General features: G+C 43.9%; 1 protein-coding gene and 1 non-coding gene across 3 annotated transcripts; one reads left to right on the top strand and one right to left on the bottom strand.

Moving 5' to 3' along the window:
- Positions 1-40274: 40274 nt before the first annotated feature.
- Positions 40275-96450, top strand: GPATCH2L (G-patch domain containing 2 like). 2 transcript variants are annotated; one of them, XM_054567234.1, is made up of 10 exons: positions 40275-40347; positions 42525-43196; positions 60501-60565; positions 65002-65178; positions 66936-67015; positions 69781-69848; positions 70852-70906; positions 73047-73132; positions 84989-85083; positions 91759-96450. In XM_054567234.1, exons 2-10 carry the CDS (start codon positions 42535-42537, stop codon positions 91929-91931), a joined length of 1461 nt encoding a protein of 486 aa, XP_054423209.1. In that variant the 5' UTR covers positions 40275-40347; positions 42525-42534; the 3' UTR covers positions 91932-96450. The 2 variants fall into 2 exon arrangements, with proteins under 2 accessions (XP_054423209.1, XP_054423210.1); XM_054567235.1 differs by lacking the exon at positions 70852-70906 and adding an exon at positions 70758-70797.
- On the bottom strand, positions 76874-76977 carry LOC129066115 (U6 spliceosomal RNA). Its single transcript, XR_008528652.1, has one exon. It is a non-coding gene; the product is annotated as a U6 spliceosomal RNA (small nuclear RNA).
- Positions 96451-144179: the final 47729 nt, after the last annotated feature.

Genomic DNA, 144179 nt, shown 5'->3' with positions numbered 1-144179 from the left:
CAAGCCAGGATGGCGGGGAGGAGGCGGTGGCAGGGCAGAGGGAAGGGAAGGCTCTGGTCAGCTAGGGGTTAGGCGGAACAGATTTCGGATTGAAGGGACAGATGGTTAAAGCAGAAACGGAGGGAGCAGAGCAGATCCTGACTCCCCCATGAAGACATTCGAGAGCCCTAACTCTCATCTCTTCACAGGGCTTTGTGGGTTTCAAAGCATTCTCTTTTGCTTTGCAGGAATGACAGATTCTCTTATATTTCATTGGATTCCTCCTTATAGTCACACAAAGTAGGTATTAACATCATCCCCATTTTACAGATGAGGAAACTGAGGCTCGGCCAAGTTAGACCCCTGGCTCAAGATCACAGGGCCAGTACATGGGGGCATATTCAGGTTCCTGGGCTAGTGCTCTTTTTACCGCCTCTGAGAGCCAACTGAACATGACATCTCTGCCTGCTCACCTCACGTTCTTGTCTCAACGCACCCTAGTAGTTTTCTGAGCCCTGCATCCCGTTGAAATTGTTCTTTTCTAGGTCCCCAGAGACTCCCCACTGCCTTAACGCGAAATCCAATGTCACTTTTCTGTGGTCACCTGACTTGGCCTCTCCAAAGCATTTGACACAGGTGTCCACTGACCTATCCCTTCTTCCTGAGTCAGCCGGCCCCTTGGTTGCCATGACAGCACAGGCCCTGATGTCCCTCCCACTTCCTTGACTGCTCCTCTTCTGCTCTTCTGCAGGCTCTGCCCCACCTCTGAGCACGGGGGTGCCTGGGGCTTAGCCCTCGGCCTTCTTTTCTTTCTTGTCACTCTCTGTGTCAACCCGGGCCACCTGTTCAGTCCTGGCACTTCAAATATCACCTGTGCTCAAGGCTGTTTTGTTGTTGAAAGCCTGGGACAGCTGAGTCAACAGAAATAAGAAATCATACTATTTCAGTTTTTCTAAAATGATTCCAGTCTTTCTTCCTAGTTTGTAGGAACACGTAGCATAAAGTTGTGTTATATTCTTGGATTTTTTCCAAGGTTTTTTAAAAATCATAATGAGTCCATTTCATGTACAATTTTCCAGCATTTGACAAGGGAATGGGATCAGAGAGACAAGTGACAGGAGGGGATCAGATGGGAGAAGATGTCGACAACGTGCTATGTGAGGAATGGTCAAAGCAACCAACCTGTTTGTCTTGCAGAAGGGTTTTCAGTAGGCGTTTTCAAAGGTATCCTAGGAAGGGTCCATGGGTTTATTTTGTGTGGCTTTAGGAAGAAAGTTAGAATCGATGGTTCAAAGTTCAGTAGAGGCAGAGGACAGCTTTGTGTCAAGGTGACTTCCCGTGATGAATGGATGCCCCAGGTTGGAATGGCAATGGCTGATGGCGGCAGCAAGTAGCCACCATCGGAGGCTTCCCACCCGAAGCTGGAGGTTGCGCAACATCAGAAGAAGGTGCACAGTACCTGTGAGGGTCTCTCCAACTTCTAGTTCTTCCATTGGGAAGATGGAAATATAAGTGAACAGGAGACTCAAATCTAGGGGTGCATCAGAAGTCTGTCTACACCTCTCCCCCGAATCCCGAGGTGGGGGCATGCAGGCTCCTCTACAAGAACAAAATGGGGAGGCCTGGCAGGGCTAGGAAGGCCCACTGCTTGCGCTGACCAAGTCAGCTCCTGCACACGTGTAGATGCTGTGCACACACAGACCCTGCACATACACATGGACCCTGTATACATAGACCCTGCACACATAGACCCTGCACATACACAGACTCTGCACATACACATGGACCCTGCATATGCACACAGACCCTGTATAGGCATGAACCCTGTGCACTCACGGTCTCTGGAGACACAGGCTTCCTGTGCACGTGTACTGAGCTGGCCCTGCCTCCTATACTGTGCAGCCCCAAACAGAACCCTGACGGCCAGCCATGCCCCAGGAGCATGGTCTCCTGACTCGTTTCCTGAGAAGTGCCAGTCTGCTGGTGAGGTCCAGGCGGAGGGAACCTGGGGCACAGTGGGAAGTGTGGACTTTGGATTTGACCAATCTTGACTCAAATCTCAGCTCTGGCTCTTTCCAGCCTGGAACGTGCCTCCATGTCTTCATTTCTAAAATGGAGACACCGATACCTACCTTAGAGTCTTATGTGAGACACATGGAGATCTTGGAAAGCCTAGAAGGGGAAACTGAGGCTCGGAGGGTTTCCACCGCCCAGGGCACCGAGACAAGGAGAGGCAGAGGCTGGACCCTGGTCGGGGCTCCTGACCCAGCTGAGCGCCCTCGCGGTGCTCCAGGCTGTTTCCTACGCCTCGGAGAACAGCCTGTGCTCTGGGATTGGGTCCACAGGTCTCCCAGAGACTCCTCATTTCCCATGCAGCCTTGCACTACCTTGGCCTGCTTTGGGTGTCTGAAGCAGGGGCCTGCAGGGCGTCCATCACTAGAGGTCACTCTTCCTCTGTGTGTGTGGTCTGGAGGGCAGATCCGAGGCTGCTGAATGGGTACCGGGACCCCAGGGTCCACTCCCCTGAGCGTCTGTTCAGGCCTACCTTGCCAGGAGTGAGAGGGCCACCCCGTTCTGAGAGGGGGTGACCGGTTCCCCTCCTATGAGCTACCCCCAACCCCCAGAGCCTGAGCTTGCCCAGGGGCGGGTGGGAAGCTTCTTGTTGTCCCAGGCAGTTTTGCTTGACACTTCCGGTTGCCCCTGAGACAGCTGCAGTAGGGGACAGGCCCGAAGGGAGGGAGTGCATGACAAGAAGCCCCAGTTTGCACCTGCTGGGTCCTAAGCCTTGTGTTGGAATTCGCTTTTCTCCAAGGGTGGCCTCAGTCAGCACCCTCTCTCCTCAGACCACACTGGGCGCTCCTTCTGCTGCCTGCCAAGCCCTTTCCTGCCACAGGGCATTTGTACATCCCTCGGACAGAAGGCACTGCCTTAGATCTTCACGTGCACTTTAGTCTGAGCTCAAATACCACCTCCTCAGAGAGATATTCTTTGACCGGCTCATCTAAATTAACGGCCTTCTGGCTTCCACCTTTCCCTTTATCTTATCATCCCGATTATCTCTATTATGGAAAAACCAAACTGGAATCGCCTCCTTGGTTTATTTGGTTATTGCCCCCTCCCCTGACGAAAGCTTTGTGAGCACAGGATCTCTGCTTGCTCCTAGAGTAGTGCCTTGTCCGTAGTAGGTGCTCAAATATTTGTTGGAGGAGTGAACTGAAAAGTTGTAGAAAGCAAACTGTTTTACTGCTCTATTTTATAGGTAAGGACAGTGAGACTAAGTTTTACCAAGACCAGAACTTCATCCCAGAACTTTTGATTTTAAATCTGTCCCAGCCATTGCCATCGGTCTCTGGGCAGTTTCCTGGCCTGAGGACAGACCCCCACAAGTACCCTGCTGGAGGGTCTGCAAGCCTGACCTATGCACTCCTGGCCCTGACGAGCTGGGGGGGATGGGGTGCCCAGTGAAGACAGACCATGGAAAACGAGGTCTTGGGTTGGCGGTATGGAGTGGGTGAGGGACAGCACCCGCCTCTCCCTGTGGATTCGGAGACGCCTGATCTCCAGGTTGTATTTTTTCCGAGAGGAGAGTAAAAGCATATGTGAGGGGCACAAACCTCTTTTAAGATGAAGAGTACAGAGGTGGCCACATTTCAGTTTTCGTGTTTTTACAGCTGCTTCCCCACGCTGGCTGAGTGGGAGCACCCCAGGCCTTGCCTAAAGCAGCACCACCCCCGCCTGGGGCCAGCCCAGCGGGCAGGAGAGCGGGCCCAGGGTCCTCTGCGGCCTCTGAGGCCTCTACAGTGTCTGCGGCCTGCGGAATACTGGAGAACGTGGGCTGGGTAACCGGGGTGTCCTGTTTTCACCTGCCCGCTCTTGCTGGGTTATACCTCCAGGCAGTAAAAGTTAGAGTCAAACTTAGACTCATTATTCGGCCCGAAGGTTAAACCTATCGCCCCCTCCATCCCAGCCCCCCGCTCCACACAGTCTTCTGCCCCAGCGCGATCCTACTTAGTCCCAGACACACCACTCATTCGCTTCACCTACGTTCCCCGCTGCCCTTGAAACGGAACCCTGGCACGTGTTCTGTCTGCCGGGCGTGGGAAGGTGGGCCGAAGTCCTGATGGGGAGACTGCAGTTGGCTGGGGGCTGATGGAGTCTCCCTCCTGGTCGATGGCGTGGTTGTCTCTGGGGCTGCCAGGAGCATCCCAAGCGTGGAGAGTGGGGCTGGGCCTTTGCGGACCTGATGGAAGCCTTCCACGGGGTGCGGGGAGCCAGCTCAGTGTGGGGAGCTCAACCCAAACCAAGAAGCGCAAAGTTCATGGGACCAACCTGGTCGGGCCCCGCCCTGGTCTGAGCCTGAATGGAAGGGCCCTGGACTAGGAGCTTGAACACCTGGGCATGAAACCCAGCCCCTCCTATAACTAACTGTGGCCTTGACCTACTCAGCTGCTCTGAAAGCTAAATGAAATTAATGTAGTATAGTATCACATAGTATGATATAATATGATATATGATATGATATAACAATTCTGCTGTAGCAGGAATCAATAATGTCATAATGCATATGAATAAACCTAGAAGATTAGAAAGTGCTGTGGAAGTGGGTGGGGGAGAGGGGAGGTCTTCTCCTCATGTTTTCCATCTTCTTCTGCCGGTGAAGCCAGTAGGTCAGGTTTCACCGGGCAAGGGGTGGGCTTTCGGCCTCAGTGCTCGTGGCAGACAAACCCGCTCTTCACCCATATCCCACTCCTCTCTCTTGCCCAGCACGTGAAAGGATTATCTTTCTCTAAAGCCCTTGAAGTTAGGAGGGTCGTATGATTTGTTCTGGCCAACGGGTCGTGGGCAGAAGTGCTGTGTTGCTTTGAGGCTGGGGCATTTCTTTGCTGATGTCAGACCCCCTTCTCTGCTCCTCACTGGCTTGGGGTGATGACAGAGACCTGGTGGAGATGGGGTTCTGTCAGCCTTGGTCTCTGAGTAACCTTAGTGAACAGGACAGCCCCCCAACTTGCCCTGGACAGATACAGCCTAAGCAAGCAATGAATTGTTTTAAGACACTGAGGGTTTGGGGGCTGTTTGTTATGACAGTGCAACCTAGCTTAACCTAACTGATCCAGTGCTCCATCAGCACAGATTCTCAACTTTGGGATTCAGGGACCTATTGCCTCACAATCACAGGGAGCAGCCCTATTAAAGGCCCCACCCAGATGCACTGAGTCAGAACGCCCAGTGGTGAGGCCCCCGGGATCTGCCATTCCAACCGCAGTGACTGCTTCTTCAGAGGCAGCAGGCATAGATCCAGGGCCTGAGGGCAGTGGGGGAGGCCCCTGCTGCCTCTGCCCTCTCATCTGCTTCCTCTGGACCTGAAGCAGGCCTGCTCCGCCGCGCAGGCCAGGTTCTCCAGGTGCCGCTGGGCTCCGAGCCGGCCCCTGGCCTCAGCTTAGGGTCCTAGTGTTCCACCCGCTTCTCCCACCTGGCAGTGCAGCATGTCCCCTGGGCCAGGCGCTGGGGGAAGGGCTCACAGAGTGTTCTCTGAGTGAGCGCGATAGAAACCTTGCGTGATGGATTGAAGGAGACGAGACCGTTCCCCGCTGATGGCTGACATGCGGCGGCCGTGACAGGCGGCGATGTTTGTGCTCTGAACCTGCAATCTCAGCTAATAGGAGAGATTGAGGGGTTTGGAATGAGAAGCGTCATGGGCCATGGCCCCAGGGCCAGAGCTGCTGTTGGTGGAGAGGGGCATGACTTGTGGCTTCTTGAAGGAGGGAGTGGGGGACAATTTGCTGCCCCAGCCCCTGGGCAGGTGGGAGCATGTCTCTGGCTCACGGGAGCTGGGCTAACAGGGCAGGCCCTGGGCTGCCTCTTGGGTGGTCTATGACTGTGGGAGGGGCAGGCGCCTTGAGCAGTGCCCGCATAGTGCCTCCCCCAGGGGCTGCCGGGCACAGGCACGTGCCTGGCTGCAATGCCCAAGACGAGGAGGCCCTGGCTGGGTGGGCGTGGCCCAAGGCTGAGGGCCCAGAGCAGCACTTGAGTAACTCCCCACCCCCTCCTGCCACGGGAGCTTCAGGTGTCCCACTGGGCAGCCTGAGGGAGGTGATGGTTGAAAAATAAGGATCAAAATCTCGGAATTCAAGGTTCAGCTCATGAACCTCCCACTGCTTGTTTCTTGGCTTTGAAGCCATACTGCCCTGGGCTCCAATTCTTCTGCTGCCCTTTTCTACCCCTGACCTTGGACAATGAACGCCACTTCTTTGGGCCTCAGTTTCTGCTACTGTAAAATCTGAAGAAAGAAAATCCCGGCCTCCTGAGAACGGTGTACTAAGGACTGAATGATAGAAGCTGTAAAGCAGCGCCTGTGAATCACTCAGGGACTTTGTTGGGATGCAGATTCTGATCAGCAGGTCTGGTGTGGGGCCCGAGAGCCTGTATCTCGAATAAGCTCCCAGGTGATGCCCGTGGATCACAACGTCGGTAACAGGGGTGTGGAAGATCAGAGCAGGCGCCCGGGTTATGGTGGTGCCGACACAGTGATGCCTCTGTTATTGGCATCATCACTCTGCCAGGGCAGAATAGGTGAGGCTGTGCCTTTCCTTATCCAGCGCACCTCCTCCTTTGCAGCTTCCTGTTCCATTCACGGTTCCCTTTGAAAACACCAGGACACAAATACTGGAGGGACCCAAAATAGGGTCCCTTGGAAGCCTTGCCTCCGGGGCCCTCCCTGGGCCCTGGCTCTACCGTGGGTGCGCTGTGGCCAATCTGTCCATTAGACATCTTTACAAGCAGTCATTGCTGTACCCTCTGGACCCAGGGCCCGACGGGCCCAGTGACTACTGGGCAAACTGGGGCAGCGTGGGAGTTGCCAGGCCACTTCCCCCTTCCAGCCAGCACAGCTGCCCAAAGGTATGCTGAGATCATCATTGTCCTTATCCCAACTCTCAGGAGAAGACAGTTGATATCCTCTTTCCTTATGGGAGGGATCCCTGGGGGGCTGGAGCAAGCCCCTCCAGCAGCAGTGGAAGCAGCATGGCTCAGTAGTTAAAAACTTGGAACTTGGGCAACTTGTATAATCATTCAGAGCCTCAGTTTCCTCATCTGTAAAATGGGGCTAATACTACCATCATGGTATTTTTGTGAGCGTGAAATGAGAAGATGGAGGATCTCACTTGGTACGTACCAAATGCAAGTCATTTTATAGTCATTAGTGTCTCTGTAAATCGGGACTTGCCTCCTCATAACCTACCCCCAACGCTGGTCCTGGAGCTGTGATGGGAACCACAGGTTTGAACCCGCTCTACTCTTGCTTGGACTGAGGTGGCTCCCACGGTTTGGAGCCAGGCTAAGTGTAGGAGAAACACAAAGCCAGAGGAGACAGAGGAGGACACCAGCTGTGTACAGCTGTGGCTCAGTGAAGAGGGCAAGCCACCTGAGACACTGTGGGGAGGGGTGGAGAAGGGGAGAAGAGAAGGGGGAAGGGGGAGGGGGTGTTAAGTTTGGAGTGGCGAAGGCAGTGCCGCGCTCAGCCGAAGGCTGACCTTCAAGGGGAGCTGGGTGGGTTGCGGGGTGCGGAGGCCTTGATACCTAGATCTCCCACTGCCCTCTCTGGGGACACTTCCTATGGGCCTAACTATTCCAACCCCTTCGTTCCATTTGCACTTGCGATAAAATATACTAACATCTTAACTCTTCCCTATTTTTAAGTGTACAATTTAGCAATGTTAAGTAGATTCACACTGTCGGGCAACTAATCTCCAGGAGTCTTTTCATCTCCCCAAACAGAAACTCTATAAATTTGATTACTCCAGGTACTTCATATGAGTAGAATCATGCAGTGCTTGTCTTTTTGTGACAGGCTTATTTCACTTAGCACAATGTCCTCAAGGCTCATCCGCATTGTACATTTTCTGTTTTAAAATCCAGCTTAGTTACTAATTGTTCTTGGAGGCTTGGTTGGTCAGATTCCAGCAAGTCATTCCAAGCTAGAAGCAGGAGTGCAGCCCATGGCCTGGTGAGGGGGATGCTAGTGTGAGAACATCCCTCCTGCTCAGCACCTTGTTAATAAGGAACAGCTTCCGAAGACACCAGGCTGGAGAACTCAGCTCAATGCAGCACAGGCTCACGAGGGGAAGTTCATGCATTTGCTACCTCCAAGGACAACATTGTGCACTGAGGGGAAACTTGGGGTCTGGGATCAGGCAGCCTCGGTGTACATCCTGTACTGTGACTTACTGTCTACTTGTTCCGTTATAAAGTGAGGACAACAATAGGGTCGATGTGGGGATTGGATGACGTGACCTCTCTAAAGTGCATACCTGGCCCCGGCCCATAGGATGTGTTCAGTGAGGGCTTGAAATGACTGATTCTATTAGCAATTCATGGGTTGAAAACCTCATCTCCACAACTTCTGATGTTGCCCTGCTTGGACTGAGATGAGCATAGTGTACCTTCAGGTTGTTCCCAGGCTAATTGGGTGGTGTGCAATTTTTGTGTGTTCGTAAACAGTAGGTGCAAGCTCCCTTCTTGGCTTCACAGGATAGAGTGGGAAACCATGCCTTGTGGGAAGGGCCCTCCTTGTGGACAGTCCCCAAGAAGCCCCCAGGTCCCCGTGAATAGGAAATACTCTCTGGGCTCTGCAGAAGGCAGAGCAGGGCTTCTGCCTGCTGAGGTCTCAACATAGTCACAGCAGGTGGGGCTGCCAGGAGCCTCCATCAGGACCAAAAGGAAGAAATGTTGTGGGGTCCTCCCAGTGTCCCTTTGTCTCGCCTTCCCTTGGGTCCTCACAAGCACCAGTCCCTCACTTCTCAAGAGGTGGGTCTCAGGGTCACACGGATGAGCTAAAGGCAAGGGGTTTGTTTCTGGCCCTGTGACTGAGCCCACCAGCGAAAGGGGCATGTCAGAGGTGAGTGTCCAAGTGCATGTGGCACGTGTCCATCTACCTGTGTACGTTTCTGCATGTGAGTATGTGTGTTCCTGTGTGTATCTGTGTGCATGTGCATGAATTCTCGGCCAGGTCCTTGTGCTCTATCATGTTCCCCTGCAAAACTTCTTATTAATTCACTAATTCACTCACTCACCCATTTGTACATTCTTCCAACAAACTAAACAGTGAATCTTAAAATGATGAATTATGATTTGTTAAATGCCGTGGTGCCGGGAGGGCACATGCTGTGATTTTGTGATGTCCTGAGCCCCGAGGTCCTTCTAGGGCCCTGTGTCCCCCTGATCTCAAACCCTGGCACCCCTGCAGCTGTGTGTGTGCTGTCTGAGCTCTAAGTCTGTTCTCTGCCTCTATTTATTATGTGCACAACACTATTTCTCCCTCGCACCTATGGCACTGGGCCGTCCCTGAGGGCACAGCGGTTTCCCTTCCTGCTTTTTGCCACATCAGGTACTCACGGGTCCGCATCAGGATTTCTGTGTGTCCCCCCTGGATAGGTGGGTATAGGCCCCCCTCAGATGTGGGAAGGTATATACTTGGGTGTGGGGCCCGGAGGGGACACTGGTATCTCCTGTGGAGGCATCTCCAACTGGGTGGGTGTGTCTCAGAGCTTGGTCCAGCCCAGCTCCATTCCCAACCTGCTCCAGAAGCTGCCACTGCGTTGTCCTGCCAGTAATTACAGCGATAAAGTGCTCCAGTTGAGGGCTGCTGTCCCGGCTGGCTGCCAGCCATGCAGCCCCAGGCTGTGCCGTGGGAGTCCATTCATTTTAATAAGAGGTACACCCTGTGTTATTAAGAAGAGTGTTTATTACTGTCGCCGCGCACTGACAGCAGCTTCCATCATGGTTAAACGGCAGATGGGGGGAGGGGAGGGGCTGTGCACTGCAGCTCCTCGGAGGCGCTGGCCCAGCTGGTGAGGCTGGGGAGGGAGGCTCGCTCTCTCTCTCCCCTCTCTTGCTCCAGGACTGTGGCAACCCCTTTCCTAGCAAGAATGGACCCATGCAGCTGACCCTGCATGCGTAGGGGGTCGGGGATGGTGGAGGGGTGACGGAGGGAACATGGCTCAGCATCCAGACACTGCCCCAGAGAGGAAGAGGGACCCCGGATTTGGGTTTGTCCCTAGGGTTAGGCAAAGTGACCTTGTGATCCACCTGCCTGGCTCCCGATTTCACCTGAATGCCTACCCAGGGCTTTGCTTGATTGTTCTTTGGGATTCATCTACAGTAATCGACACCACCTGCCAGCCTCTGGTCACTCTCAACCATCAGCAGTTGTAGTCACAGAGCCCTCTGTTCTCGCCACCCCACTGCGGACGCTCCGCGGAGAAGGGCCTCTTCAGTCTGTTCACTGCCCCGTGCCCTGCACAGAGAGCAGGCCAGCATTCAACAGACAAGTATTTAGTCACTGAAGGAATGGAGCCTCACCAAGCTCCTTACCCTTCCTGTTGTCTTTCAGGAGTTTGAGTGTGGACAAGTATTGGGTGCAGTAACGAGAAGTGGGGGGGAGAATAAGAAAGAGCAGAAGTTCCCAAACTTTCTCAGTTCCTGGCATTGTTAGTGTCTCAGTAATTTGTTCATGATACCCTTGGTCAAAGGAAACACCTAAAAGTTTTGTTTATTAAGTAGTTAGGCCTAAACGACTTTTTAGTCGTTTTTGAAGCATTTTAAATGACTTTTTAGTCGTTTTTGAAGCATTTATAGCTTCACAGCTGGTTAGCCATTTGAAAAAAAATAATACCCATACATTTAAGTTGACAAGATTTTATTTTACTATTAACCCCAATTACACGTGTGGTTGCGATGCACCGCACTGGTTCGCACATTCTGGAATCGGGTTGAATGTCACCTCCCTCCTTTCTGGTTCCACATTGATTTTTTATCACAGGAACCACTGGAAACTCAGCTTGTTAAGGATATGATAGCATTGCAAAGAATGTAGCATGGTGTAATGTTGAAACTGTGAACTACCTCAAGCTGGTCATTCATGTGGTGTCTGACAGAGGTCAAACATTTTTTGCCTGGAAAAATTTTAACATCCTACACTTGCTCTTCAGTGTTGGGATACCTAGACCCACAATTTGGAAACCACAATGGTAGATGATCTGAGTTCAAGTCCCAGTGTGTTAGTTTGCTTGTTTACACATTTATTTATTTAACAAACAGTTTCATAGCACTGACTCTGTGCTGGGCCCTGTTCTGAGAACTTTACAAGTATTATTTAATCATCATAACAACCTTATGGGGTAGGTAGTATTGTGTGGTGGTTCATTTTATACATCTACTTGGCCAGGTTACAATACCCGGTTGTTTGATCAAGCACCATTCTGGTGTTGCCATGAAGGTATTTTTTAGATATGATTAACATTTAAATTAGTAGACTTTAAGTAAAGCAGAATACCCTCTATACTGTGGGTGGGCCTCATCCAATCAGTTGAAGGCCTTAAGACTGAGGTTTCCCAAAGAAGACATCCTCAAGACTGTAACGTAGCAAACCTGCCTGTATTTCCAGCTTGCTGTCCTGAAAAATTGAGACTCAGGACTGCAACATCAATTCTCACCTGAATTTCCAGACTGCTGGCCGGCCCTGCAGATTTCAGACTGGCTAGCCCCTCAATGACATGAGCCAGTTCCTTAAAATCATTTTCTCTGAATATCTCTTCTTCTCTCTTTCTATATTTATATTTTTTTCTCTGGAAAGCCCCAGTTCTTATTAAAACATACTGTTACTCTCATTTATGGATCAAGATACTGTTCAGCTACTCATACCTACTAATAAGCTGCATGGCCTTGGACAAGTATTTCTCTCATTGGGCCTCTGTTTTATCATAGCCAAATGAAGGGGTTGAACAAGATGAATTCACGGTTACTTCTAGTGCTAACAGCTGGGCTATGAGGGGAGAAAAGAAGGACGACGATCTTGGCAAGGATGCTGTGATAGTCCTTGTTTGTTGATCACCACATAGCCATTCCTAACCACTTCTTCCTTGCCACCACTTATTTTATAGTATAGAGCAGGGATGTCCAACCTTTTGGCATCTCTGGGCCACACTGGAAGAAGAAGAATTGTCTTGGGCCACACATTAAATTCACGAACACTAACGAAAACTGATGAGGAAAAAAAAAAGATCTGTGCATAATTTTCGTGATATCTGCTACCAGAGATAAGCAAAAAAGTCCTCACATAGTAACCTTAATTAGGCAGCAGCCCTCGTGATAATCTTTTAAAACCATCGAGCACGTCCCAAGTTTGTGATCACTAATACAGAAACTACATATCTAAGTAATAAAACTTAGTATAAAACTTAGTGATAAAACTAAATAATGTTTTAAGTAAATTTATGATTTTGTGTTGGGCCGCGTTCATAACCATGCTGAGCCGCATGTGGCCTGCGGGCTGCGGTTGGACACCCCTGGTATAAATACTCTTGTTCCTAGTTTGCTTATAGCTAGATGTAGCATGTGAACTACTCCTGGAAAACAATATATAAAGGAGAAATGTACTGGGAATTTGTACAAAATATATTTGCTTCCCCGTAGGAAAAGATCGGAGGAGAGAATTCACGGGTGTTGATCTTTCCCCTTTCTTTGTGCCTCAAAGAAGGCCATGATGCCAGGAGCTGAAACGCCCATCCGTAGTCTAGGACTTTCAGAGCTGTCATATGGTAGATGGTTTCAGTGGATGGCAATGAGGAGCTGAGACCATCAAACTGAGATTTAATAGGGTTACATAGAAAACCAGGCATCATTGTTTAAGAAAAGCTCTATTGTACTAACACAGAGCAGGACCTGGGTGGCCATATGGCGGTGCACAGGATGGAAGTCCTGGGCGTGCTAGTTGCCTGCAGACTCAGGGAGCCAGACCTGCAGTGTTGTTGTGTAACAGCAAACTGGACCCTTCGTGTGTGCTGCGAGTGGGGTGTCCAGGGGGGTGAGAGAGACCTGGGACCCACGTTTTGCAGTTGATATCATACAAGGATGATTGAGTTCTACTCTGAACTATGCTCCACAAAGAAATAGTAACACACCAGAGAACACAGAGAGAAGGGGACCATGGGGGCGACCCAGGGGTCTACCATGGGGGGCAAGGTGGGCAGCGGTTGTTTTGGCTCAACCTTCGTTCTCCCTTGTTCTGGAAAGATCTCCAGGATTTTCCTTCAGAAACCCACCCCACTTCCCCGTCCATGTCATGTAGGTGGGGCTAACCCGTGGGGTAGATTTATGATCATTCAGGGACTTGCATCTCCCTAGACTCAGAGACTGGTTCAGGGGTGGACACATGATCCAAGCCTGGCCAAAGAGAGCCCTAGCCATGGCCTTTTCTGGAACTATTGGGAAAGAGGAACTCTCTTTCTGCTGCATTTGCTGAGCTGGTGGGGTTTAAACTGGCCCGCCAAGGGCTCCGGCGTCTGGAGCGCCCACATGAGAGGAGGCTCGATGTGGAGGAAGGCTGAGCCGGGAAATTGGGACATGTTCCTGAAAGCACTGTTCGGACCCTTGGGTCCCACTGCCCATAACGCCTGATTTTGCCTATTTCATGAGCCCATACCTTGCCCTTGTGGTCAGGATTTTGTCCCTCGTGATTCTGACTGCCACAGCAATGGAGCTAGTTGGGTCTTCAAATTCTTCCAGTGGATGAGACCTTTCCACCTGGATCCCGAGAGCAGCAGCAGAAGCAATGGCAGGTGAGAGGAACTCTCAGATTGGGGCTCCAGAAAGAAGGACCAAGTTTTCTGAGGGCGAGTGCTGCCCAGGGATGGGCTGAACCATCCCTCTGAGGTGCTGGCAGGGGCTGCAGGGCTCTCAGTGCCGGGCTCATGGGGGCTGCTCGTGCTTGGGATAGAGAACTGGACAAAGCAGTGCTTGACCTCTGAGTTTCAGTGATTCAATTATAAATTTATCCTTGGGTGTGGAGGGGACAACGATGCAGTAGAATTATGGTCTGGTGGAAAGAGACATCTGGAATCAGAATCTCTGAGTTCCCATCTCTCTTTCTCTGACCAGCTGAGGGGCTCCAAACAAGACAGTTAACTCTCTGACTCATGTTCTCCACCTGCCCGAATGGAGATGCTGCTCTCTGCTGTCTCAGGAGTCGCTCTGAGGCTCAGATGCAGCAAAAGCTCGAAAGGGTTTGAGGAAGTTAATTCACTGTCCAGATAGATGGAAGAGGGGGACAGTAGGTGGTGAGGTGGAGAAGGAGCCACAAGCAGGATGGGAGGCCTGGGTGGGACCACCCAGGAGCCAGGTTTGGGTTGCAGGGGCTCTTTTTTGTGGGGGGCCATGCTCCCTGTGGGAAAGAGGCAGGCGATGTGAGTGACCAGAACGGGGGCCGAGTGAGATGGCAGGAGCCTGTGAGCATGGACAAGAGTGAGCCCACCTGGTCTGAAGAATTGCCCATTCTAATTTGATAAAAAAAATTGCAGACCCAATAGCAGGCACCTGTGGAGCCATATTTAGCTTATGGGACCCAGTTTGCAGCCCGTTGGTTAGGTGAGTAGTTAAAAGAGGACTTGGAAGCTGGCTGCTCTCTCATGAATGAGTGTGTTTTAGAATGGTTGGCATCCTGACCCCAGGGTCCACCCACGGAAGTGATACATGCCTGCCTGGGTCAGGGATTCAGGCCCTCAGTTCCATTGCTTCCCAGATGCTCATCAGTGAACCTTGGAAAGGCCCTGCACACAGCCCGGGAGATTACCCCTTCAATGCCTTCTGCCCAAGTGAGCTATCACAGGCACCACGCTAGGCTCGCTCTAGAAACTGGAAGGGCTCCAGGCCTGGTGACGTTCCTGTCAGGTTCCTCACCTAGAAGAAGCTCCTCAGAGACCCATCCAAGGAGGTGTCAGGCCAGGGGTGACTTGGCTTAGAACTGGTTTTCTTTCCTCCTTCTTCCCCTCCCCTCGGGGTGCGATAAACCAGCTTAGGGGCCAGTTGCCCTTGCCTGTCCCACCCTCCCCAGGGACGTGGGGGTGGGCATGACATTGGGACTCGTGTGGAGGCTGCTGGCTTTGGCAAGGTTGATTGGGGCCCACGTGTCAGCCTAGGCCATTTCTTCATCACCGTATCTCTGAGCCAAATAACACAACCACGGGAATCTACTCGCGCAGGCCTAGGGAGTGCACTCCATTACTCTCTTTTATTCACTCAGGAGATTTATGTGGCCTATCTCCCTTCCCTTTGTCCACCTGCGAGGCCCTATAAGTCATGTCCCCAGGCTGACAGGTCACAGGGCCTGTGCTGCTGCTCTGTCAGAGTGAGTGATGCCGGGGGGTGATTAAAGGAGAGGAAGGGTGAGAGGTCAGCAGCAGACGGCATGATGGGAGTTTGGGATGTAATTATCACTCCTGTGACATACTGCTGGGCTGTTCTCCCCCTCCTGCTAATAGATATACACACTTGGGTGGGTGCAGCTCGGAGAAGGGGAGGGTGGTGATGTTAAGAGGTGCCAGAAGGCCCTGCGGGAACAGGCCGTGTGTAACGGGCCTCGGGAGAGAGTGTGAGCGCTGAGGGCCAGAGGGGCGTGGGTGGCTCTGGGTTGGCAGCACCTGCGCTGCAGCGAGATGGTCCCCCAAGGCCACAGCACAACACCTGGACCAGAGGAAACACGTTTGCCGTCACTAATGTTTTTGGGTTTGTTGGAAAGTCTTAAGGAAAGGCACAGATGGAGCAAACTCAGAAGGCATCTGAAAAGAAAACGCACCCAAATCACTCATTTTCTGAACTGCTTGGTGCTTCCCACTGGTATCTAGTTGTCAGGGGCTCCCAGATATAAGGGTGCCCAGGAGATGTACAGCCCTCGCCTGCTCAGGAACCTCTCCCTCACCCACTTGCTTCGGTGTCTGGAAGTTTCTGCTCTAGACGACCACTGCAGCTGCCGGGAGGAGGGAGGTGGGGGGGCCTGGACCGGGCCTGCTGGGAGCCCCCAGTGCCCTGATGACAGGCTACCATGGATCGGCATGCTCAGCCGGTCCTGAGGATGAGTTTAATGGGAGTGGGGAAAGGTCAGAGACGGCTGTGCTGGAGGTGGGCCCTGCGGAGACCAAGGCTTGGCCCGCCTCGGTGTGGCTGTGGAGGGCGTCAGAGAGAACCCCTGGCTGCACAGTCACATCACTCAGGGTGGGCCACTGCCTGAATGCAGGAGAGCCACAGTTTCCAGATGGTACCTCTCTGCGTTCCAACTCTTGTGTGGTTCCTCCCATATTGAATCTGGACTGGCCTATGACTTGTGGCAAAAGTGAGGTTGTATAAGTTCTTGGCCCAGGTCTGAAGAGGCCTCACGGCTTCCACTCTTCCTCTCTTGGAGTTCTGGGCTACCAAGTAAAGAGGTGTGGTCATCTTGTTGGAGAAGTCATGTGGCGACAAAGGCCCTGGAGGATGAAAGCCCGGGAGGAAAGAAGGGGCCCAGTTCCAGCCATCCCCACAGAGGGGCTAGGTGGGAGAAGGAGGCCATTTGGTACCTTCCAGCCCAAATCACAGCTGCAGACCGAGCCCAGACAAACCATGTGGAGTAGGGATGGGCTGAGCTGGCTGAGCTCTGCCTAGACAACTCGCAGCACCGTAAGCAGTAAAATGTTGTTGTTCTAGCATGGTGGGCAACCTTTTGTCTCAGGTTCCTACAGCCGCCTTCCCTCTGCGCCTTGCTTCCTGCTAGGGTCCTCCCTTGAAGCCCAAGCAAGGAGCCCTTATTGGAACAGATGCACCTGGACCACGAAGGATTCTTACCAGGAAGTGTAGCAAGGGTGGGGCGGGGGAACGGCCCACCTTGAGTGCAGGCATTTAGAACTTGGACCAACAACATTTTTTCAGGGAAGAGCATTTTATCACTGCATGGTTTGGAATTGCTATGCACGGTAATAATAAAAACAGACTGACATTAAGCTTCATACGCCTTGCAATTCTTTTTAAAAAATGCACCCTTTATTGCCTACATCTGGGGCCGCCTGTGCCCACTGCCCCACCTATGGAACACCTCTGGTCCTAGGTCTTTCTCATGACGGTGTGAGCTTTGAGAAGAGAGAACTGGGAAGAGGTCGAATCTGGAGATGGCGCAGAGGCCCAGGAAGGAAGGGCGGTAAGGTGTTCCTGAGCCTCTGTTACATGCAGGGCTTTTGCAAGTGTTACTCCTTTTAATCCTCGTGGGGACCTGCTTGCACTTTGACAGGGGGAGGCGGGAGGCTCCCCAGGGTGGGAGATTTCCCCGGGTGACAGGGCCAGGAGTGGTGGGCTGCAGTGTGGACAAGAGGCTGTTGACTCAGGACTGTAGCGCAGCGAGAGTGGAAGAAGAGGGGGCCCCGGCCCTGAAGGCTGGGGCGCCCTGGACAAGGCTGGGGTGCTTCCCGACAGGCGCGATGGTGGCCTCTTCCTAAATGCCTTTCTTTTTTTTATATAATAATATCATTGGATATATAACATATGGAGATGGGAGTTGGTATTGAATAAAGTTTATAGACAGCGTAGGGGAAAATGATTTTTTTAATTAATTAATTTATTACTATTTTTTTTCAAATACATTTGTCTCTTCCTAAATGCCTTTCTGATAGTTCTTTTCCCACTGTCACACCTGCCCCAAGAACTGAAATCGGGCTCCTCCCTTTCCCTTTTATCACATCAACAGCAGGACAGTAGTTTCGTGGTGCTGGACCAACCCCCTGGTCAAGTCCTAGCTCTGCCGGCAGCAGCAGAGTTATTTGACCGTGGACAAACTCCTCAACCCCTCTTTGTCCTAGTTTCTTTTTCCATAAAGTGTGACCAATAATAGCATTTATTTAAGTTAAACTGATAAGCCACTCAAAGAGAGAGAGAATACAGACACCGGCATATAATATTTTTAATTAACAATCACTAATATAGTATTATGGGCAGACACCTTAAGAACTTGACAATTATAAATTCATTTAATTCTCCCAACAACTCTATAAAGTGGGTAATATTATCATCACTTAATAGCTGGGGGACCCAAAATTCAGAAAGGCAGAGTGACTCACCCAGGGTCACACCGCTAACAAGCGGCAGGGCCAGGATTCAGACCTAACTGTCTGCTCCCCACGCATGACTTAGCAGGGCTCTGCTCGGCAACTGTCAGCGATCCTCCTTCTACCCAGTTCCCCTGTGAAGAAATTCCAGAGATTTTCCTAACTCTTGCTTCAGTTTTCTTCTACAGAAATTGTGCCAGGGACCCATAAAAAGAAAAAGAAATGTTAAAGTAGGTACTATTTTCCCCATCAAATAGGTAAAAATGAGAAAGCCTGGTACCATCGGGTATTGTCAAGAGTATGAGGAAATGCGTGCTTTTGTAATTGTTGCTGAGAGTGTTCATTGCATATCTTCTTTGAAAGGACCGTTTGGAAGAGGAAATTAAAATTAAAACCATGTGTTCCGTTTTCTCCAACAATGCCACATCTTGGTGTCCGTCCTAGAGACAGAGGGGCACATGGGCACAGGGTGACACAGCACAATATCTGCTGCTGCACGGTGACCATGTAAACCAGGAACAACCGAAGTGTCCATCAACAGGGGACGGCCACACAGAGGACAGAAGCATGCCCTGCCCGCTCACTCCACAGCACCTGCGGAGGCAAAAAGGATGTGGTAGCCCTGTGGGCACTTACAAGAAAGGGCCTCTAAGATTTAGTGTCTATTCATTCATTCAGCCAACCAATAAATTTGTACTGAGCACCTACTATGCACTGAGCACTCTTCTGGGTCCTAGGGACACAGCTGAGAACAGTTGTGGGGCTTCCAGTCACTGCCGAGTGAAAAAAGCAAGTTAGGGAACAGCATGTAGAAAGCCATTTGTGTAACAATAAAACCACACCCCAGGACAATGATACATGTTCATATATATATATATATATATATATGTGTGTGTGTGTGTATATATATATATATATGTAAATACATAGAAAAAGAACTGAAAGTTTACCCTCCAAATAACTAATGGTGGTAACCTCTGGGAAATCAATAAGAGACCAAGACTGAAGGTTGGTCAAACACTACCAATAATATTTTTGTATAGTGAGAATCCACTTCATATTACTTCTATAAAAATTTTTAATATTAAAAAAGGAAACAGTGATCAAGGAGGATGGCTTTCTATGGGGCAGACCTTGAAATCAGACAAACCTAATGTATTAGTCTACTCAGGCTGCCATAACAAGTACCAGAGACTGGGTGACTTAAACAACAGAACTTTCTTTATTTCTCACAGTTCTAGAGGCTGGAAAGTCCAAGATCAAGGTACTGATTGATTTGGTCCTTGGTGAAAACTCTCTTCTTGGCTTGCAGAGAGCCACCTCCTCATGTGGAGGAGAGAGGGCTCTAGTGTCTCTTCCTCTTCTTGTAGGGACACTGATCATGTCATGAAGGTCACAGCTTCATGACCTCATCTAACTGTAATGACCAATCAATGCCCCCCCCCGCCATCACATTGTGGGTAAGGCTTCAGCATATGAATTTGAGGGGGCGAAGGACAAAAATATTCAGCCCGTAACACCGTGTGGCCCTGACAAATTATTCTTCTCTCACACTGTTTACTCAGCTGTAAAGATTGGGTTCACACCCCTCACTTCACTGGATTGTGCTGCGTTTTAAAAGACCCCTGTGAGAAATGCCTGACCAATAAATGTAAGTTGCGCTAACTGATGGTGTGAACCTTGCTTCCTTCCTGGCCTTCTTCCATCGCAGCCCCTCCACCTCCATCCTCCTGCCCGCTGCTCCCACCTCATGCACACGACTTCCTGTTCTTAAGCCTCTGCATTAAGGTTTGTGAGTGAGGGAAACACAGTGTGCCAGTGGCCTCCACCCAAAGCCATCAAGAATGCACTTCTAGTTTAACAAAGTTGGGCTTACTGATTTGTTGCAATGAGGCAAAAGAATGCCATGGGGAATTGTAGGATGTCTCAATAAGAGAGTATTAGGAATGAATTATTATAGGATTTGGACTTATGAAAGCAGATTTGGGGGAGGGTTCAAGGAAGCAGGACTTTGCTCTGGGTTGGATGCTGTCAGGAAAATGGGACAAGTCTATGACTGAGTATCTCAATGAATCTTATCTGGAAGGAGACAGGAATGGATCTAGACTAAAGCTATCATTGGTGAAGAAGCAGCAGTCACCCAGTTAGCCCAGATACAGGGATACTTTGTCATTTTGGGCTTGGATAATGTTCTTGTTTTTGTCTGTGTTTAGACATGATCTTGAAGTGGTCTGGTTTGCACCTTGTTTCATCATGGTCATGGAGTGGCTTTGTTTGATGCTGGGTTCTGTGAAATTGTTTACAATCACTGGGAAAGCACCACAGTCTGCCTTTGAGTGCCAGGCCAACTCTCTGATGTCAAAAACAGCTTTTCTCTTTTATGTGTGAACAACTTTAAGGTCAGTCAAAGTATTTGGAGTGTCCTTGATTATTCTGGCTTGGGTGGGAAGAAGAGGATGACATCAGCCAAGTTTCTCTCCTTCCCTGTCCTTCCACCTTGGCCCAGGAGAACTCCAAGGGCCTCCCTCCTGCCCTTGAGCAGCTCCCCAAGGTGATAGGGCTCCCAAAGGTAAACAATCGGCATTCCAGCAGCTGCCATGGCAGATAGGCCTGCAGTCAGAATGGGAGTGTGTGTCAGGGGTCGGGGAGGTGGGGAATGTTCTCTGTTGAGAAGGTGGAACTCCTGTTCCTAAGCCAGCACAGGACTTGATGAAGGTGGAAGGGAGTGAAGAAGGTTCTGTGGGGACTGACAGAGGTCAGAGAATCCTTGCATGTTAGCACTGCAGAAGCCATTTGGAGCAATAAGGGAGCACAGACTGTTTTCAGCAGTGGAACGTTTTCTTCAAATGAAATTCTGCACAGAAACCCAATATACAAAATAACTCAGACTTAACTGGAGCCCCTGAAGTTGAGTCAGAAGAGTAGGGTGTCTGGAGGCCTGTCCACTCCCCTTCTTGGAGCCCTTCACTAATGCTCCCTGAAGCATCTCTGGGGACCCCAAAGAACTCTGAGGCTTGCAGGATTAAAGTCCCTTCTTTCTCTCAACTATTCACTTTCTAGAAGCCTAGAAAGGGGTTATTAACTTAGCCAGAGAACTACCCCTCACCAAACTTCTAGATTCTCCTGGATCTTTCATGATCTGAGGAACTTGGCTCAATTCTCATGCAGAGATTTTTCAACAAGATTATTACTCTCAAAAACTCCCCTTTGGGGAATGTTGGTAAAAGACTACAAAGTTGCACTTATGTAGGATGAATAAGTCTGGAGATTTAATGTACAGGCATGATAACTACACCTAATAACACTGTGTTGAACACTAGAAATATGCTAAGAGAGTAGATTTCAGGTGCATTCATCACATAGAAAATAGTAACTGTGTGAGGAGATGATATCTTAATTAGCTTGATTGTAGTAATCCTTTTGCTATGCATATGTATACCACACCACCATGTTGTACACCTTAAACATATATTCTTTTAATCTTAAAATATATAAATTTAAAAAATTAAATCTCCCCTCAATGGTGTGGGGGCATGATAAACACTTCTGGGGTGCTGGACTGGTCCCTACCTTGACCTGAGTACACGAGTCCATTATACAGTGTACAGGGGCTGAGTGATCCGACTCAAACTGGCTCACACCGGCTCGTAAGAGCTGTTTGTAGGCATCTCTTCTTAGCTCTGCATTCAGTGACATCATGTTGATGACTTGAAATCAGCCGTGGTGAGAGTATTTACACCACGGTAATGGTCAAAGTTAAAATCAGGGCTCTTTTTCCCCTGCAGAGCCAGTGAAAGATTTGCCAAGATACTGCTGGTGTATATATACATAAATATTCACCCAGATGTATTTTAAACTTTTTACACTTTACTACATGTGTGCTATACCTCAATAAAAACATCTGGCATCTCCAAACTCCTAGTTCCATGATTGCAACCAAATATTATCCCACTGATTGTCTTCTTCCCCTAAGTTCTATGAGGGCAAAGACCTCATCTGCCTTGTTTGCCACCCAATAATTAGTGGTTGCATGAAAAAAAGAATTTCCATGATGCTAATACAGCTTAGGCTAGCCCAAGGGTGTGTCGATCCATGTCCTGCCTAGCTTTATGCTGCCACGGTCCCGGGTGCCCACGGGAGTTCCCACCACTGGTGCCTAATCAGACTAGAACTATAAGGCTGGCCTAGTTTTTTATCCCCTCTACCCTTCCATATTTGAAATATTTGTCATATTTGCTTTTTTTCCCAGGCCCCCCCCAACATTCTCATAAATAGAATTAGCTACTGTTTTTTCCCTTTCTGGCTCTTTGTCTCTCTACAAAGCACTTGGCCCTGCTGAATAGACACGTCTGTTTCTCCTGCAAGATTAGAGGTTGTTTAAGAAGGACCATGTCTTTCCTGACTCTGCAGGGATAAGACTGCGAGGCTTTAACTGACCAGGCTTTTAACAGAGGCCTATTGAGTGAGTACAATGGTCTTCAAGGAAAGGGAGACTCCATTTGGAGAAAGAATGAACTGACCCACTGAGACAAGGATGACTCTTCAGAAACTGGAAAGGCCAGCATGGTTTGGGGTATGGCTCTGCTTGGTGGTGGGGGCTGAGCAACTAACTTTTGAAGATCTTCACTCCCACACCCTGTTATTCAAAGCAGAGGGGATGGCTGTGTGTGTGAGCAGGAGGTCAGAAGCCACACTGCCACATGGCTGCCCTGGGTCCTGGGCTTCCTGATATAAGATGCAGGGACAACCCTTCCCTGCACACAATGTCTAGACTCTGAGGGATTTTGCTTAGTTCCAATTCAGGGCTCCTTTCAACAAGGGTTTTTATTCCAAACCTCTCCTTGACTGGCAGAGGGGCAAAATAGGAGGGAGGCAGTTCGAGTGCAGAAATGTTCCACAGCTGGAAGGCATGATGGCCTCAGGGGCCATAATATATTATATGTAAGAAGTAACTGCACCCTGTCCTTAGAATTGTGCATTTTGGGTGAGTTACATCTCAATGGAAAAGTAAAAGAAACAAAACCAAACCCCGCCCCTTGTTTAGAAAGGCCCTAGATGAGTGAGTACACACTCCTTCACCCCCACCCTCCACCCCGCCCCAGCTCTTGCACGGATTCGAGCCAGGGGCCAGCGGGACTGACGGTGCCAAGAGGCTGGGTTGACCAGGAGAGAGAGAAGACCAGAAGGTGGCGAAAAGGGACAGCCTCTTAGGCTTCCCAGGAAAAAACAAGGGCTCCAGGGCTGTTCAAAGGTCAGGTCAAGGCATTGGGCATGGAGAGAAGACCCCTGGGTATGCGGGGGCAGGAAGGAGTCAGGAAGAAAGACCCGCGGGCGAGCGGTGGGTGGGAGCGGCGGGAGCCAGTGCGCGCGCACTCGGCGGCTCGTCTGGGAGAAGGGCCGGAGCGGAGCGGGCTGGGGCGGAGGAGAAGGGAAAGACAGCGTGACTGTGTCTGATCTACAGTGACGAGTACCAATGTTAACTGTCACCTCTCATCTCCAAACTAAATCACACCTGGAATTGGAGGCGCCGAGGAGCTGATAGAGTCAGCCTCGCAGAGGAGACAAGTCAATCAGCGCAGAGATGCGAGCGGAGGCATCAGCTCCGCGAGGCCTGGCGCCTTCATTCATTCTGGGATTTACACTTGTCAGGCTGCCGCCTGGGGGTGGGCAGGAGGCTGGTCTCACTTCAACTCAACTTAAAACGGGATGACTGGCGGCTTCTCCCGGGGGATGGGGCACAGCAGGCTGGATCCACTTGCTCTTGCTCCCCTTCCACTTCTTTATCCTGTGGGTCATTCCCCAGGGTCAGGGAACTTCAGACTCAAGGAGTGGTTACCAACACAGAGGTGATCGGGACAGATGGGCCATTTCAGGGACAGATGGGCCATCTCAGGGCCAGGGGCACTGGCAGCCTACGCAACCCTTGTTTCCCTGGGAGCACATGCGGGCAAAAAGAATTCTGTCCTGGGCATTGACTGGATCAAGTGTTTTGGGAGGGAGCAGAGAGACCTTGCGGGGAAGGAGGGCTAGATCTCAACTGACTACTTTGGAGCAATTCTATCTATGGTCAAATGAAATGGAGGAGATCTTGGCTTTTCCTTTTATTCATTTCTCTACTCATTCAAAAGATGGTGTTCGGTTAGACTCTCTGTGAAGGGCTGAGAATGCAACAGAGCCCCTGTATCCTGCAAGAAAGGCGGGGGGAGCTTACAGTGTTAGAGCTCCTAAGGTTGCTGTTTCTGCCTTAGAATTAGTGTCTCAACCGAGAGCCCACCGTGCGTCTGTCTCTGACCATACCAACCCGATCCTCATCACAGTCGTTTATGAAAGTGACTTTTCACATCGAGACATGACTGTACTAAGTGCCATGCCAAAGAAAAAGCCTGGAGATATAAATTGCAGATGGAGAGAAAAACATTAAGTTTCCAGTGCTGTTTAAACTTCTATTTTATTTTTGTCACTATGAAAGTAATATAAATTTATTACGGAAAACTTCAGGGTAATAGAAAGGGAATCAAAATCACATCAGGATGAAGTTAGCATTTTAATATGCTTCCTTCTAGTCTTTTTTCTTATATCTCTTTAACTTTTTTTCCACCTCAAAAGCCATTAGTCCAAGGTATGTTGTATATCACTGAATGTGGAGTGAGGGTGGAAGCTTCATTTTCTTCTCTGACCCCCATTCAGAGTGGCCCCTGAGGACAAGCCTTCCTTCAGCCTGGTGAGCAGGCACAGAAATGGTGATACAGGCACTTGGAAGGCTGATCTCTTAATCCAGATTGGTGTAGTCATTTGAAACGGAAAGCAGCTCCTTTTTATGTCGCCTGCTTCTTGGCATTAACTTCTCTTTGATGTAATTTTTGCTTCCGATGCTCTCTCCCTTCATGGGTTAGATTAGTGTGAAATTGGCCTGGCTCCTCCAGAGACTGCAGTGTTAAGCTTCAAATACTTGGTCCTTATTGGAAATCCTTAACCCACATCAGGGGAGAAAAGTGGCAGCGTTACTTGGGAATGTGCGGGGTGGGGGGAGGAGGGCTGAGTGTAGGGCAAGAGGGAGAAGGGAGCATGTTGGTAAGAAGAGGGTGGGGAAGTTGAGACTCACCTCTAGTGACTGCTGCAGATCTGCTCACCTGAAACTTGGTGGTGGGGTGGGGGTGGGGGCGCGGCGGGGACGCGCACCTTAGGGAACTTCCAAAGGTGATACTGAGGGGAAAAGCCTGTTTAGTTGGCTGGCGCTCTGGTCAGAGCTGTCCGAAGGCCGTGGTGCTGAAAGGAAGAAAGAAAGGTGACAGTGTTTAGGAAAATAATGGGGCAATGTTACATACCCTGTGTAGGTCCCTGGGGTTATGCCTGCTCCTATGGATGTGCCACCTGGTCCACGTGTGACCTTGAAGCACCAGACACAATGACCTACATTCTGGGAGGACTGTCTACCCCCGACGAGGCAGAGAATGGCAATTTGTACCTGGGCCAGGCTGCTGGAGGAAGGTGCTCAACTGCAAGGGAGACTCACCTGAGCGTCTAACTCAAGAGAGGCCGCCCCACCCTTTTTAAGGTGGAATGAAGGGGGGGGGGGTGTCCTTCTGTGATTCGGACCATTCGAGAGGGAAGAGATGTTGTAGGTTTGTGATCGTGCCTCCAACTTACTCCGCCAGTAACAACCTCAGGTCCTCTGTCGTCAAATCCAGATTGCTACCTGAGGATATCACAGGAAGGCAGAAGCTGCCAAACTGGTTCACACTGTCCACACGGGAAGTAAACTGTCTATCAGGGTGTTCTGGGGGGAACTTCAGACTCTCCATTCAAAGACAGTTGAGCTCTAGATATTTCCAGATTGTTTTCAACCTGAACCTGCATATACTTTCCCCCTGTAATCCCCATCCTGCTTTCTCTGCTGGACTATCCTGGATCTTGTACCCAGCTTCTCCCTCAGTTTCTTTTTTTCCCCACAATGCCTCATTCCTGAACCTCCGCCCAGTATGTTCATGACCTTCCTTTCCCTTGGCTTGTTCTCTGTTCCTTCCTCTCACTCCTAGTGGGCACTTCCACCCATCCTCCCACTCATCTGGCTTCTGGGCTTTGCTTGTCCCCCACCCCAGCCCCAGGTTGGCTCACTTGTCCCCACTCCGGGCCTCGACCTGGTCCCTGTGCAGTGGAAGGGCCTGGGCCCACTTTGGTTTAGCCCTGTGTTTGCCTGTGAATGGGGCCTCCTCTTTCCTTCTTGAGTCCGCAAATCACTCCTTCCAGTGTCAGCCGGCAAATTGGTTTATCCTCCCCCCAACGCGGCTTTCATTACCTTGCCGAAATGAAGCGATATCTCCTCCGCGGAGGCTTCCCGTCCCTGCCGCCGCTGGCATAATAAATGAAGACAAAGTGCCGGCGGCAGAGACCATCTCTCCCACCGCACCACCAGCCGCTGCCGGCTTCATTATTCGCTTAAGTTGCCGGAGAGAATTACTTAACCCTGACCCGTGTATTAGGGGCCTGTATTAATGCTGCGACAGGCGCCTCTTATGGCAGAGAACAATTTATTAGTGCCGAAACAGGCTGCTTTTCTCTGTCATTTTTCCAATCTGAGCTTTGAACACACATCATTAAACTTGTCTGACTCTCTCCCCTTCTCCATCATTCCTTTTTCATTTTTTTTTTTTAAACAGAAAGCACCATAGAGAATGGAGATTGTTCTGAAAATCTCCAAGTACCTCTCCCTCTCTTTCCTCTCTCTCCCTTTTCTTCTTTTCCTTTTTCCTTGGCCTCTTTTTGGTTTTGGTATTCTTGCTGGCGGCCCTCCCCCTTTCAGAGTCAGAATACGATGGGAGGGAGCCTGTGGTGCCTGGAGGAGAATGCAGGTGTCACTTGGGTGGGGGGGTGGGGGAGAGAGCACTCTAGCTCCCTGTCCCTTCAGGCGCATCAGTCGTCGCTCGCAGCTCCCGACATCCCTTCTCCAGAGGCAGCCTGTGCCTCTCTCTGTGCCTCCACCTGGGGGTATCTTCCTTTGAAAACAGGCATTGAGGTCCATTCTGGGAGCTAAAGAATCTGGATATGAGGAAGGACTGGGCAGGGTTCCTCTTTGTCATGGGGACTTTATCATATGCACACTTGGGAGAGAAGGTTGGGAGGGGTTTGGAGCACCTAGAGATGGCCATGCCATGTCTGAAGTACCCTGAGCCCAGTACAGTGGTTGACCACAGGCAGAGGTTGTGGGGAGGTGGGGTGGCGGTTGGCCAGTGGGCTGGGCCGGCACAGGGCCATGTGCAAGGTTCTTCCTGGTGGAGGCAGACTGAGTGTCCCTATCTAGGTGCTTGCATCTCTGGCTTCTTATGTGGCATTGGTATAGGTTAAACACCTGAGTTTAACCTATAGCTTCCATGTCTTGTCTGGTTCCTGGTCTTGGCTCTTCTGGCCTGGCACATGCCATTGTGTCTAATGCCACCACGGCCCAGAGCCACAGGGAGCCATTCTCTGGTGCAGCATTTGCCACTTCTCCCTGGTGACTATCTCCTACCCGTCACATTGGGGAACATAGGGCCACAGTCTTAGTTTGTGTTCCCCTGAAAGCAGGGCTTGAACAGACTTGGCTGGTTAGTTTGAGAGGTGACCCCAGGCATCAGGAGTGAGGGGCAGAGAGAGTGAAGCCCATGGGGAGGAAAAGCCAATAAAAGACTGTGTTGCTGAGAGGGCAGTGGGGCTGGACTCCGCCAGGCCCCCCGAGCCAGGGACAGAGCGCCTCCCAGAATTCTCTTTCTGGAAAGCCTGGGATATCTGTCCACAGGCTCCTGTCCCCCGTTGGCTGGGGGTTGCCCCTGGGGTATAAACTCTCTCCTTCTTCTCCATGGGGCTTGTGTGTGAGTGATGGGTACCGCTGAGCACCTCCTTCTTGGAGAAGCCCCTACAGTGGAAAACTGGAGAGAAATTGAGTCTCTCAAGGCGGGTTTAGTTGGGCTGCGTTCACATGGACCTGACCAGCTCAGCTCTTGCTGAAATCAGAGGTGGGCGGGGGGGGGGGGGGATGGGAGGTGGCATCAACGGCCTTTATACTCCCCCCACCATCTCACTCGCCCACCTCCTCTCACTGTCTTCTCCCTCTCAATCCCCAACCCCAGGGCCTCCAGCGGTTCTCAGCCTGGCTAGGGGCTGCAGACGCAAATGATGTTGCAGATCAGGCAGGGACATAAACAAGTGAGGCAGGATGGCGGAAATAGACAGGAACTGGTGGGGACGGGCAAATCAGAGAGCAGAGACAATCTTGTAAAGATAGTGATGTGTTTTTTAAAACACATGCTATTAGATAAACTGGTATTGAGACTAGAAAATCTGACCTTCAGGCTACCAGTTTAGCATCAAGGTGGCTAGTGTCTTTAGAGAAGTTGTGACTTTTGCAAAGTTTTCACTCACTTTTTTGCATTTTCCGCTCTCTGGCTGATGGCTTTGTGGACTGTTTGAAAGTGAGTACTGGGTGGGGGGGAGCGGAGGGGCTGAAGGAGGCAGAAGAGCAGGAAAGCCCATCTACAAGTCCAGTGGCTTTCCCCCTAGCTCAGTCCTTCCCAAATTCCCTCAGCCTCCAGGTCCCTGCAACCCTCCCTCCCGCTTAGCTCAATAGCTCTTGAAAGTTCTCTAATCACCTCTCTGCTTCCTGCATTAATGAGCCTCTCATCTCACTGATGGCAATCAGAATATTTGCTTATGAAAGGGACACGGTTAATAACACGATTGCTCCCCTCCGCCTTCTCCCTTCCTCTTCTCCCCCCTCCCCTTCCCTCGCCCTCCACACAATTCTCTCAATTAACGATAGGCAGAAATTAATTTTTCCCCTCGATCGAAACAATTGCAGGGAAGCGGATTGCCAGCGTCGCTTCAGATAGGGACCGCTCCCAGCAGAGCGGAGAGAAAGGAGGGGAGATGGAGGAGATACGCAGGGCCCTATCTGCAGGCACAGGACAGGGTAATACAAATGTTATCCTTAGAAATGTACTTAAAGAGGATATGTTTATAATTCGGAGGGGATTTTCAGGGGCTCTCCTGCCCTCCCTCCCTCTCCAGGGCACTCCACTCGGCTCACTGCTGTCTAGCAGAATGCAGAGTCTGTGGCCTCAGGGAGTGGACGTGAGTGAGAAGGGAAATCAGGTTAACCAGGGCGTCACTGCCGTGGTCCAGAGGCCCAGGGCTGAGGCCACTTACTGACAGTGCTCACTTCGTGGCCAGACGCCCAACACCAGGTGTCAGGTCTGGGTTGTGTGGGCTTTCCCGGTGAGGACCTGGCCTATTTGCCATTTTTATCGTCCCTTCTGTGCCTGCCTGGACTTTTGCCTTGGGCTTCCGTGCCTGCGCATTCTTCCATTCAGGTGGAGAGGCAGAGGCTTTTGTAGAAGCCAAGAGCGTATCCTAGCAAAATACTTTTAACAACAGATTCGGGAGCCAGACAGCCTGGGGTTGAATCCCAGCTCTGTTGCTTACCAGTTCTGGGATCATAGGCAAGTTACTTAACTTCTCTGTGCCTTAGTTTCCTCATCTGTAAAACGGGGATTACACCTACTTCATAGGGTTGTTATAAGGACAAAATGAGTGAATATTAATAAGTACTTAGGACACTACCTGGTAGGTAGCAAGTGCTATTTATATGTTTGGTAAAAGAGAAAAGAAGAAAAGGCCTATGTTCCTGTGGCAGTCAGGAACTTGTTGATCTATTCATCCACGTTTGCTGTACATTGGTACTGTGGAGGATATGGACATTTTACAGATGTTGTGGTCTTTACACTTGAGTTGAAACAACCATACCATCGACAGAATTCTCGGTAAGAGTGGTGCGTGAAGTGCTTTGGGATTTCAGTAGGCGAGGGGGAAATTCAGGCAGGACAGGGCAATCAGGGTTGGCTTCACAGTAGAGGTGGCATCAGAGCTGACCTTTTAAGAGTAAATTGACTTTCTATAGGTTGAGAAAGGTTGCTGCTGGGCAGAGGCCAGAGAGTATCTAATTGAAATGCCAACAGATCAGGAGGGAACGGAGGGGAATTGAGTGGGGGAGGGGATTCTTTTGTCACCTCCACCCTGCGGTGCTCACCCCATCCACACCCTGTTCGGACTCTCCTTTCTCTCAACATCTAAGATTAACTTCTCTTAGCGCGAGAGGAAGTTATCATTAGCAGAGAATTAAGAGTGATTAATGATGCTGCCCCTCCCCGCAATAGGTCTTATCTGGTGGATGAGCTGGACAATGCGCGGGTTGGGAGGAGGAAGAGAAGGCGAGGGAGAATGGAAAACAATAAATATTAAGTGCAAGAAAAAAAATGGGGCGCAGCGCTGTTCCCACTTGTTAGATTGAAGGCGCCTCTCCAGAGGGGGGAAGGTTCCAAATTGCTAATTAGCGCCTCTGAAAAGGCCTGGCTCTGATATGCGCGTCGCTGAAAGGCCGCCGTTAATGAAGCCGCGGCGAGCCCGCTTCCCTTTGACTGGCCTTCATCCCTCCTCCGAGCCCGGGGCCGGCCGCAACAATGAGGCGGGGAGCGCCGGCTCCCCCAGGCCTCGCCGGGACGGCCGGGGCAGCGCGCGCGCGGGGCGGCGGGGCGCCGGCGAAATGTGGAGGGGGAGATAAGGCAGAGCGGAGGGAAGAGGCTCACTCCCAGGGGCCCAGGGAAAATTTGCAGTTATTATGAAGGAGATGAGACAGATTAAAAGCCCTTGTGTTCGCCGCTTTGCCCCTTTATTTAGTGGCTTCATCTAGGAGATGAAAGAAGTTGGAAATGACTTTCTCTGCTTTGCGCTGCAAGAAGCTTCATGGCACATTTCTTGACTTTATTCCTTCTTTTGTTTCTCTCTGTCTTGCCTTTAACCCCTGAAAGGCTTCACTGTGCAGTCACGGGCACTGAAGACATGGAAATAAGGCCTGATAGGGCCTCCCCCATCGACCACTGATTGAGACCTTGGAGGTCTGTGGCTACCGGATGATCTCTGCGGACAATGACAGAGCTCGGAGAGGCGAGCTTGCAGTCCCTGAAGGCGGCGACAGGAGGCTGGGTGGCCCATTATCTAGGTGGGTTGGAAGCTCCTCTAATGCCCTGGGCCTATTCCCATGGGGCAGTGCTGGTTTGCGTACAGGGACTCCACGGCCAAATCACCTGGGTTCAAACCCAAACTCCACCGCACATTAGTCGATACCTTGGGCAACTTCCTTAACTCCTCTGTGCCTCAGTTTCCTATCTGTAAAGTAGGGGCAATGATAATAATACTAATATCGACTTCACAGATAGGATAGACTGATTTCATGACTGTCCCTGATTTTTCCAGCCTCTCTGTATCTACACCCTTTGTTAGTGCCTTTCCACACAGCCTCTGGGCTTGGCCATGTCACTAGTTTTGGCCATTGGGTCAGTTACAAGCTTGATTCAAGCAGAGCCATGAAAAAGTGATGTAGGTTTCTGTCTTACAACGTGCGGCTCTGTGTGTACCTCTCTTAGAATACTACCGCAGTCAAGAGAAAGTGCCAGGACTAGCCTCTGGTCATCAGAAGATGCCTGGGCCAGCCTGATGGAGCCTGGTGGCAGACATGTGGAGGGCAGCCAAATATATACAGGGCAGCCAGCCCCTACCTGACTACAGGTACCTGGGCAAGTCCAGCTAAGATCTGCTAATCCTAGCCCAGACGGGCAGGCCTTTCCAGACAGACAGCCAATGGACCTGCGAGAAATAAGATGTGGCTGTTGTTTTAAGCAACTAAATGTTGGAGTGGCTTGTTATGTAGCATTATTGTGAAATAAGATGTGGCTGTTGTTTTAAGCAACTAAATGTTGGAGTGGCTTGTTATGTAGCATTATTGTGAAATAGGTAATCGATACACAAATTGGTGCCTAGAAGTTTAATGCTGCCAAAAACCAAACCAAACCAAACCCAACCCAAACCCTAAGGTACATAGCAATGACTTTGGGTTTGGAAAGCAGATAGAGATGTGTACAGATGATAGAGAAACTGCTATAGCAGGTTGGAAAAAAGGTGACCCATATTGTACATGGTGAAAAAATCAGTAAAATTGTTGCCCGAGATAGTGTGGAAGGTAGAAAAAATACTTAATGAACTTAGAAATCTGAGTGATGAGATTTCCATGGAGGATGTTGAAAGGCTTTTACTGTCTGAATACAATATGGTCCTATGAAAAAAAAGATGAGCTAAAAAAAGGAAACAACTAGTTAGTCAACAGAATTTAGAGGGATTATAAAGGGTCCAGAATTTGCCAAATTCGAAAATAAGATCATTCTTCATCTCTAGTCTCCCTCGCTTATAAAGAATTCTCAATGTAATACAAGGCCTGGGACTTCTGCTTCTGGCATTAATCGAGTAATGGGGAATGTATTTACTTTCCCACCTTTAATAATGAAAGGAATACAAAAACTTACAGTATCAAACAAGGTAAAATTAGTAATGTGTAGAAAACAATAAAAAATTACCAGGCACAAAGAAGCAGGGAAATGCAACCATAATGTAAAGAAAGATCAATCAATAAAAACAGACCCAGAATTACACAGATGATAGAACTATTAGACTAGGGCATTAAACAACTTTTATTTAGTTAATTAGTTATATAACTTTTCATGTGTTTTAACAAGATTATATACAATGTATTTATGTGTTACATAAATATATATTATATATATATTTAAAAGCTCCAAATCTAACGTGTATAAAAACATATCTCAGATAAAAATATATTGGGTGAGATTAAAAGATACTGCAAGAAAAAAATATGACTTTTCAGACATAGCAATATGAACTATCCAAAATAAAACACAGAGAGAAAAAAAACCCCAGAAGACAGAGAAAAAAAGAGAAGAACAACTTAAAGCAACCTAAAATATGTATAATTGGAGTCTCAGAGGTGAAAAGAAAGCAGGAGGGAGAAAAATCTTTGAAGAAATAATAGACAAAAATGTTCCAAATTCAATAAAAATTTTAAACCCACAGATCCAGGAAGGTCAATGAATCTCAAGGGAAAAAGCATGATGAAAATGGCGCATCAAAATCAAATTGCTTAAAACTAGTGATAAAGAGAAAAGCTTAACAGCTGCAACAGTGTAAAGACATACCATGTACTGAAGAAACAGATAAGAATGACAGTAGACTCTGCCTCAGAAATAATGTGAACCAGAAGGCAGCAATATCTTTAAGTCACTGACAGAAAAACACCATCAACCTAGGATTCTATATCCAGCAAAATATCTTTCAAAAATGAAGACATTATAAAGACCTCTTCAGACAAGCCTTAAGGAATCTTTCCCAACCAACCAGAACTACTGGGAATGTTAAAGGAAGTACTTCAGGCAGAAGGAAAACTATACCACTTAAAAATCTGTATCTGTACAAAAGCACCTAAAATGACATTTGTGCAACTGTAACATTTTTTCTTATCTTAAAAAAAATCTTTAAGTGGTCATTCACTGTTTAAGATAAACAAGAGACAATGTATAATGGGATTTTTGCCATATGTAGAAGTAAAATGTTTGATAACAATAGCACAAAGCCTGGGAGACAGAATGGAAGGCATAAGGTGTTATGATAGCACTTGAAGGCAGACTAAGAGAAGTTAGAGATGTGTGCTATAAACCCTAAAGCTACCACTAAATATATAAAACAGAGGTATAGATAATAGCTAACAGTAATAATAAGAAGAATGATTAATCCAAAAGAAGGAACAAAAACAAAGGAAAAAGGAACAAAAGAAGGAACAAAAAAAAAAAAGGGAAAAAGAAACAAAGTACAAAGAGAAAACAAATAGCATGATGGTAGATTTAAACCTAAGTGGTGGGCTGAGTTGTATCCCTGACCTCCATTTATGTGTTGATGTCCTAACTCCCAGTGCCTCAGAATGTGGCTGTGTTTAGTGATAGCGTCTTTAAAGAGGTGGATAAGTTAAAATGAGGTTGTTAGGTGCGCCCTTATCCAGTACGACTGGTGTCCTTATAAGAAAAGGAATTTGGGACACACACACACACACACACACACACACACACACACACACACAAAGGGAAAACAGTGTGAAGACACAGAGAGAAGACAGCTGTCTACGAGCCAAGGAGACAAGGCTCAGAAGAAACTAAACCTGCCAACACCTGATCATGGCCTTCAAGTCTCGAGAATTGTGGGAAAATGAATGCCTGTTGTTTCAGCCACCTAGTCTGTGGTCTTTTGTTATGGCAGCCCTAGCAAACTAGTACACTCAACATATCAATAATCATATCAAATGTAAATATTCTAAACAACCCAGTTCCCACCATCACACCAACCCAGCCAGAACAGTGCCAACTTGTCCTTTTAGTTAATGATCCTCTGAATCAAGAAGAGGCACATTTGAGGAGTGGCATTTGGTCCTAATCTGGATCAAAACAGCCTAGACTCCCAGCCTAATGCCATAGATGAATGAGACTTTTGGGTGTCTGTGATGGGTGTGAGTATTTTGCATGTGGGAGGCACATGAATTATTGTGACAAGAGGGAGGACTGTGGTAAGACGATACCCTTAAAGTGTCCTCCAAAAAGATATGTTCAAGTCCTAACCTCCAATACCTATGAATGTTAACTTATTTGGAAATAGAGTCTTTGCAGATGTTATCAGGTTAGGACGAAAATTGCTGGATTAGAGTGGGCCCCAATCCAACGGCTTGTGTCCCTACAGAAGAGAAAGGACAAAGAGACAGCCACACACAGAGGGAAGACTGCCATGTGAAGGTGAAGGCAGAGATTGGAGTGATGCACCTATAAGGCAAGGAGTGCCAAGAACCACTAGAATCCTGGAGGAGACAAGGATCCTTCCCTAGAGCATTTGGAGGGAGCATGGCACTGCTAACACTTTGATTTTGGATGTCTAGCCTCCAAAACTATGAGATAATACATTTCTGCTTTTTAAAGCCACCCAGTTTTTGGTACTTTGTTACAGCAGCCTTAGGGAACTAACATGCCACCTCATGGCCCCTGCCCTCACTGTTCCCTCTGGCTGGAATGTTTTTCCCTTAGGTGGCTGGATGGCACAGTCTCTCCTTTCTTTGAGGTATTTGCTCAGATGAGACCTTATCAAAGAGACCTATCACAAACAGCAATAAGTCCCCACATTCAGCATTTTCTTTCCCTTTATCCTTATTCTTCAAAGCATTTCCACCAACTTGACAGTACATCTATTGATACATCAACTTTCCCTGGATTCTTTCTCTGGGAGGAAAGAATCCTGAAGGTAGGATGTCTATGTTGTTCATGGGTGCATCTTCTTACCTAGGACATGGTAGGCATAGCTAAATATTGGGTTGACCAAGAAGTCTGTTTAGGTTTTTTTCTCAGGAAAATGAAAGACACGTTTTTCACTTTCACCAATAGTTTTATTGATTTGAATATTTTGAGTATGTTGGCTATCTCCTGCATAGTATAATGTTGATTGTTCTCAATTAATGTCTCGATTTGATGACTATCAACTTCAACTAGTCTACCTGACTATGGAGTGTTGTCCAGCGAGAAATCTCTAGCACAAAACTTCGCAAACCACTTTTGACACATTCAATCAATCACAGTATCTTCTCCATACACTGTACAAATCTTTTTTTTTTGCATTTCAGTTGCATTTTTACCTTTGTTGAAATAATAAAGCATAATGTCCCAAAAATGTCATGTATTTCCTTCCATCTTCAATATTAAAATGGCTACATAAAAGTTCACCAATTTTAATACATTTTTTAAAAAAATGCACACTGATATGACAGCTGTCACGATACAATCTAACAAAATTGTTTCGAATGAAGTTAAAGACAACTAAGTGCTACTAGAGCCATCTTATGAAAAGAAACCAAATGAAATTTTTGGCCAACCCAATATATCCTGGTTAAATGCATGAATGTCAGTGTAGGCAATACCTGCGAAACGCCTCCCAAAAGGGGAGGGGAGGGCATAAGTCTGGTAAAAGGGCATCTGACTTTGGAGTTGGGGGCCTAGTTCTAATCAGTCATTTCAGACCAGCTATGACTCTGTTTCATCTCTCTAAGCTTAAGTTTTCTCTTCTCTATAAGTTAGGACAATAGCACTTACATGAAAGGGTAATTTTGAGGATTAATTGACTGATTTTGTCGATAAATAATGGGGGTATGAATCTCTGTATAATCCACATTGGTCTAACAATCAATATAGATCATGTATGTGCACATGTATTGCTATATGCATTCAGTGTGGTAAGCACTCACATTCATTTTAGATGCATTGTAAGTTAGTGGTTAAGTGCAGGCCCCTGGAGTCATTCTGCTTGGCTACATACCTACCAGCTGTAAATCCTTGAGCAAGCTATTTGACCTCCCTGTGCCTTAGTTTTCTCTTCTGTAAAATGGAGATAATAGAACTTACTTCAAAGGATGTCCAAGAGGATCACTGAGTTAATCCATGTTAATATTTAGGATAGTGTCTGGCACCTACTAAGTGCTCAATAGATGTTAACTACTCTAGTCATGCTCTGCGTAATGATATTACAGTCAACCACGGACTGCACATATATAGAACCATAGATTAGAATGGATCTCAATTTTTTTTGTACGAAATAACAGGATATGTGGTTCAGGAGGAATTTTTTTTCTCTGATAAGATCAGTGTCTATGGGGCTGGATAATGTATTCCCTCTCAACTCAGAGCACTTCAGTTTTGAGTGCACAGATTATATCCCAATCAGTTAGCCACCGACCTGTTTCAGCGCGGAGGAGCCTGCCCTGCCCTCCCCCTCCCAGATCTATATATTCAGGGGGCTCTACATCCTTCCCAGATCCAGCGGCATGGTGCTCAGTGTACATTGCTGGAAATTCTTTGTTGAGGACCTAAGACCCTGTACTAGGACACAGGTCCACAGGAGCTACCTTAATAAGTAGTCAGTACCACGGCCACTTAGTAAAAGCTTGCCATGGTAGTGTGGAGCCAGCTTGCCCTGTACTTTGGAAATATTTTCAGGTTATATGATGTAAGACATAGGCAAGTTTTATTTCTTCCATCAGCTCAATGCCACAGAGAGCCCATTGTGCCAGACAGGGTTAATGGAACCAAAATCAAATTTCCAGTGTCAAACATTGAGTCCTCAGTTCTATTCCCTCTCCATGTTAAGCGCCTTTTTTTCTAAATTTTTACGAATACCACACCTTTCTTTAATCTGACCACTTTTCCAACATGCAATAGCCAAAACCACATCCCCATAGTGATCCCCTATTTTGATCTCTCCATCTTGATTTCTTATTCCTACTGATCCTCAGGCCACCTTTCACTCCCTCCTGACAGTTACTATGATGATGATCTACACCTTTCCCAGCCAGTTTCTCCTCGATATTTCCTGTCAGTCCAGCCCATATCCCTGCTCATGGAGCAGCATTGACAGATTCAATGTTCTATCTCTGACCCTGTCCAAAGGAAGCAAAGGGAGGGCTTGTGGGACTGTGTTTATAAAGTGCCCAGTAGCGTCCGATCATGTCCTAGGCCTCCACATTCACTCACCACTCAGTCACTTATCCAGAGCTACTTCCAGCCCTATAAGTTCCATTCATGGTAAGTTCCCTATATAGGTGTACCATTTTAAAAATCTTTTGTGCTATATTTTTACTGTAGCTTTTCTATGCTCAGATATGTTTAGATACACAGACACCAATGTGGTACAATTGCCTACAGTATTTAGTACAGTAACATGCTGTACAGGTTTATAATTGAGCAACAGGCTACATTATATAGCCTAGGTGTGTAGTAGGCGGTTGCATCTAGGTTTGTGTAAGTGCACTCTGTGATGTTTGCACAATGATGAATTGCCTAATGACACCTTTCTCAGAATGTATCTCCATCATTAAATGACGTATAACTATACTCTTTTATCATCTAACTTAATTTTCTATGCATTTCTCAGACAGTCCCTGGCACACTGGTGTTCCATAAATTCTAATTTTCCTTTCTGGACCCTCCACAAAGTCAGGGTGAGCAGCCCTTTTATGACACTTCCCCATTCCCCACAACGAGTTGCAGCTTGACCGTCCTGGCCTAGCTGTACTATCCGGAAGAGTGGCTGCCTGCCGAGATGAGGCCAATTGTAGAGAGAAAGCAAAAAGAGGAAGGCTTGGGGCAAGAATACTGTAGAAGTGGAATCCATGACATTTAATTAGACGAAGAGGTATAAAGAAGAAGCAGGAACTAAAAATGGCCTTGAAGCTTTTCACCTGGGTGAGACTTCAGGATAGGGATGGCATTTTCCAAACAATGGAGCAGGGGCAGATTTGAAAGGGATTGTGGAAAAAAAAATAAAGTTGTTTTTTCCCCCCATCTTAAAATGGAGATGCTGGTGGAGTCATCAAGTGGCGATGTCTTGCAGAAAACGGAAAATGAATGCTGGATTTCAAGAAATATGAGTGCTTTCAGTGCTGGTAGAGGCCACCGACACCAAGGAAGCCGAGAGGGTTTGTGGGGGAGAACTTCACTGAAGCAGAAAAGAAGGCTGATGGCTGTGGACACCTTTGAAGTATTTCCATCTGTCTGTCCTGGGGGAGCCACAGATTCAGCATGTCCGCAGTGGAATTAATCATCTTCCCACTTCTTGTCTTCTCTAGTGTGCCAATGGCACCCACCACACCCTTAGTCACTCTGGCTCGAAAGCTCAGTCATTCAAACCTCCTACCTTAATTCTTTTCACACTAAGTTTCTCCTAACGGAAATTCTGAAAATCCATAAAAGCAACAGATCATAGATACAGTCTTTTATAATGGAACGACTCTGTAGTGTGTCATGCTGGTCATATTCCTATGCAAGTATGGATTTAATTTTCTTTATACATGATTAGAGTCATACTCTACATTTTTAAACTGACAGTTTTATTGAAGTATAACAGTCGGAAGAAATGTATGCAATCAGAAATTGATGAGGTCATGTCATTAAATATTCTCCCACAATTTTAAAGGGTTCAGAGGTATTCCATCCCATAGATGTACCATAATTTAGATAAGTAACCACTGTTGTAGGCTTTCTGGCTTTTTTCTAGTCTTCTCACCTCTCCCTCCACAATGCTGCAAAGACAAATTTACCTGTATTTAACATTTTGGTGTTCATTTCCAATTTTTGCTTAGAATAAAATTCCTAGAGACTGAATTTCTGGGTTAACAGGCCTGTGCATTTTTAAAATAAGCTTTTAATTTTAGAGTTGTTTTAGGTCTGCAGAAATTATGAAGGCTCTACAAATCATTCTTATATAGCCCTTACCCACTTTCCCCTATTATTAACATCTTTAGCTGCGCAAATTAGTATTGCACATTTGTCACAATTAATGAACCAATAGTGAGATATTATTATTAACTAAAGTCCATACTTTATCCAAATTTCTTTACTTTTCACCTAATGTCCTTCTTGCTGTTCTAGTATCCCATCTGCGATACCACATTACATTAAGTTGTCATGTTGCCCTAGGCGCCTCTCAGCTGTGACAGTTTCTCAGGCCGTCCTTGTCTTTGATGACCTTGATAATTTTGAGGAATATTGGTCAGGCATTCTATACAGTGTTCCCCAATTGGTGTTTGTCTGATTTCCTTTTAATGATCAGACTGGGGTTGTGGGTTTGGGCAGGAAAGAGATAAAATACCACTCTTATCGTATGTAGTCCACATACTGTCAGCATGATTTATCACTGTAGATGTTAACCTTGATCACCTGGTTGAGGTTGTGTTTCTCTACTATAGAGGTACTCATTTTCCCCCTTACTGTACTCTTTGGAGTGACTATGCACAGACCATATTTAAGGAGTCTGGAGTTGCACTTCAGGGTGGAGTATCTACATAAATCATTTGGAATTCTTCTGCACTGGAGAGTTAACTGTTCTTTCCACTTACTAATTTATTCATATCACTATTCATATCATGACCTTGTATCAGTATGTACTCATAGATACTTCTTTTATTCTTTAGTTATAATCCAGTAGCGCTTAACTTGTTTTGTTGCTGAAGGCATGTGTATTTTTAATACCCTGAGTTACTCACTGCAAAGCTACCGTGACAAAACTTGTACCACCTCAAACGGTTAAAATGAAGATCCTCTTCCTTGCAACTTCACACACACTTTATAGGAAAAAATGTAGGTCAGCAAGAAAAGACAAAATCTAAGATCCTCCGTAGCGCCCAATTTCCTGACCAAGATGAGGCTAGAATAGGGGTGACCTTGCCCAAACAAGCCTCTAACCCACTGCTTTGCGCCCCCCGCCCCGAATTGCGGCCCCTTCGGGCTCCCACTTGGGTACTCTGGCTTGCCCTTGGCCCCGCCCTACTTGGGGCGGAAGTAGGCGCGGTAGCGGGCCGGAAGCGCTGGACGGGGGCGGGCCCTCTCGCACAGACAGCACCTCCCACTCCACCACCAGCCCACCGCTCCGGCCCAGACCGGAAATGAGGTCAGAGGAGGACACTTCGGCTGGGAGACTCGGCCCCAAAAGCGGTGGCTGTTGGAGGTGTCTGCGACAGCTGGTGAGGGGGAGATGTGGGTTGAGAGGGTCGGGGTTCAGGGGGCCGGCGCCAGCGGGGCTCTGGGCCGTGGCTGAGTGGACGGAGACCTCATGTTGTCGCGGCGGCCGGCGGGAGGGGCGAGAGTCACCGGGCCTTGCTTTTTAGGGCCCATCGCCTCTGTCCCGTGGGTCGAGAGTCTGGCGGTATCTTGGGCAACAGTCACCTCCTCTTCTTTTTGGCTCTTTTGGGCCGGTGAGAGCGCGAGGGCTTGGTGTCCACAGCCGTGGTCGCCCTAGTCCTGGGGGCGGGTCGGGGCGTTGGGGAGAGTCTTTCGAAACACGCTTTTTTCCTTTCACACGTGTGGCCCAGTTGCGACACCTGATCACGGAGAGAGCTCGGTCGCCAGAACTTGCTTTATAGCAGTTTCTCTCCTGGTGTGACTGACCCCTACCCCGGGTGAGCACAAACGAGAAGCTGCCTCCTGCCTTTCCTCCGCCCCCTGCCTTTCCCTCCGCCCCCAACCAGGTCTCTTCCCCCTGCGACCTCGCGCCTCTTTTCTGCCAGTTTCCTGCCAGTTTCCCCTTTTCCTTTGCGTGGGTCAGACAGCCTTTCCTCTCCCCTAGTGCTTGCCTGGACCTGAGGGTCCCCTTGCACTGTGCCTCGGAGACTGGAGGTGTGGGGATCCCAGGGTTCTGTCACCTTCTTTTTGAATTACAGTCTCGGAGGCAGGCAGAGATTCTGCACAGGGAGTTGTTTGGTAACTTAGTTCCATATTAAAGTTTGTACAGTTCTGCCTGAGTTTTTAAAGCAGTAGTACTTTATTTGGGAAGGAGATTTAGACTATTTTGGTCTTAGGGACAGTTGTCTCCCAAACCCCAGTCAGAGCATTTTAAACTATTTATTTTCCAAAGGGAACTAGTCGTTTTTTGTACATCTTTGGCTTTTGACACTTGGAATAGTTTTGTTTGGTTGGTAGTTTGGGGACTAAATGTCTCCATTTCGGTCACCGATGTGGCAGATAGGCCAGCGGACTATTTTCCAGACTTTGAGTTCTTGGCACTGAGACAGCATGAAAATAGGTTTTAGAAAGTCCTTTAAACACTGTAAACTGCGTGAATGGAATTTCAGTCAGAGAGGGGCGCCAGTCAGAGATTGAAGCTCTAATGATGGTCTTGAAAAACAAAGGCTGGAGAGAAAGTGCTAATTTAATATGTATTTAATAGGTGTTGTATAAATTATATTAGACATTTCCGTTTAAAAGGGCATTTTGAAAATTGATGTTTACTACTTGCATCCCTTTGAAGGTTTGCCTCTGAAGTGATCTCTGAAGTACAAGGGTTTGGCATGAATGAGTAGAAAAGTGGGAAATTTAGGAAAGCCATTAGCAGAAACGTTAAGAACTTCACCCATCCCTGTCATTGCAGCCTCAGTTATATCCTGTTTTTGTGTGATGGCCTAGCATAAAAGCCATGATTAGGATGATCACTTAATTTTCGAAGGATAGGAGGAGAGTTTAAAAGTTGCTAATTATTAAAAAATATGTGACTCTTATGAGGTTCTTTACCAGCTAGCCTCCAGGTGGTAGTTGGGAGCAGAATGGGTGTAAATTTGGTGGGGTTTTTTTTTCCCATTCAGAGTGCAAATTCTTGGGTCATTGAAACTGCAAGCAGTCTTCCTTAAAGTTTGTCAGTAAAGTTGTCTTTCTGTTCTCTTCCACAAGCATTCTCATCAGTGAGACCTCAGAGCATAAAACAGTCCTTTATCCATGGTTTTGAAGTTGAGTGTTTTTCTGCTGCTGTCTCATGAGACATTTTCTTATTTATTCATTTATTTATTTTTGGATTTCATCGTCAGGTAATTTAGTGATAAGTTTAATTGGGGAAAAGTGGGACAAATTTATTCCCCTGAGTTTGGTTTTTTTTTTTTTTTTTTTTTTTTTTGCTAATATCCCAGTTGTCATCTGGTGAGTTTTTGTGCTTAAAAACATGTTGACTTCAGGCATTGAATAAGGGCCAACACCTGTTTTCAGTGGCTAGAGCGAGCATCGAGTAGGATTCTAAGTGTGGCCAGATGAAGGATGACTGTTTCCTTTAGATAGGGTGGAGTCTGCAGTGCCATGAAGTATTTTGTCAATGTATTCTAAAACAACAGAACCTATTCAGGCTCTCTCTCTTCTTTTTTTGAACTTCTTTTGGCAGATGTGGCCTCATGGATGAGCTGGTACATGACTTAGCCTCGGCCTTGGAGCAGACGTCTGAACAGAATAAGCTTGGTGAGCTGTGGGAAGAGATGGCCTTGAGCCCTCGGCAGCAGAGGCGGCAGCTTCGCAAACGGAGAGGCCGGAAGCGCCGTTCAGACTTCACTCACCTGGCAGAGCATACCTGCTGCTACAGTGAGGCCTCTGAGTCCAGTCTGGATGAGGCCATTAAGGACTGTCGAGAGATGGCCCCAGTCACCAATTTTAGTGACTCCGATGACACCGTTGTAGCCAAACAGCACCCAGCTCTAAACACCATTGTTAAGAGTAAGCAACATTCTTGGCATGAATCTGACTCCTTTACTGAAAATGCACCTTGTCGACCACTCAGGCGCAGGCGGAAGGTGAAGCGAGTGACATCAGAGGTGGCTGCCAGCCTTCAGCAGAAGCTCAAGGTATCAGACTGGAGCTATGAGAGAGGGTGTAGGTTCAAGTCTGCTAAGAAGCAGCGTTTGTCACGCTGGAAGGAGAATACTCCCTGGACCTCGGCAGGCCATGGATTGTGTGAATCAGCAGAAAATAGGACTTTTCTAAGCAAAACAGGAAGGAAAGAAAGGATGGAGTGTGAAGCAGATGAACAAAAACAGGGCTCTGATGAGAACATGTCAGAATGGTGAGCTTTCTCTTACTTAGACAAAGATTTTCCTGATTAATTTGACCCAAAGTACAAATCCACAGTGTTGATGAAATCAACTTTCTTTCAAGGCAGCCACTGTAATATTGACTTTGTAGCTCTCCTTTAACCAATCAGCTAGTGGTTAGTTTTTAAAGAACATTCATGATTTTATCTCCCTATGCAAGAAAGCTATAATGTAATGGAAACACATTTGTTTCTAAAAATTGTTTAAAACTTGTGCACCAAATGCATAACCAGAATTTTATTTTAAAAAGTTTGCTGCCGTTCATGCCATGTAGTTCATACATAGGTATTGTTCTCTAGAACCAGGGTCTCAGCAGAGGCCGGTGCATATGTGTGTGTGTATTATAAATGCTGGTGCCAGGTGCATGGAGTGTGTAAATGTTCCTGGCACTGCCTTCACCTGTTAAGAATCATGGCTTTAGATATTTCTGAGCTATGATTCCGTTTTCTGCTGCTTATAGTTTAACTGTATTGAGTTTATTTTTTATGGCTGTGACATTCAAATGGTCTAAATACATGGAAGGCTTTGAAACCGACGATACTGAGTTCCATTAGTCTTACGTCAAATGTCATTGAGCCAGAAAAATTTGTCTGTAATGGGTGCATGTTTATAACGTCAGTGTGGGTTTTTTTGTTTTTTTTTTTTTTACATTTCGGATAGTTCTAGGATCACGGAAACTCCCCGGCTTGATACTTTAATATTATTATTAATAGTAACATATGGTCCGTTTCCCAATGGTGATGCTGCTGGTGTTTTAGATGGCCAGTTCTTTGTGGTGAGGCACCATCCATGCCTTGCAGGTATTTGGAATTTCTCCATTTGTCCCACCACCTCTTCATAGTATCAAACCAAATGCCTCCGTAGGTGCTTGATAGGTGGGTTGAGTGACTGAGAACCATTGTATTGTATTAATGATAATACTAGTTAGTATTTATGAAGCACTGTATGCCAGGCACTATATTATTGTGCATAACATACATTCTTATATAATGTTCACAACTCCACTGTATTGTGGTATTATTTGTTACTATTTGTATTTTATAGAAGAAGAAGTGGAGGCTAAGAGTGGTTAGATGATTTTCCCAAGGTTGCAAAACTGGAAATCACGCCTAGTTCCAAAGCCCGTACTTAACCATCATGTTTCCCACCTTTCAACTTTGCCTTTTCTGTGGCTTTTTTTCTCTCATCTTCTACAGCCTTAGGAGGTATGACCTTAGGACTTTGCTTTGGAAGTTTGCCTGAAAAACAAAGACAAATCTTGGCAACTCTGAGGTGAGGCTATGTCAGTAACAGGAAAAGCTTTGTAGGTCTGTATGCCTGTTCCTTTCATGGGTGGTTTTTAATCCAGCGGCACAACTAGGTAGGCTTATAATTTTTTTTTTTTTTAAATTTTCCTCTAATGTATGTTCCAAGGCCTATTTATCCAATTTTTAGATTATAAAGATTTTTTCCCTGCCCTGGCTGTTGTGGCTCAGTGGATTGAGCGCCAGCCCGTGAACTGAAAGGTCGCTGGTTCTATTCCTGGCCAGGGCATGTGCCTGGGTTGTGGGCCAGGTTCCCAGTTGGAGCGTGCGAGAGGCAACCGATCGATGTTTCTCTCCATGTCTCCCTTCCTCCCCCTCTCTCTAAAAATAAATAAAAATAAAATCTTAAAAAAAATATATTTTTCCCTCATCATGCTATTTTTAATTAAACAAGCAATACTTAGTCAACTGGTAGCCTTTCACAGTGTTGAAACCCTCAGTTGAGGTGGTCAAGGTTGTTTCAATATTGAGCACACATACCAAATAATAACCTTAACTGTTGAGAATGGCAATTTTAAGGATAGCTTATAGCTTTTTGGGGTGGTAGCTTGTGTATATTTCTTCCCAAGGATTTCTCATTAAATTATGACACAAACGTGTGAGTGAGAGAGACTGGTAACTCTGTCTGCTGTCGGGTAATAGCCCATGTCTGGTTCCAAATGCAGAGCCTATAATCTAGCAGTGAGACACTTTGGACTTTTGGTCCCATCTTACTCAGTCTATTGCACATTACAGGCAGGCTGTGATAACATACGTTCTAGTTATAGATCCTGAGAGCCTGGGTAAATTGAAGTAGGCAACGATTCTTATGGAATTTCTTACTCTTTTCTCAAATTGAGGGGACCTTTTTTCTCCCCTTGGACTACCTCCCTGGTCTATGACTTCAGAGTTTTTTCCAATAATGTGGATGCCAAAGTCCTTGCAGCTGGCTAGGAGGAAGTAATGAGTAGAGCAGCAGCAGAAAGAGAAAAAGAAAAGTTCTTTAGAATCTGATTATTTAGGAGTCTTAAATTTGCCTTGATTACGATGATTCATCTGTAGTTACAAACAGAAGTGCTTTCTATTTTTCCCCCTAAATCTATTCGATGAGGAAAGAGGGGTAATTCTTACTTATTCTTTAATAATATGCACATTATGTTCAGCCTCTCAACAGTAAAGTGGACCTAAAACTCTTTTACCCTCAATTATTAAGCACACCTTATAAGCAGGAGTAGCATTAGAGTGTGTTTAAGTAGGTAATGGTGTATGATTTGGATATTATACTGTTGTGGTGAGTTGATTCCGTCAAAATTTTTTTAGTTTTTCTGCATTAAAAGAACTTCCAAGGATCCTCTTGGTTACTCTTTTCATACATTTGCTTGGATGTATCAGTTTATTCATAGATCAAAGTGTAGAACTTTACTTTTCATCGGTGTTGAGGGTTGTCAGTATATATGATCCAACTTGTAAAATCATTAGGATGAATTGATCATTTAGCTTAGCCTAGCCAGTGCATAGAGTTCTTATAAAAAGTATGTAGTAGGTGCTTTAGGTTTGAAAATGTATGTCTCAATTAGAGGAATTTATTTCTAATTTCCTTAAATTCATTCTGCTAACGAAACCTGGAGTCTTTTTAAGTATAACCAATACTTCTTTTTGCTTTTTCTCTTTCTGTTCTTCTGTTCTACGCCAACCAATCCCTTGGGTTCTGAGGAACTAAAATTGGTTATGATGTAATAGTGTTCTTATGCCTGCAGAAAGATCAGTGATAATTTTAATAATTTTTTGTGCACGTGTGTTCCATTCTAAAGTGGAATAACTCATTTGTAAAGTTACTTTCTACTGATCTTTATTCAGATTGCCTATATAGCAGTTATCAATTAGGTGATTCATAGCCTAATTTTTACTCTATTCTCCACTAACACATCATTCGCATGTTCTCTTTGAATATGGTTTAGCTTCTTTTCTTTCATAAGTGAATTGGTTTGGTGATGGCCTGAGGTTGCAGTCAGGAGCCTTCCTGTGGTGATGTATTAGAGGTGGATTTTACAGGAAAGAAAATATTCCTTTCTCTTGGAAGGCAAGTGACAGAGATAGAGTGCTAAACCTTCCCCCTCCTTTTCCAGCCCGAACTGACCTTCTGCGGCCCCGTGGTGCCTCTTGTTTTCTTATTTTTATAGAAAATCAATATCCCTTCCGACACAAACAATAGCTCAGAAGCAAGAATAAATGGCAGAAAGCTGAGATCTCTGTCTATCACCGCTCACTTTAACTCCCCCAAAGTCTTTAATTATGAGCGGGCTTTGCTCCAGGTGTTTCCAACAGTGAAATTGCTAAATGAGGACCATTTTAACCAAAGATTGGGAGATCAATAACATTCTATAGCAGTAGCTTGTTGGATCAATAGCATTCATTATTTCATGGTTAAGGTAAGTAGCCTCCTTTGCAAGTGGAGGTCATTAATCAGGGGTTACTGGAGCTGTGGAAAAGAATGCATGTGGTAGATTGCAGATATTCTGTTTTCTGTTTTGTAAATAGGGGTGCTGACCAACAGTATATTTACTGTTGTTGCAAATGATACTCTTGCGTTTGAGAGTATTGAATAGCTAGCATAGTGTGTTTATATAGATTTAGTTAAATTATGCTAGTACATCATTCGGAACAACGGGAAAAGACAACTTGGGAGGTGGATTTGATACTATTGTTTTGGAGGAGCTATCTCTTGGAAGAAATGTCTACCTCTTGAAAGAAACACTAGGATTATCCTCTGTGGCTCCAGAGAAGGGAACTAAAGATGCATAGACAGTAAGTGCAGAGAGTTAAGTGTTGCCTCAGTATAAGATAAAACATTATAAAAATTAGAACTCTGTAAAAACAAAGTGACCTCTTTCACTGGGTAGTGGTAGATCACTAGTGGGATTCAGGCTGGGCTTGGTGACCACTTACTGTGTTATGGTGAAGGTGGAGAGTTTGAACGGAATGGCCTCTGAAGTCCCTGCAACACTGGGGTTCTATCATTCTTTTCAGTCACAACCTCCTTCCCATCACTGAACTTCATTTTTTAATCAAGCATCTGATAAGTAGCCTCCACTGTTCACCAAAATACTTAAAAAGGCATAAAACATTGCACACTCCCATTACCAGAAACTAGGACTTCGAGTCGGCTTATTTCCAAGATTTCCCCGCACTGCAAGGCTGGTAGAACTGCCCTGGAGACCTCCTCAGCAGCGCTGAGCCTGCCCTGAGGGTGGACACTGAGGCCCTGCATCTTTCTCTGTAGTCAGCCCTTGGTTCAGAAATGCAGGGTGCACTTAGAGCAGAAAATTGAGCAGCTGCAATTTGAGCCAGAGTGGTGTTCCATCCTTGACTTCCCAATCATTACCTTTAGGTTTCTGTTTGTAACTCTTGGGTAGCGAATCTTACTGTTTTCTTTGTGTTTATTTGTGTTTGAGGGTAGGAGAAGGCAGTCACAACATATTGAGTCTTAGGAAATACAGTCTCCAAAAATAAAGTTTACCATTGGCATGGGCAGAGAAGGGAGAAGCACTCACAGTGGAGCGTTCTGAAAATTGTAGTGTTGTGTATGCCGTCATTTATTGCAGACTCCTGAAATGGGGTCAGAATCAGGCAGTGAGCTTTAGGAGATCCTGTCTATCCTAACATAGCTGTATGAGAAAAAAGCCTGCCAATGACACTGGGAGTTAGTCTAAGGGTCTGCACATTCTCTTGGCCACTGTAGGTGTGAGAAGAGCATGTTACTACCATGTCCAAGGGAGTATAGAATGGGATTAAAGGTAATTTACACACTTTTTCTGCTGGCAAATACCAGATTCCAGGTAAAGCAGTTCTCAACAAGAGGTCTTTGAACAAGTTATGCAGAATAAAGAAACGTGAACATCACCCTGAAAGTTCAGAGGAAGAATACATCTTTGAAAATGATTGCCAGTGGAAACCAACAGAACATTTTAGAAAATCTTCATTAGGATGCAGGAGGTATAATCACTTTGGAACAGGAGCAGTAAGTCATAAGGACAGAAAGGTAGGGCTGTTTGAAAACCCAAATGTGTGGGAGGAAAAACAGTAGGGAAATTTGAAATGTAATTTGAAGTGTTAAAATGAAGGACAGTTCATCCTGCTGAACAATGAGTTGATGATGTGGAAAACTTCAGAATCCCTGCCAAAATGCAGAGGAACTTAAAATGAGAAAGAAGGTGGTAGATATGGAGGAAAGAATAGAGGCCTGACCTGTGAATATATAAATATTCCCAAGGAGGGAACCAAAGCATTGGAATAGAAGAATGATTTTAAAAATAGAACTAAAAAGATAAAGTGTTCCTTAAAAAAAATTAAGTGTAAAGATAAAAAGGGAAAACTAATGAAAATAGACCTGTACCTACATATATCCTGGCAATATTTTTCCACCTGAATGAAACTAAAAAAAACAAACTCATTCATTATGCAGTCTCATAATTTATTATGGGGATAATTTTACAGTTGATGTGAGATGTTTCTCAGAAAAACTCAGTCATGTGTACTTTCAGTCTCAGAGGTCTGATTACGTATGGTTGCAAATGTACTACCTCGACCCAGGAAACTGATGGGGAAAAAATCGAGCAAAGGTGTCATTGGGCAGTGGATCTAGGAGTGGCATATTTTTCTTTGTTTTTCTGAATTCTAAGGCAATTTAAAATGTTTACTAAATACATCATTATTTAATAATGAAATTAAAATGAAAGCTCCTTATTTTATAGCATGTTGCAAGCTGTAAACCCTATCCTGTTTATTTCTTTTTAATTGATTTAATCTTTTATTTTTTTTCCATTACCATTTAGTCCCCTTATACTCACCTCCCCCAGCAATCACCAAACTGTTGTCCACGAGTATGAGTCCTTTTTCCCTTTTTCCTCAATCATTCTGCCCCCTAACTTCCCCCCACCCCCACCTGTCATCCTGCTCTCCGTCCATGAATCTGTCCCTATTTTCCTTGTTAGTTTAGTTTGTTCCTTGGATTCTACGTATAAGTTGAAATCATGTTATTTGTCTTTCTCTGACTGGCTTATTTCACATAGCATAATGTTCTCCAGGTCCATCCATACTGTCGCAAATGGTTGGATTGTCTGTCTCTTCCTCCCTCCTTCCCTCCCTCCCTCCCTTCCTACCTTCCCTCTCTCTCCCTCCCTCCCTCCCTCTCTCGCTCTCTTTTTTATAGCCAAGTAGTATTCCGTTGTGTAAATGTCCCATCGTTGTTTTATCCACTTGTTTGTTGATGGACACATGGGCTGCTTCCATATCTTGGTAATTATAAATAACGCTGCAATGAACATAGGGGTGCTTATGCTCTTTCGAATTAGTGTTTTATGTTCCTTCAGATATATTCCCAGAATTGGGACTGCTGGGTCAAAAGGCAGATCCATTTTGAATTTTTTGAAGAAATTCCATACTGTTTTCCACAGTGGCTGCATGCAGTCTGAATTTCCACCAACAGTGCAAAAGAGTTCCCCTTTCTCCACATTCTCGCCAGCACTCATTGTTTGTTGATTTATTGATGATAGCCATGCTGACCTGCTTGCTTATTTTAAAATTAGATGTAAGAGACACCTTTTGTTTGAGCTACTTAGTTAATAATCTTAAATGAGTAAGGAACCCAGGTGGTAAGTTACTGGTACCAACTTTTGATTATAGATGATAAACTTACTCTGTACCTTCTCAGTTCTCTAGTCAGAGGATGAGCTGTTTTTTCCTGTCAGTTGTGGGAATTTAGAAAGATTTGTTGTACTGAAACTAGAAGCATCTCCCCAGGGCTAGAAGGTAGGAAATTATTTTCAAAAAAGAATTCATAAAGATGCTATATTATTTATTGCTGCAGAAAAAATTGCCCTAAAGCATAGCAGCAAACGTGTAGTCTTATAGTTCCTTAAGTCAGGAACCAGGGAGCAGCTTATCTGGGTGGTTCTGGTTCAGAATCATACTGTTGCAGTCAAATTGTTGGCTGGGGCCAAAGTTGTCTCAAGACTTGACTAGGACTAAAGGGTCCACTTCTAGCTCACTCACAGGGCTGCTGGCAGATCTCATTTTGTTATAGGCTTTTGGACCAAGAGTCTCAGTTTCTTTCCATATGGGCTTCTCCATAGGACTGTTAATAGAGACAGAAAGAGACAGACAGACAGACAGACAGACAGACAATCTCCAGAGTGCCCAAGATGGAAGCCACCCTCATCTAAAACCTGTACTCAGAAGTGACATACCATTACTTCTGCCTATGCTATTGGTTACACAGGCCAACCAGGAAGTAAAATACCAGGAAGGAAGTCGTCTGGGAGTTTGGTTACCAGAGATGGCCACTAGTCTTCTGAATTTTTTTCCTAACTTAGTATGAGGCTAAATTCAGGGATCATTCAGACTAATATTTTCCCAGAACTTATTAGGAGAAGGTTTTTACTTTGGTTTTAGAGGACACGCATTCAAGAACTATAAGGGCAAACAGATATGTATCCCTGAGAGTATATTTTAATTGTGTTTTAAGTAAGTACACTGAAGATAAATGTTTATTTTTTAAACTCAAGATACGCCATGAAGGGGGAGAGCTTTTTTTCTGAGTTCGTAATTAGTTTTCTTGGTGTTCAGCACGTATGATGCATTTTTAGCTGATAAGCAGTAGTCAGAGCACAACTAGGATTTCAGCGGTGCCTGAATATTTTAAGCAGCAAAAAGCAAGGGAATACTTTACTTAGTTCAGTTAATCATTTCACATTTTCAGGAGAATGAAAGTGAGAAGTGCTGAAATTCAAAAGAATCTTAGAGGATTGACTTCAGTAAGTGAGGTGAATTTCTCTGTGCACCAACATGTTTTAACAGCTGTTCAGCCAGTGAATGGGCTTTGGAGATACATTGCCCTGGATCTGATGGTTATTCCCTGTGTAATGTTGGGCAAGTGCTTACCTCTTTCAGCCTCATTCCTTCATCTGTAGTAGGAGGTTGACATAGTTACCTCAGAGTTTTTGGTTACAAGCAATGCAATGTAATAATGAATATAAGGCACTTAGTACTTTGCCTGACCTGTAGTAGAACTCAATAAATGGTATTGCTGGTTTCAATAATTATTAGTAGCCTTCTGTATTAGTAATTTCCCTAATCAACTCAATTCAAGTACCAAATCCCTTTTTGAGACACTTGTAGTTTAGATATTGTTGAGGATAGTGTCTGTCTGTCTGTCTGTCTGTCTGTCTCTCTCTCTCTCTCAACCCAGTGCAGGAAAAAGACTAGATTTCCACTCCCAGACAAGATGGTGGCATAGACAGACATGACTCGCCTCTTTGCACAACCACATCAAAATTACAATTAAAATACGGAACAACCGTCACTTAGAATCATCAGAAATCAAGTTGAATGGAAGTCTGACAACCACGGAATTAAAGAAACCACATCCATCCAGACTGAGCCTTCGAGCTGGTACCATATCTGAGACACAGCAACCTGGCTGACGCTGTCTGCTCCACCTTGGAGATCCCAATTTATGGGCCCATCCAAGCTGTTTTTCCATATGAATGGCTTGTCTTGGCTCAGGATTCACAACTTCCTAAATCCTCTCAAATTAGCAAAGCTGGCCTCAGTGAGCCCCAGGCATGGCACTAGCAGCAGGCAGCCTTGATTCACAGTTTGGCTTCACCTGAGAATCTCCAAGCCCAGCACAAGTGCAGCCATCTCAGATTGCTTTATAGCTCAGGCAGGGTGGCCTCGGGCAAAACACAGGTGAGGTCTGACCTTGGCCAGTACCATCCAGGAAACCCCAGGACCAGTGCTCCCAGTGGACAGACCACATTGGTGCACTACCACCTGGCCCCTGAATAGCTGATCCTCCACAGAAGACAGAGCGGTTGGTGGTCAGTGGTCACAGCCAGTCCTTGCAGCTGACTGGCCTGGGTAAATCCCCCCATTGATCTGCCAACAGCAACCAAGGCTCAGTGACAAGAGGAGGGTGTACTTAGCCCACACCAAGGGTGGACCTCAAGAACCCAGCTTGAGTGATAAGGGAGGCTGTGCCACTGGACTCTACAGGACACCTACATTAGGCCACACTACCAAAAAGCAACCCTGCGTACACAGGGAGGCTGCCAAAACAGAGAGACAAAGAAACATGGCCCAAATGAAAGAACAGATCAAAGCTCCAGAAAAAGAGCTAAATGAAATGGAGACAAGCAATTTATGGCCTGCAGAATTCAGAATACTGGTTATAAGCATGTTCAGGGAACTTAGTGAGGACCTCAGCAGCATAAAAAGATATATTCAGAAATGAAGAATTTACTAATTTAAATAACAATTTACAGGGACACAACAGTAGAATGGATGAAGCTGAGAATCAAATCAATGATTTGGAACATGAGGAAGCAAAAAACAACCTATCAAAACAAGAAGAAAAAAGAATCCAAAAAAAATGAGGGTAGTGTAAGCAGCCTCTGGGACAACTTCAAGAGATCCAATATTTGTATCATAGGGGTGCCAGAAAGCAGAAGAGAAAGAGCAAGAATTTGGAAATCTATTTGAAAAAATAATGAAAGAAATATTCCCTAATTTGATGAAGGAAATAGACATGCAAGTGCATGGAAGCACATGGAGTCCCAATCAAGTTGGACTCAAAGAGGACCAGTCCAAGACACATCATAATTAAAATGCCAAAGGTTAAATAAAGATAAAGAGAGGATCTTACAAGCAGCAAGAGAAACGCAGAGTTACCTACAGAAGAATTCCCGTAAGACTGTCAAAGTTGATTTCTCAAAAGAAACTTTGCAGGCTAGAAGGGATTGGCAAAATACATTCAAAGTCATGAAAAGCAGGGACCTACAGCCAAGATTGCTCTACCCAGCAAAGCTATCATTTAGAATTAAAGGGCAGATAAAGAGCTTCCCAGACAAGAAAAAACTAAAGGAGTTCATCATCACCAAACCATTACTATATGAAATGTTAAAGGGACTTATTTAAGAAGATCAAAAGTATGAATGATAAAATTGCAAAAAATACAAATCTATCAACAATTGAATCTAAAAAACTAAGTAAACAAGAACAACAGACAGAATCATGGATACAGAGTGTTTTGATGGTTGCCATATGGGAGAGGGTTTTGGGGGAAAGGGTGAAGAGGTGAGGGAATTAAGAAGTACAAATAGGTAGTTACAGAATAGCCACAGGGATGTAAAGTACAGTACAGAAAATGGAGTAGCCAAAGAACCTATATCCATGACCCCTGGACAGGAACAATGGTGTGGGGATTGCCGAGGGAGTGGGGGGTACAAAGGGGGAAAAAGCAGGACAACTGTGATACCATAATCAATAAAATATAATTGAAAACAAATACTAGATTTCATAGGCTACATTTTATTTTTCCACTTAAAATGGAAATAGATTCGAGACCCATAGAATTTTTTAATTGAGATATTATTGAGAGTCCCTATAGAATTTAGATTACTATTTTAATAATGTCAGTGAGGAAATTGCTATTACTAGCTTCTAAAATAAAAATATCTGTGCATGTACAAGAATTAGTACTCTAGAAGTAGCTTCCTGATCTTCCATCCTTTGCCTTTGTGTAATGCTCTAGTGTTCATTCACCAAGTGGGTTCACTTGCCTCATATCATCACATCCTCAGAACAGTCCGCCCACATTTTATGCCCAGGGAAATAGTGTTGCAGAGGTAAAGTGACATACCATAAAGGTCACGCAGGGGGAGGCAACAGAGTTTATTTGAATGGGTATGTTCCTATTATGTAACACTTACTGAATGCCTGTTATGTGCCAGGCACTAATGCTAGGCATTGGGGACTTTGAGATGAGCAAGGTACTTACTTTCCTGCCTGGATGAGGCAGAGAAGGGGGATCTGTACAACTCTTGAATAATTTCAGTTCTTCTAGTTTGCCCGAAGATCCAGCTCCCTTCTCATGGTTACCGGGACCTGGAGACCTAAGACTGTTTGAGGCCCTGGCCCAGCCCTGGCAAGGTAGCGACACCTCTACCTAAAGGCTGGCTATCTCCAGTGAAGCGCACAGGCTCTTCTCTGTTCTGGTTTCCCTAAATATGACACCCCTCCATCCCTGCACTTTGTTCACTCTAAGTGAGGGTTCTTAACTTGGTCACTGCTGATGTTTTGGGCCAGATAGTTCTCTGTGGTGAGGGCTGTCTTGTGCTTTGTAGGGTGTTTAGCAGGATCCCTGGCCTTTACTCAGGAGATGCCAGTAGCACATCAGCTCTCCCTAACTCCCTCCAAGCCCTGACAGAAATGGTCCCAGACATTGCTAAATGACCCCCAGCCTCTGTGAGGGCCAAAAATTGCCTCCAGTTGAGAACCACTGCTCTAGATTTTTTCTGGTACTGAGGTTGGGTTTTTACTTCATTGACTCTGCTTTTTCCAACAAACATGAGTTTCAAGTCACAGAACTTTGTAAGACCAAAATGTTGGTCTCTCCTCTAGAATAAAACTACTGTAGTTTAAGAGTTTTTGCTAATATGAAAACAATACCTGTTAATTGCTCACAGCTTGGAAATAAAAGCAGTTCAGATGTAAGCATTATAAAGTTATCGGCAAAATTTAGAATGTTAAGCTAACATTTGCCCTGGAATTAATAAGTGGACAGAGGTATAAACTGTTCTATTAAGCTTGATTCCTATGATAACCTTTGAAAGTGGATGCCACACTCAGTCAGCAGGGCTACTGAGAGGCCTTACATTATAGAGATACCCAGATGGAAAGGTTAGATGGAAAGATGCATGATAAAACAAAACAAAAAGCAAAGTGTTAATTGCAATTATTTAGTGATGGAGTGTAAGTGGTAACTAACTTCTTTCAACTTTTTTGTGTGTTTGAAAGTTTTCATAATAAAATGTAGGGAGAGGAAGCCTCTGGAAGTGCTGGCTAGGTGGACTTTTTACGCTTGTATTACTGCAGTCGGATGTGGTTCAGTTGCTTTTTTAACAGTATCACATATAATAATTAGGTAATACAATTGGCGGTCTGAAATCCAGGCTTTAATTTTTGTGTGTGTTTTTTTAAAATGATGCCTACGCTACTGAATTAAGTGTGGGAACACTTTAGTGAAAACCATTATAGAGAAGTGTGATGTATTATTGCTATTTTTAATCACATAAGTATATCTTTGAGGCATTTTCTGGCTTCTAAAATGGGGTGATTTCCTTAGCATTTACAGTTCAATTCTAGGCTTGCTCCACCCCTTATTTGCAGTGTATTCTTCATTGGAAAGCATTGTTCTCTTACCTTTTCACACACTTGTCCCATAGCATAGACTAAGTTTTTAATAAAATGCATGCATTTAAATTGTGATTGACTTGTTTCTTTTTTTAGTTTTAGTGCTGGTTATTGCAGGGTCTAGTATATGGTAAATAATAAATACGAAGTGAGTGAGTGGAAGTTTAGGAGAAATAGTGGGAGGAATCCTTCCTCCTCATTTTCCTGCTAGAGACTTTTTATTGATTTGGGATTGAATTTTTTGATATATAAATTGTTTGTAGGTTTAATACCTTTGTGCTCCAAAATATTTTAGAAATATTCTAGGAAGATTTTTGTATGTAAACTATTTATGGATTAGAGTCAAGTAAAAACAAGAAGCACAGAAGAGCTCCCCTGGCAAAACCGGGAGGCGCTGATGCCTCCAGGAGTTGCTGCCATTTTAGGAAAAGATGCAGTTTCATTACCCGCTAGTTTTGTGGGCTCTGTCTTGTTAGTTTTCCTGAAGATTAATAAAGGCTGAGTTTCTGTCTTCCTGACTGAGCTTCAGAGGACCACAGTTGACGTGGACACTAGAGGTAGGATCACGTTTTTTTCCTTACAAAAATAAAAATCAGAGCTTCTTTTTCTTGTCTAGTAAAAAGGCTCAGCGCAAAGAAAAGTAAACAAATTTGAAGGTTTTGGAATAGGAGATATATTTAGGGGCCTGGCATCTGTTGACTGTTTTGACCTTGTGATCTACAAAGATGCTAAAAGAAAATTGACTTCACTGAAAAGATAGGAGCCCATTTTTAGCAGAATATTAAACACTGTTTAATTAGCCAAATTAACATTTTACACTTGATTAAATCATTACTAAAATCCTACTAATCTGATTTTTATTTTTTTAAGTACAGTTTACATTCAGTTTTATTTTTATTAGTTTTGGGTGTACAGCATAGTGGCTAGACAGTCATCTACTTTGCAAAGTATCCCCCTTGATATTGCCAGTACCCACCTGGCACCCTACATGGTTATTACAGTCTCACTGATCACATTCCCTATGTTGTTCTTGACATTCCCATGACTATTTTATAACTACCAATCGGTGCTTCTTACTCCCTTCACCTTATTCACGCAGTCCCTCAACGCCCTCCCCTTTAACAACCATTAGTATGTTCTCTGTATCTATGAGGCTGTTTCTGTTTTGTTTATGTTGTTTTTTAGATTCTTCGTGTAAGTGAAAAATTGTATGGTATTTGTCTTTGACTGAATTCACTTAATCTAATACCCTCTAGGTCCATCCCTGCTGTCTCAAATGATAAGGTTTTATTCTTTTTTTATATCTGAATAATATTCCATTGTATATATGTGCTACGGCTTTTTTATACACTAGTCTATTGATAGGCACTTGGGTTGCTTCCATAGCTTGGCTATTGTAAATAGCACTGCAGTGAACATAGGGGTGCATGTATTTTCAAATTAGTGTTTTGGCTTTCTTCAGATATGTTCCCAGAAGTGGAATTGCTGCGTCATAAGACAGTTCCATTGTTAATTTTTTGAGGAACCGCCATACTGCTGTTACACAGTGGCTGCACCAGTCTTTATCCCTACTAACGGTGCGTGGGGGTTCCCTTTTCTCTACATCCTAGCCAACACTTTTTTGTTGATTTATTGATGATAGCCATTATGACAGGTGTGAGGTGATACCTCATTGTGGTTTTAATTTGCATATCTCTGATGATTAGTGATATTGAGCATCTTTTCATTTTTTAAAAAAGATTTTATTTATTTTTAGAGAGAGGGGAAGGGAGGCAGAAAGAGAGGGAGAGAAACATCAATGTGTGGTTGCTTGTCACATGCTCCCTGCTGGGGACTTGGCCCACAACCCAGGCATGTGCCCTGACTGGGAATTGAATCGGAGACTCTTTGGTTCGCAAGCTGGCACTCAATCCACTGAGCCACACCAACCAGGACTCTTCATATGTTTATTGCCCATCTGTATGTCTGCTTTGGAGATGATTTTATTTGAAAATCATAATCTCTGAGCCAGAAATGAAGGAAGGCCACAGCACTGGACAACTTTGGCCTATAACTTAGAAGGGGAAATAATTTGGTTCTACTTTATAGGTAGCACCATATTTTGCATGCTATATCATGGTGTTTATGTGCAAACATGCCATGAGTTTCTGCTATTTTTCCTTTTGGTAAATTATGTTAACAATTTCATACATATCATTAGATTTCTACAGTGCAAGTTCTTCTGAGTGATAGAATCAGCAGGTGCTATCAGATGAAATAGTCATTTCCAGATACTGGTAAGAATGATGATACTTTTAACTAAGAGTTCTCTAAGATATAAATCATTTTCTTGAAGAAAATATGTATTTCCTTTGATCATAATCTTAAAACCTCAATGATAGTTCTGTGATATCATTACCATTACTCTAATTAACTATATATAGAAATTTATAGAAGAGAGTAGTCCAAGAAGTTCTTTCAAGAACAGTGGGTCTCCTTAAATGCCATTGACAAAAATAGAAAATGTACATTGATGGGAAGGGTTTAGGTTACCAACACCCTTCTTGATTCAGCAGATTTCTTTGAGCTTGCCCCTTTTATTTACAATATGAGGAGAGAATGGAATCCATGCGAAAAAAAGATCAAGTTTGCTCTGTATCTTGTAATGCCTACCAGTAGCTGGAAATGAATGGGGATAAGAATTGATAAGACTTTATAATAAAGCAACAGTTTTAATTTTTTAATTGGAAATATTCAAACAGAGGGGACCATAGACATTGCAGGGTAGAATGTGTAATACATGTAGATCAGGGATCAGCAAATTTCCTCTGAAGAGCCAGGTAGTAAATATTTTAGGGCTTTTGGGCAGTGTGTTCTCTTTTGCAATACTCAACTTTGCATTTATTGTGCAAGAGAAGACATGGAGAATATATAAATGAATGAATGTGGCTGTATTTCAGTAAAACTTTATTTATGGACACTGAAATTTGGATTTCATATCATTTCCACATGCCACAGAATATTTTTCTTTTTATTTCACCCGCCCCCCGGCCCCCGCCCTGCCCAACAGCGCTCCTCCTCCCTGCCCAGGGATTTAAAACTGAAAACCATTCTTAGCTCACAGGCCATATAAAAATAGGTAGCTGGCTGTTGTTTGCTAACCCCTAAATCTCAGCGAGACTGCTAGCCAATAAAGAATATAACACGATAGTAGAGTAGAATATCTGTCCCATGGCCTAATGTGCTTTTTAAGCCCTCCTTTGCATCAAGAGGAGTTGAAAATATAAAATTAAGAGGAGTTGAAAATATAAAATTAGCTTTATCTTTGAGGTGAGATGAGAATAATAAAATAGTAATATGAGAGGATGTGTAGTTAAAACTCACTGGAGTTGGACCAATAATGTGCTTAGGAAGTTGCTGAAAACACAGAAACAAAGTCATTAAGTTCAGCAGGCACAGCTCTGCGAACTCACGAGTAGGAAGAACACAGTAGCCTGGGAGGACGCCTTCTGGATATCACTGCAGAGCCCTTTGAAGATTTTAGATCCATCAGAATCCAGGGGAGTAGTTTTGTAAGATTTCTTATAACGACACCTGAGACTATTCCCACGTATATGTAAGTACAGAAGAAAATAAAATGAAAGAACCTTTAAAAAAACTGGTTTTATTGGCTATTGCTTCAACAGAGCTCTTGGATCTGCTATTCAGAGACAAGCTTAAGTGAGTATAGCATTGCTACTTAATTTAACCAACAGTTTTAGGATTTAGTATTGGCAAGATATTTGGACGTATTGCAAAATACAAAATATTTTCAGATTTTTGAGTAGAAATGTAGGTTGGGATTTTGCCAAGCCTTATGCAGCATGGTGAGAATGTTTCTTCATTGCTTTGGCTTCTTCCATCTTCTAGAACAGGTGAAAAAAAGGAAATAGCTTGGAAGGAAACATTCCCAGTCAAGGAAACAGCTAATAGTATAGAGAATAGAGAATTTTTCTTGAACAGGATAAATCATACTTGATGGTTATGTGAAAGAAAAACAGCCTGAGAAGAAGCACGATCAGTTGTTAGCAATAGCTCAGAAAATGAAACTTGCTGGAAAGGATTCTATGGGGCAAAAGTTTTATTTCAATGAGTTCAAATGGAGTTTGTTTTTATATTTTTGTATTTTCCTTTATGAAAGAGTTTTATTGTATATGCTTGATGTGAAGGAAGACAATAAATTTAGAAAATATAACTTGTCATAATGATTTTTTTCCCTGTTCATGGATTTTCGTTTGTTTGCTGTTTTGTAAATGCGGGGGGGGGGGCGAGGGTGGTGAACAAAAAACTTGAGAGATGCTAGATGTCTTAAAGTTGGATAGCTTTATTTAAAACTGATAGTTGATAAAATTTTAAAATAAAGTTGGTAAATTTGTAAATTTATGTTGTTTAATATACAAAAAAAGTTGAGGTTATTTCTATGAGCCTTAATAAATAACTTTCTAATGCTAAACTAACAAAGTGACTTTAAATATTTTTAAAGGTACTTTGAAATAGATTTGTATTTATTTTTAAATTTATTTATTAGATTTTTATTTATAAAAGTTTTAGAATTCTTCTCTTCTTAATAAACTTTCCCCTGTGGCCTAACCATGAAATTTGTATTTTTGATTGACTAATGAAATTAGGGAAACTTTTGATTTGAAAACCAGAAGAATGGCCAGTGCTTTGTATTTGACTGGAGCTGATGTGTTGTCTTTGTTTTACTCTTTTTTCTTTCAGTGAAACCAGCAGTGTGTGTAGCAGCAGTGACCCAGGGCTCTTTACAAATGATGAAGGACGGCAAGGTAATCTTGATCCCAGCTTTAGGGAGGTTTTAATGGTTATAGGAGGGAGTCACTGAGAATATGACGGTTGTCTATAGCAGTGGTTCTCAAACTTTAGGGCATATAGGAGCTGTCTGGGGAACTGTTAAAACTGCAAATTCCTGAACTCCTAGACATCAAGTAGGTTGAGAGTTTGCCCTTGGAATCTGCATTTTTCACAAGCACGTGCTGTGTTTTTTATGCAGATAGCTCAGACTTTGAGAATCATTGATCCAGGGGTTATTGTGTCAAGGATGGGACTTTGGGAAGTTGCTCTTTACTAGAACCCAAAAATACCCTCATGTATTACTCTTTTTTCCGGCTGTTATTTTTATAATCTTAATTATAAATGGTCACAGTGTTCTGGGCGAATATGTTAGAGAAAACATCTTTGTAAAGTTAAAACTCCTGCAGTTTAGCATAGAACACTGTGAATAAAACTGGTGTGTGTTAACTAGAAGTTCTTTATTTTTACTACCTAAACAGTAATTTGAAACTTTGTTCTTGTCCTGTATACTTGCTTAGGGCCACACTATACATCCGTGCACAAATAAGGATTTCATATAGCTCCTTTGGGCTAGTTTTCTTCCTCTAAATAAGGGATCTGTAGATCTCTAAAGTCCCTTCTAGCTCTGAAATCGAATGATTTTTCCCCAAGGGTCAAGTGATTGAAGGGCAGAAGCATGGTGGCTACATGTCTCGATTGATACAGATAGGCTCCCTGGTCACTGAAGGGGTCCTGGCACTGTGAGACTCGGGTCCAAGTCCTGATTTTGGAGAGGCCGTGGGCGGGGGATCTCCCCTGGGCCGCAGAGTCGTGGGCATGGATGGGGCTGTTAGGCTTCCTCCTGTGTGGCGGTTGTGAGCACATTTCTGTTCCTTTCTGCTTCTGAGGGAGTTACGTGGCATTTGAGGTTGTGTGTGTGTGTTTTCCCTCGTAGGTTCTAGCCAGGGTCTTGATTTTTTTTATCTTGTACTGAGAAAGTAGTTGTCTTTCCATGAATGAGCTGGTGCATACTGTTCAGAATTACTCTTTTTCTAGGCTTTTACTGCGATGCTATGGAAGTATCATCATACATCTCTTAAAAGGCTATGATGCGTAATTATGCAGAGGTGCAAGAAAGTGTGGGCCTATTACAACAAATTGTTTTGGGCCTTTGGAAAACCTTTCCACTGATGAGGAATCCTTGGTTTGTCATGAAAGATTGTGGAGTATTCTATAGCCCCGCCTTTCTTTTCTTCTGTTCCTCAATTTCACACATTCTGGTGATATTTTAGAGGCTTAGAGTTCTTAGCACAAAGCACTGTTATTTCCTGCTTCCATGTCTTTGTTTATACTGGTCTCTGCCTGAAATCTCATCCTCACTTTTCCTTGAATGGCTGCTCCTCCACAAACACACGTGTCTCCTTTTGCCTCTCCAGGGCTTATGTATGGGCTACATCAGTAGGTTTTCTTACCCTCATGGGTTTGAGCAGTAGGAGGCATGAGCGGAAGAATGGAGGGAGGGAGTGAGGTGAATGAGATTGGGTATAATAGTCAAGTTTTTATTATGATAATGCTGTTTCACAACCCTAAAATTTCAGTGGTTTTTCACTTTTATTTCTTACTGTGGGGCCAGGGGGTCACCTGAGGTTCAGTTGATCTGGCTCAGTTGGTGTCCAGACTTGCAGTTAGGTTTTGTATCTACTCAGTGCATCTTATTCTGGGTACTAGGCTAAAGAAGCACTGGCTATGTGTCTCAGGGACTTATTATGCCAGAGGACGTGAATGCCATGTGACCAAGCCAGACCATGCACAAACATTTAAAGTTCTTGCTTGAACCATTTGTTAATATTCTACTACCTAAAGCAAGTCAAATGACCAAGGCCGGTGCTGCGGGGTGAGAAATTGCACTCTGCCTTGAGGGGAGGGCCCTGAGGAATCCTGTGGCCGAGGGCCTGGGCGTCTCACTCTGTCACAGGGTGGGGGTGGTGAGGAGGAAACGCAGTCCACCACCTCGGAGTCCCGCGTTCCCTGTGCACCCTCCTGTGCACTGCTGCTTGGCCGTGGCTGCGTTCTGCTGCTGAAGGCCACTGCTCTTGTTGGGCAGCCTTCTCCTATAGCCCCAGCTCGCACTCTGGGCTCTGACACCCACGCTTTCCCGAGCTACTTCAGGCTTAGTGATGGCAAAGACTCCTTGCTGTGCTGGCTGCTGGGGGCTTCCCCAGCCCTTACTGGTTTCTTTCCCTCAGTGCTGTCTGTACCGTTGTTAGTAGTCACTTCACTGAAGTCTCAGTCACCCCATTTCAGTGTGCATGTGTTTCCTGAAGGGGCTCCGAAGGATGCTCTCCCTGTAGGCACCATCTCCCAGAACCCCTACTCTTTCCTTTCCCTGTACTTGTTGCTTTCTTACCACTTGCCATACCACGTCGTTGTTTGTAGATGAGTGTCTTTTCCATTGAAGCTTTTCAAAGTCAGGGAAGTAAAAATAGTTATTTGCAACCACAGTAGGTAACACATTGCCTGGCATGGAGTGAACTCATAGTAAATAATTATTGGGAAGCCCAGTTGAAGGGGAAAATTATCCTTTTTTCCCCTCCAACAGAACTGTACATAGAACCTCAAATTGTAAAACAGCTAAACTGACTCTGGTTAAGACAAGAGCCCGAGGGAGCGATGCGTCGGGAGCCTGGCCCACTGAGCCTCTTCCTTATTCTCTGGCAGCGCTCTTTTGAGGAGCTCCTGCATCAGGCGCCCTCGTGCACCCAGGCTGAAGACTGCGGGTCTAGATGATCTCACAAGGTTGCTTCCAGTTCAGTGAGTCTCTTTTCATATTATCAAAAATCTTGAGTGAATGCTTGAGAACCAAAAACCTTCCATGATAGCTTGCCATTTGTCATCAGAAAACACGGTCTGGCTCAATATATTATTTTAATAAATGGCCTAAAGAATGCTTATTAATAAGAAAGGAATTAATATATTGAAATATAGAGAAACTAATTCTAACACCTGTCTTTAATTCATCTGCGTACATGGTTTGATGCGATGCTTTTAGAGTGGTGGTTCTCAAATGGTGGTTTCCCAGACTAGCTTAGCATCCCTAGGGAACTCATCAGAAATGCAAATTTGTGGTCCTGCCCAAAACGGACTCAGAAACTTTGGGGCTGGGGCCCAGTAGTCTGTGTTTTAACAGCCCCCCTTGTCCTCTGATGCACACTAAAGGTTGAGAACCACTGTCTAAGAGAAAACAGCTGCTGGTGGTGTGCCTTTTTTAAGGGAACACTTTAACCTGTTTGGTGGCAGTATCTGCTACTGTTCACCAGGATGCAGCTTTAATTTCCCCGTGTAGTGATCTCCACAGTGATTTAAGAGCTGTCATTTTCCTGGGTGTTAGTAGCCCATGAATCTAATACTTCATGAGATCAGCATGTCCCAAACAGCTTCCCTGGGATCCAGTACACATTGAAGAGTGAATGCATGATGAGCGCTCTAGATGTTCTTGTAAGAATTTCCATCATCCTTGCTATTTGGAAAGAGGGGTGGTGGTGGCAGACCTAAAGTTACCCATCTTACTCTTTTTTGGCAGGAATAAACTATTGGAAACTGAGATGCTATCATTTCAGCCAATAGAAAGAAGTTTGAACCAGGAGACTGGATATATGGGTCTAGTCTTGACTTTGTCATTATTGAAGAGTATGGCCTTGGGCAAATGATATAACTTCTTGACATCAACTGTGGGGGATTATATTATTTTTCTATGATTAGTTTTTTCCTAGTAGCTTGTATTGCTAGGGTCAAGATGATTTTCTGTCCTATCAGTGAGGTACCGAGGAAAAAACAAGGTATGAATATACATTCTTTATTTACCTATTATGAAAAATGCAAATATAGTACGAAATCTGCCCAGGATCAGCCAGTTTTGAGCTGAGAACCATTTGTGGGCTTTGAATCCCTAAGTTCATTTATACTGCTGAGGATGGTATATGGGAAGCAGTTTATTTTTGTGGTAAAGGCTTTGGAGTTAATCAGGCTTTGAGTTCAAATCCTGGCTTCATCATATACTATCTTGACCTTGACTTCTTTGGGCTTTAGCTGCCTCATTTGTAAGCTAGAGCTAGTGTAAGGTTTAGAAGAGATAATGTATTTATAGATTTTTAGCATGGATCCTGGTAGGTGGCAAGGGCTTAGTGAGTGGTAGCTTTAGTTTTGTACTATTAAAAGCAGTCCAGCATAACACATTATGAAATTTATGTGAAAGTAGTTTAGTGTCCAGTTTCCATCATAATACAGATCGAGAAGAAGGATCAAAACAATTTTTTGTACTTTGACTTTATTTAAAAGTATACTTAAGCCCATAGCACTGAGAAGTCATCCTCCCATGTGGTTTTTGACAGAGCATGTTAAAATTCCAGCTTATGAAAATGATCTCTTTCTTTAGGGGATGACGAGCAGAGTGATTGGTTCTATGAAGGAGAATGTGTCCCAGGATTCACTGTCCCTAACCTTCTGCCCAAGTGGGCTCCTGATCATTGCTCTGAAGTAGAAAGGATGGATTCTGGCCTGGATAAACTTTCAGATTCCACGTTCCTTTTACCTTCTCGGCCAGCTCAAAGAGGTAAGTTCTAAGGAGACCAAAATACACTTCACATTTCCACGGTTTTCTGCGGGGAGAACCACCCCATGGTACACATGTTCTTCTTCCTCTAAGCACGCACTATCTGAACCGTGGAGCTAGTCGTGGGAATTTTCTTGAGGATTCAAGGGTGAGTCTCAACACTTGAGGTTCTCTCCTAAATCAGTCCTTGGAGACTCTTGGGATATATATTAGCAGGACACTCCTTTAGCTTGCCATTGCCATTTGTGCCAGATGTGGAAGCCTGCCACGGCTGTTTATCCTTCTGTGACTGATGGGCTTTTGAGTGCTTCCTGGAAGCCTGAAGCATTGGATCTGGGAAGGGGACAGATTTCAGTAAGCACATTCATATACAAGTTACAGTGGATGTTTTGAATGGATGATTTAAAAATATTCTTTAAGTAATTTTAATAATGCCCTGGCTGGTGTGGCTCAGTGGGTTGAGCAGCGGCCTGCGAACCAAAAGGCCATAGGTTCGGTTCCCGGTCAGGGCACATGCCTTGGGTTGAGGGCCAGGTCCCCAAGTGGGGTTGTGTGAGAGTCAGCTGATTGATGTTTCTTTCTCTCTCTCTCTCTCTCTCTCTCTCTCTTTCTCCCTCCCTTACCCTTTCTCTCAAAAAATAAATAAAATCTTAAAGAAATAATTTTAATAATTCTGTTATGGTGGACTTCAACGCAAATATATATCTCTTCCCTTTGCTTTTCCTTCAATAATGATACAGCCAGGTGGAGTGGAAAGAGCCTAGGACAGGGAGAAGGAAATGTGATAATACTCTCTGGGGGTGTCTTTCTCTCTAGTTCTGACTATGACAGTCACTTAATTTCCCTGGGTTGTCAGGGTCATTTAAGATACTGTGACATTGAACAAAACTGTTTCAGAAATTTCTTTTAGCTCTATAAATTTACAGGATTCTCAGTAATCAATTAGTATCCAGTTAGTCAGTTATCAAGTATTTGTTAAACATCTGTTGGTGGTCAGAATTTCACCCAGAGCTGTAAACTTTAATAACGTTTCATTATGATGAATTTGGGTGATTGAAAGCCCTTCTCAAAGAAGTTGAAAGACTTCTCTAAAGACTACTCTACTGAGGCACATTGTTTGCTACATTAATAACGTTTATTGAACATTTCATTGACCATGTCTAAAAGCTCTTTATGGAATAGTTAAAATACACACAAATAAGCAAGAATAGGAAAAAGAAGAAACTGAAAATGACCTGCACCCAGAGACACTGCCATTGATAACATTTTGGTGTGGTTTTCCCAGTTGTCTGTTCTGCGTGTAGAATGCATAAAGCAGTTGGGAAAATGGAATTAGATTATGCAGGCTATTTTTACCATTATTTCATGAATTAGAATCATTTTGACTAATGAGTAGCCTTTAACTTATAATTACAAATTCTCGATTATATCTTATATTTGTCTAGTTTTTTTCAGTTTATTAGTACCTTCCATGTACTATTTAATTTGGTTTCAAAACACCCCTATAAGAAGGACTAAGCAAGTGGTTATCCTTCTTTTATAGATGAGAATGCCTAGGTCAAAGGTAAATGACATGCCTGATATAATACTGCTGATGACAAAAATACAGGAATAATAAATCTTTGACAAATAGCCAGTGATACTAGTTTAAGGGTCAGTCTAGTAGATCCTGGGTGATAAGGCATCTGCGATACTAGAAGCATGACATTGCTAAGGAATCTTCTGCATTCAGTTACTTAGGTCTTTTTGTTTTTTAGGGTACCATGCTCGCTTGAATCGTCTGCCTGGAGCTGCAGCTCGATGCCTCAGAAAGGGGCGAAGAAGGCTTGTTGGGAAGGTGATAGCTCTTATTGCTGAGCAAGCTCAGTGGGAGGATGATGTTTCCTATGGGATTTGTGTACCTTCTTGATAATCAGAGGTGCTGCAGAACACCCTGAAGTTAATTATGCCAGCTGGAATATTTTGCTTAAATATTTGCTGGAATACATTCTTAAGAATGGATACATGCATAAAGGATAAAGTTTAATTCATGCAGAAGTTCTGACAAAGCAAACACTGTCATGACAGTATCTATTGTCTATAAATCTTCAGGTCTGATCTCTTGTCTCTTCTATTCTTTTGATTAATCTTATGTTGTTATTATATAAGTTAAAATACTCCTGGCTTCTTTATGACTCCTTCTGAATTCATGGATGCTTCTTTTGTCTTTGGCCTTTTATTCCAGAATTGTTAAGAAAGAAAAAAACTGGGGAAAAATCTTGTCAAATTTCAAAACCCCCTCACTGGCCATGAGGGAGGAATGTATAACTCAGTTCTGCCTTTTCCAAGGATTGTGCTAGGCGCTCAGTTCATTTAATTCTCCCAACAACCTTGTAAAAATGGTGCTATTCCCCTTTAGCAGGTGAGAAAAACTTGGGTTCAGAGAAGTTCAGTAATGTCTGATGTTATCCAGATAGAAGTGGCAGAGTAGAGAATTGAACCCTTGTCTATTTCTCTTTTTTATTGTTTTATTTAAATTTTAAAAATTATTTATGGTTTACTTTAGCTTTGAGATTGAATATAAGTTGAGAATGGGGCTCATACTCAGTCAAAGAAGATGGTGGTGGGCAAAGAGTGAGGAAGGGAGAGCATTTTAGAGTATTAATTGGTTTGTTTCCTCAGTAAGCATTTGGAACGCCTACCGCGTGGCAGGCTCGGTGCCAAGCTGGATGTATAGTGGTCAGAGCCACAGTCGGGCTGCCGTCAGAGAGCTACTAATTTATAATTTAATTAGAGAGCTGTTTTTTTGCAGTTTTAGTCATGCAAAAGAAATGAGGCTGTTTATTTATGAGATGAACTTAGATTCTTTTTATCTTTAAATTCAATTTCAAATGTCTAATTAGAAAGACATTTGATTATCGGAAGAATGATACCTTTTTCTTTTGGATCACTCATTTTCCCGACAATAAAACGCTGCTTTTGCTCTTCTGGGTGCTTACTCTTGATAGCCAGTGGGTAGAAGTGAGTACATGGGGTGGAAGGAAGCAGGAGGTTGTGAGCAGGTGACAGAAATGGTTTGGTTTTTTTTCTCTTTATTTGTTAAGTTTGACAGACAGTATTTTCCTACCTCCTACTTTACTTTGTTTTGGCTCCTATAAAATAAGAGACTTCCACTTCCGTGGGAGTAAATCATCTCATGTTGAAGGCTCCCTTTAGTTTGCCTGGAAGAAAACTAGGGCCTGTTGGACCTCTCTAAGGATTTCAGATGAATAGAGTAATATTTACTTGTTTAATTCATCTTCATCACCTTAAAGAGATATTTGTCATTTTTAGCAGAGGTCACTGTTCTGTCCCCCTTTCTCCCCCCTCCCCATCCCTCTTCTCTTTTTCTAAATTGTAATCATAAATAATGAGTTTCATTCACAGCTCCCTGCCAGCGAGCTGCTAATTACGCAAAGTACTGCTTGTAATTTACACAGTAATAAACTGTAAATTTAAACATTACGGCACTTTAAGTTAGTAATTTTTCTGCTGTAACAAATAGCTCATTTTTCACCCATCTTTTCCCTTGGCCCCACTACCATGGCTTTGTCTGTGACCAGGAGGCATAGGCATAAGGGATGAAGAATATGAAGAATACAGTATGTGAAACCTTTTCGTTTAGTTCCACTCCCACCCAGAATTCTGACCTCAAATTAATTTTTCTATAGCCAGTTCTGTTAAAATGTGTATCCTAGTGTTTAAGCTAATTACACATAAATGAAAGCAGATAATAATATTTACCCAGAAACAAATATGTTTGAGTCACAGGCTTGACATTCTTGATATTCACGGCTGTGACTTATGCTCTCTCACCCTAATGCTTACTCATATTGTGCATAACTCTTAGTTGCATACTGTTGGTATGCTTCGCCAGGTACTGGGATATTCATTGTAAATGTGCTCACAGCACGTGGAGGGTGAGTGCCTTCTGTCATTTTCCAATTTTTTGGAGATGATTAGTTTCGGAATTGTTTATAGTGTGATGGTAACATTGCATATTGCAGTCTTTAGAACCCCAAATTTAAGAACTAATTTATACAAACTTCTACTTAAGATGACATTTAACAAAGGGCAGGGCGACAGTTTTTATAAGTTGCAGAAGTTCTTTGACGTGTATATATTTACTCAGTAGGTAGTTTGGTGTTACCAGTGAGGACTCTGTAAATGTTTCGCTATGAAGGCTGCTTGGGCTGTAATCAGATGATCTGTGGGAGCTTGAGGTGCTGCTAGCTTGGTAACAGTCAGCTGCTGTTGGATTTTTTAAAAAAGTATTTTTATTTCTATGTACTTTTGTAACTCCAGGAGGTATTACTATTAATAAAATACTATATATAGTAAACAATGTTTATAATGACTTTTTTGGAACTAGAGAAGAATAAGTCTAGGGTAACATGAAATACTTCTAAGTTAGATTCCTATAAAAAGAAATGTAGTTGCTGTTGGATTTTAAGATTGACATTTGTCAAGTCCCTTTGAAATTGCTGGTACAGTTATGGGAAAGTGTGAGCTTGATTGACAGGTTGTGCTTTATATGTTTGTTTCTGTGGTTAGATGACACTCTTGCCTTCCTTGTCTTTTCAGGAGACCAGCATAAGTACTTTGGGTTCTGAGAGGATAGGCCACATCATCAGTGACTCTCGACACAAAGAGTAAGTGCTCATGTCTTTACTGGCTATTCTAGTCTGTCCCTAGGAGAAGGAGGCAGAGGAAAGTGTTATAAAGGAACCTAGAAACCTGACTTCAGAGCTGAAAGAGGAGATCTTAAAGATTTGCACTTTATAACAGTCAACGTGGCTAATACCCTCAACCTTGGAGAGTGATTATTTTTTCCTTTCTAAAGTAGTTTTTATTTTGTTGCTTTTTATATTTATAGGTGCTGTATTATAAAAGTGGCCCCTAATAAAGATGTTATATTTAAACTCATTTTTTTTTCTCTTAATTTTTTTTTGGTCCACAATGGCTGATTGCCTCTACATTCTCTTTTATTCTCTTCCCATTTTCCGACTTCTATCTAGAAAAATAGCTTTCTGTGCTAACTACTGTGATGAGTACAACTAAGAAGCCTGTTCGTAGCTATGGGGAAATCATTCCGCCCTTTCCTGTGATAGCCTGGTCCCCTAACATGATTGGCTTTTTGATATCCACTGCACACGTCATGGTCAGTACCCAGTTACGATCCGATACCTATCCAGCCTGGGCAAAGTTTCAATTTACAAAATAGGCAAGATGTGTGTGTGGTTTATGCCCTTGTTGAATTGGAGATCCTTTTGTCACTGCACAGCTGAGATAGCATTGGTGTAATTTTCGGTGTATTGGTAGAGTGTCTGGTCTTTTACATTCTGTTACAAGGCTTTTTCCTTCAAAGAGTTATTTACTGCAAAAAAGGTTCATACACATTTAACATCTCTTTCCTTTTCTCCTTCAGCTCCATCTTTTCCCGTTTCTTTCTTTGTATTCACTTCATTATGCCAAGATCTTTATATGTTCTCCTCCTCTCTATAATTTTCCTACCACTTCTTTTATTGTTTTCTTTACTGTTATTCTCTTCCTCTCTCTAGTTTCTGGTTACCATCAGCTGGGAAAAGGGAACGAAATCAGGTAAGGTCTTTTCTTTGTTATCTTTATTTTATCATTTGGTTTCCTTCTCTTTAGAAAGAATAAAGTGTTGGCTTCTGATTTTCCTCACATTTCTGCTTGTGCACATGAGGTAAGGTTCCTATTCTCTATGTTATTCTGATTTTCTTGGAGGACTGTTTCTCAAGAATAGATATTCACTGATAAGAACTATAGCTAATTCCCCTTGTTAGGTGCAGCTGTGATCTTTAGTGTATTACTTATAACACATATTTCATGGGAACCCCATTTTTATTTTAGTTTTGAACTTTGCAATGAGAAATCAGAATGAACCTCATCTGCTATGGTTTACTTCAACATCAGAGTCTTGTGCTGAGAAGTAAATGTTGAAGCCTACGCGTATGAAACAGAAGGAGGAAGAGCTGCTTTGGGTGAAGTGGGGTCAAGGACTCGAAGTCTTGTTCTCTTAGTCTTGTCCCTAGCAAGCCCCTGAGGGAGCCCTTGGCACGTTGAGTCCTTTGTAAGGGTCATAATTGAAAAATTACTGACAGTGGCTAGTGTTCCTTTATGTTTGACCCTTTGGGTTTTAGAAGGGAAAGAGGTTCCTTTATCCTGGTGATCAGTTATAACATAAATGTAATCATTATAGCGAACTCGTTATTTCACAGAACTAGAGTAAGGACAAGGCTGTGTAATAATAATTGATATAAAAGTAGCAGGTGGCAGGCAGAGACTGCATTTGGGGGAGCTCTGAGTTAGAGTGCTCATCATGTTTGCATTGGAGGACATAAGGCAGAGGGGGACCCTTAAGGGTCACCCTGTCCAGATCTGTTAATTAGAGATGAGGTTTAAACTATTTGTCCAAAGTTATAGAGCTCATAGAGCTATGGCTGGAACCTCTGACACAGAGAACAGTTCTGTAGTTTGTATTCTTTTTAAATTTTTTTCTTAAAGATTTTATATATAGAGAGAGGGGAAGGGAGGGAGAAAGAGAGGGCAAGAAACATCCCGATCAGTTGCCTCTCACATGCCCCCAACTGGGGACTTGGCTGGCAGCCCAGGAATGTGCCCAGGAATGTGCCCCGACTTGAGTCAAACCCATGACCTTTCAGTTCTCAGGCCATCACTCAACCCACTGAGCCACACCAGCCAGGGCCGTAGTTTGTGTTCTTGTAAGTTCTTTGGAAATTACCATTTGGAGTTCTTTAAGTCTTAAAATATATTTAGTTCTAAAATTCTGGGTGAAGTTTATTTATTGTGGAAAAAACCCAAAGAAAGCTAGTAAACATAAAGTGAGGTACTTTTATATATAGTATCCCATTTGATCCTCGCAACCACCTTTTGAGGTCCACAGATGTTTCATAGGTGAGAAATTGAAATCGCTTTATAAACTTAAAGCAATGTTTCATTCAGTCCTCATAATAACTCTGTAAAATAGTTAAGACAGTCAGTGATACATCCATTTCACAGGTAAGGATAGTAAAGCTCAGAAATTATATCATCTTTAATATATGGCAACTCAGTGGTAGACTGGCGCTAAATGTTAGTTATTCTAATTCTTAATACATTCTGTTTTCACTACACTGTGCTGCTGGTGTGTGCTAACCAGCTCTTCACTGGACACATTTGCCAGGATAGGGAAGTGGAAGGCAATTTCGTGCTAGGCTTCTCAGCCACAGAGGCTGATGGTCAGTAGGCCTATGTCTCCATTATGTCAGTTGTAAAGTGCAGTTGACCTTTGACAACAGGGATTTGAGTTGGGCAGGTCCGCTTACGCACAGATTTTTAAAAATAAATACTGAAATTTATTTTCTCTTTTGATTTTCTTAAAATTTCCTAGCTTTTTTGGTAGGAATATAGTATGTAATACATATAACATATAAAATATGTGTTCACTGACTGTTATGTTATCAGCAAGGCCTCCAGTCAACAGCAGGCTATTAGTTAAGTTTTTGGGAAGTCAAAAGTTTTACATGGATATTTGACTGTGCTGGGGTTGGCGCCCCTAACCCCTATGTTTGTTCAAGGGTCAATCGTACTGTTTTCTGCCACTTGAGTAATTACTGTTTATCAGAAGTTTTTGCAAAAGAATAGTCTTTTTTCGAGGTGCGGTAGATGAGGTGCGCCGGGGCACACCGCTGGGTGTGCGCGACCTTACGGAGCGGTGTCTGTGGGATGGTCAAAGGGGAGAAGTAATCAAGTAGCAGGTTATCCTTTAAGGTCAGGTTAGTTTCATATAAACCTTACTAAAGCAGTCCTGTTTATTTTTGCAGTTCAATCCGCTTTCTCCCCTTTACTCCCTGGATGTTCTTGCTGATGCTTCTCACCGGAGGTGTTCCCCTGCACAGTGCTCTGGCAGGTAACTGTCTTCTGGTGGCTGCTGCTTCCAGGCAACACCAGTTTCCTTTTTATAACACCTTTTAAAGTATGTTTGTGTGTCATCTCCAGTTTGGTCTTTGCAACAGCCTTTTGAGGTCAATGGATGTTTTACAGATGCAGAAACTGAGGTAGAGTCGCGAGTTATTTTTCCTGTAGTCATGTGACTAGTATGTTATTTAAGTTTCAAGTCTGACCTAAGTCTTCTGGCCCATATTTTATATTTCTTCTGCTCTAAGCCCCGTCTTCACAGAACAGTATTAGTGGTCCTCGTTTGTCAGGAACCGCTAATACTGTTAGTATTCACGAACAGTCCTGCATAATCTGACTTCTGGCTATGGGTCCAGACCCCTTTCATAGACTTCTTCCTCTTTCTCTGCACCAGGGATTTCCCGTTTGTTCTTCAAACACAGCGGCCCTTTCCTACCTCTGAACCTTCACATGTGCTCGCTTTGCTTGAACTACTGTCTCAGAGCAGTTTCCAGGATTGGCTCCTTTTCTTCTCAGCTTGGGCCGCCTCCTCAGGGAGGACCTCTCAGACCATCCTCTTTAAGGGGACCATCTCTACCACTCTTTACTTATTATGTATATATTTTTTAGAGCCTTAACACCATCAATAATGACTTTATTGGGCTTCCCTCACCCCCACTCTCTCCTCCTTCTAGAATATAAAGTTGGAAGTGCAGGGACCTTATCTTTTTCCCTGATACAGCCCTAGCATCTAACAGACAGTGTCTGGCACTAACTAGATACTTAGTATATATTTGTCAGACTAAATCTACATAGCAGAATGAATTTAGCACCTCTCAATATAAACTCTCAAGTTAGGAGACATACAAAGTAAATATGGTTTTAATTGTAGCATTCCCTAGCAGGGTTATTGTTCACAGAAGAGCAGTTAATAGGCTGAACCAAAAGAGTTTTATTATTCCTAGTAGCACAAAGAATTTCTTTCCAAGGTTCTGATGATTGTTTTTTCTTCCTAATACATTCTTAAATGCATATGTTCATAGATTTGGGTTACAGAGGGCACAAAGAAATTATTCTTTCATGGATACTATTAGAACTCCCATTATGAGCTGTAACAGTAAACTCTGTACCATAAACAGCCACCAGAAGTAGTATTTAAATGGGGAAAGTCTTTCAAGAAGAGAGACCCATCCCAAGTGGCATTATTAGGAAAGTGTGAAATTGGGGGATGATGATAAACTACTATAAGGCCTTTTCTTTGGTAGTATGCAATTTATTCATCATTCATTCATTTGGTATTTGCTGACTCCCTACTGGGCGCCAGGCTCTTTGATTAGAAACTACCCTTAAGGAGCTCCCATTCTCATGGGAAAGGCAGGTGTGGAAATTGACAGTCACAAGAGGCAGTGCTAAGCGCATAAAGGTGTGCACCAGAATGACGTGAAGCACAGAGCAGGGCCCCTACCTCAGGCGCAGGGAGGTTTTCTTAGAGGAGGTGGTGGTGTTCAAGTTGTCTTGGAAGACACAAGATTTCCATTTATAGGAAAGCAGTCCTCAAGCTTTTAGTCTTAACACTAAATAAAAAAAAATGGCCATGTACACTCTTCGGGAAGACTGTAAGTGGCACCGTAGCATGTCAGAGCTGGAAGTGAATTATTCGCCTGCCTTCCTTTACCTCTGCTGCCTAGAGCTGGGCTGCGCCCAGTACCCATGCTCTCATCAGGGTTCCTCTCGCCTGTAAAGCCCCCTCCCAGCTGGAGTGGGTGTCAACTTCGTGTTTCTTTGTGTACCTCATTATCCACATCATTATTTTCATTCTCTTGCTGGCGGTGCTTGTAGCTGGACTTGGAAACATAAAGAAGTCTAGGGTATGCGTTGGTGACTTGGCTTTAGGGAAAGACTGCCTGTTGCCAAAAGCAAGGTGAGAGAGTGTGGACAATTAGAGCTCACTCTGTCTTTCTAGTCACCATTTCTAGGGTAGTGGACACAAAGTGGGCTGCATGTATGGGGTTTTTTGTTTTAAATTGTACATATGTTAGTCTAGCAGCACCTATTTTTGTTTTGTGTCTGTATTACATGTATATGGAGTGTTCAGATTTTTTAATCATGAGGGTGCACACCCAATAAAGTTTGGCGACCACTCCTCTGTGGGAATGGCCAGCACAAGTGACCTCTCTGTAGTTTTTAGAGAATGTGGACGGTGAAAGATGGAGCCTCTGGAGCCCCCTCTCATTTCTTTGAGATAGTGGGGGCCCTGCCCAGCCTGTGGTCAGGAAGGAAGCAGCAGCCCAGGTCCAGTTGATGGGTGATGGGTGAGATGGGAGTCAGAACTGGGTGGTGGGCTTCGCAGAGTGGGCGGTTTAACACAGCCTGGCGCCTAGGAAGGCGAATGTTGAAGAGTGGTGGTGGTAGGGAAGAGGCAGGTGAAGGAGTGTATTAAAAACTGTTTCGAATGGAAATTTTATCTTTTTCTTGTTCCATTTTATCTGTAGTAGGAAAAATTCCTTTCAAAGCATTTGGGCAGCACTGGGAATTTCACACCCATCATTAGAACGATTTGTGTGTGTATGGTGGTGACTATGTTATCATTAGTGGTATAATTTTATTTTGCGAAGAGAGAAGTGTTTCCTGTTTTATCACAGCTTTCCCTGAGGAGGGCTGGTGTATTAATTTGCTGTATTGCCTCCTGGCTGTTCCCAGGCTGTTTTTCCTCTTCATCATGGAATTTTTAATGGCCCTCGTGCCTCTTGGGAAGCATGTGAGGAAGAGTTCCTCGGGGAGCGCTTTTCTTTTTTCACATGCCTATAATTACTCTCCTTTAAGAGCACAAAGAGTTTGATAATCGTGCCTGAACTGTGAAGGTTTCCTCCTGTTGGGTTATTGAGCTGAGGCTGCTTCCTGCCCGGACACGGCCAGTTCCACAGTCCCCCACACTCAGCTGCGTGAGAGGGAGGGCCCCTTGCCCACCTCCCCACTGTTAGAGCGGCCATTGTGCAGCCCTGTCCGCAGCGTGAGCCCTGGGGGCCGCGGGGCTGTGACGACCTCAAGCCTCCTTCTTGTTTAGTGTTTCATTGCTGCAAACAGAGAGATGATGAGGCCATGATTTTAAGAGATCATTTTATTTATGTTTCATTTTAATATAGCCCAGATAGCAGGTGCAGTAGATGGGAGAGGGAGTCTTTGTGGTGTTTGTGCCACCTAATATTTTTGTGGTTGACAGGTTTTCAGAAATACCACTGTAGAGATACTTCAGTTTGGTGGTTTTCAACCCAGACTACACTTTGGAATCACCTGAGAAGCTTTAAAAAGTATATCCATGCTGGGCCCTACTTGTGTGGCTCAGTGGGTTGGGCGTCATCCTGTGCAGTGAAAGGTCGCAGGTTCGATTCCTGGTCAGGGCACATGCCTGGGTTGCAGTTTTGGTCCCTGGTCAGGGCATGCTTGAGAGGCAACTGATGGATCTTTCTCTCTCACATGGATGTTTCTCTCCTCTGTCTTTCTCTCTTTCCCTCTCTCTAAAAAATAAATAAATAAAATCTTTAAAAATATATATATATATTCATGCTGGGCCCCCCTTCCCACGATTATGATTTAATTGATCTGGGATGGGGCCCAGGCATTGGCATTATTGTAAAGCTGCTGGGTGACTCTAATACACAAACAGGGTTAAGACCTGTTGTCCTAAATGCATATGGTTTTGTGACTGGTGCTTTGTAGTTTGCTTAACAGGAAGTCTCATTTCATATCTTTTTTTTAAAAAATGGAACACTTCACGAATTTGTGTGTCATCCTGGCGCAAGGGCCGTGCTGATCTCTGTGTTGTTCCAATTTTAGTTTATGTGCCGCAGAAGCGAGCACTCATTTCATAATTGGCACGCGTTCTGTGCTTTGATGTTGTGAGCGTGATCTCTTGCGGGACGTAGAGCGCTGGCCTGCTCTTAGCGCTGGAGAACTGCTGAGGTGAGAGGAGAGCGTTAGTCAGGGTTTACCGCAGTGCCCTGCATGCAGTGATTCCCCGTGGAGGAGTTGTTGGGGGGTGTGCGGGTGGCTGGACAGTCGGCGGGTTGCATGGATGACATTCTGAAACCAGCGGCTTGGTTTGGCTGTTTCGGTTGCCGGGACTGGGACGTTGCTGTTAAAACAGTCCACTTGGTGTTGTGTTAAGAACTGCTGCGGCTCAGACAGTAGGTGGTGTGAGTGGTGTTCTGGTAGAGGCAGCGGTTTCACTGTCAAGGGCACAGTCAGAGAATGGTAATAAGGAGCTAGTGCTGTAGGCAGCTTTTCCCAAAATGAGAGATTTATTGATCGTCCAGGATAGCTTTTCTTACCATTATTGCCTTAGAAACCCCTAACTAGAACTTACCAATTGCTGCATCTCTCTGTAAGATGCACAGGTCACCAGTTGTAGTTTTTGAATGTCTCATGGCAGCTTTGAGTTTTCTCCAGCGTTCCTGACCTTTTCTCTGCTCTGGGTAGTGACTTGGTAATGCATCACCATTTCCATTAATTTCTTCTTGAAGTTCTTAATCTCATCGCAGTAGATGGTAGACCCAGGTAAGAATCTTGGCTTTACCTGGGCAAATGATTTAACCTCCCTGTACCTCGATTTCCTCATCTTTAAAATGGAAATATCAATATTTATTGGGCTAGTGGTGATCAAAATGAAATACTGTATTTGAATATGATACATACTGGTAGCTAATATTATTATTTTTGTTATATAATTACCCTACGTTGTCCTTGGGATAATTGCAGTTTTACAAACTCGTGAGTCGGCTTCCAGAGCCGTTTGCTAATGAGATGTAGTGCAGATTCTTGAGGCGCTTAAACGGCCTCAAATGAACTATAAGAGGAGGCATTTGGACAGTGTTTGGGTAAAAAAGAGAGATATTCCTGCCCATTAGAGATTTGAAATATGATAGACTGTGCTCATTGTAATTCATTTTATCTGTTCACAAACATTATGATCTGCATATCAGAGTTGTGTGCCCAGCTGGCTGGGCCACTTGACAAGGAGTTTCAAAGAGCAAGAAGAAGACTCAATTCATGCTATTAATTTTGACCTTTGGAGCCACAGTAAACAGCCTCAGGTTTTACCTCAGGGCCTGTGAGGAGGAGCCTTTGTTAGCCTCCTGTCTGCTGTGGATGCCGCGATGCTCTGCAGCTCTTCCTCACCTCTTAGTGCCATGGTTTTGCCCACGTGTAGGAAATGTTTCTGCTCTAACATTGTCCACACAGCTGCCAGTTCTGCTGGAACTTCCCATTTTATAGTACACAGTTCTTGAATTTTTTGTCCTCTGTTGGAGGGTCTTGTTTATAGCAGCTCTCAGCCAGTTGGCATCTCCCTGCCTAAGTGGAGCGATGAAAGCATTTTCTCCCCCTCTGTTTTGCCAGTGTAATATACCCGTCTTTCCAGCTGATGGGAAGCTGCGCTGCTCCTGTGGGTGGCGTGAAACAGCTTCATGATATGTCAAGCTTGGCTCAGCCACGGGAAATAGATTACGGAGCACTTTCAGGTGCTAGTGAGCAGTTTATCACCGACTGCTGAGGGTTAGTTTGAGTGAAAATACTAGTGGAATTGCCAGGGTCTCTTCCTGTTAGATCAGCCTCCGCTGAGTCCTGTAATTCTGAGGTGGTTTTCTCCCCCTAGCTGCTGCTAGTGTCAGAGACCTGGGTCCTTTGCTACATGCAAGTCTGTCATACTTCCCTACTGGGCGTGTAATAAATGCCAGTTACCCCTGAGATAAAATCACATGTGAGCAAAGGGGCATCTCTTCTTCCCTAGGTTTAAGTCTGTTTCCCCTCACTGTACCTCAGCATTTTGCTTGTTCCTTAGTTATGTCCCGGTGTCCGTATCTGTTAGTTCTTCATGCACCAGCTTCCCTCACTGCTGTGAGTTCCTGGTGGAAGGGCCGCGGGCTCAGTCCCCTTGTGCATGCGCTCTCCACCACCAGCACAGCGCTTCACATAGGGTGAGCCTGCGTACATTTTCGTTAAAAGTAGTTGAGGTAAATAGATGAGCAACTGAGGAGAATAATCGGGATATATAATATATATGACCTTTGTCCCTTAGAAGTATCAATCATTCTTTCTTGATGTTACTATTTTGTAGGTATTTAAGGAAAGGTATAGCAAATAAATACCTTTCCACAATAAATTTTATGTAAAAAAAAAATGAACTTTCCATCGGGTTTTTAAAATGAGTGGTTTTTGAAGGTGAACTGTTCCTTCCATTAGCTCATCATTGGCAGATGAAGACTGTTTCTCTCCTTAGGACTCGCTCCAAACATCTTTGTTCTAAGTCTACAGCAGTCACTTCAGTTATTTTTTTTGCCAACATTGGTTCTATTAAACATGCATGTTTTTCTCCAAGTAATTCTTTTCCCCTAAAAGTACATTCCTGCCCCAGGGACATAGCGATCTGCCCAGTCTCCTAAGTAACACTGCGGCTGCAACAGCTCACCTGATCTGTCAGTCACCTGCAGAAAAATAAAATCGAAACGCCGTGTTTCTGTACGGGTGTACAGAGTGAGCTTTCAATTAGTTGTTAATCTTCAGCATTCACCTTACACCATGATAGGAAGTTAGTGCCTTTTCCTGAAGTGAACATTTTTAAAGTCTGTTTTTGTTGATTTTAATGCTCACTTCCCCCCATAAATCCTTTTTGGCAAATGCTGCTGAATGTGATGCTTTTAGGGGACGTACTGACCTGGCTTCGTGCTGTGGAAGAAGTGCTGAGGAGCGCTGAGGCCCCCGCCGGCGAAGCTGAATAAGCCTGGCCTGCAGTTTCTGTGGGTTAACTGCCTGTATACCGGGAAACAGTATTTTTGTCTAAATATTTGTTCATTTTAATCATTCTGTTATTCTTTATGTTAAATATTTAGATCTCATTTTTTTTACTAGCTTAGCTTTGGGAATTGGTATATTTTTTTAACTCAGTCATTTTCACATTAGGTAGAAGCTTATCAGTATTACTTGAGGAGAAACTTCAAAGTAAACATACTACTGATTCTTCCCCCCCACAACATGGTGATGGATGTGCATTTTGTAAAAGCTCCTTATGTCATTTTGATAAACATTTGCCACTTCAGTTGAGAGGGAAGTTTTAATAACTTGGTAGAGCTTTTAGCTTAACTTAGCCACTACATTATTGAATGACCCCCTTCCCCCACATATAGTACATAGCTTGTTAAGACAAAAACAGCTGTACACTGCTCTTGAAAAAGAGTTTTAAAAAATCTTACATATTCTACCCTTTCTATTCATATGTGGGGCTCCCTATGGGTGGAGAGGGTGTGCTGAGAAGGGGAAGCTCAGACTCTTTTTCCCTGTCTTTTGCGATATCTTGCTTGTTCATTATCCTTTTCAGTTTATACTTTGTGAATAGACAATGATACTGTTAGAGCAAAATAACACAAGTTAAAGAAATAACACATTAAAAAGAAAAGCCACAGTTTAGGTTAAATATTCCGAAATGAAATGAGTAGGTCAGTCTTTTTATTTTTCCTTCCCTTCTTTAGTAGTTTATGTCTACAGATGACTGATACGCAATTACTTGGGGGTAAACAGAAAACTGGAACTGCCTTTTGAATAGAAAGCTGAGGCTGCAGCAGGTGCCCGCCGCCACGTTCAGAGTGTCCCCACGGGCTGTCCATTGCCCCTGAGCAGGGCTGTCCCTCCTGCGTCCTGAGCGTGCCCTGCAGCATGGCGCGTTCCAGCTCCTGCATCCTGTCAACGCTCTTGCTCCAAGCGCTCAGCTTCCTCTTTGCGTTCCCCAGGCTTACTCTGGGTTCTTTTCCTTCTTTGTCCTCTAAGGTTCTTCCCAACAGATGGAGCCTTCCTAGGGAAAAATAGATTTTCCCAAGCTCTAAACTCTACCATACTAGTGTTCATTTAAAACCAAAACAAGGACAGTGGAAAACAATTTGACTATTTGTCTTCCTCCCTCTCCAGATCTTTACTAGAAAGAGACATAGAGACTCTGAGACAAATATCCCTTCTGTACTCAGCCCGAAGGTGTGATGTTATTATTCCTCTTATAACATAGCTCTCCAACCTGGAAATGGTCTTAACAGAAGTGTTTTAAGAAGGAAGAAGCATTAAGCTGAGTTTTAGGAATGAACATGACTTTCCTTTATCCCTGCCTCAGTTTTTCTATGATTCAGATTCTGTCACTGGAAAGCTGTGCAGCTCGAAATAGGACCGGGCTCCATTAGGAGAGAGACTGTTTTGTTTACCATCATACCCCAGTGCTCACTAAAAACCCAATGAGCAATGGAAGAAGCAAGAAACCTGCTGAGTAGAAAGGAAATAGTTCACAGAAGAATACTTACTTTTACAACAAAATAAGGCCATTGACTTAGTAAGTTTCGTTACTTGGTTTCCTCGGAAAGCCTTCAGTTCTGTCCTAAGTTACAACCAGAGGAAATTTACAAAATTTGAGGATTTAGAATGTTCAAGGTAACCATTAGGAGTGGGAATGAGGTGGGAGAAGTAGAACATTTACTGTAAAAGAAGGAACAGGCTAGAGGCTTAGCAGTTGGGAGGCATTTAACACAAGGACAATCAACCCTGAAGCCTGTAACATTACCGAGCAGGGAATAGCGGACCCGTGGCCCAGAGAGTCGGGCATCATAAGGACCACGTGAGTCTCTGCGGTCACAGCCGTCCCCTGTGGACGTTGCAGAATGTAGTGCAGTCTGATAACCTATGTGCATAGTAGTAGGTGATACTTATTTTCATTTTATTAAAGTAAATATTTTTAAAACCACTGTATTTCTATTAAAATTTTAAACATTGGTACATAAATGGTTTCATCTTTTTACTCTAAAACGTGTCATTCCTTGAAAACGTGAGATAAGTGGTACTGACCAGGTCCATAAAGGAGGGACATAATAGGCGCCTTTAACCATCCTACTGACACATCGCAAACATGCAAAGCTGTGAAAATGATGGATGGAGTGTAAATAAAAGGCAGCATTTATTTAGTTCAGCCCAAGCTGAGACTCTGAGAATTGATATCTTAAAGCCCTTTTGAGTACTTTTCTTAAGCTTTCCATTTTGCATCTGTTTCTTAAAACAGCATTTTATAAACATTGATCTTAAAGAAGTAGTGTTTTTTAATTAATTGAAGGACAATGTACATAAAGAGAAGTTTAGAAAGAAATGTATACTTGATGAATTTTCAGCATCCAGAAACAGAACATTACCAGAACGAACCCCCAGAGCTCCTAGTCACCGTCCCTTTCCCTCTGCACCCCGCAGCTCAAAGGTAACCGCTGTCCTGGTGTCTAACTACACAGTTAAGTTTCCAGAGATGGCGTTACCATTTAATCAAAAAAGTTTTGAAGGGTCGTTTGATGAGCTTAAGGTAAAGAAGAAAGACCATGAATATAAACTGTTACCCTTTGGTTTGACTTGTTTTGCTTTCTGAAATACTTTAGGAGAAGCAGGATTGAATTAGAACAAAGCCCTTGAACAGTTTGAGTCTGAATGTACTCAGGTACTTTGTGTGTAGAGAAGATGGAAACTGTTCTGTTCATTTCTCTGTTTTGAAGAGAAACGGAAATTTAAAAAAAAATTTTAGAGAATGGGGAGGCAGTAAGAGCGGGAAAGAAACATCAACGTGAGAGAGAAACATTGAGTGGTTGGTTGCCTTTCGTAGAGACGCCAGTCGGGGAACGAGCCCGTAACCTAGGCATGTACCTTGACTGGGAATCGAACCAGCGACCTTTCACTTTTTGGGATGATGCCCAACCAACTGAGCCACATCAGTCAGGGCTATGAGAAATGCAATTTTGTGGTGTCATTTCCTTTTCTCCCTTTGTCTGGTTTCCAAGGGAATTTCCAAGGGAATTCCTTGTTTACCAGCTCTGCATTTAGACTAAAGACCTGTCTACTTTTGACATTCTGACATCTATCTACCTTTTATTTTAATTTTTATTTTATTTTTGATTTAGACTTATTCCCAGGACTTGGTTACGGTATGAAAAATGAATTGTTTTCCCTCCTTTACATACTTATATTTACATTTCATGTTGGAAATTTGGAGTTAACTATTCATGGGATACTTAAAATTAACTCTTTCCATGCAGAACAGAGCGATGGATAAAAGGTGATTTGGATGGACTTTCCAAGCCACAGGCTTTATATTGGGAATCTGCCTATCTTGGTTTTCTTTGCACTCTAAAAAATTTCTTGACATTTCAGTCAATTTTTTTCTTTCCTTGTTTATACATTGAATGCTCTCTGAAGCTTTTGCTATTTGGAGAAAAGAGCATGAGAGCGGGGAGAGGAAGGGAAGGAGGGAGGAAAAAGTAAGGAAGGAAGGAAAAGGGAGAGAGAAGCATGCGTATGTACTTTTAAACTGTGAAAGTTGACAGATTGGGACCCCCCCCCCCCCCCCGCCGCCCACCCATAGGAAAATTTGTCCATTCAGCAGTTGTCTTGTTGCCTTGCTAACCAAGTTTTCTTGGATTTGATTGAGATTCCAGTTTTAAGACTATTAAGCCATGAGACTTCATCCCCAGCTAGGACTACCAATTAGGAGTTCATCTGGTGTAATTTTACTAGATTTCTTTTTATATGTTACGTAGTCTGGCTATTTTTTAAAAATTGTGATAAAATATACATAACAAAATTCACTATTTTCATCATTTTTAGTGTACAATTGGCTATTTGGTTTTTAGAACTTTTATTCATTCATATCAGTTCTAGTCAACAGATACTCAGTGAGGATCAGCTCTGTACCTTTTGCTGGGGTTGGAAGGAAGGTCATTGGAAAATTATGAAAGAAATACAAATATGGTCCCTGTTCTCAAGAAGATTAAGCCTCATTAGGGAAACAAGATCTGTGTACAGCAGGTACATAATAATTCATGGTAGATAAGGTCTGAATGTTCAAGGAAACTTTGTGTAAAGGCAAGACTCCGCCTGGTCCTTAATCAGGGGCAGTATGTGTCTAGTTTGAGAGGAAGGAGGAAGTGGGGAACTAAAATAGCATACCACCTATTCCAGTGTCAAGCCGATTTTTTCTCAGACAATCTTGCTTTTCTAGTATTGAAACTATCACTATTTTGTTTTTAAAATAAGCTGAACAGCCCTGACTGGCGTGGCTGAGTTGGTTGGGCATTGTCCCATAAAGTGAAAGGTCACTGGTTCGATTCCTGGTCAGAGTACATGCTTGGGTTACAGCCTGGTCCCCAGTTGGGGTGTGTGTAAGAGGCAATCGATTGATGTCTCCCTCACACATAGATGTTTTTCTCCCTCTCTTTCTCTGTCCCTTCTCTCTCTAAAAGGAAATAAATAAAGTCTTAAAAAAGAAAAATAAAAAAATAAGCTGTACATTCAGAAGAAGGGACATAATGTTAGCACATAATTTATATTTTTAAGAATCACAGAAACTTGCTACGCAGACGCTATTAAAAATCTGGATATATAGTGATAGAAGGGTTAAACTTCCTATTAAAATTCTATGCATATGTCTGTGTTCATGCAGCATTAAACTTTTCAATATATTACCGCTTGGGAGTAGGTATTTCATTAGTGAGCTTAGAACAATTGAGGTTATAGTTTTTATGAAAAATGTACAAAAATCAGCATGTAATGAAATACATATTTACTGAAATTAATCTTGAATGCCTGATAGTTTGCTAATCAGGTAAAAAGTTGAGAATGGGTATATTTTGTGAGTAAAGGGTGAATTATGATTAATTGTGAATAATCTTGAACTGACACTTGATGGCAAAAGATGATGCTGATTTTGTTGGTCTATCTCTGTAGTGGGTCAAGGGTTTTATCTGAGCTGAACCTAATGTCTTAATGAGAATTACAAAGTTAAAACAGTATTTTTTCTTTGTTGCCTCTGCAGACAGGCAAACATACACTTGGGACCCCCATGTTCACGTGACATCAAGAGGAAACGGAAGCCTGTGGCCACAGCATCTCTATCCAGCCCGAATGCAGGTAATTATATGTAGCTATTATTTATTGAGCACTTACTATATGTCAGGTACTCAAGTATGTGTTTTATATGCCTTTTTAATCTACCTTTTATGGTAAGGTGGGTCATTTTATTCCCATTTTCATGGGAAAACTGAGACTGTGAGAAGTAATTTCCCAAGGTCACACATGGTTTAAGAATTTAAATCTCGTTCTGTCTGACCCTGAAGTCTGTTTTTTTCGCGGTGTCACATGGCTTTCTTGAGTTTGAATCCCTGTATTTCGCTAAAAACACTCTTCAGTCATCTGTGCTTTTGTTTTAGCCCAGATAGGAGATTAGATCTGTTAATGCATGTCCCATCAGGGTGGCAGTGTAGTCGGCCCGTAGCCAAGGAGCCACATGGGTTTATTTACTTTTTTTTTTTTAATCCTCACTTGACATGCCTATTGATTTTAGAGAGAGGGGAAGCAAGAGAGAGAAACATTGATCAGTTGCCTTCCATACACACCCCAACAAGAGACCAAACCTGCAACCTTTCGGTTTATGGAATGACGCTCCAACCAAATGAGCCACACTGGCCAGGACAGATTCATTCACTTTTTGAATTTAGTATACCTTACAATGTTTTTATATATAGTAGAGTGATAATATTTTACCAGTCAAAAAACTTCTAATTAAAAACAGATTTTCAAGTTAAAACTTTTTAGCTTTCTGAGCACAGCTACTTGGTAAACCAAAAGAGTGGTTTTCACTGGTGACCAGGAGAGAACATAAAGGAATCTTTTGGGATGCTGGAGATGTTCTATATAATGAATTGGGTGGGGATTACGTGAGTGTATAACATGTAACGATTCACTGAACGATACATTTATGATTAACTATATGTATGTTCTTAAATGAAACCAGAGGGGGATAGTTATTTACTTATATCAGCACGAATATTGGATGTCTATAGATCTTTTTCTTCAGAGTTAAGAGAAGATAGTTAAATGTAATTAGTAATCATAGGGAATCCTTTGTTATTTTAATACAGTGTAGGGTGAATTGCTTTGGATAAAAAGACTAATCTGGTTGTAGGACCTATTAGAAATACCTACAGTTCTTTTTTTCCCCCTTTTTTTTTATTGTGTAAGTTTCAGGCGTACAACATTATAATTCTACATCTGTATACAAAAAAAGTGTTCACCCCCAAAAAGCCTAGTTATTACCTGTCACCTAGAGTTGGCCCCCCCTTTCACACATCTGCAACTGCTTCTGTGGTAACCACGGACCCCTACCGTTACTTTCTTGAGGATTGTGAATTTATTCTGTGGAAATTGAGTATATCATAGATGATTTTATTTTCTTCATAAAACAGTATATATTATAATTAAATACTACGCATTTATATCTATATATAGATCAGAACAATTGATAATTGAGTGGAGAGTACATCTCTGACAGAATTTTTTCTCCTCCTTTTACTTAATAAGTTTCGGCATGCTCTGAAATCGACGCCTTTAAGCTTCTGTTTGAGAAGACTGCTGGATAGTGGTTCAGATTAAGATTGTCATGATAATGGACTATAGTAAATATTTTTAGTGATTTTCACATGGCCATGCCCAGAGCTAAACCTTTTGCATACATTATTTCACTTAATCTTTGCAACAACTTTGTAAGGTGCTGTTTTTATTCCCAATACACATGAGCTATTTGAGGCTTAGAGAGGTTAATCACTTCCCCAAGGTCACATGGTTGATAAATTGCAGAGCCAAGGTCAGACCCGTTTCCCTGTGATTCTAGAGCCACCCTCTTAAACCCTGCAGATGTTCTGTCTTACATAAGATAGGATTGGTTCCCAACTATGACTCCGCATCAAAACCCAGATCCTCATCCTGTCTCTGGTATTGGAAGCATTAGAACAGTCTCCCCTCTTTTATCTTTTTGCTCTTTTTTTCTCTTCAATATGTAGCTTCTGTTTTTTGCTTTTTAAATGCTTTATAAGAGAATAACTGTTGAGAAGAGTTTAAAATCCTTATTCCATGTTCAAGTCAGGAAATGTACTGGGAGGTATTAAACAAGACTTGAGCGTTAAACATTTCCCCGACTGATCCAGGCTCCTCCCCTCACTTGTTGACTAAGGCTTGCTTCACTGAATGTTTTCTTTTTTTTCTACCCACAACCCGAGTGCCCCATGGAGGTGAAGGACATAGCCCGAGCCCGCGCCATCAGTCAGTAGAACAAATGGGCTTGCTCTGCCTAACATTGGGCCATCTCGGATCCCACCTCTTTTATAGAAATGACTGATGAAGAGAGGTGCGTTCTGCTTTGCCGCTGTATTAATACACATCAGGGGCCAGCTCCTGGCACTAAATCACGCTACTGCATACATCTGTTATCGGATTCTTCACCAGTGTGATGAACAAGACTGCAGATAGAGGCTTCCTTGTGTCATTCTTTATAGGATTTTCCTAAAAGAATAAATAGCTCAGATCTCTGCCAACACTCTCCCCTGTCACTGTGATGAATTCAGCTTCTTTCTTAAACATGCAGCCACAAATCTTTCCCCTGTTCCCCTCCCCCACGGGTGGAAAGTTTTGAGTTGAAATTGACAGAATTTAAAGATATTAATAAGGCTAGAGAGGTGAAGAGCATAAATAGCATGCCTTGTCTTTTTGTACTACTACTAACAAAAGGCCAAGGAAAAGGACTTGTTCAAAGGGTCATTGAGTAGAACCTTCTGGAAAGTGTAGCACCTTTATTTTCTTCTTTTTATGTCCATTCCCTTGCTCTTCATGGCTTTGTAAACACAGGTGTGCGGTGCACAGAGCCACTGTGGATCCGAGTGAGCAACCGCGTAACCCGCTTACAGTGTCCTGGACAGCAGAACAGGGGTCGTCCAGCAGTTACTGCCTCGTGCCGAAATGAATTTGCTGTGTGTGCTCTTACAGAATGTAACTGGAAAAGAAAAAAAATGGGTTATTTTCTCCAAAACTTGAGACTAAGGAGCTATAAAAACCATAGGGAACTCAGATGAAAACCGGACTTTATTTTCTTGGGATGATTTTCTTCATCAGAATGGCAGAGCAGAGCCTTTGGCATACAAATCCCCTTCTTTCCCAGAGTAAACACATGGCTGTAGGTATGGGAGAATGGGAAAAGCAGGATGTTGTATTCAGAGCCCTACTTTACCCTTCTAGAAGCCTCTTGACTTTTGTCTCTCTGGGATAGCATACATGTCCTTAGAGCATCAGTCAGAAGGGTACCCACCAGTTAAGCTGTCAGTGAGTTACTTTAGATTCCGAATATCAGGCCAGTGATGGCTAGAGATGCAGTTTCAAGGACAGGGACTTTTTCCTGTTTTGCTGCTGCTGTACCCCCAGATGTTAAAATAATGCTCAGCAGATGGAACGATCTCACTAGATAGTTGTACGAATGTGTGAATAGAATCTTAAAATTGAAACAGAGTTATTCTCAATATTTCCTGATTCTGTGATTGGATTCAGTAGTTCTGTTTTAGGTTCATCCTTCTCTGGGAGCCATAGAGCAGATTCTTATTGCCTGCTATGCCTTTCTAAAGTTTAAATGGTTTTTAAAGTTAAAAAAAAACTTTTTAGTAAATATTGAATGGCTCTAAGAGCCTTTACGAAAGATACATAAGGAGGAAAGAAAATGACGCAGTGGATGCCCGTGTACCCACGAACTACTTTAAGGAAAAGAATATCACTTTTAAAAATCTTTTTTTCCACTCTCCTCAGGGGTAACCATTATCCTGATATTTATTTCTTGTTAACATCACTTATCATTCTTGTTTTTTAAAAATAGTTTTAAGACATAGGTACCTCTAGGCAATATATTGTCTAGTTTTGCCTGTTTTTGAACCTTGAATAAATGGAATGTCAAATTTTATAAGTTAGTTTTACCCAATTATGTTCTTGAGATTCATTCATTTTTCATCCTGCCAAATCCATTCTTTTTTTTTTCCTGCTGTATCTATGGTGTTCTATTGTATTAAAATGATGAATATACTACAATTAAAAATTCTTGATGGACGTTTGGATCGTATCCCATTTTATGCTATTGTGAAAAATCCTGCATTTTTCTGTGGGCGAGCACATGCAATAGTTTTTTCCCGGCCACCTCATACTCATTAAGACGGCTGTTTCAAAGATCAGTGTTGGGAAGGATGTGGAGAAATTGGGACCTTTGTGCATTGCTGGTGGGAACGTGAAACAGTGCAGCCACTCTGGAAAACAATATGGCGGTTCCTCAAACATCTAAACATGACTTTTTCTGCCAGAACCAGCATCTTCCAAAGTGACTAACACAAACGGAAAGAGAAAAAACACCTGCTATGTGTTCTCTAGGTCTTTTAGAAGACATGGGATTGTTCCTTTGGGCATATACATGCGAATCTACCAGAAAGGTGATATTGTGGACATCAATGGAGTGGGCACTCTTCAAAAAGGAATGCCCCACAAATGCTACCATGCAGCACCGGAGGAGTCTACAGTCTCACCCAGCATGCGGTGGGCATTGCTATAAACAAACAAGTTAAGGGCAAGATTCTTGTCAAAAGAATTAATGTACATATTGAGCATATAAAGCACTCTATGATCTGAGATGACTTACTGAAACATGTGAAATAAAATGATCAGAAAAAGAAAAGAAGAAGAAGAGAAAGGTACCTGGTTCAACGGAAGCACCAGCCTGCTCCGCCCAGAGAATCACACTTTGTGAGAACCTATGGAAGGAGCCTGGGCTGCTGGAACCCATTCCCTGTGAGTTCATGGCATGGCTGTGGAAAAAAAACCCAAAAAACCTCTGTACTGTTAAAAAAAAAAATCTAAACATAAAACTACCATGTGATGCAGCAGTTCTGCCTCTGGGTATATGCCCAAAGGAATTGAAAGCAGGGATTCAAACAGATATTTGTACACCCGTGCTCTAGCAGCGTTATTCACAATAGCCAAAAGGTGGAAACAGTTCAACTATTCGTTGCTGGCTGAATGGATAAGCAAAATGTGGCATATACTCTATACAATGGATATTATCCGGCCTGAATGCCTTCATGATTCAGAATGAAATTCTGGTACGTGCTGCAGTGTGGATGAAGACGTTACGCTAAGTGCAATAAGCCAGACACAAAATGGACAAATGTTATATGATTCCAGTTATATGAGGTGCCTAGAATAGTAACATTTATAGAAACAGAAAGTAGAATGGTGGTTGTCGGGGACTGGGGGCGGGGAGGCTGGGGAGTTACTGTTCGTTGGGTAGAGAGTTTCCATTTGGGATGATGAACAAGTTCTGGAGACGGACGGTGGTGATGGTTGTGAAACAGAGTGAATGTACTTAATGTCACCGAGCTGTACACTTAAAATTATTAAAGTGATACAGTGGGTGTTATGTATATTTTGCCATAATAAAAACATATAGCCAAAGAAAAGATTTGTCTAGGGTAGTAGGTTTTCGCGCTGTGGTCACTGACCATACAGTAATGGTAAACACAGTTTTGTGAAATTTCAGTTAAATGAGCGAGTATGTGAATGAGAGAGAAGGAGAGAGGGATCGCTTGATTGATTTGGTTTGTGATGTCAAATGCATTTCTTGCTGTTGTGGTTTGAGGTTCCAAAACACTTGAAAGCCACCACCCTCAAACTCTTGCGTATGTACCATAGAGTAATAGCTTTCAAGGTTATTCTTACAATGACTCCCTGTAAGGAATCCATGTTTGAATATGCATGTGGGTATACATGTAAATGAAATAATTCAGATATTTTTTATTTCATTTCATTAAGGAGAAAAAGTACTGATCATGACCCACTAAATTGATTTTTGTTATCCACAATTTGAAAATTACTGTTCTGGGTTACATTCCTGGACTTTTTGAGTGACACACTAAAAATGAAACTTTCTAGATTTTGTTATATGCTAGTGTATATTCACTGTCAACAGCATGGGTGGGACGGGGGCTTGTACTACTCTGTTCAGGGGGCATTTGGAAATGAGGGGACTGTTTGGTTGCCCCAGTAACCAGGGAGGGCTTTTGGCATTCAGTAGATGGGGCCCAGAATGGTAAGTGTCCTAAGATATACAGGACAGCCCTATATAAGCAGTTATTATTCTGCCTCGAATGTGTTTAGTGTTCTTGTTGAAAAAAGTGGGCTTGATTATGTGATTTCCTGCCATTTTCCTTATACTATCTGCTATTTATTGGTGACACTGTTACATTGGAGGCATGCAGTATGATAGAAGGAACGTGGGGCTTGGAGTCCAGTGTCTGAGTTTCAGTCTTGCTACTTAACCAGCTCTCTTTTGTCCCTGCAGAATTTATCTGCTCTCTGTATGGCTCAGTTTTCTGACTCAGAAAGTGGAGGTGATAATACCTACTTCTAAGAGTTTGCATTAGGAAATAAGGTTATGAATGTAGTGTTTACACAGTGTAGTGTGTTGCACATAAGTGCACGCTAAGTGATCGTTACTGCATTATGAATTGTATTGCTGAATCTATTCATTTGTTCAGTTAAACCCGTTTTCTCAGGTAGAGAAATACTTAATCTTACTTAAATCTTGCTTTTATTTCTTTTTAAAGAAAAAAGAAAAACCTTACATGGACACTGGGTTAATAGGACATAAGGATTAAGAATGTTTGGGGTTGAAGTGTCTTATTCTAATTTGTCTCCCCTTGGTTTTTTTCCTCTTTCCTTTTATTGTAGTAATCTTACCAGTCCACATGGATGCCATGGAGCCAACCGCGCCAGCAGCACAGGCCCAGAAATCTCCAAACTCTGAGTGGCTGGTCCGGACCTCTGCCACAGAGAAAGCAACGGACTCAGCTGCAGCTACGTTTTTTAAAATGCCACAGGAGAAGAGCCCTGGATGCAGCTAGAGAGCAGCACTTCACCCACCAGGAGCCAGTGGGGTGTTGTGAAAGGAATATTAGATTTTGTGTTACATAGTCTCCCATATTCCCAGTCCGTTTATCACCAGATCTGGCTCCTTCCTCTTCCAACAAAGCAGTGGACTCTTGCTCTTAGCAAATCATATTGTGGCCATCTGTTTTAAAAAAAAAGTTAGTAAAATATTGGGGCAGCAATTTTTTTAAAGCCATCCTGTGCTATATTTGTTACATTGCTATTGCTATCTCAACAGTTACAGCTCCGTTTGCAGAGCTGTTGCTTTTTGCAAGTGTGTCTTTTTTCTTGAAAAACTAGTAACTGCTTTTGCATAATTTTTGTGTAGAGCTTTTAATATCATTTGAGGAAGCTCCAGATTTGCAGTTGGTTCCAGCCAAATTTAAACGCTGAGTCAAGACCTGTGTGTGGAATTATGTTTGCAGGAGGTAAGGTTTGCCTTGGAGCCTAGCCTTGAGTCACTCAAGAGTGTCAGTAAGATAAATCCGCCACGGTCTCAATTTGGAGCCTCAGAAGCTACGCGAGCAGCGTGGGACTTCTTCTTCCAGTGTCCTATATGGCCTGATGGAGTCGCCAGCAGCTGCATTGTACTTTGCCTCATCTCCAGAGTTCGTGGTCTACCAAAAGAGGACTACATTCGTTCCCTCTCACACGCAGACTGGTGTAATGAAGGTGGTTCAACTGTACAGAAAACTTTAAGTAGTGGATTGTGTCTTAATATTTCATGTTGCAATATAAGCCTTTATATACTAAATGGGATTTTCCCGTTAGTTTATAGGTCAATAACCTGCAGCAGAAATTCATACTCTATTATAATAATGGTTTCTTGGGCTTACACTTTGGGGAGGAAAAATGTCTTTTGGCATACCTTTATACTTGGTGTGTTTCTGACAGCTCGGGAGTTATATACGCAGCCATGCCTGAAGGTGGATGCTATTTTGTCAAAATGAGGAATAAGTGACTGCCCAGAGCTGCTGGAGAAAAGCCACCGTTTCTTAAAAAACAAGTATTATCAAGAATGTCTTTCATTCAGGGGCCTGGTTGATAGCAGGGTTCTTTTTTCGTACAAATTGAGTACATTTACTCTGAAATATACAGAACCTGCTCTGGAAGTGCCCGCTGTTCTGGTGATGTTCTAGAGGAACTCCCACCTTGCACCTGGATAGTTTCTGTGCTTAAACATAGGTGCTGAGTATGATGGAGCCTCCTCTCCCAGAAGGGCAAATGTCCCCTTTTCTCACACAGAACATGATGGTGGGCCAGGTTATCGTGTTCCCTGTAGAAATTACAGTCCTTAACAGTGGTAGCTCCAGAATTTCCATGTCCGTGGGTTGGTGTGAATCTCGGTGGAGAGGGAGACTTAAGCTAAGGTTGCAGGGCACTTTATGCAAGACTGAGAACTTTACGTCAGCTGCCCCGAAAGAGGATTATGGTGGAGGGAGGGGCAGGTGGAGAGGATGGGGTGGGGAGGAGTGCCCCAGCCCACGCAGCGCCCCCGAGGGCCGCCGGGTTCTCACGTGCTAGTGAGTGGATCGCCCTTCCCTACGGCCGCGCCCATGGAAGTGCAGAAGTGATGTGTGGTTACAGAGTGGCACTACTGGACTGGTTAGTGAGGAAGGCAGGTCATATTGTCACATGTGCATTCTTATCTAGTCCCAGTAGTGTCCTGAGGTGCACATTTCTAACATACTTTGTTGGATCTGAGGGAGAAGTCCACAGACGTAATTTCACTTTCTTTGCACTAAGCTCTGTGGCTCATGCCGAGGGTGGTCCTGTGATCGTAGCCTCCGACGGCCTCTGTAGTTCAGGTAGAATCTTTCCTTCACGGTCTGTGGCCTGACAGTTCTTTTTTTAACCTGTGATTAAAAGTAATTTATATATTCAGTGTTACATTTTAAGCATCTCTATGATGTAAAAGTGGGTGACTGCTGCCATGTTACGTCACAGTTTATTTATTCCTCGAAATCATGTAAGCAAGCCAGGATTACAACCCCAGACTTTTAGACTTTCTCTGCCCTGGGTTATCATCTTTTGTTTTTCATCGATAGGCCTGAACCACTTCAAGACCCATGTTTTTGCAACAGTTTGCCATGAATGTTTATATCGGACATGCTTTTCTATGTGTTTCGAATACTTCAATTGGGGTCACCCAAAATGTCCTATCTACCTATAATAATTGGGGAAGAAAATTAATTACCTAAGAAAGTAGCAATTAAGCACACAAGTACTTTGCGATAAAGGTTTTTAAATTGTGCTCTCCCCTGTAAGCTGCCGCGTGTGCATGCGTACAGACAGGATTATCAACACTCCGCTTGCTTTCTGTATGAATCACTTCCAGGGGAACCTTAGCCTTGAGTGCATTTCGAATCTTAGATTTTAAATCTCCTTTTTGTACAGCAAATTATATAATGTCATAAATTAAGGAAAGTCTGTTACCTTTCAACAAAAGATACAACTTCAAAATCCAGTTTTGTAATATGTTAAAAAATCTCCAATAGCATTACTTCCTTCCTTTGAGGCTAATCCTTGGGCTTACATGTATTTGATCTGCTCAAAAGTAGCAACTGAAGCTGAGTTCCGTAGTCTCACTTATTTAAGGTTCTGATTTACCCCAACTGGCTGCACAGTCTGTCTCTCTGAATCCTAGTCTTGTGGATTTTCCACAATAGGCAGAAATGAAGACATTATCTACTACTATCATTCAGAAAAGTTAGTTTTGCTTATGAGTAAATTTGAGATTATTTTTCAGATACAGTATTTTAAAAGGAGCAACATCATTTGCATAAAACACTTGTGTTTTTTGGTTAAGAACTATTTAGAAGAGGAAATTAGTAGCCGTTGGCATGGTGCCAAACTTAGGAGGGACAGAATATGGTCTTTATTGACTGATGTGTGTGTTTTTAAACTTGAATTCTTTAGAAATGGCACCAGAAAATTTCAGATGACATTGTTTTGGTGGGCTATGAAACTGGCTGCAAACAGGGCCATTCTGGCGGCAAAATGACCAAAAGCTAAGATAACTCTAATCCGCAATGCTCATGGCGTCCTTTGCTAAGAAAACCTCCATCTCTAGAACAGGTCATTGAGCTATGTATGATCCCAAATAGATTAATCTGATAGTATCTTTTCATTCTGGAATCAGAAACCCAATTTATTCCATGGCAGTGGAAGTTCTGATGCTGCAGAGTGGAGGAGCGGAGTTACCACGGAAGTCACTCGGAGCAGGCAGCTAGGCTGAGCCATCGTTGCTGACGTGATGGCTTCCCCACTTTGGCTCCAGGCGAAAGCTCTTGGTGGTGCATGATTCCTTTCAGGCCTTGCCGTGTTTTGACTACAGTGCTTCTGAGCCATATGCTTTTTATTTCCTGGGCAATGCAAAAATCTCTGCATTAGAAGCCATAGTCAGTATTTCCTGTGTCGGGTGAGCGTTACTTGAGCTGGGATGAGAACAGGGTGGCTCCCTCCAGCAGTTGTGCGTGCAGTCCTGTTAGCGGCATAGCTCGCAGGATGTGGCATGGTTTATGGGATGGCAGGAGGGTGACAGAAGCAGTTTGCGCTTGCTGTCAGCCGTGTCCTTTGTTAACGCCTGAGCTGTCCATTTTACTTGTCAGTGTTTCCTTATCTCCCACGCCAGTCATGACAGTGAGTGGAGTTACTGATGGCGGCGGCAATCAGGAGGGGTGCCTGCCCCAGCAGAGCACTGGTGCAGAGGGAAAAGGTGAGGAAATGGGTGGGTTCCGTGTTAGCACTGAACACATCGCGGCCCAGAGATGCTTTCGCCTACATTAGGGTCACAACAGATGAATGTCAGATGCCTGTGAACAGCAAGATTGAAAAGAAACAAGGAAAATGATGTTGCTGAATAGTGTGGATTATAAGGTTTTTAACAAACCCAGCAAAACAAACTTATGGCCAAAAGAAAATTTCCTGCCACTGCAGACAGACACAGACACTCAGTAGGACTGCCAGATTTTGGAAATACAAATATTTAAAGTGCAGTATTGAAGAATGGGGCATATGCTGAAGATGTTCACCAAGGAAGGCAGTCTTGGCAAGGTCCAGAAGTGAGAGGCAAGGGGGAGAGGGGGAGATGCTTGCAGTCGGGATGCTAGGGCACCTGGACCAGCTGCACCAGCACGCTCTCGGACCCCCAGCCCTACTGGATCGGAAAATCTGGGGTGGGGGGCAGCCATCTTTTATACCCTCCAGGGCTCGGGTGCAGGCTGGCGTGTGAGAACCACAGGCTTTTCCATAGTTAAAAAACTTTTAATATACTGTATCCCCTTGAGCTCTAAGGTGCTCTTCTATTTCCCTCCCTAAAAATAGAGATGGTTTGTGTATCATATTTGCAGAAGCTGTTAATGTCTTTATTTCCCATACCCTTTCCCTCTTGCTCCTGAAAAATTACCTGGAAACGTTGAGAAAGGATAATGTGGAGAAAAATGCCATCAAAGCCAAATTTAAATGGATGGAAACAACATTTTAAAAGTGGATTAAAATATAGCAATGAATTTTTAGTCTGTGAGTGATAGTCATTTTTCACAATTGACACTAAAACATTTGTGTAAGATACTGCCATTCATGACTTTATGATATTTGTTTCATGGGAAAATGTTATGAATGATGGAGCCTTTAAGCATGACTCACAAATATGAAAAAAATATTAGAAGGAAAACCACCTACATAGTTTTTGTAGTAAACAGCTGTTGAGTTATTGGTAATCTTTTGCTAGGACTTGAGCACAGCATGTAAAAATCCATTTTCAGTTATCCCACTTAATCATACCCTATTGTCTTTGTTTTACATTTCAAGTAGTGCTTCTGCAGGGGTTGACGGTCAACAGCAACAGCATGTTGTATTTTTTGTTGTCCGACTCATGGATTCAGCATTTCAAAATATGGTGCTCTAGTCTCAAAGTTTTGAACTGAAATCATGACCACTTTTTTCTTTAGATTTTATGTGTATGAATTGGGCAGGGCCCTAACTGACTGCTAAAGCCCAGGGAGTATGTGTGGCTGAGGAGGAGTCCTCTAGTATCGTTTCCTCAGATGCTCATGTGGTTTTGTGCCCGGGTCTTAATTTATAAAGGTGACTGAGTAGCAACATGGAGAGGTCAATAGCATTGAAAGAAAATAGTAATGTTGCAATTTCCCTAGAAACAGGAGGCACCGCTTGCCATGCGGGGCAGCACGATGAATGCCAGGGTTGGGGTCCGCAGGCAGAAGACCAGCAGCGAGTTAGGGGTTTAGGCCAGAGCCTGTGCTGGGGTTTCCTCCTGAAAGGTGAGGCTGGAGGATGGACAGGTTAGGAATGGCTGGTTTGAGTAGTTCCAGGTGTTTTGGATTGTAGTGTAGTCTCCAGTTGCCTGGTACCTGGCCCAGAGGTGTTTGCTTCCTGGGGTGTACAGGCCAGATGGAGGAGGTATGGCTCTGTCGTACCCGGAACGTACATTTGGCTAAGTCCTTTGCTTTCAGAATTGGCCAGCCCTGGGAGGTGCAGTTTTCCCCTGGCCAGAAAGGTTTCTTAAGATGTCAAAACAGAGTAACTTACAGAACATTTAAAAGTATGATTAGCACACATGTATAAGGCTGTTTACCTCATTTCAATTTTGTAGTCTTAAAGTGCCATATAATTGTTTTTCTATCTTGAAATCATTTAAAAGTACCTTTGGCCAAAAATGTTACTAGGTATTATCAAGGTGTGGGACTATAAAAAGATTAAGATACAAATGATGAAAATGGTTTCGTCCTCTAGAAGTGAATTCTGACCTTTGCAGATCTCTCATTCAAATGTTTTTAATTGAAAAAGGAAAGAAAATACCAGAGAGCTTACAAGCGGCCTTGGTGGCTTTGACTTAAATCAAGCCATTTCGCTGTGAATAGATTCTATACCTTGCTCCTTCCAGTGGGCCATGTATTTCTCCATTAAAAATTGTCATGACTATGCAAGCTTCTACCACCCCAAAATCATGGTGATGTTTTGAATTGCTCTCAGTATTTATCTCACTCAGCCTCCCACTTGCTGTAAGCAGCTATTGAAAACTGTGGCCATTTAAAATATTTCTATCCCCTCCTCCCTCTCAGACTCAGCAGCTCTCCTCCCTGTCCCCTTGCAGATAATAGAGCATTAGACAGGCGTCCCCACTTACACACCTTCACACACACCCTCACCGTTTTTTCCTGTAAGGGCCTGCCCTGCTCAGCACGGGTCCCGTCTCCAGTGCCCTAGGTCCCTCTCTCTTGACCAGACAGATGTCTTGCTCAGTCTAACTGCAACTCCTCACAGCTGGCACATACAGCTTTGTATTTAAACGTGTTCAAAGACTCCATCTTCAAACAAAAATATTCTTCCTGAACCTTTTGAACCCCTTGACCGTCACTAAAGTACCGCCCTCACTTGCACTTGCTGATCCTTCATTCTCAGTTCACTGAAGCAGTGGTTTTTAACCCAGGCTGCACATTAGGACCACCTGGGAAATACTAAAAAATCCTTCTCTGCCCAGCTGAATCACAGCTCGGCTACTTCAGGATGGGGAGCTGAAACAGGCTCTGGTCCTTTTAAAGCGATGTAGAGATGAGACTGCAAAGCAGCACACTCACACCCGGCCACCGCCCACACCGCCGCTGAAGCTGTTCTTGGGGGGCTCACTAGTGGCTTCCAATGGCCACATTTTAGACCTTAGGCTGATCTTCATGGCCTGGTACTGCATAACCATTTTCTTCTTGGAATTCTTTCTTTTCTGACCCTGCTCTCTCCTGGTTTTTCTCCCTTGCTCTTTGTCATTATCCAGAGGTTGGCGGGTTGGTTGGTAGGTCAGTTGGACACATTCAATGTCTTTCTTTCCTCACTTCCGATACTTCAGTTAACACCAATGTGCTAGTGAGCCTTTGCCAAACCACCTTAATGCACTGACTTAAACCACAAGCTTAGAGTGAGACATTTTAATTGTAAATTAATACAATTTACAATTCATTAATCATTGTAAATTTCTAGGAGCACATATTCAAGGTCTCTGCTCCTTCCCTCACTTTTCTTTGCCCTTCCTCCCTGCCCATCAAGGTAGGGAGAATTGCTAATCACAATTGATTCCAAGGTGGATCCCCCGGTCTACTAGTGGGTGGAGTTCCTATTCATGGAAAGTCAGGCTTGAACTGTGTGTGGTGCCTCTCGTGCTTCCTCCCTTCCAGGGTCGGGGACTGGTTAGGAGGCCCGGGCCTACTCCTGCTTGCAAGGAGGTTCCCCCTCCAGTGCTCTCTTCAGTTTCTTTCTGCTGCTGGTAAGATTCTAATTTGAATTTAGGGATAAGACAGACCCATTTCCTCACTACATTTTGACTTTGGGTACCGTGTTAGATCTTCATGAGAGAACTTTTTATTGGTGTTTCAGGTATTACAGTACTGATTACTAATAGGAAAGTAGAATTTGATTTTTTTTACTTCACTACCATCCCTGCGTGCTGCCTCTGGAACTGTCTGTCGGGGTCCCACCCTCACCATGAGGGACTTGTGTGTTCCTGGCTTCTTTGAATCACTAGTTCCTGATTCAAAATCTGGAGTAGATGGATTTGATTAGTAGTCACGTGCCTAGGCCATAGTTGTAGGAGGTGAGAATAGTTATTTGGAATGTTCTATCAGGATGGATGAAATGTAAGAGGGCAGTTTAGATGCTGGACAGCTGAAAGGAATAACGAAGGCCCACTAGAGCAATTGCCTTATTTGCTGATTCAAAAAAATTACTTATTGTGTGTTCATTAAACCAGCCTTCCTCAGAGCACCCTTGGGGAAAAGAGTGACTGCCCAAAAGCAGGATCTTCTAAGGTTCCTTAGATATATTCTGCAAACTCTTGAAACCAGTAGAACCCTTTTCAGAGCCAATAACAACAACAAAAACGACGAGCTGAGAGATTATATGCTGTAATTTAATCCCATTTAATATTAAATATTCTCATTCAATCCTCAATGACACTAAAAGTTACTTTTATCTCTCTTGGAAAGCATTGAAACATTCCTACAGTTATAGATTAACTTGCTCCAAGTCACATAGCTATTTGTTGTCAGCTGGGATTCAGACTCCACATCTGATGCTAGAGTTTCCATTACCAGCCAATGCCCTATGCTACCCCTTTTCACAACAGAAATGAACCGTTGGTGGCTGGGTATGTCTGAAATAAACTGTGTGCCCTTAAGCCCAAGGCTGGGTATCTAGTAACACCCTTTTTCCCCGTTTACCTATTGCTTCTGGTGGGCTGTTTCTCTATCAAAGCAACTGTGAATGGCTCATCTCTTCTCTGTGCTTCCAACATTGAAAGAAAATTGGCAATTTCTGTGGCATCTCTTAAAACAACCTGTTCTTGATTTTGAAAGTGGCTAGAGCAAAAGTCAATGAAATCTTCCAAACCTATGACAATAAAAAGGTATTGTCCTTTGTGTGCCAAAGCAAAACTGATCCATAAACCAGGAGGACACATGCTTTGAGTTGTTAATGGTAGCAATGGACAGTCCTGAATGTCTCTTACGTTCAGACTGTTACTAAACATCTCATAGAACTGCTAGCAAAATAGCTGCCTAACAGTCTTGGCCTTTCTAAATGTCCCTTCATTTATATAGATGTGTATAGACATATTTTATGCCAGGCATGCTGCTAGCTGCTGAGTATACAAAGAAGAAAGGCATTCCTGATGTCATGAAATTCATGGTCTTCTGAGCAAGAGACTAGCACAGCAAATATTACAATACAGAGTGAAAAATTCTGATGAAAGAATATCAGGGTATTTGGGCACGAAGGAAGTCACTAACTGAAACTGAGCAGAAGGAGGATTAAAAAAGTACTGAGCCTGAGGGATGAGCCTGAGTTAAGTGAAGAAGAGAAGATGAGGCCCTTCAGTGTAAAGAGCATGGTTGTTCAGGGCACTGGAAGTATTTTGGTAAGGCTGACGCATAAAGTGCATGGAGGAGCAGGGAGAGATGGGCAGGAGACAAAGTGAAGGACCCTGGGAACGCTAGCTTGCTTGTTGATTTGGAGAGCTGTTATAGCATTGTGCTTTACTGAGAATTAGAGAAGTGATTTCATTAAAATCAGGAACAAGACAAAGAGAGCCACCTATTATCACCATTACTTAAAATTGTTCTGCAGAACTTAGACAAAGCAATTAGACAAGAGAAAGAAATTAATGATAAACTAGAAAGGATAAAATTATAATTTGCAGATGATATGATTGAATTGTTCACCTAGAAACGAAAGAGAACTAACCAAAAACTCACAAACAAAAAATTTAATATATGGTTACAAAATTAATTTTTAGAAATCAATAGACTTTGTGTACACAATGTCCAATTACATGCATAAGGAAAGAAAAGACCCATTTTATAAAAGCAGCAGTAAACACAAAGTATGAAATCCTCAGGAATAAACTTACAAAATATTATTTGTAGAAAACTAAAACATTAATGAGAAACAAATGGAAAGACATACCATGTTCTTGTATAGGAACAGTCAGCATCATAAAGATGTTAGTTCTCCTTAGTAAATTTATACATTAATGTGATATCCAATAAAAATACCAATAGGGCTTTGCCTAGTGTGGCTGAGCAGATTGAGCACTGGCCTGTGAACCAAAGGGTCACTGGTTTGATTCCCAGACATGGCACATGCCTAGGTTGCAGGCCAGGTCCCCAGTAGGGGGCATGTGAGAGGCAACCACACATTGATGTTTCTCTCCCTTTTTCTCCCTCCTTTCCCTGCTGTCTAAAAATAAATAAATACAATTTAAAAACATACCAATAGGATTTTTAAGAAATTATTTACACAAGCTGATTCTGAAGTTCATATGGAAAAATAGGTAAGCAAGAAGAGCCAAGGAAGACAAGGATAGTGATAGAGACAGATTAACTCTATAAATATTTAAAAATGTATACATCCACAGCAATTAAAACAATGTGGGAATTTGTAAATAGATCAGTATAACAGAACATTTCAGAAATAGATCTAAATACATATGAGAATTAAATATATGATAAAAGTAGCCTTTAAATCAGTGGGAAAAAGATTATTAAGGAAATGGGGACTACTAGGTGGAATTCTGGGAAAAAAATTAAGTTGGATACATACTTTGCTCCTTTAGGACAAGTTGCAGTTCAAAGATTTAAACAAAATATGAAACTCTGAAATGTCGACTATAATTAAAAATAATTTTTAAAAAATAAAACTCTGTGCTAAAAAAGAAGAAATTTTTTTCATAACTTAAGAGTGGAAAAGGTGTTATAAATATGCCAGGAAACCCAGAAGCCATAAAAGAAAGATTGCTAGATTAATCTTTGAAGGGATTAAATTTTTCTTCATGACAATAGCACTGTAAGCAAATACAAATGAGAACCTAGGTAAGATATTTGTAACTTCACCAAGATGAGGGCTAATTTATCTAATATAAAGAGAGCCCTTCAATAAAAAAGGAATAAGTCAGCAATCTAATATAAATATAGTCCAAGGAAATTAACAGACATTTCATAGAAAATACAAATGACTCAAGTGTATGAAAATATGCTGTCTCACTTGTAATAAGATAAAAATTTTACTTCTCAAAAATAATCAAGTTTGATAATACACTATAATGGCAAGCATGTGGTTAAGTAGGCACTTTCACACATTATGTAAATTAGCACAAACTATGAAGGTTGGCAACATCTATCAAAATTACAGAGGCACATTCCAGCTTTTAGCCCAGCCATTATAGGGATTTTTCCTACAGATACACTTGTGTGTATTTGAAATGACATGAGCATGGCTGACCATCAGAATTCCCTGAAGGGTCAGATTCAGGGCGCACTCATGCGAGGGAGATTATACAAGGGCTTGAATACCAGGAGGTGGGGATCATTTGAGATCCTCTTAAGAGGCTGCTTACCACATGGCACAGTATTTAAAAACCCTAACTATACATTACTTTTATGTGTAAAGACAAAGACTGAAAGTAAAAGGATGGAGAAAGACACACCAAGCAAAGACTAACAAAAGGGAGGCTGATGTAGCTATGTCATCTCTCAGTCAAGGTAAATGCAAGTCAAGCATTACTGAAAAGCATATACAGAGGGCATTTCATAAAAATAAAAGGGTAAATAAATCTCCCAGAAAGATATAAAAACTTTGTATTTTGATGTACTTAATAATATAGTTTCAAAATATAGAAAGCAAAATTACAGAAGTATAACTGATAGTATAAACAATGAAACAATTATGAATATGGAAGATTTCGACAACAGAGTAATAAATTTAATCTAAATCATATATCTAGAACACTACAACCAACATCATCAGAATATGTATTTTCTCAAGTACCCATAGAATATTTATAAAAATATAATATATGCTGGTTCTTAAAGCAAGTCTCAACAAATTACAGAGGGTTAAATCATCAAAAATATGTTGTCTGACCACAGTGGGAGTAAGCTAGAAAACAATAACAAAAAAATAACTAGAAAATCCTCAAATATTTAGAAATTAATGCATTTCTAAAGAACCAATAGTTCAAAAGAAATGACAATGGACATGAGATAATATTTTAAACTAAATGACAAAAATGTAACATATCAAAAACCTGAAGAACAAAACTAAATTTTTACTTAAGGGAGATTTGTTTCTTTAAATATGCATATGATATGAGATAAGAATGGCTAAATATCAATCTCAGTTTCTATCTCAAAAAGTAGTTGGAGAAAGAATAGTAAATTAAATCCAAAGATAGAATGAAGAAAATAATAAAGGTTATAGCAGAAATTAATGGAATAGGGAAGAAGTATAAGATAGAAATTTAACAAATCTAGAAATTGGTTCTTCGAAAAGAGTAATAAAATTGATAAACTGCTAGCAAGACAGATCAAGGGAAAAAAAAATGACACAGTTACCCATATAAAATACTATGAAAAGATTATGAAGAACTTCATGCCATTAAGTCTAAAAATCCACATAAAATGGAATTTCCCCTGAAATTAGTAATGCCTCTTAATACTGTTTCTAGTCAACATTGCACTAGAGATCCTAACCATTGCAATAAGGCAAAATAAAATAAAATAAAGCTATACAGACCAGAAAGGAAAAAATAAAACTGCCATTATCTACAGATGCTGTGATTGTTTATGTGTAAAATCCTTAAAAATCTACTGTTCATTAGAATTATTAGAAATAAATATAGCAAGGCCACTAGATTCAAAGTATATATACATTTGGCATACATATGGTAATTATATGGGATACATATGGTATTTCTATATATGTGCAATAAATAGAAAATGGAAATTTTAAATACCATTTGCTGTAGCAAGAAAAACATAAAATACCTGGGAATAAATGAAAGATGTACAAGACCTTTACAGAGAAAACATTGAAAGAAAATAAAGAAGACCTAAATAAATGGAGAGATTTACTGTGTTCATAAATTGAAAGGCTCAAATGTCAGTTCTTTCCAAATTAGTGTATAGAGGGAATGCAGTTTCATTCCAAATCACAGCAGACTGATTTTGAGAAATTATCAAGCTAACTCTAAAATTTATATGAACATGTTAAAGACCAAGGCTAGAGAAGGCGGTCTTGAAGAAACAGAGCTGGTGTCCAGACTTCTTACAAAGCTGTAATACAATACTCTGTGGTACTGGTGCACAGATCAACAAGTGGACCAATGGCAGAAAAGAGATCAGAAGCAGGCCACTCATATTGTAGTTTGATGTCTGAAAGCCCAGCATGTGTGGACCCCACATCCCCTTTGATCTCAGGACCTAGACCGAGGCCCTTCTTCCTGGACTGCCTGAGGGGTGCTTCTTCCCCTGTGTGGGGACCCTTGAGCGCCCCTGGCATTTTCTTGCAGAGTAGGCCATGGGGTCCTATGTAATTCTTTACATGGTGTGAAAAGGAACTTCTAGAGCAGAGGCCATACTGGGACTCTGCCTGGGTCTTCCGGCCAGCATCTCTCTGCTTAGGACGATGGCCCTCCCTGGAGGGTGTCCTGGTGTAAGAGTAAGCAGCTGCCCCTGGGTGTTCTTAGCATCCCTACCCCGACACTCGAAGGGCCTGAGTGCCTGTCTGGTCAGTGTGGCATAGAGAAAAGAGCTTCAGAGACAGAGAAGTGAGGTGGACAGAGTGCCAGAGTCCAGGGGAGAAGGACTTGGGGCAGAAGTACATATGAGCAGCTGATGTGGGTAGAGCCCAAGGTATGAAGATGATCCCTTGGGGAGAGATGAATCTAGGGAGGTATAGAGAGGCAGCCTCAAGATCAGTCTAGGATGTTCAAGTCCCATTGCCTCACATCCCTTGCAGATCATTTGTGACTTAACATAAAACAAATCAGATTCCTTCTAGGACACCTGCTTTTATTTCAAGATATTAAAAAAAGTAACTCATGTTTTAACACAGATACAATCCTATACATCTAGAAATGCTTTGGAAAAAGTACTGCTTATAAGGCTAGTGGAATTGATACCCACCTTGTACAGATATATAAAACATGAGTTGCTCCATGCAAGTAGAAAAGAAACCTGGAGGCCAGACCACTCCAGTCTGCACTGCAGGGACTCTACAAAGAGCCAGGGAGTTGGGAAGCCCGTTGGAAGCCACCTGGTTCAGCCTCTTCCTGGACGAGGGCTCGGTCCATGATCCTGGCCCCAGGGAGCAAGGTGAGTGGAGAAAAAAATGTCTTTTCATTTCTCCTGGGGCAACTCCTACAAGAAGGGGAAAGATAGTAGCCGTGAAGCTTTCCAGAAGCTACATTACTACTTTATGGGTTTGAGTGGCTGTAATACCGAGGAGGTTAAATGTTAATGAAAAGCCCTGTCTGGAACCAAAAGGATGCTATAGCTCTAGGTATCAGGATATTACTGGTTTGTACCTCCACTTAAAAGACAATAAAGTAGTATTGCTTTTTCTTCACCCTGAAACCCAAGAGGGAACAAAAATTCCCCTTTCTGTTAGATCCAAGATTCTCCAGTGTTTTGTTTCAAATGTTGGGTTCCTTTTGGGGAGAGAGGAACATCAACACGTCTGGTGTTTGATGTGTGTGTGTGTGTACACAAAGAGAGGCTGCTTCTTCCCTCTCACCTCCCTGCTTTACAAGTCTTTGCCTCTTCCTCTGAACTTGTAACTTTCAGCATTGTGCCAGGGGGCACGCAGTTTCTAGGTTGTCGGTTTTCCAAGGTCATTCTTTGAGATTAGCAGACTGCTGGATGCATCTGTAATAAGTCAGACAAGGGTGTTTTTGGCTGACTTGATAGGCTCTTCCCCTCTGATCTGAACTTGCTGAGGAAGTTTCTGTGCATCCTGTAGCCTGTTTAGTGTCTGTAAATTCCCAAAAGAAAATGAAAGCAGAGTTTAATAATTCCTGGTGCCTGCTCCTTATCCCCTCCCTCCTTGTCCTTTGGTGAGTGTGAAAGGACGCGACATGTCTGGAGGAGTTGATGCAGAGACAAACAGTGGCCTGCAGGTCGGGGCTCTGAGAGGGAGGTTATCCTGGGATGAAATGCAAACCATATCACATTGATTTTCCCTTTGGGGGACCCGAATATCACATCCTTCCATTTCCCTCTCGTCCCTGCCCGCCATTGACAGGGAGGCATTAACAGGGAATAATCAATGGCGCTCTGTCCTGAAAATAAAAGGCTTGTCATGTCTCTCCATTTGGTGGAATGGATGTGGGACCAGGGGTCGTGTGGCCAGCTTCCGTCAGTCTCCTGACGCAGGGCTGCAGCCCACAGCCAGGTGATTGGGAACGCTCCATGGGCATCAAGAAAAACAAGACTTCAGTGTCTTTGAACTCTTGTGTCAGGAGCTTGGCTAACGATCAAATGTGGCAGCTTAGGGGTGGCTTTCCTGAATTTAATTTCTGGACTACATAATAGGTTGATGTCCTTACTATGATGGACGCTGTGCTTGCACTCAAAACAAGGTTATATATTCACTGTTTTGTGTTAGAATCACAGAAAGTCAGAATTGAAAGGGCTTTGCATTTGTGATCCAGCCCTATTCACTTCTGTTGTGTGAACTTGCTACAGTTTTCCTGGTAAACTCAATGGTTGCCTGGACACTTCTGCCTCCCAATGTTGCTCATCCGTTGCCAGAAAGCTCAACTCTTAGAAAGTATTTTCTTAAACTAACCACAATCTGTTTTCTGGTGCTCTTGGCCTATACTTGCAGTATCCTCTCCATATGTTTCCACCTCTTTCACTTAGATCCAGTTCCCACTTGGTTCCCAACCCTCCACCCCTGATTTCTTCCTGTTCACAATCCTCTAAGTCCCTTTAGATTAAACCCCCAATTGTGGGGGTTTGAATTATTCATCAAACGCTCTGCTCTGGCTTAGACACATGGGTCTTTACCATTTAGTATTTCTTCTCTCACTTGATCCAAAATGTATGTGTTGCAAAAACTGAGCAAGAATTTGTCTAAAAATGCTTACTGAAGTGTCATTCATTATATTTATCTAGGCTGCAGTTTGTTATAAAAGCTCCAATCCTCATCTTCTAGAGTCTTCTATTATCTTGGTTGCCTCCAAGATTCCTGACAATAATTTAGCAACTCTGTTTAAAAGGGTTATCAGCATCCTGGAGAGTAATTCATTGAGGTAAGCGACTTTCATTCATTAGAGCAGCTAGAGAACAGGTGCGCTTTTTATAATCTCTTCACTCGGGACTTTAATTCTCTCTTATTGACATTTATACTTCCGATGTTTTGGTGAAAGATTTTATTTGACAGAAGAGATGGAAGCAAATTAGGGGTGTACAAGTCCTGCCTTCTTTCTGACACAAAGCACTACCGAGCCTGAACAGTGGCCTGTGTCATCTCTCTTTTTTCCGACTTGCCCTAAACTTAACATTAAAATGGAGAAACCGTTTCTGATGCCCTTGGTTTCTTTTTGTAAGTCTTGACTCATTCCTGACTGCCAGCTTCGGATACTCTTTAACTAAAACCGATCTTGTTTATTACAGTTTTTATTCACATTCCACTCTGCCAAGATTTTGAAGACAAGAAGCCCGTGAGAATAAACCTGTCGTTTGGCAAGGCGTTTTTGAGCACTGTATCTGTTCAGGACCCTTCTTTTGTCTCACTCAAGGCCTAAAGCTCCTGCTGTTGGTATGACCCAGGAAGTGACCCTGAGGGTCTACCGGGCCACGGCCCCTGTTATAGACGCACATCACCCTGTCACCACGGTCTGCTCTCCCACAGCACCGGCTGTCACTGTCCTCAGAGCTTCATGCTACTTGCTAGGTAGGTTCGTGGTTCTGTGCTTCTTTCTTCCACTCGTTCTATTCGTGCTTGTCAGAGCTCCTCCTGCAGCTGCGGAGATTTCCTTATATTCCATCCTCCTTTCTCTTCTTTCAGTGACGTTGGCTACATAGTCATGTATGAGCTATTGAGAGTTTTCTAATCAGGAACGGCCCTCCTTCTGCCATGGAATCATCACTGATGTGGCAAAAACTTAGAAAATAAATACATTTTTGATGATCAGAGTAAGCTATTGTCATACTATAGACCATTTGAAAAAGCTTAAAGGAGTAGAAATTTTTTAAAAATCATATGATCTTACCACCTTAAAACAGGTACTCACTGGCATTTTAGTATAATTCATCTAGACATTATTCTTTATGTATTTTGAAATTTATATGCATATAGTAATAATACTATACATCAGACATTTTGTGTTAGACATGGCACATGGCCTCCCCCATTAATATAAATTCTTTAAAAGTGTTATATTTAATGCTTGCACACAGGAAATACATAGTGCTTCTATTATTGAGCAGTGAAGTTGTTCCCAGGAATTTTTTCCAAAATACATAGCCCCATGTGAGGTTAGAGGGGCACAATCCCCAAGACTGCCCTCATTTCTGATACCAACTGTGAAATTAGGGAACAGTTCGCATGACCACCCTCACCTGTGGCATCAATTGTGAGTTTGAGGACTCCCAAAATCACTTTGAGGTTCGATAATGCAGTAGAATTCACGGGTAACTCATGGGTAGCTCTTATACTCATGGTTATGCTTTGTTGCAGTTAAAGGATACAGATGAAGATCGGCCAATGAAAGAGACACATGGGGCAGAGGTCAGGAATATGCCAGACACGGGACTTCCAGTTGTCCTCTTCTCATGGAATCAGGGACAGTGTGACTTTCCTGACAATGATGTGTGACAACACTCACCAAGTATTGCCAGCCGGGGAGCTCACCCGAGCCTTGGGGTCCAGGGTTTTTATTGGGGCTCCATGGTTTACTGTGCATGGGACTGGTCTTTAGTCTCCAGCCCCTCCAGACACAGAGTGGGTGCCACATGGACCAAATCCCCCCATCATCAGTCGCAGTGCTAGGCTGTTGAGTGGCCAAGGACACCAGGTAAACAAAGACACTCTCATCAGGCAGGACGTTCCAGGGGCCCAGGCATGACCTCCCAGTGGCTGAGGGCACAGGCTGGTGATGTCTCCTCTGCACATCCTGTAATGAATGTCTTTGTGCATAAGCTCTGTTCACTTGGAGGGCTATTTGTTTCGGGTAAATTCCCAGAAGTGGAATTACTGGATCAAAGAATATGAACATTTTCAAGACTCTTGGTACATATCAAAATGCTTTCCAAAGAGGGTACCAGTTTATACTCTGCCCCTCCCCTGCCCCCACCCAGCAGGGTATCAGAGTATTTGTTTTATCATACCCTTACTTGCAGTGGGTATTGTTATTTTTTAAAAATTTCTGGCAATTTGATAGACACAAAGTAGAATCACATTTTTTTTCATATGCATTTCCATGGTTACTAATAAGGGTATATACCCATATGTTTATTTTGAAAGCTTGTACTATGCAGGATTTTGAGTACCCACAGAAGCTGACAGAAGAGCTTAATGAACTCCCTTGTGCCCGTCTCAGCAGCCCCACAGCCATCAGAGAATCTTACCTCATCCATAACTCCACCCTCTCTCATTCCCGTAGCCTTTTGAAGGAAATCTCCTAGACATATCATTTTTTTCTTTAATATTTCAGTATGAAATCCTAAAAGCTGAGGAATCCTTACTAGAAGCCCACAAATCCAATCATCACACTTTAAAAATTAACAATAATTTCTTAGCATCATCAAATGCCCAGTTGATATTCAAATTTCTAATTACATAATTATCAGGACTTTTAAGCCAGGATTCCAGTGAGGTCAGATATTGGGATCTCCTGACAGAGCTTTTAGTCTGGCCCATGTTCTCTCACGGCCACGCCCTCTCCTCCCTCGCTTTCGCCCTCACACTCTGTTGGTGGCTTTGGAGAAATGAGTGGCAAGGAGCTGTGGGCATGGTCTAGAGGCTGAGGGTAGAGTCCAGCACAAAACTGAAAACCTCAGTCTGGCAACAACAAGGAAATGAATCCTGCAGGCAACCTGAGGGACCCTGGGAGCCGATTTCTTCTGTCTCCAGCCTCTGGTGGGAGCACGCGCCCAGCCAACACCTGGACAGCAGCCCCGTGAGAACCGTGAGCAGAGAGCTCGCTCAGCTGCACGATGTGCAGACTCCTGACCTACGGAAAACACAGATCGTAAGTGGGCGTTGTTTAAAGCGGCTAAGTTGGTGGTAATTATCTAAGGGGTATAGAAAATGAATACAGCGGGTATCCACTAAATCTATGTTGAAGTGATTGAATGAATACATTAAAGGCTAGGTGAGAACTGGTCAGGCACTGCTTTTAGCTGAGTGAGTCTTCCAACCACTGAGCAGAGGGTCAAACTCTGCCACCACCACTGTTGCCTCTGAGGTGGTTTGGGGACATGGATCAGCGCTGACTGAGTTGGCCAGACCTCCTGTGGCACAATCCAACAGCTCTGCTTCCCCCTCGACCCCATCCTGCCCCCATGCCCTCCTCCCCGCCTGCTCACACTGGCCTTCGGCTGCGTTTCTGGAGAGGCAAGCACCCTCCTGAGAACCCTCCTGAAGCATGGGCACCTTCTCGGTGCACATGGTGGTTTCATCTCTGAAGTGAACAACACTGAGCACATGGTCTGGGGGTGTCTGCCTGTGCTTTCTTCACCCTGTGAATCGTTCTGCCTTTGCTATAATTGACCTTCTCCCCTCTGCATTGCTCCCCCGATGTGATTTCTGGATGGTTATAAATTGCTTTCAATAGACATAAGCATGCAGCCGAGAGCTGAGCCTGTGTGGTCACCGTGCAGACAGGCTGCCCTGGGAAACGCCCTTGCCCTTCTGCTCTGCAGGGCCAGGTCTCCTCTTTGTCCCCCTGGCCCCGGGCCTCACAAACCCTCTGTTCTCCTAGTGCTCTCGCGACCACCACCCCTCCCCCCACAGTCCATCCAGCCTGGGTGCTTAAAAACAATCATTGTCAGAATATGCCATTTAGTCTGTTTTCATTTTTTATTGTAAAAAGAGGAAGCAAGGACCCGTGGTAAGATTGCAGATAAATAATGAAAGAATTCCTACCAGCTGTTCAGGGATATATATTTTTCCTGCAGTGGAGCGAGACGGATCCCCATCACAGCTCAGAGACTTGTTCCATGAAGCCCCTCATCTGTCATGCTCCGGGGGAAGGGGAAGGTGGAGAAGTGTCATTATGGATGTACCTGGGCTCAGAAGTGACTGGTCAAGGTTGACGCTCAGTCCTGACGGAGCTGTTTATGGAAATTTTCCTGGGAGGCACTGCTGCCTGGCAGGGTGGGCAGCTCCAAGCAGCCCCTGTTCCATGGCTGATTCCTGATTCCTTCCAGTCAGCCTGTCTGGAAGCTGAAACAAGTCCTTCCAAGGTAGCTACCCAAGGAAAAAACCCTTGATCTGTTTCAAACTAGGTAGAAAATCTGAACGGTAAGTATTCTCAGCTTTGCAATAAGCTGGAACCAGATGCCTCTACTTGTACTTCCCTCTCCTGAAGCCTGTCTCGCTGGGAACTGAGCAGCTGGAACCCAGGCCGTCTATGTCTGCAGCTGGTGCGTGGCGCCCAAAGGGAGAAATGCTTGGGGATCTGGGGGCCTGCATGAGCTCTGCCAGTCCTGTGTGGGTGCTGATTAATCTTACAGTGAGAAGACTAAAGACTAAAGAGGACAGAAATAGGTCCAACTCATGACAGAGAAGCTAGACCTCAGTTTCCTCTTCTCACCCCCTTTTCCTACCCCACCCCTGAAACGACTGGCACGAAGAGTTTTCCTATCACTAACAGCTGTTCTTCTTCCTTCTGCTCCTGCTGGTCAGAAGGCGACAGCGATTGCAGGGCCCACAGCCGCCACTGCTGGAGTGGGCCGTGGAAGCCCCTTGCACCAATGGCTGTCATGCTCTGCCTCTCCTCCCACGTTTTCAGTTTGCTTGGGGAAAGACTCTCCCCTCCTCATCCCCCCGCATTTTAAACTTAGTTACTTTTTGCCAGTTTCATTCCCGAGAGGATTTGAAATGCCTGACAAGAATACAGGCGGTGTGGCAAGGTAGATGGGAACGGAAGAATATCAGGCTGGGGGAAAAAAGGCAGGAAGAATGAGAGAGTGAGGCTCTTACACCAAAGGCTGATTGATGTTCACTTGCTAATTTGGTTCTGAGTTTTCTGGAAGAAGGAAACATAATCAGCAATTTCTTCACGGTAGCTACGAGATAAAAGCAAACTAGTTGTTGGGGAGAAAGTTCTGAGGTATCAGACACATCTCTGGCAGAATGTTTGTTCTTTAAAAGATGTGAACGATGCCCTCAAAATTGTTGAGGTTTATGAGGTATAAAATTATTTAAATGTTTAATTTTCTTATTAAGGCTTCTGTGATGATCACCAGTGTTTGAATTCTGTGATTGTCTTTAGAGAGAATTGATCTCTTATGGAATCAAGTTTGAAAACACACAATTTTTTCTCCCCACCCTGAGCCTCCTTCATATTCTTCTTCTTGAAAGAACATGGGACATTTTCCACTTGCTGGAATCAGGGAACCCGGGCTCTGCGGTTGACTTTGTAAGCCGTCATCTGCGTCACTGCACTGTGTGGGTCCCCATCTCTCTGTGCATGTTTCTGTGATTGTGTGTAGGTGTACAAACAAGAATAAATGAAAATATCCAGCCCAGCCACTTTACCAAGTTATTATTCCATTAGGTACAGTGAGTTGGGGTGGGATTTTTCCAAAGCAGTGATTCTCACACTTGAGCATCGACCAGAATCTCCCAGAAGGTTTGCTAAAACACAGATCGCTGGGCTCCAGCGCCAGAGAGTCTGACTCAATGAGGCAGGGGCGGGTCTGGGAACTGACATTTCGGCAGGTGTCCAGGGGGTGCTGCTGCCGTTTGTCTAGGGATGCCACTTTGAGAACTGCTGTTCTAAAGGAACTTCTTTTTCTTTCCCCTAGAGCGTCCTACACTGGCAACCAGTTGCGGTCCATCTGGGAGTTCCCATCTCATTTTTTTCATCCTGTCTTTTGGATTTATTCTGAACCCAATCTAGAAATATAGCTGGGCAAGGTTTAGAGCAGCTTATACGGGGGTCACAAGGAAGCAAAATTTTAAACTCTGTACGCAGGCACATTCTATACTATACTATACTATTGTTCACTATACTATACTAAACTATTTTTCACTATACTATACAATGCTGTACTATACTATACTGTACTATATACTTCCCTATACTGTACTATACTATATTATGCTATACTTCACTATACTATCCTATGCTATGCTTCATTATACTATACTTTGCTATACTTTATTGTACTCTATTCTACTCTACTCTACTCTACTATTGGGTTTTTCCATAGTTCTCATTTGGGCAAAATGCCATGTGGTGCTGCTCAGATTTCTGAGAATCTTCTGAAAATTAGAGAGGTAAACATAAACTGTATGTGTTGCAATATAAGTATGTTCGTGCAGGGAGCTCGCTAAAAGATCTAATTTACTAGGTAAAGATTAAGGCTCCTTTCCTAACACTGCCATTTGAAACTAAAAACACTTGCTAGTCAGAATCCATTTTGACCTGAGTCTGGCCATTGTCACCAACCAAAGAGGGCTCAGGGAAGACAAGGCACAAGTGGGGATGAGTTTCTTAGCCACACAACACCGTGCATTCTGAGCCCTGTGTGGCCGCCTCTGCTGATACATCTATGGCTCTGCTTTCGGTACCAGTTAAGTTGAGAGCACAGAGTCACCGCCACACAAGATGGTTTTAAAATACGTCCATAAGTTCTGTGGTCGTCATCCCTTCAGCAGGTGGAGTTTACCTTCCCATCCCTTGCGGGTAGGCTTTACTGAGTGACTCTCTTATGATCATAGGGTATGTCAGAGGTCCTATTTTCTCTGAAACTTGACCACTTCTGAAGGTGGTCATCAAAGGCATTGCAGCTTCCTCTGTCCTCCCCCGCTCCCTGGGATCCCCAGCTGGGGGAGTCCAGCTGCCGTGTGGTGAGGGCTGCGAAGCAGCCCGCGGAGAGGCCCACGTGGCAAGGTCGGAAGCCTCGGGCCACCAGCCTGTGAGGGAGCTGCCTCAGAAGTGGCCCTCCAGCCCCTTCGCATGACTGCAAGCCCAGAAAACCTTTTGACTGCAGCCTCCGGAGAGAGACCATGTGACAAACCACTGAGGTAAGCTGCTGCCAAATTCCCAACCCACGGGAACGGTGAGGTCGTAAAAACTTGTTGTTTTAAGGCACTAAGTTTCGGGATAATTTGTTATACAGTAATAGAAAATGAATAGATTACAATATGACAAACCTTATACCACCACCACTGCTGAGACTGACTGTCACATTCCTTCTAAGAAACTTTTGGTGACTCTTTATTACCTCATATTAAGTGCTCACTGCTCGGTTAGGTGACCCAGACCCTCTTCCGTCATCTCCCACACGCTCCCTAAACAGACTCAGCTGAACTATTTGCTGCACCCCAAACAACCCTCAGGTTTTTGCACCTTTGCCCGCCAGCCTCAAATTGTTCCACAGTCCTCATCTCCACCTTTAAAAGTCTTTGCATCCTCAGATCCTATCCCCAAAGCTGCCTTCTTCATGAACTATTTTTGAGATGCTCCCCTCTTCTTCCAGCCCGCCGCTCCCCTTTGTGCTCTGTGTTCCTGTTCGTTGCCTACCAGTAGCCTTTCCCTCTTTGCTAGGTTTGGGTGGTCGTTCCTCATTTTGACTTGGGGCAAATCCTGATTAGCTGAAGCCATCCCAAGTGGTTCCAAAATGCTCGGCACTGATTGGTGCAGGATGGTCATGTGGTATGGTTTTGGCCAATGAATTCTGAGGAAATGTGTGCATTCTGGGAAAGGCCTTTTTCTTTCAAAAAGATTGTTATTGAAGGAACGGTTCTGCTGAACATTATCTGTGTGGGTGTGATTTCTAGAATCAGGGTAGCCACTGATAAACGCAAGGGGAGCTGCCCAAGGGTGGGCGAGCGGAAGATGAGAAGAGCCAAGATCCTTCATGATTTTTGTCGGATCATGAGTTAGCCAGTCTTGTTATTTCCTTACATTTGGACTTCATGGCATGTGAACTTCTTGTTTTAGATAGTCTAGATTAAACCAGTTAAAGTTAGTTTTGTTGTTACTTGCAGCTGAAAATGTCCTAATTAGCACAAAAACCTGGTGACACATTTTAAGACATATTAAAATTACCCCCGTGCTCATTTTTCTCATGTATCTTGTTGTACTCTGGAGGTCAGGGATTACACGCTTATCAAAGTAAGACATATGGACTGAGAAATATCTAAAAAGCCCCATCATAACCACAAAGAAAATATTTATAGAACTAACACAAAAGAAAAAGGAATCAAAACCTATCAATGCAAAAAAACCATGTTCTTGTTTTGAAACAAAGATAGCAAGAGACAAAAAGAGGGGCAAAAGAACTGCAAGACAAGCAGAAATTGTTTTGAAAAGGGCAACAATAAATCCTTCCCTACCAATAATTACTTTAAATGTAAATGGCCTAAACTCCCCAATTGAAAGATACAGAGTGATTGGTTGAATTAAAAAAAAAAAAAATCAAGATCCAACCTTATACTGTCTGTTAGAAACTCACTTTAGACTCAAAGACCCACATAGGCTGAAAATGAAGGTACGGAAAAAGATATTCCATGCAAATGGTAAGCAAAAGAAAGCAGGAGTGGCTATTTGTACTTGTACCAGACAAAGCAGACTAAATAAAACACTGTGTCTAGAGACAAAGACAGTCATTCCATATGATTAAAGGATCAGTTCAACAGGGAGATACAACAGCTTTACACACACACACACACAGACACACAGACACACACACACAAATCACAGCACCTAAGTATATAAACAAATATTGAAAAAGCCTGAAAGGAAAAATTGACAGCAATGCAATAATAGCAGGAGATTTCAATACCCCACTTTCAATAATGGATAGAGCATACAGACAGAAAAATCAAGAAAGAAACACTGGCCTTTTCACCCAACAGCAGAAGAATACACAATCTTCTCAAATGCACATGAACAGTCTCTAGGAGAGATCACATACATCACAAAACAAATCTAAAAAGATTGAAAATTTTTAATATTTTATAATGGATTTTGACATTAAAAAAATAAATAAATCTGCATTAAAAGAAAAAAGAAAAAGAAAGAAGGAACTCCTACCTTTTGCAATGACATGGATGGAACTGGAGAATATTATTATGCTAAGTGAAATAAGCCCGTCAGCGAAAGACAAATATCATATGATCTCACCTATAAGTGGAATCTATTCAACAAAATAAACTAACGAACAAAATAAACCACAGGCATGGAAACATGGAATACTGAAAGTGACCAGAGGGGACGGGGAAGGAGGACAATGGCAGAAAGAAGGAGAAGGGACTAGACAAAGAACATGTGTGAAGGGCCCATGGGCATGGATACTGACGGTGGGAGCGGGGGGCAGGATGGGCTGGGTGGAGGAGGGCGAAGGGGGGAAAATGAGACAACCGCAATTGAATAAACATGATTAAAAGTAAAAATTTTTTAAAAAAGATTGAAATCATTTCAAGTAGCTTTTCTGACCACAACAAATGAAACTAGAAATCAATAAGAGCAAGAAAATGGGAAAATTTACAAATACATGGAAACTAAAACATATACTCATGAGCAACCACTGGGTCAAAGAGGCAATCAAAGGGGAATTTAAAAAATACCTTGAGACGAAAATAAAAACACAATTTACCAAATCTTTTGGGATACAGCAAAAGCACTACTAAAAGGTAAGTTCATAGTAGGGAACACCTGCATTAAAAAAGAAATATTCCAAATAACCAAACTTTTCAACTCAAGGAACTAGAAAAAGAATAAACTAAACCCAAGTAAGCAGAAGAAAGGAAATAATAAAGAATAAAGCAGAAATAAACCAAATAGAGAATATAAACTAAAAACAAGTCAACAACACAGAGCTTTTTAAAAAAAATAAACTGACAAACCTTTAGCTAGACTAAGAAAAAAGAGAGAAAGAGAAGACTCAAATAAATAAAATTGAAAACAAAAGAGAAGACATTACAATGGATACCTCAGAAATTAAAATGATCATAGGGGTCTATTATAAACAATTATATACCAACAAATTAGATAACCTAGAAAAAATAGATAAGTTCCTGGAAGAAACAGCCTTTTAAGACTCAATCAAGAAAAAATAGAAAGGCTGAACAGGCCAGTAACAAATAAGAAGATTGAAGCAGTAATCAAAAACCTTCCAGCAGAAAAAAAGCCCACAACCAGATATATGGCTTCCTGGGTGAATTCTACCAAACATTCAAAGAAGAATTAATATCAATCCTTTTTGAACTCTTTCAAAGATAGGAATAGAGGGTACACTTTCAAACTCATTTTACAGGGCCAGCATCACCCTGCTACCAAAGTCGTACCAAAACACCACAGGAAAGAAAACTACAGATCAGTAACTCTGATGAACATAGATGCAAAAATCCTCAAAAACCAAATTCAGCAACACATCAGAAGGATTATACACCATGGCCAAGAGAGATTTAATATATGCATATAAAGTTTGTTTAACATGCAAACCAAACAATGTGACATACCACATTAACACAACGAAAGATAGAAACAACACGGTCATCTCAATAGATATGTATCAGCAGTTTGTTCATTCTCATTGTGAGATAACATAAATATGCCCCAATTTATGTATTCAGTTTACTGTTGATGGACATCTAGTTTGTTTCTAGTTTGAGGCTATTACAAAGACGGTTGCTATGAACATTGTCGTACATTCTTTTGGTGAATATGTGTGCACAAACCCAGCCGCTAGAGTCACGGTGGGTCATAGAGTAGATGTGTGTTCAGTTTATAGTTATTCATCTTTGTATCACATACTCACACTCTTTATCCTCTTGTATTCCTCCCTTCAAAGAACCTACATTGTACATAATAGGTACTTAAATAATTGTTATATATAGTCATCTGTATATATACACACATAAACAGATGTGTGTACATATATATATCTCCAAGTTGTATGTAATACAATAAAATACAGCAACAACCCTAGCAAGTTAACAATAAACATGCTATGGTAGGATCACGAATGGTGCAGGTCACCCAGGAGTGGCTGGGACCCCATTCCCATTTGAAATTTGGGTTAGCAATGGACTCATCCATAGGTGTATTTCAGTTGCCCTTGGTATGGACTCTGGAGACTGCTACAACTTCTTTATCATGGTAGCTGACAAATAGAAGCAAGCTTTTGTAAGGAAGGGATAGTAATTAAGAAAGGGGCTGCCTTTCTCTCATGATGCTGGAATGGGGGGAGAAGGAGGCTTGCTAGGATGCTTGGAGAAGAGGAACAAGGTTTTTCGATGTGGGAACAGTCCAGTGAAACACTGCCAGGAAGAGGCTCTTACATGTGGTATTGATTTTCTTAGAATTATTTTTGTTTTCAACAAACTACCTTTTCCTGATTTTTTTTTTAATTCAACTTTTAGAAAAGACTTAGTTTGCAAAGTAATATTAACACAGCTCTCTGTGAACTGTCTCCTAAAACAAGGAACAACTTTCAGGATTTCTGTAAATGGAAGCATTACAGTCTTGGGGGATTTTTTTTTTTAAATCACAGGAGAACTCTAAACTAAATATTGCAATTTTCTTCATCTTGATTGGTCTCATGAAAAAATTTAATGTCACTAAGAAATATATAATTTCCCACAGATATTAAATTTCCATATTAAACTAATATCAGGAACTCTCTGTACTCATAAAAAAGGCCAGAATTTGTGACTTTGACTAACCACCTATCTGTTTTCAGTTTCTAATGGAAAAGAGAACTCATTGATTGATTGCAATCCAGGATCTCAACAATGAAATTATGTGTGTGGAGGGAAGATTCATCAATATATGTTTTCTCATAAAGGGTGTGGGTGATTCACACTTAAATGGCAAAAATACAGGTGTTCTTTAATTCAAGTAATTGGAAAAACAACAAACTCCAAGTAGATCTACACATGCCTATCAGAAAATACTACAGGAGTCATAACAAACCGACTTGATATTTTTGAAGCCAAACTAACAGCAACTAATAATTTAAATGAAAGAATGGCAAGTATTGAAAACCCTGACCAACTCAAGACAGCACTAATGACTGACTGATGGCACGCTGATGAGAAACTGTTTTTAGAGGCTGTGGGAATCCTGACTCTGTGCAAGCTTGTTGGCCGCACAGATGCCAGAGATGGCTTAGCAGCCCCAGCGCTGCAAGTCCTCGGTGAGCCCTGGGAATGTGCTAATGTAAGCTATGAATATGAAACTTCAGTAATCTTTAACAACCTCCTTAGGAGGTTACTAGTAAGAACTCCTTAGTCATTCATATGTGCGTGTGTGCGTGTGTGCGTGCGTGTGTGTGTGTGTGTGTGTGTGTGTGTGTGTGTAGTCTTTGCAGTAGCTCATTCCTTGCCCTGAAGAACCGAGAAAGGACTCAGGTGAGTTCTTGGCCCAACAAGGACCCTGTACAACGCGACAGTGGGAGAGACCCACTGAGAATCCCAGTCCTGTGACACTAGGGTCAAGAGGCATGGAGGACCTCATGCTTTTCATGCAGACGTTTCCATCTCCCTGCCGGGCTTGGATGACATGGGTGAGTAAAAGGCATGCCCTGAAGGGGCAGCCCCGTGCAGCACCAGTCGCGGCAGCGCGGACCCTGGGCGTTAGCTGCCGGGTGAGTCTGGCAGAGACTTGGCGGGAGACCATCGGTTATCACGTATGCTGTGGCGTGGGGTGGGGGGGGGGTGAGTGTGGGTGTTGGCGGCGGCCTAGGTTGGGAGGAGCCAGGGTAGCACCTTCTTCGATTATTTCGGGTTTTCTCTTTTACTACAGGAAGATTTTCAGTTGCCTCTTATGGCTTATATATACACATTTAATTTTCAGAAAACTTCCTTAAAAAGCAATGAGTAACCCAGGAAATGATTTTTAGCTGAAGTAAGTTCCTATGTATGTTGCTTGGTCCAAATATGTATTTCAAAGCTCTGTGTGATATACAGAACCATATAGAGATCAAAAAACATACACAGATCAGACCTTGTCATTTGTGAGTTTGGTGAATTACACCATTTGAATCACTACTTGAAGGTTTGTTGTCCTACAAATTTTATGTATTCCTTGAAGTAAAGGAGGTCTTCAGATACCCGGGTGTCCAATGTTCCAATCGCCTCTCCTTTTTAGCTTCCTAATATGTTTTACATTTATCTCTATGTGGCCTTTATTAGTCTTCAATAGCTAAGCATTCCTCTAACCAGAGTCCCAGTTGATTATTTTTTAAATGAGTGTGCTTGTGAAGGTTGCTTATAAAGATAGTTGCACATCCTGAGCTCCTGCAGGGCATCAAGGGACAAAATTAGACATAAGCTTCCCCCTCTGTGCTCACCATGAAAATATTAAATAGGATAGAGGCATGAGGAAGGCACAAGAACACAAACCTTTGTAGTTATGTTCTTCCACCGGAACCTGTGGTTTTTATCTTCATTTTGTGGAATATTTTTACAAGTGTGTTTATTGACTGAGTTTTAGAAAGGTAGGTGTGCCTGTGGTTTATCCTGTGTTAGCTGCCAGTAGGTTTACCATTTCCTGCCTAATGTGCTGACTAGGTGTCATGAACCTGTCACAACTAGGAAGCAATAGAAGGCCACTGGACCCTGAGGAAATGGCTAGTGCATGGACAGCTCTGTGACTGAGTTGTCAACATACCTAGATTGGTCTTGAACAAACATAGACAAATTTAGAAAGTCTATTTTCTTTCTGTGGTTGGTATGTCTTTATTTTTTTACTCTAAACTGTTAAGCAACATTCTACCGAACTCCAGTTTTTAGCGTTCTAAGCTATTGTGACTGCATAGGAAATTATCAAATACTTCACAATTATTTTTCTTCCCCTTATGAATGGAACTTTTAAATAGAGTCACTTTCTCTACTGTCAAGGAGAAATGTGAACTATGTTATAATCATTTTACTCTTTCTTCTTCCCTCCCCAATGTTTGGGGTCACTTCGATGAGGAGTGTGAGTCTGTTGGGAATGGCAGGTGGGAATGAGAAGAAGAGACTTGACTAGAGGATGGCGATGTCTTGGTGATGGAGTCAAGTCCTCGGAAAACTAGGGAAAGGCTGTAGCTCAGAGAACCAGCTCTAAGGTACTGACACATCTTGAGGCAGAGAGGATTCTGGGGTGGAGAGCCCTCGGTCAAAGCCTTCCCTTTTCCCTGTGTGCACATTTCATATGACCAATGCCAATGGTGCCTTTGCCGTCCAGGGAATGGAGAGCTCGTCAATTAACATTAAGAGCCACTGTCTCCTCCTCCATAAAGGACTTTTCTATGTGGAGAGAGCTGGCCCACATGGTCTATGCTTGGGGCTCACTGCTCAGAGCTGGGTACCATTGGAGAAAAGGAAGGAAGGGGAAATGGAGTCACCATTTCCTTCTTTATTCCAAATGCCCCAAGACCATCTCTCTTCCTGCCATCTGAGCGACTGCTTTTGTTTTCATAGTGTGTGTTCATTTCATGGAAGGTCTTTATCTTTGTGCTTTCTGCAGACAGAGCTTTCCATTGTATTTGTTTCTAACCACACTTGAGCAGCAAAGAATCCAAGAAAGATGATGAATTAATTAGTGTTATTGACTTCCTAAAAGGGTGAGCAGTTCATCTCACTGAGTCCGGCAATTTTCTAAAGTGAGAGGAAAGGGTTTGTGCACCTAGAGTTGTGCATAGATAATGAACTTTCAAAACGTATAGAATATAATGCACACTGGGGCCATTCTTTAAAAATTAAACAGATTCTCATTAACTTTTGTTCCATATCCAATCAAGCCTGGAAAATAGCTGATGAGCCTGGTTAGTTCAGCGAGTACCAGTCCCAGTTCTAGAGCCAGTGTTATGGCGGGCTTCTAAGGTGCAGGAGACAAACACACTCGCAGCTCAATGCTGCACATCATTTTAGCTAACAGACTGACAGTGCCTCTTCTTCTCTCGTCACCGTCCCTACCCCACATGCTGCCTCTCAACCCTTTTACTCAAGGCACTGATAAGAACATTAACACAGTTTGTCCTCATTTCCTTTCTTTTTTTTAAAAACTCATTCTTAAATGGATATTCTGGGGAGTAAGGAAACAGCCAAAAGCAAGATATCACTGGTGACTTTCAGAGAGGAAAATATCCTTGGAAGTGTCGAAACAGAGTAGGACTGCCTTTCATATTGGGATTTGTTATATGTGCTTAGGAAATGTGGGGCCAATCCCTTACCTCACTCCCTCTTTGTTCCCCTCTAAACCCAATTCCACCCCTGAGCCCCATCCCCAGACTTAGTCACTATTGGTCATCTCGTAGTGGGAAGGATGAGTGGGGAGAGAGAGCCCACCCGCACCTACAACTAGTTTTGACCTTGTTTGCTTACTGTGTATGTGCTGGCGTGTGTGCACCTGCACATGCATATTTCTTTATTCTCTTTGCATGTCCCCTTAATTGATCTTGAAAAGAGGGGACAGTTAAAGAAGACGTTAAGGTGAAATGAAGCCATAACTGCAGCTGGAGACTTTTATTAAGTGTGGCAAAGTTCCCTGGGCTGCGCTGAAATTGTTTATTGATTTTGGTATGGTTGGGTGCTCGGGGGTAATCACCCAGAATGCCGCTAGAGAAAGCATCTTGTTAGCTCACGCTCAGCATCTCCTCAGCACAGCGTTCACTCCAGAGCGTGCCTCTTTAACCTGTAAATAAATACCCCTGGTTAACCCTTGTGGTGCCTCTGCCTAGGACCAGGGCTGCTTCTGACCGGACTGTACACACCCCAGCAGCGTTGGAAGACGGATGGGGGTTAATTTCTGCCGTTGGAAAGGCTTGTCGTGCGAGGGACGTAAAACAGGGTCAGGTTTAGTATTAGAGACCCATATCATTTGCGACTTTTAGTGTGTATTTGGTTTTTCTTTCCCCCTCTCATTTTCCTTTTAGAGGGAAGGTGGAAAGTTTGGAGAAACAAAGTAAACTGAAATTTTTGGGTGGTGGTTTTATTGTTCTATCCTTGGGTCTTTCCTTGTGTGTTTGTCATTTTCACGGGCTTTGCATTTCTGGTTTTCCCATCGCTATAACTCAAATTTCTCTAGGGTATCAACAGGGCAGAGGTGCTGTTCTGTGTAGGGCAGCTGCATGGCAAGAAGAGGTGAGTCCAAGGTCACATGGTCTCTCCCCTCAAGCTAGCGAGGCAGTGAAAGGAGCCTGATTATAGGATCATTGGAGGAAAGGATCAAATTGTGGGAGAAAACTTGAAAGCCTGGGGCATCTGAAGGAGGGCTGGCTTAACCTGGGGCATAGCTACCACAAACATAGGCTAGGTTAGTGTCTCTTGGGGTCCCCAGGGTGACTCTGAGCAAAGTCACATTCCAGAAGCTATTTAGCTTCAGAATGCATGTTGGCAATGATGAGGAGTGGCCGTGATTTGCATTGGTGGATTTTATTCCACATCATCCAATGAAATACCCCCATGGTTGTTTCTCTCTTGCCTTTGAGGTCCTTCTTTAATTTCCAGGTGCCATTCTTTGCAAGTCTCACGGCCATGTGCTGTTAGGCTGCTCACAGCTTCTGCAAATGGCTCCATAGTAACAGGTACAGAGCACCTGGGACCAGTAGCTGACACTGGAGACCTTTGGAGCTAGTCACTATTCAAAAATCACATTTTATAAATTGTTCCTTCTCTGGTTATCTTTCAAGAGTCTCTCTCAAGACACTGATGTGATGTCATGTCCTTTGTGAACCCCTCTGCGTTTGCCTCCCTCTCCCTCAATTTAGTAACTGCTTTCTCCTAAAATCAAACAGCGTATTTCCTTGTTTCATTCTGACCACAATGAGTATTTTTGCCCTCTGAGCTATACAGAAAATCAGAGAGTCTTTGGAGAGCACTGCCTTCTGGATATTTCTGTGATTTCCCACCTCTCTCATCCTGAATGTTACCAGGTGTGCCCAGTGTCTGGGGGAATGACTCTATTGTCAGGGAAGAGACTGAGGTGAAAGACAAACACGCAGAAAACTTGACTTTTATCCCTAAATCTCTTTTGGTTGTGCCTTGTCATTGCTTTTTCATGCCTCTACTGAGCCTCCTCTAAGAGAATGCTCTTATTTGTCCCCCATCCAACTGGCCAGTGTTGGTTAAGACTGACGAGGAAGTTGGAGCTATCAAGATGAAATAGACCATAAGTTAACTCAATGACAAATGGCATCACTGGAAATCTCAGAATGACTAAAAGAATTCTAAGCCCAAGATGATATCTTCATCAACCTCAGAACTACTCAGCTAAAGACAATCCAGTGAAAAAGCAGGGTTTGAACATTCCTTGGGCCAAATTAGACTTCCATAGAGATAATTTGTATGGATATTTGACTTATATAGATAGCATTAGTAAGAGTGAGCATAAAACCTTCTCCTTTGGAAAGTAGGACATGTCTAGGGAACTTTTTTACATCGAGCAGACCTGTATTCGAATCCCAGCACCATCTTGAGATCGGATCCTAAGCAAGTTATTTAACCGTGATGAGTTAAAGTTTCCTTATGTAAACGGAGATGTGACAATTAACTAAGAGCCTACAGGCTTTTTTTTGCAACAGTTCAAATAGTAAATATATTAAGGTCTTTGCAGGTCTTACAAGTTTCTGAGGCCACTACTCAACTCCACTGTTGTAATAAAATAGCCATAGGCAATACATACAGGAATGGGCATGACTGTGTCTCAATAAAACTTTATTTACAGAACAGCCAGTGGTTGGATTTGGTTGTAGTTTGCTATCCTGTTATAGATAAAATATTCAGCAGATGGTCTGGTATTCATAAATATGAAGTTCTTTCCCTTTCATCGATCATAGAATAATTGCCTAGTACTTAAACTATATTCAACAAAGTGGTTTGACAGGTATGAAAAACTAATTTTAAAAAAAGTCTTCTAAAAGCTTGTCCCCGGTGTCCGTTCTAAGCTGTAATCTTGTCTATCTTCCTAGTTAATGTTTTTCTTTTCTCCCTAACTTCATTCTGACTCTCCCTCCCCACAGTCTCCAATTTGGCGTTGGGCTACCTTGGTCTTTCATTACTTCCTTGGCCTACACTTTTAGAGAATTTAGAATTCCTGTTAGAATTCCTCAGTCTGTTGCCTCCACTGGAAAGAGTTATTTTTGACCTACTCTGACCCCGTCTTGAACAGAAATAAAATGGGGATTGGGAGAAACGTGACACAAATCAATAGGTTATCCCAACAGACGTGATCTTTGAAGCTGGGTTTTTTTTCTTTTTTTTTTGGACACTTTCAGCAGTAACAAAGATAAATAGCGATTCCCTCGCATCACCATGTGAGCAGTAGGTGGCTCAGCGGATCACGATGTGACCTCTAGTCTGGGTGAGCAGCAGGTCTGAGTGGGATGAGGAACAGAGAAGAGCAAAGATTCTGGCCACAAGGAGAGACAATGAGACAGCTGAAGGACATTGGTACCCCAGTTTCTATTCAGCCATTGGTGCATGTGGGTTTCCTGCCTGCTTGTCAGTTTGCTCTCTGCCCACTTACCTACTTTCCCCTTTATTCTCATCCCTATGTTACAGTTATTCAATAAGTATTTATTAAGCACCTACTGTGTACAGGGCACTAGCATGGTAACTAGGGCATTAATTGTGGCTGTAGTATCCCTTCGCCTGATTCTGAGCAAAATGAGGTTGAGAGTTGATCACTATAGCTGATTTCAGGACCCTGGGGTAGGGTCAGGGAAAGTAACTCAATACCTTCTTCTTCCCCCTTCTCCATACCGTAGGTGGCTAGAGACAGGGCTAGAGCAGACAGAGTAGATGCAGAAAACTCTATTGCCCGCGGGTGGGTCACGCGTCCCTCCCTGAGCTCCTGTGTACTAACAGTAGTGGTAGTATTCTAGGTGGTGTTAGGGATGACAGTAATAGCTAACAAAGATATTGATCAGCTGTATTATCTCTGTTTACTGATTTAATTCTCACAACTGCCCCATGAGGCAGGTATGGTTCTCATTCTCCACTCTAAGACTTGAGTTTTGCTCTGTGAGTGAGGGAAGGTCAGCCTGGCTCCTTCAGATGCTTCTCTTTATTCTTCCTTCCAGACACCTTTTCAGACATCCACGCACTAGAACATGAGCTTCCGAGATCGCTCAGCTCGTTGCAGTAGAGTGGATAAGGGGGCAGCCTGTAGGTGGTCTGCCTGCCTCTGCCACTTAGTGCTGTGTGACCTTGGGCAAGTTGTTTAACCTCTCTGAGCTTTGATTTCTTTATGTGTAAAATGGGGATAGATTCTAGAACTGAGATAATCTACCCACCAGTCTCAGGACAGCGCCTCACTCACTGTATCTGCTCAGAAATAAAAATGTCAGGCATTACTGACTCAAGGCTAAGAAGCAGGCTGGACGGGGGCTGCCCAGCCCAGAGCAAAGACCCTGGTGAGCAGTAGTGAGCTGACGCCTTGTTCAGAACATTCCTGTGTGGTCAACTCTGAGCTACAGGGTCCTTTGTTGGGGAGGGCACAGGCACACAGCTCAGGTCACATCTGATTGGCTTTTTTTGAAGAGGGCTTAGAATAGGCTTCTCAGAAGAAGTGAGTCACAAGGAAAAATTGTAAGAGTGGAAAGTTGCTGATTAATAGGATGGCATGAAACTTCAAAAGCTGACTTCCATAGAAATTTAGTAGAGATGGAGCAATTTTACATCCCCTGACATTATTTGAGGGCTCCTTTGCCAAGTAAATCTATATCCACTGATAATCCCGAATGCACCTTTGATTTCAGAATGCCTTTATTTATATATTTTTGGCAGTAGATTTACTTCCTAATCATATTTATAGCTTAAATTAATATGGAAATTAACCCTGAAACCCCCAACCATTGGAAACACTGGGTTTTACAGACCTTGAACTATTGCAAAATAAATGTTGAACATGTGGACTGCATAAAAGTTGGTAGTATTAATTTAATTTAGTTTCCATTAAAGATATCCCAAATGATTTATTGGACTTTTAAAAGTAAAAAGGCCTATGCTCTGTTATGGGCATGTGACACTCATAGACGCAGGTCGTTTGAATGAAAAATAATGCTTTTGCCAGATGCTAGTTTATGTTTATTTTTGGATCCCAACCGGGAATAAAGTGCCATGGGTTTCACTTTAATGATCATCTCTACGAACACATGTACCTGTGCAGAAACACCTCATATTTTTAGCAGTATGTAGCTACATACCAGGCGTCATCACCTTCCAGATTCTGGGGGGATTAAGCTTCAAACCATTTTTACTATGGATATGAATTTGTTCACTCACACATGTTTATTGAATGGGAACACTGTGTTATGTGGTTCCTGAAAATAGTGGGTGAAGGGCACAGATGTGGTCTCTGTCTTCATGGGACAAGTAGCCTTGGGGGACAGAGAGACCTGAGGTAAATGAGCCCAAGTGAATGTAGTATTGGGTATAATCACACTTAAAGATGACTGTGCTTGAAAGAGAGCATGGGAGGGGGCGTTTAGTCTGTGAGGGTCCTGGGAAGGCCACTCTGAGGAAGTGACACAGCCTGAGGTGCAAAGAAAGTTGAGCACTTTGCCTGTTCACGCACATCCAGGTCATCTCTGCACACGGGCGTTGTCACAGATCTGTGAGAAGAAAGAGCAGGACATCGGCGAGGATCTTTTGTGCCCATGTGGTCGGCTCAGGGTGAGTGTGGACAGGGACTTTCCAGGCAGGACTCTATGTGTGCATCATTCCCAGCTCAGAGAAGCTGCCACCTGCTCCCAGTCACACACCTGACAGGTGGCATAGCTGGGATTTGGACCCTGGTTGTCTCTGCCTCAAAGCGGGCGTTCTGTTCCTCATACACGAGGCCTCTCAGGAAAGAGGCGCTTTCTCCCCCCACCCCCTTAAATCCTGCATACTTCATTGAGCACCTCTGTATAAGCAGCTGGCCTTTCAGCTGCCTTCTTCAGTTTAGGGGAGACAAATGGGTCTTTCTCATTCCCAGAGGGACACCCTGCACCAGGAGACCCAGCTCCTGGCTTCGCCGTCCTGAGGCTGAGCCAGGTGGCACTCAGTTTTATCAGCCTATGGGGGTGGGAGGCTCAAATAGGACAAGTGTGACCAGAGCCAACGGGTTCCTTTGGATGTTGAGAGGTGTCTTTAGTCTTTTTCTCCCCAGCTCGAAGCCTGCAGAGATCATTCCCTCACCAGCCCAAGGAACGGGTGACAAGCCTGGAGGCTGAGGACAAACAGACTTGCCCGAGGGTGGAGAGCAGTAAGACAGCCACGCAGGACTGGGGGAGGGTGTGGTGGGGTGTGATGCAAGGCATTCTAAGCCTTTATTCTTTTTTTCTTTTTAATTGACATTTTGAAAAAATAAGGATTTGGGTATAATTTATATATAATAAAATGCACAGATCTTAAGTTCAGTCCTGTGGGTTATGACCATGTATATGCTTATGAAACTGCGACCCCAAGCCCAATATAGACCATTTCCATTGCCCCTGAAAGTTCTCTTTTCCAGCCAGTCCCCTGCCCTCGACAATCAGAGTTCTGACTTCTAATACCATAGGCTAGTTTTGTCAGGTCTTGAATTTCATAAACTGGCATCATATCCCACGTAGTCTTTCATGTCTTGCTGCTATCACTTACCTTATGTTTATGAGAGTCATCTAATTTGTTGCGTGTATCAATAGCCTGTTCCTTTTTATTGCCAAATAGAACTCCATTGTATGGCTATACCATGATTTGTTTATCCCATGCTAACTGGTGGGCATTGCTGTGTTTCTGGTTTGGGTTGTTATGAATAAAACTGCTGTGAATATTTGTGTCAAAATCTTTTTAGAGACATGGTTTTATTTTTCTTATGTAAATATCTGGGAGTGGAATTGCGGGATAATAGGGAAGTTGTATTTTACGTACCTTTACTCTCGTTTATATTGGAAAAACAAGAAGCGGCAGGGAAAGGAGTCTCATTTGCTCACGGCTTTGCTATCTTACAATGATACAATTTATTGGTCACAGAGGATTTATGTCCATTCCCTGTTCTGGTGCTGATCAGACAGCCCTGAACAGATGCGTGTGAGCTTTGGTCAGCACGGTGCCAGTGACTAGAAGGGCTGGGCCTTACCCTCAAACTGTCTGTCTTTAGCTTCATTCTCTGTCGTCTCTTCTGTCTCTAACGCCAGCAGGCCCATCTCCATGAGTCCGCTCCTTCTGCTCCAGGAAGGCAGTCCTGTGTCATGGCCAAGCTTCGGAGTCAGGAGGACGGGGTCTGTCTCCTGACTCTGCCGCTTAACAGGCTGAGTGACGTGAATGAGCTACTTAATGTCTCTGAGCCTTGGGTTCCTATGAACTGCGGAAAACAACTGTCTTCAAGGGGAGTTTTAGGAATTGCATTAGGGCTGCCAGGTATGGCCGTGCAGGCTGCTCATGCCTGAGGGGGCCCCGTGCTCTGCTGCCGAGCCCGGTGCTCTGCACGTGGGGCTGTGTCAGCACGGAAGGAGGGGCGTCTTTTGTTAATTGTCTGCCAGAGGGGGGACTTCTTCCAATTTTTTCACCCCAAAGGGGTGTCTTTTTGCAGTTCATACTAGAGTAGGTGTAGTCATATCAGGAGATGTACATTATCCCACATTCAGAAAGTACTCAGTAAATGATAGCTATTATAATGCATTATATAGATTATATATTATGTATATATTATGTAAAATATATTACATATTATAAATGATACATTTTATTTATAATTTAAATAGTAACATGTTATTTATAATGTAAATAATACCTTTTACTTAATATGTAAATAACAATACATATATGTATTACAATTTATTATATATACATTATGTATTATTCTATTATATATACATTATATATAATGTACCTTATATTATGTACATTATATAATATATACATTACATACATTATATATTACACATATAATGTATTAGGTAAGATTCTTGGTTGCAAGCAATAGAAATTGGCCCTGGCTGTCTCGTGGATAAAAGGAAACTTGCTAATGGGACAGCAAGGCTCATAAACTTGTCAGGAGGCAGGAGAACTGAATTTGGGGATGTCAGGAACCAAGGACTAGGGGCTATTTTGAGGACAGAACAGCAGGAACTTCAGCCAAAGCCTCTAGAGCAGGCCCTGGCTGTACCCTGCAGTGGCTGCTGAGAGAGATATGGCCTCCAGCTGTCCCACACCCTTGTCTCCTTTGCTCCGGGCAAAGAGTGTCTGATTGGCCACTTTGGATCATGTTCTTGCTCATTGCTGGGTATGGGCCAGAAGACTCAGGGTTGAATTCTAGCTTCCTAATGGCGGACAGGCCCTCTCTACCCCCAAGATGTCCTCCACTGCGAGATTCCCCATATGATGGATGGGTACCCTCTTTCCCAAGATGTTACCCTCTTTCCCAAGATTTCCCATAATGATGGGCAGGTACTCCCTACCTCCAGAAAGACACCCAGTGTGGATATCCCATATTAGGATAGTAACAGGAAGGGGGATTACATGCTAGGCAGCCAACAAACTGGCAAATCTACTACTTAGGTCAATTTTGAGGAATGGAAGGGGTCCTACTTTATTGCCAGAAGTCCTGATCCTTGATCAGTCAAAGCTTAAAACTGCAGGAGCCCATTAAGCCAGGTCCTCTCTGAAGCTGATGGGGGAGCACAGCCCCTCACCCAGAGCAGGGCACAATGCCTCAGCCTTTTTCTCCTCTTTGGCATTTGCAAAAATATTCATTGTTATGAAAAAATGCAGATACTCTTGGAGTTCTGGGAGAGCTGCCTGCTGACTTCTAGATTTATTCTTCCCATTAACCATTGTTAGCATAGCAGAACGAAGTGCGCCAGAGAAACCGTGAGAATAGTGATGGTCATGGTGGTGGTCGAGGCCGACTGGAGGGTGCTCTGGAGGCGAGTTGAAGTTTTGATTTACGGCTCCAGCATCACAGGGTCGCAAACATCACTGTTGTAAGGTGCACTGGCCCCTGATACTAACCATGGAGGCAGCTGGAGTTCTGAAAGGATGCAAGATGACTAAGTTTTCAGAGAAGTGCAGATGCCAAGGAGAGTACATTATATGTTCTATGGCGAAGTGACAATGTGGAGGGGCAGGGGGATAGGCGTAGAGCGAGCATCGTGGTCTCAGTTCCTAAAGAAAGGAGGTCATCCCTGTGTAGCAAGGGAGGGAAAGCTGCTAATACTAGCTGGGCATTGCTGTGCTTGGGACTTCACCGACGTCAACTCATTTGAAACCTCACGACCACTGGGTGTAGTGGTATTATTCCCATGATACATATGAAGAAACTGAGACACCAAGAGGCCATGTAAATTGCAATACGATCTTATTCAGGTGGAGTGGTGCATGGCTAGGTGTTCTAAAGGAAGTTCCCGAACACTGCCACACACTTCAGATCTGGAATCGGCAGGAAGAAAGGATGCTGCAAACTGCCACATCAGCCAAAAGGTAAGAGACCCTCTCACTCCTGCATTTTGATGACTCCTCATGATCATGAACACGTCCCAGTGGCCTTCAGCTGGCAGATTCTCAAGGCAGACCTTCCCTGATGGCAGGAGAGGGTGCGGAACCCGCCCCCCACCGCATTGATGGCTGCTCCTACATGCATGATCCAGGAGCAGCTGCTTGTCAAGGGGGAAGGGGGAGAGCTGATAGGTACTCCAACCACAAGGCCCCATTCTGTAACAAACAGCCCAGCAGAGCTGAGGAGAGGCCTAGATTTTAGTGGAGCCCCCGGCTGCACTCCTGTCTCCGCCTTAGGGACAAAGTAACCGATCCGTCCATGTCACGCTTCCCCTGGCTATCATGAACAATATTGCGGTTACACATTTTGTGTATTCTAAAGAGGCACCCCATTCCGAAGGTAGGACATCCCCCACTAACTGGAGAGAGACTGTGGTTCTTTGGTTAGTAACCACTTCCTCTGTTGAATTTCCTTAAACTTGCCTCCGCTGAGGTTACCCAAATCATCCCTCATTCCCGCACCCGTTCCTTCACCCCACACATATTCACTCAGCACCTCCTATGTGCTGGGTACTGTGTGGCCCCCGTGGGGGTGGCAAGCAGCTCTTGTCCTCAAGAAGCTTACAGTCTGGTGGGGAAGACAAGCTATTCTCTTATCTTTCAACAGCTCTGCTGCTCTCACTCACACACTCAAGTGCGCACAGCCCGTGGGCCCTCCCTGTGGGCCAGAGCCGTGATGACAAGGGGTGGCTGCTCATCAAAGGCTCCACTGAGAGCTGGTCACCCCGCACAGAAAGCAGCAGTGTTGTTGCTGACCTGGCCGGGCGCACCCTTGACAGCAGGTATCTCTCTGTCGGCCCCTCCATTCCCCCTTCCACCCCACCCCACCCCCGCCCTGCCCTGACTGGGAAGTGTCACTTTGATTTGGAAGGCGTAGAAGAAGACAGATGGAGAGAGAAACCAGTCACCACTCTGCCTGTTGCTCGGGGAGGGAGGCCAGGTCGGGCCAGAGGACAGATGCAGCTGCGCTAAAACACCCCAGGAGTGTGGGACAGGTCTCTGTTTTTTGAAGGGGGTGGTTTTCTTCTATGGACCCTTCGTCAGAGAACATCTCTTCAGGGTCTCACCCAGAGGAGGCCACATTTCCCTAGGTAGGGGTAGGGTGAAACGTGGAAGGGAATGTCCTGGTCAAGGGTTAAAGTTGCCAGAGGCTGATTTTAAGGGAAGAGAAACAGAGTGAGTATAGGGTAGTGGGTTCAAGCTTCGGGGCAGACAGACCTGGACTCAGATCCAAAATAAGATCCAGCAATTCTACTCCTAGCTATCTGCCAACAAGAAATAAAACCATCTGTCTACACAGACATGTTTGCAAGTCTCATGTCCATAGCAGCATTGTTCATGATGGCCAAAGAGTGGAAATGGCCCAAATGTACATCAACTGAAGAATGGAGAAATAAAATCTGATATATCCATACGGTGGACCATCAGCAGGACTGAAGTACTGACACATGCTACAACATGGACGAACCCTGAAAACATGAGGCTACGTGAAAAAGCCAGATGCTCACATGCGTAGGATTCCATTTCCATCCAAGATCCAGAGAAGGCAAATCCCTAGATACAGGAAGTAGATGAGTGGTTGCCTGGGCTGGGGCAGGGGGCAGGGGGCAGGCTGTGTGTCGGGGTAGGGGTTAGACGGGGAGTGACTGCAAAAGGGCACAAGGGTGAACTTTTTTAAGGGGATGGAAATATTCTCAAACTAGGTGGTGAACTCACTAAAAATCACTAGATTGTACACTTAAAATGGGAAGAATTTATGGCATATAAATTATCCCTAAATATAGCCATTAAAAAAAATCCTAATGATGCCACTGGCTAGCTGGCAGACGTAGGGCGAGATACTTAACTACTGAGTATCCTCGCCTGTAAAGCACAGGTAATGGACCCTAGCCTCCGGCTCACTGTGAACATGGGGGCCCGATGCATAGTGAGCACTCAGTAAATGATAGCAGTTCCTGTTACTACTCCTGCTTTTTTTTTTTTTTTAAATAAAAGTGATTTGCTTATTGCAAAAACAGAGCGATACCAAGACTCATGGGTAGACGTGAAAGTATAAGCTTTGGAGGCTTTTGAGATGTCCCCTCGTCTCCTTGTACCATGCAGATTTTATTTTTTTAGTAGCCTGCCTACCTCCATATACATTTCTGACTGTCTCTCTGAATACCAAGGAGTCCAGTTAAAAAAAAAAATCAACTCACACCAGGCAGGAGCATCACAGAGATGCAGGCCATGATTAGATATTGAGAGCAAAGGAAGTGAATTATGCTGAAAGGAAAGGGAGGGAAATCTCTGAGGCCCAAATAGTGTCTCGTATTTTTAGTTTCCTTCTTCTTACGCCAGCTCTTCATGTTTATTTATGAACCCAGGAATTTCTTTGGAGTTTAGCATGAGTCACAGGTGGGCTGAAAGATCTTTCTATGAGTCAAGACCCTTCCCATTGTTAAGTATGGGAATACAACCCAGATTGGCCAAGGCAAAAAAGGAAACAGCCCCCAAATTAGACACAGAAGGGAGCTCAGGTTTGTCTAAATCTAGGAGCTCAAATGAGGCCAATCCTCTCTGCTCCATCTCTTGTCTCTGCTCTCCTCTAGATTAGATTCATTTCCAGGAAACTGCTCCCCTCGTGGTAACAACAGGGTCTTCAGCAGCCCCAAGCTCATGTTCATTCAGCTTAACAACCCCAAGGGAAATAATACTTCTTTCCCAATAGAGCAAAATCCCCATATTTACACCCTTAAGTGTACCTAGATCTCATGCTCATCCTGAACTGATCACTGTGGCCTAGAAAACACAGCACGCTGATTGGCCAGACATAGGTCACATGTCGTGAGTGGGAGAGACCAGCCCAACCTAACCACATTGATGGGAAGAGAAGGAGGAGAGGTCCCACAAGGGAAAACTCCCTCCCTCCCAGGGAAAGAGGGGAAAATGGACGGGCAGACAAAACACAGATGCCTGCTATGACCATCCGCCCCGGGGCCCCCACGGTCCCGGTGTCTCTCTCGGAGGAATTCCAGAACCATCTGATGGATTTCCTCAGTCTGCTGTCTTCCAGAGGCCTCAGGGCTGTCGCGATCAGGCATGAGTACTGGTTAGCACCTCGACTTCCGGAAGAGAATGTTCATCCCTCCTCCCATCAGGCTCATTTTCAAGCATCTATTTCAACACTCAGCTGGAAGCACAGTATCTGCATGACACATCCTTGATAAGGAATGTAACCTCAAAGATTCAACTGCCCAACTCTTATGAAATTTTTTATTTCAAAAACCCATGTTCATGGAGCATTTATAGTCTGGCTGTTTCTCCAGTTATTCCAAACTGCACCCCTGGGCCAAGGGGAACCATGGGAGAGCTGTGTACTTTGACTATATGGCTTTGGCCCCCTATGCAGCTATCTCTTGGGAAAATATGCTCTTGGCTTTTCCTAAAGTGTGCTATAAAAAGCTGTTATATTAGTCAGGATATTCAAGGCTATGATGCGACAACAAATGGACCCTGAGTTCTCAGGGGTTTAACACAATGCGGGTTGACTTTGTGTTCACCTCACAGTCTGATATGGGTCAGGTGGTCTTCCCCCGAGAGACTCAGGCATCCAGGCTGCTTCCACCTGGCCCCTCAGCTATCGCTAACTTCTTTTCTTCATTCCTGAGGATGAAGGGGTTCCGGGGAAGGGAACAAGTGAGCAGAATTCACTGACACGTTGTCAGCCCAGGAGTATCTTAGCATAACTCTTCCCACTGATGGTTAGGCATAGAAGAAGCACGGTGTGGAAAGCAGGCTTTTGGAAATGCGTGTCTTTTCCCAGAGGGGGCCTATACTGCATTGAATCTAAATAAGAGAGGGACAGAGGAATAAGCTCTTACCCTCCTCAGGTATCTCTCAAAAGAGTCATTACTCTGGACCGATGCCCCAAGGAGCCTAAGGAACTGCCCCAAGGAGCCTAAGGAACGCTGCAAGACCACAGTGTTATAAAAACATTGGCAGCCAGTATCAGGAACTCCAGCGTGGGTCCAGTTACTGCCTCTCTCTAAGGCAGATCTCTGCCACAATGAGGGGATCTCACTGCCCTGATCCCCTCATCATCACCTCTCGCCGGCTGGGTGAGGCTGGGGTGTGCAGACACAGTCGGTCTGCCTCTGGGATGCGCACGCCCAGTCCAGATGGGCCCAAAGATGCGTCTCATGACAGAGCGGTGTGAGCAGAGTGGTCCTCAGTGCGTGTGTGTGCACACCCCTGCTCACGAGTGTGCACACCCTACAGGGAGGTTAATAGAGATCTACAGCCCTCGTTACCATTTGCTTTCATAAATAAGTATATTAAATAGGTAAACTAAATTTATTTCTGGCAACAGCTTGCTGACTGCACCTCCCCCTCTTAGTCACAGTTCCTGCAGCAACTCTAGCCTCTTTCACCCCACCCCCAGGCGTGACTTTCTCTCTTAAAATTTTATTTTTAATTTGTTGTGATGAATGAGTGACACCTCTGACAGCCGATTCGCTGAGATTAATAGAAACGACACAATATTTACGTCGGCGCTACGAACAATTATCCTGCCATCCATCTCCGAGATTATCTTCCTGATTGAAAACTACTCATCCGTGTAATCGGAATTATTTGGAATTAGAAGGGAATTTATAGCCCCCCTGGAACACACTCTCTCCCCTCGCATCTACACCTCAGTCTCCATCATTGTCTTGCCCCTCCTGTGGGCCTTTTACCTTCTCTTCCATCTTGGTGCTGGGGCAGGGAAAATTTTCCTCTGTTCCGGGAGGGCTGAGGTCAGGGCAGGGGGCATCTCTTTGGCGTGGCACAGGGGTGCGTGATAGGGGCTCTACATGTACTGGTTGGTGGGAGGGAAGGTCTCACTGATTTTTGAAGAATTAGAGGTCAGCAAGGCCAGACCCCTAATTATAAAATAATCTGAAGAGAGAGGTTTAATATGAGGGTGGAGAAGAAAGGTGACTTTGGAAAGCATGCGGAGGCAGATTGTGCCAATCACGAGCAACCTAAAGCAGCAGAATGCGGTTCTAGTAACAATGAGAGTTTGCTCTTAAGACTGTGTGGTATGTGAGGCTGAGGAGGGGAAGCCAAGTGGATCAGAGTGGGCCTTATTAAGAGCCACATTTGGGCTGTGGGGGGGTGAGTGAGGCAATGGCATACGCAGATCGCAGATTGCGAGAGGTCAGAGGACCTGCTTGTCACAGTGGGGAGGCCGGTGCAACAGTGCAATGTGAGGCGATACAGATGCTGTGAGCGCGCTGTCTGTCAGCTGGCCCCTGCCCGTTAGCCCAGTGGAGCGCAAATCAGGCAGACCTCGATTTGATTCCGCATGCTGCCGTGTCAGAGCTGTGTGACCCAGGCAGGTTTCTTAACCTCTCTGAGCTTTAATTTTCAAATCTCTACACCCCGAATTTACAATCCTCCATGCAGGAGTGAGCACAACCTGTAAATTGAGTGCAGTAATAGTTCCAGCTCTACAGGGATGTTGTGAAGATGAAATGAAATACTGCACATAGGACGCTTTGCACAGTTCCTAGTACATACGTACATAGGAAAGGCCGATATGTGGCCGCCACAAATGAGATAAACCTGGACCCCGGGCCCCTTTAGGAGACAAAGACCTGGGCTCCAGGAACAGCGCGGCCTGCCAGGCTCCCCTCCCACCTCTGGCAGCGCTCCCCTGCAGCCTTCTCATCCCTGCCCCTCTGGGTACTGGAATGTGTCCGCAGCAGCAGCAAAGCAGGCAGGCACCTAGTTTAATGGGTGCGTGTTGGGATCTCAAAACCACCCTCTGTTATTTCTCATGTCCTCGAATACTTGTAACTGCCAGCATTGAACCCATGCTCTTCCCAGGCACTGTTCTAAGTTCTTTACCTGCATTCATATGTTTAACCCATACAATATCCCCAGAGGTTAAGCGTTATTCATTGTTAAATGCCCACTTTACAGATGAGGCAACTCAGGCCCTGAGAAGTGGGGTAAGTTGCCATACCCAGATGACTAGTGTGGTAGGCAGCCTCAAGGACGCTCTCACCGATCGCTGCCTCTGGCATTCACACCCCCTGCTCTCAGGGGTGTGGGCTGGACCTAGTGACTTGCTTCTCATGAACAGAATATGATAAAAGTGATGGGCTGCTACTTCAGAGATTAGATTGCAGAAGACTGTGACATTTGTCTTGCTCACACACTCTCTCCCTACTTCTTCTCAGGTCATTTGATCTGATGAAGCAAGTTGCCGTACTGTAAGCTGCCCAATGGAGAACCCTCAAGAAACTGAGGATGATCTCTGGTCAACAGCTTAGGAGGAACTGCAACCTGCCAACAACCAGGTGAGTGAGTTTGCAGGTGGACCATTCCCCAAGGAGGCCTTGAGATGACCATAACACCTGGTCAGACACCTTGGTGGAAGCCTGGGAGAGAAACTGAGTCTGAGGACCTAACTAGGCAGTTCCTAGACCCACAGGAACTATGAGGTAATAAGTGTGTTTTAAGCTGCTGAGTTTGGGGATAATTTGTTATGCAGCAATAGCTAACCTGTACAACTGGTGAGAGCTGAGCCGGGATGGGACCTAGGCTGCAGGACTCTAGAGCCTGTGCCTGATCGCTTTGCTTCATGGCACCTGAGGAACCCTTTGGGACTGGGCCACTCAGATGGTTAAGTCCTATCTGAAAAGGGCAAGTAAGCTTGAATTACTCTCTCAGGTTGTCACCTTACATGTAGATTGAGACTGAGATTAAAGGAATGTCCTTGTGAAAAGAGATTTGCAAATCACACCTGGAAAATGTCTCATCTCCCTTAGGATTCATTTAGCCATGTCCAAGAGAAAGATCAGAAATACATTTTACTTAGGTCTGGAGGAGCTTTATTCCTTAGTTATCTGGTAGGCAAGAAAGAGCCCTCCTTTTGTAAGAAAGGAGGGGTCATCAGGGGAGTTTCAGACCCTGAACAGGAGGGACTAATCCCTGAAAGCATCCTCAAGCAACGCTGCTAAGTCAAGGGAGCCTCAGGGGGTGTATAATACGGCTCTACCTCCAGGGTTGGGAGGACTTTGCCTGCAACAAAGAAATAATCTGGGCTTGACCTCACTAACAGTGGGAACCAAGGGGACCAATCTGAATTTATTTATTAGTGTGCTCTTTAAATAGTAAAATTCTGCCATTTCTCTCCTGGAAGTGGGTACAACACTAATTTGTCATTGAGACATTTTTTCCTCTTCTTAATGAATAACTTCCTTCAGCTCTGGAAGAATTGGCAAAGTCCCTCAGAGGGAACTAGAAACTTTGGAATTTAGTAGAGTCCAGAGCTCATCCTTGAGTAACAAAGAAAACCAATGTTAACGACAGTGTAGTGCCTTTATTTTATAGGTGGGACTCATGTGGAGCAAGAGAGAAAAGAGATGCTATGTGCTAACCATAGGAAAGCACTCTGAGGCAAAGATGCCTTGATAACTGAAAAAAATGACCATTTCAAGTTGGATTTATACTGTGTTATCCTGCCAAATTAATGTCTTTCAGGGAGCTATGTATGTGCCTAATTTAACGGGCCAGTTAGATGACACAACTGGCCTCTCTGAAACTTGCACCGTTTTAGCTACCAAAGAACAGCTCTGTCTGGAAGGACCCACATCCACCATGGGGCCCAGAGAACCTTTTCCCATCCAGCTTGGGTAGATCCCATTTGGGTGGAGTCAGCTCCATCCTGACCATCTGGTCAACCTCATCTACAATTCCAGAATGCGCAGAGACAAGTAGGACAGAGCCACACAGAGCTCCTTCTGTGTTAGTAGTAGTTCTCACAGGAGGTGGAGAAGTTTCCGAGAAATAATCTGAGAAGGAAAAGACTCAGAGACATGAGAAAGAATGCAGAACATTAACCTCTAATCTCCTATATGGTAATTTCATTCTAAAATCATCTACCCCCTGAATAAAGAAAATTCCTACAAACCTGATCATAAGAGGTAAGAGGGAAGCAAAAGGTTAGACTATCCAGTGTATCTCATCAGCAGCTTGATAGTTGTCTGGCTGTAAGCAGTAGAGATGGACCTAGCTAACTTCAATAAAACAAATGTACTGGAAGGATGGGTAAGGCCAAGCCTCAGAGAGGCCAAGGCTCAGGGCACTAGAGATCTGGGTGTGCTTGGCCATTTTCAGCCTTTGGGATACTTGGTTCAGGACATACCACCTATAGAGAGAACATTTGATTGGCCCGGCTTGAGTCACATGATTGACAGTACCACCAAGGCCGCGAGAAATTGGTGTGGGACAGCTCCCCAAAGCAACACTGAATTGAAGGTGCCAGGTAAAGGGTATACTGGGAAAATAAAAACAACATGTCGCATACTTCTTTACAACTTACTACAAACATACACATGAAATCTTCACATTTGTTTCATAAGTTAGCATCAGGCAAAAACAACTTTCTTTCCGTCGATTCTGGGCCCATCCAGAGGAAATGATATCTTCACCACCTCATTGTGGATGACCCTCTTTCTCTTCATGGACTCCCATCAACACCCAAGGCCTCCCTCCCCGCTGCCCATGTCAAGTGTATGTACTGGAGACATAGCTTGTAAGCAAGCCCAGGCAGAAGCTATGAAAAGCATGTGAAGTAATGTGTACGGTTGCCCCTGTCTTAGGAACCTCTTTGGATGCAAATAGAGGATTCTACAGAGGACCAGGGCAGGGCCCAGGGACAGAAGCTGAACCTTATTTAAAGACGACAGTGAGATGTCTGTATTTGTTTGGGAGTGTGGATTGCGGGGGCAGGGGGCACCGCAGTGAGGTGTGTGCTAATCTGATGGGGCCTGGGAGCGGCACAGACAAGGCCATCAGTGTCTTCTCCACCCCAAGCCGAGGGATGTGAACTCGCCTATCCTTGGGAAGTGCCTGGTGCTGGAGGAAAATGAACCCAAAGCCAGTCCCCAGAGAGCAGCCTCTTCATGAGCAGGGCCACCGGGGGGCATGCAGGAAAATCATCAGGGTAACCAGCCTTAATAAAGGTGGATGAGATGTGAGAGGGGTGGGTTGGGGCAGGGGGAGTCGGAGGGAAGGAAATGACTGTGGGAGAAACAGATGCAATTGAACAAGACTCATGGAGATGGATTTCCCTGCCTTGGTCCAAACTCAAATCCCTGTGCTCAGATTAATTAGCAAGGAAATATTTTTCTGTCTGCAGAAAAAGGCTGCTGGATTGCCAGTGGGACATGAGGGTGGGCAGTCTATCAAATAACTACTAATTAGGTTACTTCCCACTGCTGTTGACATGCTGGGGACACGTTCCTGGGCCAAAATAAAAGGGGGAGGCGGGGGGAGAGGAACAGAGACAGAGACAGAGGTACAGGCCAGGATCCTCTCTGTTCGTTTTAGAAAATTATTGGCTAGGATTAGGAAGGAGAACCCGGTCCAAAGCCCGGAGAGAAGATGGCAGGGGAGAAGCAATGTGCTGATTAGCCGACAGCCCAGGGCCGAGACCCGCACGGGGGCTTGTATTTCCCGGTTTTGTGTAAATGCTCTGAAAACATACACAGGACGGCCCGTCCCTGGTAAGTCCAAACCCTGGGTGGGGTGGGCATAGACGGGGCAGGAATTGGGATGAAAATAAGCACAATGGGGGCTGACTGAGTGTTTACTACCTGTCAGGTAGTACTTCATTTGTTCATTCACTCTACAAGTAAGAGGGGGTGGGGGACCAGGAGAGTAACGTGGATGTGTCTCATTGATTCTCACAACTGTGCAAAAGGTATTTTAGTCCTTTTTATAGATGAGGAAATTGGGGCTCAGAGAGGTTTAATAACTTACCCATAGTCACACAGCAAGTACGAAGTGGTGATGCTGAGTTCTGAACCCAAGGTTGGCCTGACTTGACCCTCAAGCACTACTCAATGGATCATGCACATCTGGCAATATCTATTCTCTTCTTTTGTGTTCCTCTGTCTAAGTTCCCTAATTCTGCCCTAAAGTTCTCAAGGCATATTCTTTAGCATACCTCATGCAGGGGACCTTTATTATACTGCAGGAGGGACCCCGTTTTTCCTGAGGGCTGAGGCTTGGAGGCCATCACCTAGTTCCTTATTTTGGAAACCCCTCAAAAAAGGATTGGACAATGCATTACACTGGTGATACCACCAAGCCATCTGCATGTACCCATGTGGAATTTGCCTTCTTTTTTGTGCTCTGTCTGCATTGGAGACAGGGCAGTGAATCAGCTGCTATTATTGCAAAGTGGCCCTTGGCTACTTCTTCTCCTAGGAGGGTCCATCCTTCTCCTTTCTCCCTTCCCTTGTAAGCGGAGTTGGACCACACAGCGCCCCACTGCTCTCTGAGTGGGCCTCCTGCCTGACACACCTGGCTCTCCACCATTGGTTCTTCCTTTCTTTCCTCAGAGCTCGCCCTTTCCCACCCCTTCTGAGGCTAAAGTAGCTATTTGTAGCCTATGCACCAGCTTGTGAATTTCTTGAGACCAAGGGCTATATGTCTTAGGCACTTTTGTGTCCCTTGCACTTAGTATTGTACTAGGGACCTAGTGATGACTGTGCTTTGAATGTTTGCTGAATGAAGAAGCAAATGCCTGGATGACTATTTGGCCCACATCCAGCCTGTCTCCAAATGTTTCCCTAATTTTTTATGCTGCACCAGACACCCCTCTGTAGCAGTACTGGGATGTCTAAGTATTTCCTGCTAAGTATGACAGAAAGATGACAGTGTCCCCAAGATGCCATTTTACCCCACATATATCCAAGTTTCTTCTTAACATTAAATCAGTGGAGACTTTGTGCAGGTGTTGCTGCTGCCACAGGTGGGCGCTGGGATTCAGACACTGCTGCCCCTGGTCCCGGCCTTCGAAAGCTGGACGCAGCCCCGAGGGCTGGGAATGGGCGTGCCAGCAACAGGACGGGGAGCTACACAGAGTGGCCGGGAATGAAAGAGTGTCCAGAAAACCTGCTTCCTTGGAGCTAGTCCTGCATGAGCACGGGAAACTATCCACAGAGGGGTGAGACAGCAGAGCAAGTGGGTTACCTAAAAATAGCAGTGCCAGCTTCCCACATTTAGAGATGGGTCCTCTGCGGCTTGTCTTGGCTGGTTTGTGCAAATTTGCTTATTTATTGAGAGTCAGAGAAAAGGATCAGATCGTTCCCCCAAAGACGGGAATCTGCCACCTCTTTACAATGAGCAACCGGACAGGTGAGCTGGGTGAGGAGCTCCGGAAGTCCCGGAGGTCTAGGGCTGGCCGTGAGGGAGGAGGACAGGCATAGGGGTGGCCCCTCAGCTGTCCCCACCTTCATGGAACAGTTGGTGGTGGTGTGAACCTCAACCCAGTCACAGGAAGTGCTGGGGAAAAGGCGCACATGTCCGTTCGTGCCAGTGTGTGAGTGTGTATCTCTCCATGGGAATAGACGACGTGCAGAAATCACCTAGCTCAGCACTAGGCATATGTCTTGGGCCTTACTAAATGTTAATTAGGGAGTCCAGGAGGTGGCCTCTGAAGCCAGGCAGGAGGTGACAGGGGGCAAGGAATTTAATGTAAAACAGTCAGAGTATTTTTGAAAAAAAAAAGGATGGATTTTAGAGCCAGGATGCTGTCGGTTCAAATTCTACCTCTGGAGAAGGTATTTTAGTATTGTAACTTCAGGCAGGTGACTTTATCTCTCAGAATCTGAGTCCTCATCTATAAATATTAAAAATGGGGGTAATAATACTTATCTCATTTTGGTTGCTGGGATTATTAAGTGAAATAATATAGAGAAGTTGTTTCTACAAGGCTGAGTTCAATAAACTATAGATATTTTTCTCTTTATTATGATTTGTTATGAGTATCATCAACAATGAGGGTCCTCAGATCGTTAACAGTTAGAATATTACTTTAAAAAAGGACTCTGAAGTTAAAGCTGCCAATTTTCCTGAAATTGATGTATGGATTTAATGCAATTCCAATCAAAATGCCAGCAGGCTTTTTAAAAATAAAAATTGACAAATACATTCTAAAATTTACATGGAAATTCAAGTGCCTCATAACAAACCAAAACAACTTTGAAAAAGAAAGAAGTTGGAAAATGTATACTACCAGGTTGCAAGACTTACTATAAAGCTACAACAGTAAAGTATTGGTGTAAGGACAGGCATGTTGATGAATGGAACAGGATGGAGAGTTCAAATGTAGACCCAAACATTTGGACACCCAGATATTTGGTCAAATATATCTGTGTGTTTCTATGAGGATGTTTGTGGATGAGATTAACATTTCCATC

This window comes from Pteronotus mesoamericanus, unplaced genomic scaffold (genome assembly GCF_021234165.1).
Source record: "Pteronotus mesoamericanus isolate MK-2021 breed Mesoamerican mustached bat unplaced genomic scaffold, CSHL_Meso_final contig_182, whole genome shotgun sequence".
Classification (NCBI taxonomy): Eukaryota; Metazoa; Chordata; class Mammalia; order Chiroptera; family Mormoopidae; genus Pteronotus; species Pteronotus mesoamericanus.
The sequence above is the reverse complement of the archived record's forward strand: the minus strand, read 5'-3'. Positions and strand labels throughout refer to the sequence as shown.

What these genes read in the sequence shown, in the direction of transcription:
- GPATCH2L (XM_054567234.1), top strand. Translation starts at nt 42,535, where the DNA reads ATGGATGAGCTGGTACATGACTTAGCCTCGGCCTTGGAGCAGACGTCT. An exon ending in AGTGACTCTCGACACAAAGA is followed by an intron (nt 69,849 to 70,851) that starts GTAAGTGCTCAT and finishes CCTTCTCTTTAG; the next exon opens with AAAGAATAAAGTGTTGGCTT. An exon ending in TCTATCCAGCCCGAATGCAG is followed by an intron (nt 85,084 to 91,758) that starts GTAATTATATGT and finishes CTTTTATTGTAG; the next exon opens with TAATCTTACCAGTCCACATG.